The sequence below is a fragment of the Dermochelys coriacea genome, chromosome 2 (assembly GCF_009764565.3).
Source record: "Dermochelys coriacea isolate rDerCor1 chromosome 2, rDerCor1.pri.v4, whole genome shotgun sequence".
NCBI classification, from domain to species: Eukaryota; Metazoa; Chordata; order Testudines; family Dermochelyidae; genus Dermochelys; species Dermochelys coriacea.
The window spans coordinates 38,600,528-38,744,706 of NC_050069.1; the positions used below are offsets into that span (position 1 = coordinate 38,600,528).

The following is a 144,179-nucleotide window of genomic DNA, read 5'->3' on the forward strand; positions in this document are numbered from 1 at the left end:
TCGCTGCTGCACGGTCTGAAGGGCATGAAGGGGGAAGATTTAGTTTCCTCTGATGATAGTTTTAGCGCCCCTGTGGCCCAGTGCATACCAGTGTGAAAGGTGACTCAGGGCTGCTGTATTTGGTGGGGAGGGAAGGGCAGGGGGGGCGGATGCCATTAGGACACAGTCAACAGCTTGTCTTAGCCTTATTGTAGCCACAAGCTGGACTGGGCCTAGTGTGAAAGCTGCTAAGCAGCTTATACATAGACAACATGCAGCTGATTTACAGGGCAGTACGTTCACTGCAGTAACCCTCAAGGCAGTCTAAGGCTCTAGGTAATGTTTACGTGCCAGTGTTGCTGCATTTACGCACATAATTCTAGTCGTAGCTAGCACTATCTTAGGTACTGACAGGCCTGCCCCCCACTCCCATTACCCTAGTAGCTGAGCACCTCACAGGCTTTAATGTATTTACCCGCACAACGCCGCCATGAGGCCGGGCAGTGCTGTTATCCCCATTTTACAAATGTGGCACTGAGCCACAGCAGAACTAAGGGCTAGCATCACAAAGGGCCTTAGGCACCCACCTGCCATGTTAGGCACCTAGGTCCCTGAGTTAGGCATTCACTGGCATCCCTGCCCAGCTGCCACCCAACCTGGCCAGCGGCTATGTTTTTCTGTAAAAGTTTCCTGTCTACCTATGGTTCTGCCTCTAGGCTTGTGCTCTGCAGCGCCCCGGCAGGTGGCCAGAGGCCTGAGCCTCAGAGCAAGTCACAAAGATGTGCCTCCACCTGACTTGCCTGCAGGGCCTGATGAGGGGGGTATGCTCAGAGACCCCCTAATGCCACACAGACCTGCCCCAGGGGGGCGCCCGCATAACCTTTAGCCCGGGGGGGGGGTTAGACCACTCACCTGACGTGGGAGACCTCCCCCATCAGGTCTCCCCCCACCTAATAAAGAGAAGGGATTTAAGCAGGGCTCTGCCATCTGTCAGATGAGTGTTCTGGCCACTGAGCTATGGGATAATCTGATGTGGAGCAACCTCAGTCTCACCTTGCACTTTGGCTAATTAATTAGTGTCATTGGAGCAGGGGCACTGGATCGTGGGTCTTCCACCTGCTAGATATGCCCCCCCTGGAGGCAGTCTCGCTTGCAAGCCCAGCGACGCTTTAATTAGTTAGATGCAATGGCGTGGCTTCAGCAGGAGAGCTTGAGGGAGCCTCCACATCAGAATAGCCCCAAGTTCAGTGGTTGGTGCACTCTCCTGAGAGGCGGGAGACCATGGGCAGTGGGTGAAGCGTCCCCTTGGGGAGGTTAGCCCCTGTCCTGCCTCTTCTGGCTGAGGCCATGCTCCTGCTCGCTGCTCTCATTCCCTTGCTGCTCTTCTCCCCCTCCCCCCTGGGGCTGAAAGCTGGACCCCTGCCCATGGCCCCAGTCTGTGGGGGCGGGGGGGGGGGGGAAACTGGGTTGAGATCTCAGTCGGGGGCCATGGGGGTGGGAGGGGAGGAGCTGAGCAGTCAGCCCTGACTGGGCCTGCGGCAGAACTCTCAGGCCTGGCAGGAGCCCAGACCCCCCACCCTATTCCATCCCTTCTCCCACAACCCTGCTCCTGTTGCACCCCACTCCACTTCTCCCGAGCCCCTCCCCCTGCTCTCTCCTTTTGGACACCCCCACCCCCCGCTGTGGCCCCAAGACCGGAAAAGCTCAGGGCCACAGCATGAAACGAGCGCGCCTCCAGTCCCAGGGCGGTGGGGGGCGGAATTTTTCCAGGGCCCCAAATTGGCCATGGCCCCTGGGCACAGATCCCAGGGCCCATGCATTCATCTGCCACTGCCTCCCTCCCCACCCCCACAATGGCACAAGGTTTGGGGAGGCTTAGTCTCCCCCAGCCACCCTTATGCACCGGTTATGTGGGAGATGACCCCCCCCCACCGTTCAGCTCCCTTCTTGTCAGGTAGAAAAAGACTGGAAGGACGGGGGGGGGGGGTCTCCTACATCCCAAGTAAGTACCTAACCCCTGGGTTGAAAGTTGTTGGGGGTGGTCCTCCTCTTTGTCACAAGCTCAACTGCAGGAGCAGGTTCATGGCTGAGACTCACTAGCAGAGACAGGCACCTCCCTGCAGCCCAACTTAGGTGCCTAATTCTCTGAGAGTGAGGCAGGGCTTAGGACACATCCAGCTTTTTCGGCATCGCCCATTGGCTAACTTAGGTTTCTCCCAACTCAGAGTGCTGGCTTTCATGAATCCCAGGTGTAGCCCCCTCCACCCCCACCTCACTGTATTAGGTGTCTTGGTGCCTAATTCAGGGTCGTGACTGCCAGTGATTTGCTAAGTATCAGAGGGGTAGCCGTGTTAGTCTGGATCTGTGAAAGCAGCAAAGAGTCCTGTGGCACCTTATAGACTAACAGACGTATTGGAGCATAAACTTTCATGGGTGAATACCCACTTCGTCGGATGCAAGTGATTTGCTTGGCACCTAAAAGTTATTGCAATGCCTGCCTATGGCCCTTGGTGGCACTTGCCCAAGGTCAGGCAGGCCATGGATGCGCAAGGATATGAACTGAGCTTTCCTGGCTACTGCCCTAAGCAATGGACCCGTCTTCCGCTCCATTCAGCAGATGGAGGTGCTCATGTACACACCCTTGCTGTGGTTTTTTGGGGGAGTGAGTGAAAAACCTGGCTAAGCAGAGGGAGCAGAAAAGCAGTTTAAAAACTGCACACACGGGAAGAGGGACTTTTACCGACAGTAATTATTATAGTGGCTCAATACTGGTGAACACCAAGCCCCAGGGGTGCTAGTTGCATGTGAGATGTACTGCAGCTCAGAAGCAAGTACTGTAGGTGCTTCAGCTGCTAGGCCTTATAGATCCTAGCCATGGTGGGTCCCATTCAGATGTGTGGCTAATGGAAAAGGTATTTTACTAGGCTTGGCAGGAAAGGTTGCAAATACTCCAGGTACAGAGCCTGGAATGGTCATGTGAGCACTAGCAGTAAAAGTTAAGATTGCTGGGGTGGTCCAACTGAGCATAAGGGATCTTTGGGCCCAGTGCCTGGGGGAGGACCCTTTCCAGTCCAGTCAGGACCTTGCTGGGTTCCAGGCCAGACTCAGTCTCTCTCACTGAGGCGCCGCTGCACTGACTTCTTGCCCAGCTGCTCTGACTCCCCCTAAGTCCCACAGAGACTTGCATCCAGCTGTAACATCAGGCAGGCACAGGCTCTGCATACAGTTTCTGGGGGGTCCTCTCAGTATCCCGCTTCGCTACAGCTCCTGGCTCCCAGGCTTGCCCAGTTCCTTCCTAGTCAGAATCCTTCTTCCCACCTGGCCAGGAGGAAGGATAAGTGCAAGGGGAAGAGGGTTAATGGGCGTTGGAATCGCCTCTTAGCAGATCCAGCATGACAATTAGCTTTGAAAATGTTTGCTATGGAGCTTGGGGCAGTGCCCCATGCAATTAGCCCACATTTGCTGCCTTTGTTTTATGAAACTCATGGGGCCTCAGTGCATGAATCAAACACTACATTACATTACCAGTGTAATACTATGCTTTATTGCCCATGGATTAAGGCTGATATTGTGACTTCCAGTCCCTACTTATAAATACATGCGTATTGACTCCAGAGCTTGAGTAATATGTATTTTCACCAGCCCCTCTTGATTCCTTCATAATAATTGCTACTTCTACTTTTTTGGAAAGTTTCTTAGAGACAGAAAGAGGAAAATGGAAAAACAGTACCTAATAATGCACTATATACCAATGAACCTATTGGACACTAGTCTCTCTTACATATGAATATTTATTATTTTCCTTCTGAAAAATGTACAAAAAAATAAAATACCTGTATTTATAGTTTATCAATCCCCTCTCCCATTTACAACACTATTAAGTTACATGAGCTATATTACCTTAATATAAATGCACACAGTTTATACATAAAGCTTCCTTGCTTGCCAGAGAGAGGGGCTGTCACAAAATTTGGCACAAACACACTTGTTTGCATCTTATCACAATTTAAAGGAAGTGGGGAAGGGAATAAACATTTGACATACTTTACACTTTAAAAGTCTCGGGAAGAGCATTCGTTTCCAGTTCCACATCACACTACACGCCGCATTCAGAACAGTGGTGCAGCTTCGTTTTTATTGATAGCACTGAAGCCATCAGTTGCACTCAATCTGCAACTTTTAAACAATCCATAGTTTTAAATACAGGAAAATAAACAGGAACAGTGTCTGAAACAATATAATCTGTAGTTGCTTGATCAACACATTGTGCAAGAGAAGAGAGAGCAGGAGATATACCCAAGGAAGAAAAGTCAATTTTTTTCTGAGTGTGTACCCTTCAGTGGCAAAAATTCTCCAAACCCCACCAAACTGTAGTTATCGCTAATCTTGGGGAGGGGGGTGCCCTTTCCCCACCACCCACCAACAAAAAAATTTAGCCTTCAAAACAGGGGTTACGATTCTATGCATTTACTTTGGGCTATAAGCAACTGAACTATGTTGGAGCAGCATCAGACTTTAGATTTGTATTGCATAGTTTGGCTTTCATAATAAGGCATTCAATGGATGGCTATACAAAGAAATGTATGGAACGATCCACTGACAGCTCAGGAATTACTACTTGTTGCATTATAGCTTTGGTCTTTTGTCGGACAGCTTCTACGTACAGTCCTGTTGTAATGTTAAAAAACTAGTGGAACATCTGTAAACACTTAGCTTCCCTTAGTGTAAAGAGCTCCATGAACCAGCTGCCTTTCAGACTCCACTAGTTCATAGTCAGGACTCCTCGCTTGCAGGAGGAGATTTTTGTTCTTTTAAACCAATAACCACAAAGTGCCCCCCCAAAAAAACAAAAACAACCAAACAAACAAAAGACCAGCAAGCTAACACAGGCATTTTTGTCCTCTGGTGCACCATTGCCAAATCTCACTCGCATTTAAATTAGGAGCACATTTTAAATGTAAGCTACATTATTCATCATAAGATTTGATGAAGGATAAGTGACATACATGTTTTAACCAGTATGAATGTAAATAAATGCATGGTATTTGAACCAATGTATAATGGATATTTAGACTGGGCAGAGGAGCTCTCCCATTGTTCTAGCAGTGTAAGTTACTGGCATTGGGCCTTTCTGTGACTTGAACTCCTCCTTTTGACCAACAACCCTTAAAGGTGAACCAGCACGCTTTTAACCTGTCAAGACCAGAGTTCAGGGTCCTGTGTTTCTCCTTCCACAGCTCATGCTGTCACTAAAACCTAAAGAAGGGCAATGAGCTGTGTTCTCTGTAAGGCTTTAGGTGCTTGTGATGCCATCCACTGGAGCCCCCTAAACTTCAGATCAATAACTCTAAAGAAGAAATGTCTAGCAGATTTGCTTAATATAGCTATATTAGTCATTGTTAAACCCATCTCTATATCGGGCCAAATCCTGCTTGCCAAAGAGGCTTTTAGCTTCAGTAAGACCACCTGTGTGAGTAAAGCCAGAAGGATTTGGATGTTCTGTCACTGTTATGGGATCTTAAACACTTTATTTGAAAGTGTATTTTACAAAATCTTTTCAATTAATCTTGGACACACCTTCCCTTTTGCAGATTGTGTACAAGCTGCAGCTCCTGAGCCTGAGATCAGAAAGATGTTTTGTCTCATCCCTGTTCACATTTCCTAAAACCCTGCAGTTCTCACCCATCCTCAGCTAGCAAGCAGCAGTGCTCCAGGACAGTGGGACACACTGCAACCCAAAGGACATTCACATCGTATCAGTTATGCAGGCGAGAAGAAATAAACACATTCCTGGGGGAGGGAATGCTAAATCCTCTATTAACCCAAGTGCTGCTGCTACATGTGCAGGCTTTGCTGAGCCTTTCTTTATCTATGTCAACTATGTGATGAATCCAAAATCCCCATCGACATCTACCAACGATGTGTATTGCTAAACAGTCTAGTATCGAAAGCCACAGATGGTTAAAATAGATAAAAGAGCTTGCCTGATATTAAAGGGCTCATATGTTTGTTTACATTTACCCACAGGCTTCACTTTAAGCACGAGTAACCCCACTGGACCCTTGTGACTGACTGAAAGACCCTGTTGAGATGTCTTAGAATTCCAAACATTTCTTCCATTGAAAGAAGAAAAATACAAGAACAAATCCCATAACTCAGTCGGATTGTGCATCGTACCCAGGCCTGAATCTAACATGCCAGAATTCACTTCTTTTTATGAAGAGTCAGAAACAAAGATCTGGCCCAAGTCAGGATAGATCTTTGCTCCAAAAAAAGCCAAATTCAAATACCACAAGATTCCTATTCCTCAGAGTGTCCACTTTTATACCTCATCACAGGTGGGTTAGAAAAGCAGCCATGTGGGCCTGTGTGTGGTATGAAAAGGCCATGACACATCATTCAGCACTACTTAATGGAGAGAGAGCTGCAGATGGGGAGGGGAAATAGAAAAAATAGAAGATCTAGGTGCAGACAGAAATACAGCAAAAAGCAGATTCTGGATACGTTGGGTTTGATTCTCCCCTGAACCTTGCCTGGGTTCCAGTCCCGCAAATGATTATGTACATGCTGAACTACTATTGCAAAGTATTGATTTCAACAGGACTACACACATGAGTACAGTTACGCATGTGTAAAGGGTTGGGAGCTTACATCTGTACAAAGCAAGTGTTAAAACAATACCACCAAATCAGACTGCTGGCATTTTACACCCATCTTTGCACAGATGGAAATGACAATATGAGGTGCAAAGCAATAGAGAATCAGGCCTATTAACCTGGGCAAACATTTCTGTAGGTGGCCATTGCAATAACATGACTGAAATGGACCAGCATTGAGACAGAAAGGAAAGGATTTTGGAGAAAAAAAATAGAGACACACCAATAGAACTACCAAACAATTGCAGTGCATTCAATTTTTAGAGGCAATGGACCAAATTCATCCCCAAAATTAGCCCTTTGAAGTTAATGGAGTTACACCAGGGAGGAATTTGGCCTGATACTTGTAAATATTCCAGTATAAATACTGAACCAAACCCATGAATCAGATGTGAATATTAGCTTCCCAGCACAGCCTCACCCCTCAGCAGTTTGCAGAAATCTAAACCTCACAGAGAGGAGAGAGACAGTTCACCCTTAATCCAAACACAAAAAAACATAGTGGCAGTAAACACTCCCATGTACAGTAGGTTAAAATATATTATTGCATATTATAAACATTATATACAAGGTTAACATGGTATTTTTTCCAGCTTACTTACAAATTACAATATAGATGAATGCCTTACTTACACGTCCTCATTGCTACATGCGGAGAACTACCAGAGGTATTTGGCAAGTCTATGCGCTACAGAGCAATAGGCATCATTTTGAGTAGGTGAATTCAGTTGGCCACTTTCCCTATCTTTAGCACTGCACAAATTAGTAGCATCAGATTTTCTGGCAATTGATTGTGGAAGGGGCTATTGTTAAAGCAATTTCAACCAGATTTCCCAAGTTGGACCAATACAATTCCTTTCCCTAATTTAGGAGGCACTTGTGCTGTTTTAACATCTGGGTTCAAAAGGTGCTATTTCACATGAGCTGGGGGTGACTGCTCTGGTAATCGCTTGTACATTGAAGACGGGGGAGCAATAAATAAGGGGTCAAGTGAACATGCGTGGCCTCATGCTTGACAGACTCAAGTCACTGTTTGTTGGGTTTGTTTTTAGTGTTGAATAACAGAGTGGGTGATATTTTCAATGCATTTTTGTAACAGCTTCTCTGATCAGCGTTGACAAGTCTGCAAGGTTCCTGGGGAATGTTCTTCTTCACAACAAGGATGAAATGCTGTGGTTCCTCGGGAAAGGGCCCTGAGTTGGGCTAGATCTCAGTCAGCGTGATCTTGAAGCCTTCCACTGTGCTCTCCATGTTCAGGATGAAAGTGTCCTCATTGGAGTAGTGCTCAATGATGTTATCATCCATGTTTACCAAGATACTGGTGAAAATGAAGAAATCAGTATTCTTACATACATGGCTAATCAAAGGGAAGATTATGCACTCTTGCCCAAAGCAAAGCTGCCTGGATAGGTGTACTCACTTCCTAATCCTGATTGACCCCCAAACGGGGGCAGGCGGCTATAAGGGACATACAGAGATCTCTTTCAGAGACCCACTGGTGAAATCTCTTCCACTTCCTGAAGAGAACAGAATATCCCCCTCCCTCTCTCTCTGCCCGGCCATGCACTGTGAAATCTCAATGGGGGTGGGAGAATGTTTGTTTGCTTTATTTTCTTTACTTATAGCCTCTGGACTAGGGGAAGCTGCCAGAGCTGGGACTCTTGTGGTGCTTATAATCTCTTCAGGACAAAAGAGAGCTGCCAGGGGCAGGACATCTGTGGAGTTTATAAACTGCCTAGAAGAAGAGCTAAAGGCAAAGCTTCTGCATCATGCAACTCTAACGAAGCTTCCCCACTCTCCCTGCCCCGGTAGCTCATATTTGCCTGCAGAGGTGTTGGGCTGCCCAGATGCATCTTGCTACTCCCAGCCTGCTGTATATACACACGGAGGGTTACTTCTGTGTGAGTCAATGATCTTTTGGAAATGATTTGTAGCTGGGTGTGAAGCCTGAGCTACACCATATGTGGTGGGCTGGAATAAAGGTCAGCTTGCATGTGAGAATAAAACATGTTTCCTCATTTTTTTCAACAAAAATAGCTTCTTCTAAGAAATGTAACAGCTGAATATGGTGTTAGAAAGAAGCTGACTTAAAAAGAAAACTGGAATTTCTTTAGAAGCCATGGAAATTCCCCCACAAAACACTTTGTTCAGGTAGAATTAAGGCTGTAAATAGATGCCAATTAATTTAAAATGACATTACTAGAATATTGTCGTTATTTCAAAGTAAACATTGGAAGTCAGGACATTAAGGTTTGTGGGGTTGGAGATTGGTTGTTTTTAAATTATTGGCACATTTGAGTCATTGTAAAAGGTCTACATTTACTCAGCTAACGTTCTAATATTAAACATAGCTCTGCCCTTCCCTAAACTACCAGCTCCCTGTCAAACTTTCAGCTCTGGGGCCATAGACTATTCCAGAAAACTCTACATCCTGCCAAGTCAATTCTGAATGCACCCACTATTTAAAGGCTGGAGAACCAATAGGCCAGTAAATCATAAAGATTACATATGTGGTCTGCACAGGACTCTGCTCTCACCCCACTATGGGCTTGATACCCAGCTGTACCCCATTCAGTCCATAAATACTGAAACTATGAGCTCCAGACACAGACTAGAGATCAACTTTTTCCATATCTTTCACTCTTTGTTGTCTATTTGGGTTAGGGACTTGCTTCCTATTAGGCATTTGTACAGCACAGAGCACAATAGGGCCATGATCTTAGCTGGAGTCTCTGGGCACTACTGTACCAAAAAATCATCATGATTAGTTAAGGTTTTACTTTCTCTTACCCCTTTTTGCTTTTCTTGTAAAGTTTTGCAATCTTTTCTACTGGAAGCCCATATTTCTCAGATATCTGAAATCATTAAACAACAACAACAAGACAAGAATTACAGACAGATGAGGAATAGGAAAAACATTCTGTACCTTTAGGATAAGATATTGAAGCACCAACTCATGGAGACTCTTTTAGTATATATATATATATTTCCCATGTTAAAAGGGTCACCATCAGCCTACTTTCATGGACAATGTGGCCTAATTGAAGACTGTTGTGCTCTGGAGAGGGATAATCCTAAATAACTAGATTTTTATAAAAACACTCATCAGCCCAGTACCAAGAAACATGGTAAGTATAACCACCTTTGAGTGCAGTTTGAGAGCTCCTCCTAGTACTCTGCTCCAGCAGTTAACATTTCTTGTCCCTGGTCACATCTGTGCATTTAGCAAGGCCATTAATATACCTTCCATATAATCAAATGCAGTTTCTCATTCTGCTGACAGTGCTGGTTTTCTGTGCAGGGGGCTCATGTTTCTGGCATCCATTCCTGGAGCACAAGTCTACAGGGACACCCTAACCACGGAATGAAAGATGGACTGTCACTGGATCATCCCCAACCTGGGTTAGAACTGAATGAAAAAATGAAATGCGTATTTTCATTTTTCATCAACATTTCATTTTTGGTTGGAATTTTCCAGCCAGCTGTAGTCTGATTCCCTGAGGCACATAAGAAAATATCATTAAACTAGAGGGCTTTCAAAAACATCTCTTGAGATGTGTCCATGGGTGAACCAGAACGTACAAGAGAACTTTTGAAGGATGGCATTTTAGCTAACTGAAATTACCCAGGACAAATCCACTCTATTGTAATGCTTTAGGCAGCCCTTTGCAGTATGTGGCAGTTCACTGGTAATTCCTTTGATGCTCATTATAACAGCATAACCCATGCCACGATAAACCCATTTAATGTTTACAGAGATAGTAATTCCAGTATTCCTCAATCTCATACCAATTTCATTTCAGAATTATTACTTTGTTCTTTGGGGAGGAGCTCTGTGTCTCTTTTTTCCTTTAAAGGAAAGGCAAAAGCAGATTGTTCCAAAAAGGGAAAACAATTATGTCAAAGGGAGTGTCTCTGTCACAGACTGTTCCAGGCAAGAGGACGCTGCAAGCATCCAAGCAAACTATTTGCCCTCTCCCAGGTGAAATTAAATTATGTTGCTACTAAACAGTTCATTGTCTGCTGCATTAGAGAAGTGAAATGCACAATTGGCTGTATTTCAAGGAATCCCTGTTGAGGTTACAGGGACAAACCATCCCGATGAGTCGAAAGAATAGTAAATATGGCAGGCGACCAGCTTGGCTTAATGGTGAAATCCTAGCGGATCTTAAACATAAAAAAGAAGCTTACAAGAAGTGGAAGCTTGGACATATGACCAGGGAAGAGTATAAAAATATTGCTCAGGCATGTAGGAAAGATATCAGGAGGGCCAAATCGCACCTGGAGCTGCAGCTAGCAAGAGATGTCAAGAGTAACAAGAAGGGTTTCTTCAGGTATGTTGGCAACAAGAAGAAAGCCAAGGAAAGTGTGGGCCCCTTACTGAATGAGGGAGGCAAGCTAGTGACAGAGGATGTGGAAAAAGCTAATGTACTCAATGCTTTTTTTGCCTCTGTTTTCACTAACAAGGTCAGCTCCCAGACTGCTGTGCTGGGCAACACAAAATGGGGAAGAGATGGCCAGCCCTCTGTAGAGATAGAGGTGGTTAGGGACTATTTAGAAAAGCTGGACGTGCACAAGTCCATGGGGCCGGACGAATTGCATCCGAGAGTGCTGAAGGAATTGGCGGCTGTGATTGCAGAGCCCTTGGCCATTATCTTTGAAAACTCGTGGCGAACGGGGGAAGTCCCGGATGACTGGAAAAAGGCTAATGTAGTGCCCATCTTTAAAAAAGGGAAGAAGGAGGATCCTGGGAACTACAGGCCGGTCAGCCTCACCTCAGTCCCTGGAAAAATCATGGAGCAGGTCCTCAAAGAATCAATCCTGAAGCACTTAGAGGAGAGGAAAGTGATCAGGAACAGTCAGCATGGATTCACCAAGGGAAGGTCATGCCTGACTAATCTAATCGCCTTTTATGATGAGATTACTGGTTCTGTGGATGAAGGGAAAGCAGTGGATGTATTGTTTCTTGACTTTAGCAAAGCTTTTGACACGGTCTCCCACAGCATTCTTGTCAGCAAGTTAAGGAAGTATGGGCTGGATGAATGCACTATAAGGTGGGTAGAAAGCTGGCTAGATTGTCGGGCTCAACGGGTAGTGATCAATGGCTCCATGTCTAGTTGGCAGCCGGTGTCAAGTGGAGTGCCCCAGGGGTCGGTCCTGGGGCCCGTTTTGTTCAATATCTTCATAAATGATCTGGAGGCTGGTGTGGATTGCACTCTCAGCAAATTTGCGGATGATACTAAACTGGGAGGAGTGGTAGATACGCTGGAGGGGAGGGATAGGATACAGAAGGACCTAGACAAATTGGAGGATTGGGCCAAAAGAAATCTAATGAGGTTCAATAAGGATAAGTGCAGGGTCCTGCACTTAGGATGGAAGAATCCAATGCACCGCTACAGACTAGGGACCGAATGGCTCGGCAGCAGTTCTGCGGAAAAGGACCTAGGGGTGACAGTGGACGAGAAGCTGGATATGAGTCAGCAGTGTGCCCTTGTTGCCAAGAAGGCCAATGGCATTTTGGGATGTATAAGTAGGGGCATAGCGAGCAGATCGAGGGACGTGATCGTTCCCCTCTATTCGACACTGGTGAGGCCTCATCTGGAGTACTGTGTCCAGTTTTGGGCCCCACACTACAGGAAGGATGTGGATAAATTGGAAAGAGTACAACGAAGGGCAACGAAAATGATTAGGGGTCTAGAGCACATGACTTATGAGGAGAGGCTGAGGGAGCTGGGATTGTTTAGTCTGCAGAAGAGAAGAATGAGGGGGGATTTGATAGCTGCTTTCAACTACCTGAAAGGGGGTTTCAAAGAGGATGGCTCTAGACTGTTCTCAATGGTAGCAGATGACAGAATGAGGAGTAATGGTCTCAAGTTGCAATGGGGGAGGTTTAGATTGGATATTAGGAAAAACTTTTTCACTAAGAGGGTGGTGAAACACTGGAATGCGTTACCTAGGGAGGTGGTAGAATCTCCTTCCTTAGAGGTTTTTAAGGTCAGGCTTGACAAAGCCCTGGCTGGGATGATTTAACTGGGACTTGGTCCTGCTTTCAGCAGGGGGTTGGACTAGATGACCTTCTGGGGTCCCTTCCAACCCTGATATTCTATGATTCTATGATTCTATGAATTAAAAATTCTTTTTGAGTAAAGTCTGTCAGACGTCAGCCACCAGCCCTAGGTAGAGGGGTGTGTGTGTGTGTATGTGTTCAGCATGACTTTGAGAAAATGGAATGTTTTCTAAAGGTAAATGAGAATAATTGCTGTGAAATGGAGAATGAAGAGCAACAAATACCCAGTACTCCAGCACCACGGGCAGTCTCAGAAGTAAGGGAAAATGCTACTACAAAAGTCAAAACATGGCTTCCTAACATCAAGAAGTGGTCATGACCAGAGCCTCGAGGAAGTCTTTAGGGACATTGAAAGACTGATCTAATTTATCTGAGAAGTTCTGTATTTATCTGTAATTTATCTGGACATGATGGGTGTTGTATAGAAGCTAATAGATAAGGCACTAACAGATGGCTCTCAAGAATATATAGTATAATTCCTAGATTTTGCAGGACCAATACAACGTGTTGGGCACTGCAAATGGCTGTGTCTGTTCGCTCTGACAATAGGCCTAGTAGGAACCGCAAGACTAGATCAGGGAGATTTGATAAGAGATTCAGGTGCCATCCACACTTCTGGTTTAACACCCCATAAGGAATGTGAGGCAGTTTACATTTTGGCAGTGTGGTTTCCATGTGAAATTTGTAAACTGTCAATTTTTTTAGGGTTGTGCTTTGTCAGGCTGGTGCTCTCAGTCATGGCTCCAGCAATGCCCCGTTGCCATGTACATTGGTCAAACTGGACAGTCTCTACGTAAAAGAATAAATGGACACAAATCAGATGTCAAGAATTATAACATTCAAAAACCAGTCGGAGAACATGTCAATCTCTCTGGTCACTCGATTACAGACCTGAGAGTGGCTATTCTTCAACAAAAAAACTTCAAAACCAGACTCCAATGAGAGACTGCTGAATTGGAATTAATTTGCAAACTGGATACAATTAACTTAGGCTTGAATAGAGACTGGGAGTAGATGGGTCATTACACAAAGTAAAACTATTTCCCCATGTTTATCCCCCCCCTCCACCCCCCACTGTTCCTCAGACGTTCTTGTCAACTGCTGGAAACGGCCCACCTTGATTATCACCACAAAAGGTTTTCTTCTCCCCCCGCCTTCCTGCTGGTAATAGCTCATCTTAAGTGATCACTCTCATTACAGTGTGTATGGTAACACCCATTGTTTCATGTTCTCTGTGTATATAAATCATCTCCCCACTGTATTTTCCACTGAATGCATCCGATGAAGTGAGCTGTAGCTCACGAAAGCGTATGCTCAAATAAATTTGTTAGTCTCTAAGGTGCCACAAGTCCTCCTTTTCTTTTTGGCTCTGACATGGGTCCAAATGCCTCTGGAAATGGCTGGATGTGCTAATGCTAGGCCTGGTCCCATATTATCATTTGTATTAAAGTAACACCAAGGCCTCCATGAGGATCAAGGACCCATTGTCTTAGGCACTTTACAGCCATGTAGTAAAGCACAGTCCCTGTCCCAAAGAGCTCACAATCTAATATAAACAAAACATAACAGGTGGGTTTATCAAACATGAGGAGGGATGGAAGAGAGAAAGGACATGGGTAACGCTGATAAGATCATGCAAGATTCTGAGCACTCTCAATTCTCACTGGTTTCCATGGGAGTGGGGGTTCTTAGTATCTCCCAGGGCCATGCAGCAACTTGCAGGGTCAGGCCCATTGTTCACAGAAGGATGGTGAAGATGTTCTAAACTGATTTGCATTAAAAACCAGTTAACACTCTGCTAACATGAAGAAGGCTTGACAGATGAGGTTTGTGCCTAAACAAAATTCATAGTTAATAGCATGTAACTGCTTGCAAAGTTAGACTCCAATCCTGCACTGTGATCTAAGCAGGTGGGCTGCTGCAGGCACGTAGCTCACGTTGCAGTATTGGAGTCTTAGACAGTATCCTTATCAAACTAATCTCAGTCAGTATTGCTACTCAGGAAAGCTCTTTAACTGCTTTTTATTCTCATCCAAAGAGGCAGGGGGTTACATGTGTCAAGAGGGGAACATACCTACATGTGTGCATACTGTCTGAGAGAGGAGGGAAGAAAGAGAGACAGCAGATTATGACTAAAAGGTGACGCTGTAAAAGTAATTTAGCTGAAATGAAAAACAGAAGTGATAGAAAGTGTCTAAATCTGATTGCTAAAAGGGGGGAAGGTTTAAAAGTACACTCAAGGCAAATTGCCCTATCACTGTAACTCAAGAAGAGACAAGAACATCAGTAAGAGTAGCTGCCATTTCCAGGCATTAAATTCTCAGAGATATTCCCATTTCCTCCTTTTACTTCTCCCTTATTATTAATTATCTGTATTACCGTTGCGCCTAGGAGCTCGAGTCATGGACCCATTTTGCTAGGCACTGTACAAACACAGAATCCCACAATCCTTGTTAAGTAGTGACCAAGGGTCAGATAATATCAGGTAAGTGAACCGGTGATTGCAGCTCTCATGTGTTCCCAAGTCTATACTTTCATTTGAAAAAAAGAATTAAGGCTCTATCCCTGTTGTTGTGAAGAAATCCTTGAATATGTTACTCAAACATAAAGTGGTGCAGCAGTGTCTGCAGACAGGCTCAAACAATAGCTTTGTGATAGATACGGACTGCCCCTTTTACCTCACTGGGGAGCTGACTCTGAAGCCTAATGAAGACTTATTCGTCAATATTGTAACAGGCTATTAACACAGCTACATGAATTTGTATTTCTGTCCCATGGCAATGTTTATCAAAAATGTCAAGCAAACATATAAAAGAAAATCTCCCTGTCCCAAGGCCATTTGACAGCAGCTAATGCATAGCATACTGCACATACCAAGGCAAAGCTTTCCTGGGAAGCCTCAGTGGACCTAAGACACACATACCGCATGTTTTTAGAAGTGGTTTGGGATGTCCCATTCTAAGTATATTATTAGGAGATAATTTGGGGAATGCCTTGTTTGCCAAACCCTAGGGCAGGTGCAGGATTTATATAACATGTCCGGATTACTGGGCTTTGGGAAATACCTGAAGTTGATTGAGTTAAGCACATTTCTCAGGAACCACTAAAGATTCTGCCAACTACTTAGAATAGTAAACTATGGAGGCAGGGATCAGAGTGGTGTTATGGGAAATCCTCTGATTCAGAAGATTCTGAAAATGAGCAGCCACAGCAAACGTGCTAGAATCCTATAGTCCTGTTATAGAATCAGAGAATTTAGAGATGTACTGTCAGGGCAACTCATTTAACACCCTCTTCCAAAGCAGGATAGTTGGGAGTGGGGATCCTTCCAAAGCAGGCTGGTATACAGAGTATTCTCTGGAGCTATCACCAGTCTCATTATAAATAACCCAAATAATTGGACTTCTGCCCTTTCCACAGGGAGATTATAATACATTAGAATAGACCTCTCTGTTAGGAACAAAAAGAAAAGGAGTACTTGTGGCACCTTAGAGACTAACAAATTTATTAGAGCATAAGCTTTCGTGAGCTACAGCTCACTTCATCGGATGCTCTAATAAATTTGTTAGTCTCTAAGGTGCCACAAGTACTCCTTTTCTTTTTGCGAATACAGACTAACACGGCTGCTACTCTGAAATCTGTTAGGAACATTTTCTTAACATTCAGCTTTCATATTCCCTTCCTGAATTTCATCTCATTGCTCCTAGATCAAGTAGTCACCCTTAAAATATTTGCCAATTGCCACAGATAACTGAGGGCTTGTCCATGTAGCATGTTAGTCCGCACGAGAGGTGTGTAAATTCTCGTGTGCACTAGCATGTTGTGCACTAACTGGCTCACATGGACCCTGCTGACGCACACTAAAAGTTTCTTAATGCCAGCTAATGTAGTTCAGTTTGAAATGGGACTAGGTTAATGTGCACTTGGAAACTTTTAGCGTGCACTAGCAGGGTCCACTTTGCCAGCTGGTGTACAACATGCTCGTGTGCACTAGAATTTACACCCTCTAGTGTGGACTAACACACCATGTGGACAAGCCCTGAGTGAAGTAACTTCAGTATTTGAAATTTAACAGCAAATGCTAACTTTTGAACCATCCTTAACAGTGAGAGCTATCCTTTCTTTACTATAACAATGAACGAGACTCCCAAATAGCTAAAAATATCCCTATCATGTGACCAGTAGGGATGGTTTTATGTTGAGATGAACACAGGAAAAACAGCTATAATAGAAAAAGAGACTAAAGACCAAATCCTTGACTAACTGCTCCAGCCCTTTGTGTCATGCCTGGCAAAATGTGACCCATGCCTGTCCCACCCCATGTTAGAGGTCATGTTGGAGGGCCATGTGCTGCCTGGTGTGGAATGGCACAGAGCTGAAGCACATTGTGTAAGGCAGTCAAAAATTTTCCATCAAACCCATTTTTTCATAGAAAATTGGATTTTTGATTAAACAAAATTTTCTGCAATTTCTGAATTCTTTCCATGGAAAATTTCAACTTTTGTCAAAAAAATCCAAAGACCCAAAACATAAAAAGTTTTCATTGTTTGACTGAAAACAGAAAACATTCAGCCAAATGATTTTCACTGAAAACTGAAACTTTCCTTTTGGTAATGCTGAAACATTTTTGTTTTGAGATTTTTAACCTAAACAAAATGTTTCAGCTTTCTCAAATAAAACTGTTTTGTTTGGACTCTGACATTAAACCACATCTTCCTGAGTGACCACATTGCCTCATGGGAGTTATAGTTTGGATACCTCATGCTCCCATTCGCTTCTACAGGCTGGGCTCCCTGGACAGACTACATCTCCCCTGATGCACCACACACATGGGATTGCCATGATTCACTGTAATGGCTTTAAGCCATCTTTGGAGAAGATCAATGGATATGGTGGAATCCAAAGTGGAAGCTGGCTAGACTCCAAGATCTTATTTTGAGAGGTACTGTAAGTGGTATGTCTGGATAGTTCACAGGCAGCAATGGAGCGTGTGGATGTGGTACTTTGATGGCACTGGCACTTTATAGTCTTTTGAATAAGTGACTATATTATTCTTTAAACATCTTTTAACATCTTTCTTTCTATTACTAATTTGTTAAGCATGAATATCGTGTGTTTACATAAAGAAAGATAGGGTCCCTGTTTGGAGGAGTTTGCTGTCTGAATATAAATTGAAATAAGACATGGGACAAAGGGAGAAGCCCTGAGGATGATGTTAGTTTAGAGGTTTTGGTTTTGTTTAATCAAAAATCCAATTTTCTATGAAAAAATGGGTTTGATGGAAAATTTTTGACTGCCTTACACAACGTGCTTCAGCTCTGTGCCATTGGGAACCACGGAGCTGTTGGGAGCTGCAGGGGCGGCGCCTGCAGATGGGGCAGCATGCAGAACTGCCTGGCCGGCGCTGCGCCTCCACGTAGGAGCTGAAGGGGGAAAATCCTGCTGTTTCTGGGAGCTGCATGAGGTAAGCACCTCCTGGAGCCTGCATCCTGACCACTTCCCACGTCTCAACCCCCTGCCTCAGCCCTGATCCCCCTCCTGCACCCCAAGTCCCTCTTCCCCAGCCCCAGCCTAGAGCCTGCACCCCCATACACCCCAACCCCCTGCCCCAGCCCCAGGCAGAGCCCCCTCCCACACCATGTACTCCTCATTCTTGGCCCCACCCCAGAGCCCGCACCCCCAGCTGAAGCCCTCACCCCCTCCTGCACCCCAACCCCCAATTTTGTGAGCATTCATGGCCCGCCACAAAATTTCCATACTCATTCTTTTGGGTCTTGGGCCAAAAAGTTTGCCCTCCCCTGTCCTGTTTGGTTTCCTGCAAAACACTTCTTTGGTCTGGAGTTCACAGGGAGGGGAGAATTTCACTAAAACTAACTGGACTCTGTTGACTCCCTGGGCTGCAGGTAGACAGCAGGGGAAAGCCAGCCTGTAGCAGCAGGTATCAGGGATACAGTGGCATAAGCAACCTGCAATTCCTGCTCGACTTGTAGATTACCAGCACAGCCCACAAAGCATGCAGGCCAGTTCAGGAGGGCCGGCTGGCTGGGAGGTGTACTGATTCCTCTCTGGCTGGGAGTTAAAATTACTGCCCTCTCTCTGCAGCGGAACTGATTCCATGGGGAATTTGCACTCAGACGGTACATCTGACCCATTATATTCCAATTTTTGTCTAAACGGACGCCACAGGATTTATTTGTCACTTTTTAGTAACCATGAGATATTCACTGCTTGGGAGATGCCTGATTTTTTCCCTCTGCAGCTAGAATAAAGCAAATGGCCCCTTCTGGTCCTACATAGTGTAATTCTGGAAGTACTCTATTGAAATCAACAGAATTACATTGATTTAAAATCAACCCAAGCAAAAGCAGAATTAGATCCCTGACAGTCAGCAATCAGCAGGAATGCAGTGTTTTGTGATTGCTGATCTTTTTTTCTAGACACTACGGATACATGTAACTGTTTTCTGCTGACCACGAGTGCCTCGAGTAAAAGGCAAGCAGAGACGGGACGAATATTTGCATCATGTCTTTGAGTCTGCCTAACTCTGAAACCTGAGACCAGTAGCTATTCCCCAGAAAAGAGTAATCTGAGTAGGAAACTGACTGTTCTTTTGGAAAGTGATAGGAAGGAGAAAAATAAAACAAACCCTAAGTCTGAGAAAATACTGTCAAGTGTCATGGAAAATGTGGAGAACGCCAAAGACCAGGAAGTGTGATAAACAAGAAAAATGTATATCTTGTAAACACAAAAGCAGAGTTTGAATTAGGATCACTCAGGGAGCCCTTCATTATTCATGGGTTTGAGCCTTATTCTTTCAAACCTTATTACTGAGTTTAGATTGTGTAAAAATTCAAATGACCTTCTCATAAAAGGAACTGCTGGAAAGACTGTGGGAGGAATACACAGTGCATGCAAATAAACAGCGTTTGGTATGGATTTCCCCATCATACCACCATTCTACCTACCAACGAGAATGTCTGTTTTCCGAATGTGTTCAAGATCACTAAAATGAACATTTCACTCCCAGACTAGATTCCATCAGTGCTAAAAATGTATTACTAACCCACAGCCATGCCCATGGACAGGAAACAGGGACTTTTTCTGCCTTTTAGCTACTTCTGCTATCTTTTCTAATGCATATTGCCGAGTGAATAGGCAGAGATGAAGAGGACGTTTAGGTCTAAATTTACTGTCAGAATGAAGGGCTGTAGCATGATTATAATACACCTGGAGCCCAGCTACAACAAGATCAAATCCTGTTATAACATTATTAATTAGACAGCAAACTCTTCAGGTCCCTTAGAACTATTTCATTAGCCAGCCATCTGTTCTCCCCTGTTACTGGCATGCTACAGGGGACTGTCACCCAGCACATTTTGTTCTAGGCCTCTGCTCTTGGGTCGTAGACAAGAACAAACCCAACTTTAACCCTGACAGTCCCAGTGTACTTTTTTTAGTGCTCATAGTTGAGGACCTGGAAACAAGCTCTAAGTTGGTGCTCCTCTCCCCTTCCTATTTCTCTTCTTAACTAAATTCTAACCTCCCAAATTCTAACCTCCCTGCCTCACCCAGCCACCCCATGCACAGCTCACTGGTAATCTGACATTTCCCAACCCCCTCTCCACTCTGGGGTCTTCCCTGCACCTCACCAGACCTCACAACATGACCCTGACTGGTGCCAGGTCATCAAACTAGGATTAAATTTGGAGGTGTCCACTGCTGATTAGGGATCACTGGATTGCAAGTAGCAGCAAAGCCAAATCAGAGAAGAAACAGAGCGGGCACAGGCAGTTCATAAAGAGAAGGCAGGTCACTTTGGAAGGCTGGAAAAGATAGGGAGTTACTGGCAGAAGGTATCGAGGAGAGGAAAGGACTGGCTCTTGCCAAGTAACCATTACCAATCCTTTCACCCCTAGCAGAGTAATCCCACAAAAGGCCTAGGAAAAGGCATATTCACAGTCAGTATCCTAAGGTTAAAAAGTGTTAGCAGTGGACACACACGCAGTTGCTACAGGCAAAGGTTTAAAAAGCTCTTGTATAGGGAGGCATGTCGGAACACATAGTCTGACCCTATTTTCTTCTTCAGGCATTTGTTAATTACCTCAGTTTCTCAAGACTCAAGACCCATAAATCAGCTGTACGAATTAGTCTTATCTCATTGACCTGCTGACAGTACTGAATTTCAGATAAGGAGACATGCTCCAGAAAGCTTTTATGGAGCAGTTAAATATGTATGAGGATGGCTTTGTGTGTGCACTATGTATTCTGTCTAAATAATACTTTGAGAATCTCAAGATTTTCTTTCAGTGGAAGATTAATGAGGTAGGAATGTGAAATACTTACCGCTTCCATTAGCCCCTTTACCGTGGGTGACTTTAGCATCAAAGCATCATACACTTCATCCGCCTCTTTCCTCACATACAGAAGCACTGAAAGAACAAGAATCAAATTTGGAGCAGGCAAAGACAACTGAACAGATGAAATATGTCTTATTAAATAGGAAGCCAAATATTAATCCTGAATCAATGACAAATCAACACAAATAATGAAAGCCAGATGTTGTTAAAAAGTAATACCATCTGTAAACACTGATGTAAACTTCCAGGAGGCATATTGGCACACAAAGAAAATTAAACCAATTACATTAAATTTTTGAGGAATCCATGTTTTTGTGAATTTACTAATTTAAGATTAGTTAATAGTTGTATTGATTTATGGGAAGTCCCAGCTGAAGAGCATTTGAGCTATTGCTTTGTAGATTTTCAGTCCCTGGGCTGAATCGTGGGATCAAACAACTGAAATTATAACCAGTTCTCTCTGCAACCTATTTATAAGATTTGCACCTCTCTAACCTTTAGCCAAAAGGCTAAGGAAAGGAATTCAGAAAAGGCAAGTGTACTTCGTAAATTAACTTTCCCTTAAGCCAATACCCTGAGAAAAAAGTAAGTTAAAAAAAAGTAACATTCTTTGATGTTACCATTTTGGCAGTCTTAAATGTGCACCCTCAAAATGAAATCTAGTCAGTTTCACAGAACGAGTTAAAAGTCATTTCAGGCACTACAGGGGAGTTATTCAAAGGCACAAATAGCAGTTAGGCACTTACTTCCCATTGATTTTCACCTGCCCTTTGTGCCTTTGAAAATCTCCTCAGAACCCCGCCAATTTTTGCTGGTTTTCAATCATAATTTCCTGTCTGATCTAGATGTTTTTTCTTTCCCCTCTTGCTGTGCTAAACACCCACACAGATAAAAGGGAAACCGATTGGCTGGATATTCAAGGGAAACAGTGAAACAGACTCTACACAAAGTGCTGACACAGGTACAAAGTAAACAAACTGAAAATTAGAAAAACGCATTTATTAGTCTAATCTCTTTTACTTATCTGAATCTTAGGTGATACTTGCAATTGCAGTAGGTTAAACTTTTTTAGACAGAAGTGTAAGATATTGATAATTTTTTTTCTAACGGGACAGTTTATTTCAAACAACCAGATAATTCAATATCAATTAATGTATATTACATGCACATATACATATTCTATCAGATATTTACAGGTCCATGTAACAAACTGCACCAGCCATTATTTGTACATACAAATTGGAAATGCAAAAAAGGGAGACTAGTTTTTAACCCTTAGAGTCTGGAAGGTATTTTCCACCAGATTATATTAATTTTACAATAGAATTACCTCCACTCTAAGACAGAGGCAGAAGGGTATTTGCCATAGTAAGCCAGTGCCAGTAGCTTTAATTCCCACTGGAAATATGTTTAAGTGTGAACACAGACACATTAGAAAGAATTGCAACTTCTTTGCCCAGGCTTTCAGGTGACTGAAATGAGCTCATACTTAGCTGTCAAGATCACTGTCCATTCTCTGCCTTAAAACTGTGGGCTTCAGGGGATCATGATGTTTTTGCTCCTCATATTTAGCAATGTTAAGGACCCTACTATAGAACCACATAGAGTGCACCCAGGGATGGGTACAAGCCTTAAAAATCCATGTAATAGTGAAATGTAGGGAGTCTAATCTATCTGATGGTATGTAGTAACACTGTTTGCTTATTCAAGAATGGCCTTTTGGTGACTCAAAACAGTTCCCATGTAACCTTCAGCTTACATCTGAAAGGGGGGAAATCACTCAATCAAATATTAACGTTAAGGTAGTTAAAGTTAAAAATCTTTGCTGTACTGAGAATATCAGAGAACGTTATGTTGAACGAAAGATCCATTACAGGGATAATGGGGATCCTAAATCATTGCTATGCGTACACAGAACATGGAGTTGTAAATATATGGTGTTTTAGTGGCGTGAATGGAATTCTGTCATTGATTCACTCGGTATGTGATTCAAACATCTCTTATCCCATCTGATTAAGTGTCCATCATACTTTCACTATTTCCATGTCATCTAGCCATTCTCTCTTACAAAGGATAAATCACAGTGTTAGAGACAGGCTACATATAGTACTAGACAGTGAGCTGTGTGTAGGGGCAAATCAGAAAAACTGTAATCTCTAAAGCTATCTGTCCCCGGCTCTAAATATTCAGTACCTACTGTCTTCCCAGCTCTGGACTGCACTGTGTTACTTAATGCTCTAAGACCAAGAGTTTCAAATATGGTCCCTAAGGGCAGACTCCTAAATTTATACTTAGGTGCCTAAATAAATGCTGAGCACCCAGCAGCTCCCCTGAACTCAAGCAAAGCTGCTTGGATGTTCAGCACTTTTGAAAAATCAGGCCACTAATTTAGGTGTCTGCATATGAATTTGAATTATGATGTTATAGAAGAATTCTGAAAATATAATGGATAAGTTGCATAATCAATGAAAAACTACTGGAGATGACTGGAACTCAGCAAATACTGGGACCTTATGAAAAGAAAGATTCAATTTGCAGGACGCATTTTAAAGGGTTCAGCAGGTGATGCATATTTGTGGGAGCAGGAAGGGAAAGTATATGACAGGCGAACATGAGGCAGGCAAAGAAGATCTTGGATGGATGATGTGGTACCCTGTGTAGATCAAAAGGATTGATCATCCACAAAGAGATTAGCAGAGGGCTGTAGAGAATGGGCTAACATGGTGGCAAACCTCCAGTAATGGAGATCCCACATAAGAAGAAAAAAAGGAATTTGGGAGCCTAACTTTGGGCACACACTTTGAAAATTTTAGCCTCATGCCTCTCACCAAAGTATGATACAAGTAACCAAGGTGTGACAAATAAGTGCAATGTATTGTGTTGTGGGTTATGGATAATCAACAATGGAGAGAGATGTGATTTATGTAACAAAAAAGAGAGAGAAGTGGTTTACACAGTAAAGACGTGCTTTGCGCTGGTGGATCTGACCCCAGCTTCAAGTAGGGGATGAATTCCACTGGTACGTATTATCATGAATTTCCACGTCTACACTTGGGGTTTGTACCAGTGCAGCTACATCAGTGCAAATTCTCAGTGTAGACAATACTTTAGGGTGGGTTTTGTGTTCCATGTAAACAGCTCACATGACCCTACAAATCCAAACTATTTTCTAGTAATTTATAGTGATTTTGTTGAGACACATAAGCTAGAAAGACAAGGCACTTTTCCGGGTGGAAAATCTGAGACAGGTTGCAGAAAGTCTGCCAGGACAGGAAGGCAAGCTGAAAGAGGCCTGGCTTGGGACCAGCAAAGTAAAACTGGGTAGCACTGCATGAAAGGGGGTGTGAATGGGCAGCTGGAGGCTGCTGGCTTTTATTTGTTCAAATTTTGTCACTACTAAAATGTTTTATGTTTTGAATTCTTCACCCTGACATAGCTGTGAATCCTGAATAATGTTAAAACAACAAATCACAGAACAAGAACTGAATTACACAGGTATCTTTGATATTTACAACAATGGCTCCTATGTGCATGCCTGTGTGATCTTCCTGAACCATATTATAAATTAATCACTTGACTGAAGGAAACAGAGCAAGTATCTCTCTCATGTCAGCTCAGCATGCTGTTAGATGGGAATTCTTTGTTGGGCCCAGTGGATAGGAAGAAAAGTGTTTCACACCCAGCCCTGACAGATAGCCCCTCTGCTTTCAATGGGTGGTGCCAACACCCTCAAATCTGAACTGACTAAGGCTTTAGTTTGGTCAGATCTGGGTCTTTGCCTGGGGCTTATCTCACATTTTCATTTTGATTTTTAAAAATCTTTCTTCTCATTAATTCTAAGCAGACAACAGTATCCACCTGGTACATATGGTACCCTTCACAGATTCATGTACATCACCACCACGGCCAACAAAGAAAAATCACAGATCTAAGCACATGGAGAGACATTCCTGAAAAGGTGAAAGGACACCGATGTGTAGCACAACTCTGTGTTTTGTTGTCTTAATATTGTCAAGGATAGACACACACACACTCACAATCTCAACACATTGGCAGGTTTGACTGATCTGAACTATTCAAATCTCTAGAGTCTTCAGCAATATTTGACAGAAAGTCTCGTGAAAGCAGCTCTCTCATTGGGCTAAATCCTTAATCCTTACAAAGTTTTTACTCAGGCTAATCTCCAAATAAAGTTAGCAGGAGCTTTGATCTCTGTATCTGACCAGTGTATTGTGTCCTTTGTATCGTAGTCCTAGCCAGAACAAGAAAGTGCCATGATGAATACAAATGAAAAATAAATAGTGAGGAATTTGTCAGAGGAACTTTTTTGAAACTCAAAGTCTGATTCAAGGGTTGGGAAACGTTCTGGACAGTTTATATATTATACAATCATATTTGTCTGTCCCTTCTTAAGATAGCATGCAAACTAGTACCTATTAATTACACTTAGCATGTTCTAGGATGTCTCCTGATATAATAGTTGGTGTGGTGACAGTGGGCCTGATTCTCCTGTCCCTTACTCTATTTTTATACTATTGTAACTCCACTGATTTTCATTTGAGTAATTTCTGGTTCACCCTAGACTGCATGAGTGAAGAATGTAACCCAGTGAATTTATTTTCCTGATAATTAATTATTACCTCTTTTCAGTCCTTCTTCTTTCATTTGTTTCAAAGGCAATGGGCCAAACTCCTCCTCCACAGGCCGGAACATCCTTTTAACCAGGATGCTGCTACTAGAAAATAAGAACACAGCTTTTTTGTCATAATACTATCCTCCCAACAAGAGAGGAGACAACAGTGACAGTTTACATCTCACTCCATAATCAAGCAGAACTCCCACTAGCTTCTCAAGGAATGTTAGAGCAAGAATTGCAAGGATTTAGATCCTGATCCTTCTCTGAACTATCCAAGCCTCTTGAATTGCCCAGAATGACTATGCTAGGTAAATGTTTCCCAATATTAAATACAAATTACAAAGGCCAATATCTGTTTAAACATATGAGGAAGGAGCATGCAAAAAGAAAGACCTAGCTGCTGATGTCATTATACAGTCACTCTCCCTCCTTCCTCTATTTCAAGGACACACTGAATCACCCCTTCCCCTCCACCATGCCAGGGTATGTCCCCCACTATCCTCTCATTTCCCTCTCCAGGGATTCTATGCACCACATCCCCCCTTAGTCCTATGTCAGGTCTCTGTGTTCTCCCTCATTCCCCCCTTCCCCATACCAGCTTCTCCGTTCTCCGCAGCTGGGATTCTGTATGACCCCCATCTCCCCTCCCTCACCCCACATTTTATTCCTTTTCTTGTGTTTGGGAGATAAATCATCAACATGTGAAACTCTGTTGGAAGATAGGCAGAGATGAGACTGGGGTATTGTTATGCTGGAAGCTATTAATGGCTGCTATCACCCAATTTTTTGATCTGTTGAATGTGTTATTGGAAGCATTATATCCAAACAGACAGACAGAAGAAAGAGAAATGCCATCAATTTGAATGTAGGATTTTGCTTCTCTTGGCCAATAATACCCTGTAATGTTTATGGCTGAACCTTGCTCAATAGTATTCCAAATTCCAATAGTATTCCTGTTCTTTACACTTGTTTAAAAGGCAACACCAGGCTCATTTGTAAAGAAAACAGAAAAGAAGGAGGAACATGAAGTTAATGCAGCAAATTCATAACTTGTAAATGGAAAGGGGTTGTGATTGCAATCTGTAACCTTTAAACTTCTGACTGTGATCTCCCCATATTTAAACAGGCTCAAACAGTCAGTACCTGGTTGGTAGATTACCAGAGAAACCAAAGGTGCTGCAGGAAATGATTGTGGTGGTTACGTAGGGGGCATGCTTCTTCTACGTTCATAATGACAGGTTTCAGAGTAGCAGCCGTGTTAGTCTGTATTCGCAAAAAGAAAAGGAGTACTTGTGGCACCTTAGAGATTAACAATGAACTGAGCTGTAGCTCACGAAAGCTTATGCTCAAATAAATTTGTTAGTCTCTAAGGTGCCACAAGTACTCCTTTTCTTTCTACGTTCATAGTGAGCTAATGCCTCTGCATGCTGCTAGGGGGCACTATGATAGAGGAGCTACAATCTTCAGGATAAGTCAAAACTGAGACTGGGCCACTTGATACCATTAAAAATTCCATTTTGTTTGCAAGAGTAGGGGAGTCGGCCCCAACATGCTGACCTAACTATATTCAGCCGACTTAAAATCCTTCTGCATTTGTATTGGACATGGATCCACTTCTTCTCCTACACAGTTGTGTCACTGTTGCTCTGCACTGTTAAACAGCTTCTATGTTCCACCCAAGAGCTTCCTGCTTTTCAATGGTGCTATAAGCAATTCCGACATAGAAAAATTTTAAAGTGGTTTGGGGTTGCTTAAGGTGTAAGGTATTAATATAAATGTAAAATTATCATTTTATGTTATGATCCAATACATTGTATTGACCCTGTGTTGACCCTTCCTGCTTAATGCACTATTTTATAATGGACTGTAAAAATAAACAGATATAAAAAGAAGCCAGCCCATGTGGAGGAAAACAGTAGTCAAAATAAAAAAAACTTTGCCTTCTCAACTCCACAAGTTATGAACACAGAACAGGAAGGAAAAAAAGGTTCACATTTATTTGACTCTGTGGTTGTGTGCCTGATTTTCAAGGGTTTGAACTACTGGCTGCAAAACTTTATTGCAAAGCAATAAATGTCTTACCCTTCTCTCTCATCATCTATGTTATAGCAAACCTGTAGGGGTGGAAAAGGAACAAGTTTATTGCTACAGCATGGATACCCACTGTATGGAAGAGCTCAGAAAAGGAGAGGAGACACAGTATGAATTTTGCATCTGTTAATTTTTCCCCCCCTTGTATAAAACAATTGTCTACGGTTTTAATTGTGACCTGAAGAAAATGTGGATTAGAACAACTACTATTGTGTATGCCACAATGGAGGTACCTCAATGCATTTTGACAAGAATCTTCTCCAGTCTGGTTTACTTTATTCTTTCAATTGTTAGAAAAGTATAACAATCCTGAAAATCAGATTACTACTTGCCTAAATAACCCCAATGTGATTTACAACACAGCAATCACAAGCTTTATATATAAAATAGATGTCAAAGAAGCTAATTAAAATATAAAAACTGATAAAAAAATCAAAGGCACTAATGGATATGCAAATAGTATTAGTATATATAGTACACATCTGTTTCTAGCATGATGCACCTATATACAGGGCCAGATATTCAGCTCCTGTAAATTAGCATAGCTTGAATTCAGTGGCACCAATTTAAACCAGCCAGGGTCCTGGACAGTCTGTAGCAGAGATACAAATAATGCTCAGTATTTTCATAGCATTCTCCATGTTTCAGGTGCTGTATAAAACACTAGATCAATCATAGTCCTCACAACCCCCCTGCAAGGCGGATAAGTAAATAGATAGGTAAGAATGTTTACTGGTAGGTAAGAATGCTTGCTTGTTCTACTAACATTGAAAACTAGGAACTAAAGCACAGAACTAAAAACTTATGTTCTAGTCTCAGTTCTGCCACAGACTTCCTGATTGAGCTTGGACACGTCTCCTGTGGTCTGAATGTGCCAGGTGCTGATTGCACTCAACTCTGACTGAAACTTTCAGTGGGAGATGAGGGCACTTGCCATCCTGCAGGAGTGGATTTTTAATGCCCTGTGGCTGTACCATAGGGCGGATTATACTGACCCTACCTCAGAGAAGTGTGGTGAGGCTAAATCCATTAATATCTTTAAAGTAGTATAAGATCATCAGATGAAAGGTGCTATATAAACTCCAAAATATTGTTCTAATAAAACATTTTGGAACCTAGAAATAGGAGGTTTTGTAAAATACAAAACAAAAAAAATAGCTAAGGATAAAAACATTAGGATACCCAGAAAACCCTAGTATATAGCAGTATCAAATAGGGATAAATATTATCTATGAGCATGCAGTCAGAAAGAATATGATATATTCCATTTTAATTTGGAAAATTATTTACATTCCATGTAGTAAGGAATAATTCTATTTACATTTTGATGCAAATACACTTTCACATTTGAAAGTCACAAGAATAAAAGGTACCCAGTGCTGACATATAAGTGGGAGTCTTTCCATTCCTTGTGAATAATTTTAGTGGCAGCTGTGATCATGATGCCTAAGGTCTATGTGCTTTTCATAATCTCTTCTGCAATGCTGGCTGCTTTAAAAATTAATGATAAACTCATACTCAATGTCACTTTAGTCTTTGTTTCTTTTACATTTCTAGTGAGATGTGCATATACCTAGACACAGATTTGGCAGTCCCTATTACTAAGCTTTCACTCCATCCACTAAGCAGTACACAGTTAATATATTCATGTTTAGGAAAAAGCCACTGATGGGCTAGAATTCAGGTTTGCAGCTTTCCCAAGGAGCTAAAGGAGTGGCTCTAACATCTCAATCCAGCAAAGACTCTGTTGTATTTAATTCACAGGTCTTTAAAAAAGGTAAATCATGCTTGTGAACAATAGAAGTAATGATTGTGAGCATTACCCTTGATCTCCAGAGTTTCATTATCTCTACCTATATGTGTGCAAGACTCTTCTAAGTAAATACAGATATGAAGGTGATAGGCATCATATGTAATGACATTAGGGGAGCTTGTTCCTTGTGACTACTTTTAAAGAAAGCAAAAACCTGACAGACTGACATGGAGTTAACGTTTGATCATATTGGTCATTGTTTTAAATCATCCTGGGAGTGGTTGTCTTTTCTACCACAAGGGGGCACATTATCTCTTAGGTTTCAGAGTAGCAGCCGTGTTAGTCTGTATTCACAAAAAGAAAAGGAGTACTTGTGGCACCTTAGAGACTAACAAATTTATTAGAGCATAAGCTTTCGTGAGCTACAGCTCACTTCATTAAAGTCTCTCACAATATGCCTTAACTACTTATGCTGAACAATCTGTTTCACCTTGGATTTAGCTGGGACACTTGAGTACCTTTCCTAGACCTGAAGAAGAGCTCTGTGTAAGCTCAAAAGCTTGTCTCTTTCACCAGAAGAAGTTGGTCCAATAAAAGATATTACCTTACCCACCTAGTCTCGCTAAAGTCAATCAGCACAGACAAGAAACAATTGTTTCTCTCAGTCCTATACCAACTTCCTATTCTGAAGTTCCTATTTGCTCCCTTCAAAAAATCTAGAAATATTAAATTAACTCCTTCCTTCCCCTGTAGAACTATGAACAATGTTTCCCCTCTCTTCTGAGGTCTCCTTGGTGTACGTGTACCACAGGGCTACTCAAGAGCAACATTAAATTAAAATAAAAACAAAACCAAAAAACCCTGTCACCAAACCCCTGCTTTGAGTCTATGAAGTATGTCTTACAGCATATGTAGCTGGATAACTATCAGACACCTGTGCTTCTCATTGCTATTTCTTACCTGTCCAGTCCTTTGTAGGTTTCCAAAGTGAATATCTGGTATGAAGAGAACTGGTTGGGAATCCAGGTCAGTCATTGTTTTGAAGTAGGTGATGTCACTCTTTTTTTGCAGAGGGAGAGCAGACAATTTCCCTTCAGCTGCTAATAAGGATCACAAAGCAGTGTTATTATGATAAAAGGCATAATGAGCATGACTTAGAGCTATCTGGACTGGCCTTTCCTTACTCACAGTTATTGCATGAGGCTTGTGATGGTTGGCCTTTCCCTTTCTTTCTGTTCTGCTTCCTCTCTTCATCTCGGATTTTCCTTTCTGCTCCCTGAGACCAAAAATACAGATATTACCCTACAGGGATCACCTAATAAAACTACTACATGTGATGCCTAGACACAATGGTCATGGGTGCATTAGAAATGCTTAAACAGAAAGAGAGAGAATCAAGTTAATGTGAAATAAACCCAGGCAAGTGAAAACTCAATACAATGGCCAACTCTGTATCATTTCACAGTGCCTAGACACTTCATTCCATTATGCACTAACTGAGAACCCTGCAGGACTGGCATTCCTTTAAACCTTGTCTACAGTGACCTTTCCCTTAAGATCTCCTAGATTTGCATTAGTACAACAGCTCTACTGGTGCTAGCTTTGTAAAGCGCTTTGAGAAGTACTGATGAAAAGTGCTATATAAGAGTTAGGTTTATTATTATTAGCATGATGGGGAAAGCTAATCTAGTCCCTATAAGAGTGTAAAGGACACAGCCTTCAAGCATGTAAACAGATATGATTAGACTTTTAAAGACATGGAGAGGTACACACAGACTTTGAAGATGCATAGTGTTGACCTAATAGGTCCTAACAGCTCCTTTGCAGTCAATGGGCTGTTATGTAAACACATTCCTAAGGAGTTTATAAAATAAGCCTTGTTATTGACATAACAAGCAGCAAAACCTCCTCTGAAGCTATTCAAATTTATTGTATAAATAGAAGTACAGACACATTGTTAAGCAAAATAAAAATCCATATGCTCCAAGACAGTTGTCATTCAATATTAAATACCCCAGTTTTTTCACCGTAAAAATAGAAGTTTCTCTTTTTTATTTTAATCAAAGTAGGAGATGTTCACTTGGAGCCAGTAAAATTCACATGTACTTATTCAGAATTAAATGAATCAACCTACAAAAGAAAGTAAGAGAGAATGAAATGATTCTGGAGGCTGAGAATCATAAAATCATAGAAGATTAGGGTTGGAAGAGACCTCTGGAGGTCATCTAGTCCAACCTCCTGCTCAAAGCAGGACCAAAGCCAACTAAATCAACCCAGCCGGGGCTTTGTCAAGCCAGGCCTTAAAAATTTCTAAGAATGGAGATTCCACCACCTCCCTAGGTAACCCATTCCAGTGCGTCACCACCCTCCTAATGAAATATTTTTTCCTAATATCCAACCTAGACCTTTCCCACTGCAATTTGAGACCATTGCATCTTGTTCTGTCATCTGCCACCACTGAGAACAGCCAAGCTCCATCCTCTTTGGAACCCACTTCAGGTAGTTGAAGGCTGCTATCAAATTCCGCCCTCCCCCCCCCCCCCACTCTTCTCTTCTGCAGACTAAATAGGCCCAGTTTTCTCAGCCTCTCCTCATAAATCATGTGCCCCAGCCCCCTAATCATTTTTGTTGGCCTCCGCTGGACTCTCTCCAATTTGTCCACATCTTTTCTGTAGTGTGGGCCTCAAAACTGGATGCAATACTTCAGATGTGGCCTCACCAGTGCACAATAGAGAGGAATGATCACTTCCCTTCATCTGATGAAGTGAGCTGTAGCTCACAAAAGCTTATGCTCAAATAAATTTGTTAGTCTCTAAGGTGCCACAAGTACTCCTTTTCTTTTCCCTCAGTCTGCTGGCAATGCTTCTACTAATGCAGCCCAATATGCCATTAACCTTCTTAGAACCCTGAACATGATCCATGAATGGCACTTCTGATTACTGCAATGGGACCAAGAGCCAACCCAGAGAGTGAAAATGGAAAATGTTCATTTTGAGAAGAAAAAAATTAAGTTATTTATCCCTGAAAATTAACATTTATCATGGAACCTCTGACCCAGATTTAAGTCCTGATCCAGCTCCAATTGACATCAACAACAAAGCTCTCCTTGACTTGGACGGAGCTACCCATTATCTTTACAAACATGCCAATAGGTGATATTGTATTAAAAAGACTTTTGTCTCTTTAATGAGAAAGGGGTGTGTACTTTGTGCATCAAAGCAATTTTTCTCATTAAAGGAGAAAAAGATATTTTCCTTTGAGTGTCATCTCTGCTACTGCTATCAAGTGCCATACATAACCTCCATGCTCTGAGCTAGTTCAAAGCAATTCCAATGGATTCAATAAGAGTTACTCTGTGTTTACAGTTATAACTAAGAGCAGAGGAGAATTTGGCATTTAGCATAATTGCTCTGGAAGGAATTGATTCAATATTGCAACCTCTTTTTATGCTGTCATTAACAGCACAAAGTTCCACAAGTACAACTGGTGCATTAATGAACTGAAATACAGTCTCCATATTGCTCTGAAAAGCTTCATAGCTCTTACCATGTCTGTCTGTTGACCCGCTTTCTTTAACAGCAGCACTTTCCTTTAAAAATTGGTCATATAAGCACACTGAAAATGAGTGGTAGCAGAGAGCACAGCAATTCGCCTATAAGACCCAAAATGGCCCCTATGTTTTCCACTCAGTTGACTATTAAAATAGATTTTTCCACACTCACTACAAGTAGAAGACCTATGGAGGAGCCATAGAGTGCTCACTGGCACTCAAATGGCTCCTTCCTCACAGTTCCACTAGTACTATTAGTGAATGGACAAATGGTTAAACAAAGATGGGAAAATGTTCAAAATATAAAGTAGGGGGCTAAAACAGCTGTATAGCTCAGTTCCACCATAACATTACAATCCGACTGAAAATGGCACAGCAGATTCTGATCTCAGATATAACAGGTATAAATCCAGAGTAATCACTGATTTAATTGGAATCTAGCTGTGCACCTTCAAATTCTGTCCCTACAACATCAGCAGGCTAAAACTCAACACTGGCTCCTTTAATTCAGCATGTAAACATTTTCTCAATATATTTTGTCCACTTGCCAAATTTGAACCAATTATTTGTAAAAGTTAGAGGTGGTTTTCCCCCCATTATCCTGATTGATATTTCTCACACTACAAGCAACATACATTGTAGTGCTTTCCTTTAATATTTTCTGAAAGATCTGAGCCTGGGAAGGCTTTGCCTTTTAAGCCAAATGTTACTGGTGTCAAGATAAGACACCCAAACTTTCAAGGATGGAGACAGTTTCAGAAAAGGCCTCTCTTCTATATAAAGCTTGCATTGATTTGGTGCCATTCATCTAGATGGCGCCAAATGTGCTTTACAAATACATAGACTTCATTAGAAGTTCAGGGCACTCAACGCTTCACAGTAAGGTTTGAGCCATCATTCACAAAAAAGAAATTGAAAGATTCCCATTGACTTCAGTGAGCATTGGATAGGGCCTAGGAACTTAGCACCTTGCAGGATTGAGCCAACAAGAGTAACTTTGCCTACCACTGAAATGAACCAGCTATTTAACAGCACATCATTGGGTACAATTCTCCATTGCTTTGCACCTTGCATTGTCACTTACATGAATGCAAAATGAATGTAAAAACTAACTACTATTCTGATTTGTTAGCATTCTGCACTCACTTAGCAGAAGTGGCATTGATGAGACAAAGTGCAAAGCAGTGGTGAATCAGACCTATTCTGCTTGTCTTTGCTTTAGATGCTGAGACAATGAGCTAGGCTGGAGTTTTAGCAGAGCATACGGTTCCTAATGGTGGATTTCTGTGGCTGAATCTTCTAATATTGATATGTGATAAACCAGAGCTTTAATATTAACTGAATGCTTCCCTGTAGTGGAAACAGTCCTCAGCACAGAAATGTTGGGCTAAAAACCAGGCTACAGCCAGACAAATCATATAAATGAATGTGCATCCCTTACTAGATTTACTTTCTCCCTCTACTGCTAGCAGGATGAACAGTCATAATTCCAAAAAGCAACAACATAGGCTGGATTATTTCCACCATGGCTCCCTCCCTTCTTTGGAGACATGGTCCTGAAGCATAACATCTGTTCTAAAATTCCTCCATTTGAAGGAAGTTTGGATCCATATGTGATTTTGGCCCATAGACCTTTATTTCTTAGTAACATTAATGCTGTTTTTTAGTAACCTTTATTTACTAAATAAATACCTTTATTTCTTAGTAACATTAATGCTGGCCTTTTTCTCTGAATGGATTCACCCAGACAAGCATAGTAACATAGTTTTGTATGGCAGCAACATGCTCATTACTTCTTCTGTTATTTGTTGATAGGGCTCTACCAAATTTGCAGCTTGAAAAATGTGTCATGGATCATGAAATCTGGTCTCCTGCCATGAAATCTGGTCTTTTGTGTGCTTTTACCCTATATTATACAGATTTCATGCGGGAGACCAGCGTTTCTCAAATTGGGGGCCCTGACCCGAAGGGGAATGGTTGGTTATTTTAGGGGGTTGCAGTATTGCCACCCTTACTTCTGCGCTGCCTTCAGAGCTGGGCGTCCAGAGAGTGGTGGCTGTTTGCCAAGCGCCCAGCTCTGAAGGAAGCACCCCACCAGCAGCAGCGCAGAAGTAAGGGTGGCAATACCGTACCATGTCACCCTTACTTCTGTGCTGCTGCTGGCAGCAGCTCTGCCTTCAGAGCTGGGCTCCTGGCCAGCAGCCACTGCTCTCCAGCTGCCCAGCTCTGGAGGCAGCACCACCGCAAGCAGCAGGGCAGATGTAAGGGTCGCAGGACCGAAATACCCCCTACAATAACCTTGCAAACCTCCTCTCCCTCCCCCCCGCCCACACACAAAACACCTTTTTGGGTCAGGACCCCTACAAATACAGGACCCCAACACTGTGAAATTTCTGAATTAAATAGCTGAAATCATGAAATTTATTATTTTAAAAATCCTCTGACCGAAAAATTGAACAAAATGGACAGTGAATTTGGTAGGCCCCTAGTTATTAATAATACAGGCAAATCCCCGTATGTGAATTTCAGATTATCTGAAATGTAACCTGAAAGACATACATTTCAGTGCCATACAAAACATTTTCTGCCCCCCAAAATCTGAAATTCATAAAAGGTTCTATTCTGCAAGGTGCTGAGCACTCTGGCCCCAATCCAGCAAAGTAATTAAAATTGTAACCTACTGGGCAATACTCCCATGTTCAAAGTTAAGCATGTGGCTAAGTGCTTTGCTGGACCAGGGCCAGAATGTTCAGTGCCTGGCAGGATCAAGCCCACAGAAACCACATTTCCTCTACTTAGCATTGAAGGTTGATGTACTGTAATAATGTACAAAGGGAAATCCATTTCCACCCATAGTGCTGGTGTCAAAGTAGAGAGCGGGGGAAGAATAGGAACAGCAATCAGTGTAAGGAATATAGAGTTAGGCCTCTTGACTTTGGAAGAAAACATCACAGACATGGACTTTCAGCTTTCCCCGGGGGTACTCCATCCCCACTCCACCCAGAGTCCTTGCCCCCACTCCACCCCTTCCCCCACGGCCCCACCCTCCTCTGCCTCTTCCTGCCCCTGCTCCCGAGCCTCCCCCAAGTGCACCCTGCTCTTGCTCCGCCTCTTCCTGTCCCCACTGAACAGCTTATCAGTGGTGGGTGGGAGGTGCTGGGGGGAGGAGGAGGAGGAACTGATCGGAAGGACCCACCTAACAGCTGATCAGCGGGTAGCTGGTGGGTTCTGAGCACCCACTATTTTTTCCTATGGCTGCTCCAGCCCCAGAGCACCCACGGAGTTGACGCCTATGGAAAACATAGTATTGTACTGTGAACAAAGTGCCCTGAGTTAAATGCTTCTTCAACTATTTTAACAGAACTGTAACATAAAGAATCAAACCTTTCTAGAGCCCTAATTCTATCATTCTATGTGGTAAAAGCACATTGCTATTCATGAATATAAATAGACTTGGTGGCAAGTTTCCCTGACAACCTATGTAATTTTATTAAGGCCTAAAAATTACATCATTTATGATAAGAAGGCATGAATGTTCTGCATACGGTAAAGGAGCATTAAGGGTAGCAGGATTAACATGTAGGAAAATGAAACTCCATACAGGTTGTTTGAAGAGTACTTGGTGGACAATACCAGGGACAAAGCACTGGAGAATATGTAGGGATCACCAGTTATGCCTTTGCCATGTTTACCATTTTACTATTATGCTTCAAGTAAAGCACAAGCTAGATCAGATCCTACATAACTGATACGCAAAAGAAATGCAATACTTGGTAAATAATATTGCTGTACATAAAATGTACTCTTGGATATAATTTTATTTCTTTGAGGATTCTTCTTATAGTACTTTGATACTGAGTTTCAGTTATAGTGTATTCATTCAATTAGAAGTTTGCCTTCAAAATTAGCCACATTTATCTGTGATTTGACTAAGGCCTGGTCTACACCTAAAAACTTAGGTCAGCCTAGTTAGCTACATCACTCAGGGCTGTGAAAAAATTCACACGCTACGGCCATTATTTGGTCAACCTAATCCTTGGTGTAGATGTGGCTAGGTTGACAGAAGACTCCTTCTGTTGATCTAGCTATGGCCTCTTGGAGAGATTAATTACCTACATCGATGGAAAAAACCCTGCTGTCAACGTAGGAAGTGTCCACACTACAGTGGCAAAACTGCAGTGCCACAGCTGTGCTGTTATAGTGGCTGTAGTGTAGACATATGCTTAGTTAATATGTTAGACTTCCACGGGCTCTGAAGAGGCATGGTAACCACAGACAGCTATTTAAAACAACACTGGCAGGTAAAAAACAAAGCATTTAAAATGTTTTCTTCCCTATTTTACAAACACCGTAGATCAGTGGTGGACAACCTGCAGGCCGCACACAGCCTGTCAGGGTAATTGGCTGGCGGGCTGCGAGACAGTGTTTACATTGACCAACCACAGGCATGGCTGCCCGCAGCTCCCAGTGGCCGCGGTTTGTCATTTCTGGCCAATGGGAGCTGCAGGAAGCAGCGGCCAGCACGTCCCTATGGTCCGCCGTTTCCCGCAGCTCCCATTGGCCAGGAACAGTGAACCGCGGCCACTGAGAGCTGCGGGCGGCCAAGCCTGCAGATGGTCAATGTAAACACTGTCATGCGGCCCGCCAGTGGATTACCCTGACGGGCTGCGTGCAGCCTGTGGGCCACAGGTTGTCCACCACTGCCATAAATGATTAAAGTGTATTCGCGTCTCACTGTTTATGCTGGAAGGAGAATTTCACTTCTCAATTCCCCCTTTTAGGACAATGAAAATAACCCAATCACTTTCTAGTCACTTTCATTTTCTGGCTATGTGCTCCCCAGCATGATGCTGCAATGCTTGTTTTGCAAATACGTCAGGGGTTGTGTATTTATCTTTTTAAAAACTGTTTTTTAAAAAGGTAATGGTAAAAAATGCGTGGTAATTTTTTTGTTAATCCTGGAAAGGAGCAACAAAAGGCACAAAGAAATTTCCTTTTCTTCCTTTCCTTTCTGTGTCATTAGGTGGTGCATAACTGAATTGTAAGAGAAACCCAGCCAGAGAAGCTCTAGTTAGACTGTTGATAGTAAAAATACAGTATCTCTGTCTATTTTGCTGTTCTGATCAGCTCATATCCAGCTCTTCTTCTTTCTTTGTGCTGCCTGAATTTCTCTGATTGCCTCAGCAGGATGCAAAGGGCATCGGCTGCTGCTGCATTCCCCACTGAGTACTTTGGTCTGCCGTCACTCTGAAACAGTCAGCTTAAATCCTCAGGAAGGTCTGGCTGCCCGGTTGCAAGAAGCACAGAATGACCATCTGTAACCCCCAAGGAGCTTACTTGGTTCCTGGGTCTGTGTGCTTGTCACTCACGGGGAGGAGCTATCCCTGCTTGGAAGGGGAGCCAAGGGCAGACTCAGAGTCTGCTGAGCAACCAAGAGGGAAAGAGACTATTTTGAGCAATAGGGGCCCCTGTTGGCTCAGGCAGGTGGGAGTGGTAGAAGGATGCCTGGATGGCCACCTGTGTGCCTGTTCAAAGAGACTACACATGTATGTATAGGAGACAGCACAGAGGGTAGTTGAATCTCCTTGCCCAACCAGTACTTGGGACCTGATTCTCCTTTCACTTACAAGCATTTTACATCAGTGTAACTCAAACTGACCATAGTGGAGTTAATCTTGATTTATACCTGCGTAACAGAGTGGAGAATCAGGACCCAATCTCTACACAAAGTGCCAGTGAGCACCAATGGTGATGTTGAGTTTAGTGAAGTGAACTCTTTCACATGAAGTGAGCTGTAGCTCACGAAAGCTTATGCTCAAATAAATTTGTTAGTCTCTAAGGTGCCACAAGTGCTCCTTTTCTTCTTGCACATTAAGAACTGGACTGAGACCCCATCAAATCATTTCACATAGGCCACTAAACATCCTTCAGAGAGGGATGAATCTCAGTCATTATCAGGCTTTAGGACAATCTACAGTTAAAAGGTTTTATATCCTGTTCCCAATCCCACTGAGCTCTCCAGCCCACACCTTTAACATAGTTTTGATGTGTGTAACATTTTAACTACCCTCGTGATGTTTTCTCCTACTTTAAGATGGTTTTGATTAAATGTCTCAGCATTCATTTCCTGCTTCCTAGCCTGGAAATGTGAAGTATCAATTAGGTGGATAGATAGTCAAAGTAATGAACATTTATAATTCAAATCTGCAGGTCACCCTTGCTGAAGTTGTGCTCTAGATGTCTTTCTTCCTTTTTAAACTTTTTTAATAGTTCAGATTTTTCTAATTGCTTTTTAAAAATAGGTAGATGAAAAACACTCATTCCTTTGATATTTACTGAGCTTTTAACAGCCAGCTGTAGCTTCAAATCTCTGTAAATATTTGACATTCAAAGTTACAATTAAAAATATAGCACTTAGGCCTTAAGATGACTTCAGCGCATACATTTACATTCATTACTTTCAACATTTTTTCTCCGCTCATAAAACTGCCTGATTAGCCTTCAAAGATTTTGTTGCCAAGAGGGTGCTAGAAGGAGGGGGGAATTTGAGAGGGAGATAGTGGAAAAAAGGAGAGGGAGTGGTATAGTGATCTGAGGAAAGGCCTAAAAGCCTGGAGCACTTGAGATCTTACACTTACGTTAAACACTGACTCCCTGTGGCTTGGCATGCCTCTAACTTTCTGCCCTGTCTGTAAAATGGGAATCAGAATTCTGAATAACATTTTCAAAAGCACATAAATGATTTAGTTGCCTGAGACCCATTGACTTTCAATGGTATTTAGGTGCCTAAGTCACTTAGAGCAGGATCCACAAAGGTACTTAGGCACTCAACTGCCAGTCTTAGGTGCCCACATCTCAGATTTGTTCAGGTGCCTAAATTCCAGTTTGAGGCTCCACCATAATCCACAAAACTCCAGCTGAACCCTGTAAGCACCTAAACTCACTTGGCACCTAAGTTTTCAAGGTAAAAGTTCCCTCGGAACCTAAGTTTCTGCCTCTTTGCACGTGCACTTCTGCCTCCCTCTAAGTGTCCAGATGCCAGTCTCCTGCCTCAGCCCCAGAGCAATTCATGAACGAGGGGAAGATAGGTGTTCACCAGCCTAAGTCGCATGCAGAGCCTGATCCAGTAGGCAGCCTCTGAGTAGGGGCGTGCACTAGTGGGGGCAAGCAGGTAATTGTCAGGGACACAGAACTCCTCCAGCCCCAGGGCCACAGTGTGGGGAAGGAGCAAGCTCCTCCCAGCCCTGGGGTTGCAGTGGAGGGAGGAGAGCGAGCTCCTTCTGGCCCAAGCAGGGGCTGGGGAGAGTGAGCTCCTCCAGCCCCAGGGGCCAAGGGGAGAGCTGACAGCTCCTCTAACCCTGGGCCTTGGTGGGGGCACAGAAAGTGCCCCTCCTAAAGGGGTAAAATTTAAATTCCTGCGCACACCCCTCCCTCTGAGCACACCCACCAGATCAGGGCCCATTCAAAATCTGGCTTGAGAAGCTTCCCATCTGATAACTTTTAGCTCAGTGGTTAGAGCACTCACCTGGGATGTGAAAGATCAGGTTTAATTCCCCCGCTCTGCCAGAGGTGGAGAAAGGATTTGAATAAGGGTCTCCCACCGCTCAGGAGAGTGCACTAACTACTGAGTTATAGGAAATTCTGATATGGGTCTCCCGTGGTCTCTCCTGTTGAAGCTGATCCACTGTGGATAGACTCATAGACATTAAGGCCAGAAGGGCCCAGTGTGATCATCCAGTTTGAGCTCCTGCACGTCCCAGGCCACAAAACTTCACCTACCCAGTCCTGTGATAGACCCAAAACCACTGGTTGAGTTACTGAAATCCTCAAATCATGATTTAAAGACTTAAAGTTACAGAGAATCCATCATTTACTCTAGTTTATACCAGCAAGTGACTCATGCTGCAGGGCTTGATTTTAGGATTGCCAACTTTCTAATTGCACAAAACCGAACACCCTTGCCCTGCCCCCCACCCCTTCCCCTTCTCTGAGGCCCTGCCCCCTACTCACTCCAGCCCCCACCCCCCCATCGCTCACTCTTCCCCACCCTCACTCACTTTCACTGGGCTGGGACGGGGCTTGGGGTGCGGAAGGGGGTGAGGGCTCCAGCTGGGGGTGCAGGCTCTGGGGTGGGGCCTGAAATGAGGGGTTCAAGCTACGGGAGGGGGCTCCGGGCTGGGGCAGGGATTTGGGGTGTGGGAGGGGGTGAGGGCTCCATCTGGGAGTGTGGGCTCTGGGGTGGGGCCAGAAATGAGGGGTTTGAAGTGCAGGGGGGGGCTCCGGGCTGGGGCCAAGGGGTTTGGAGTACAGGAGGGGATGCAGGGTGAAGGCTCCGGGAGGGAGTTTGGGTGCAGGAGGGGGTTCTAACCTGGGGCAACGGTTTCAAGGTGCAGGCTCCGGCCGGCTAGTGCTTACCTCAGGTGGCTCCCGTTCGGGGCCGCAGCGGGGCTAAGACAGGCTCCTTGCCTGTCCTGGCTCCATGCTGCTCCCCAAAGCAGCTGGCATGTCCAACCCCTAGTTAGAGGTGTGGCCAGGCAGCTCTGCACAGTGTGCACTGCCCGTACCTGCAGACATTGCCCGCGCAACTCCTATTGGCCGTGGTTCCCAGCCAATGGGAGCTGTGAAGCCGGCGCTGGAGGCAGCACGCGGAGCTTCCCTGATCGCCCCTGTGCCTAGGGGACACAGGGATATGCAGGCCTCTTCTGGGGAGCTGCGTAGAGCCAGTGCAGGCTGCCTTAGCCCTGCTGCACCACCAACCGGACTTCTACCGGCCCGGTCAGCAGTGCTGACCGGAGCTGCAAGGGTCCCTTTTTGACCAGGTGTTCTGGGAGAAAACCGGATGCCTGACAACCCTACACGGGCTGCGGGAATGTTTAATTGTGGTGTAGACATTTGGGCTCGGGCTGAAGCCTGAACTCTGGGACCCTCCCACCTCACAGGACTCCAGCCCAAGTCCGAATGTCTACAACCCCTTAGCCAAGTCCTGCAAGCCCAAGTCAGCTCACAGGCAGCTGTGGGTTTTTAATTGTCATGTAGACATATCCTAAGGGCACTACCAATAGAACTACAACAAAGACGGCTACCAGAATCCTCTGATCTTATTCCCAGCATGCCTGGAATTAGGGGTGGAGGCAAAAGAAGCTAAAAATACCTGCTGGGGCCAGTTAGGGAAGCTTCTTCATGAGGTAATCTGTACCAGTGACAAGCCAGAGTTGAACAGCTTCCAGCCAGTGAACTGGGTAAGGGACAGACTGACAAAGAAAGGTGGTTTTGGGGTTTCTGTTGAGTTTTGGAGCTGGGAGAGAGAAAGTGCAGCTCAGGGAGTTCCTGCTGAATTCTCCCTTCCCTGGAAGGGCATTTGCATGCTCTGAGACTTTAGCTGCCTGGATCAAGCAGCAGCAGCATTATTGTGAAAAACGTCCAGACAGAGTGACAGCTACCGACAGCCAGCCAAGACCCTAGGAGAATTTCAGAGCAGGAAACCAGCAAGCCTGGATGGAATCAGGAGAGGACCCTGCCCAACAAGGGGTAAAGTAAAAGTAAGGTGACTTCTGGTTAAGCTGGTTAATGCCACTATGCTGCAGCTCTCCATCTCGGCACATGCAGACTAGGCTAACCTTGCTAAGGTGTCAGGAGATGAGGTGCGGTTGGAGGAGTTTGTGAGTATAAGGAGGCAGAAAATGGTTTATTTATAAATGTTTATCAGTTAACCTTAATCCCTTCCTTCCCCAGATCCTATGTTCCTGTTCCCAGTAAAGTTCCCCTTCCCTTTGTTACACTGTTATTTTTGAAGGCGTGTTTCTGCGCTGCTATTATTTACCTTATTGTCCCCTGTATCCTGGGATTTACACTCCTTTCCAGCTTGTAGGGTTATAATTGATTTTTCAAGGGACTGCACCCTTGTGTATAGGGCACAGTGAGGAGTCACTTTGTGTGGAGGCTCCATGCACCAAGAAAAAATAAAAGAACCCAGGCCCCAACCCATACGAGGAGAGGGGAGAAGCCACTCCAAATAGGGGTGATAGCAAGCACCTAAAAGAGAAAAAGGAGACCTTGGATATGGGCTCCCTCCATCTTTCACAATGTCATCTTCACTCACTTTGTCACAGAAGACCTTGATCTGGCAGTAGGCCCGGTGGATGGGTTTATTGCTGCGATTATTGTAGCTGTATGTGTCTATCTGAATCATCAAAGGAAGCCCTTTCACTCCTTTTTGTGAGGAGAAATCCGTGCTCAGGCAATTCACCGTGATGAAAATCTGAAGCAGAGAGATGGAGATCAGAAGTTACATTAAAATGCTGTGCAAACTGTTACTCTGAAATTGCTACTAAACATAGGACATTTGGGACCTATGGAGATGTCTGGCAAAGATTAAAGCAAAGGTCATCTCATTTAAAAACCAAACCAACACAAACCATATATCCAAAAAAGATATTGTTATTAAAGTTAACTACTATCTCAGTGCTGCCAATCTACCTCTCTACTCTGCATCTGTCTCTTTCAGTCTGAACTAAAATCTTGGCCCATCTCTCTGACATCTCCTTGTGGATGTCCAGCCATCAATTCATTTTCAACATGGCCAAAAGAGAGCCCCCACTGTTTTCCCCAAGCCCTCTCCATCGTGTGGACACGACCAACGTGCTGCCTGTCACTCAGGCCCATAACCTGGGTGTCATCTTCGACTCAGACCTCTCACACCCAGGCTGCGTCGAAATCTTGCTGATCAAACACATGCTACTTGTCTTTACTTTCATGGCCTATCCCCACATATTGTTAATTTAAAAAAAAATAAATCTTGCTGCCCCAAACACTTGGGACAAACTCCTCATAAATATCTGTGAAGCTGCCTCATTCTCCTTCTTCAGATCCTTTCTTAGCACTCTTCTTTGCCATGAAGTTTACATAAAACTTGAGAACAGTTAGGCAACTGGAGCGCTGATGAATATTGTCTTGTGTCCTTGTATTCCCCTGGTCTGTCTGCCTGTATCCACCTGCTATCTCTTGCCTTATACTTAAGATTGTAAAATCTTTGGTGAGGAACCATTTTTTTGTTCCATGTTTGGACAGCAACTAGAAGAGTGTGGTCCTGGTACATGACTGGCATTCCTAAGTGCTATCACAATACAAATTATAAATTATTAGTTTTGCTCTGAAATACTGATTTCTCCCAATCCAGAATACCCCACATGGGATTTTAAAGATGAAAAATGTGATACTAAAAATCCAGTTGCTTTTAGTTATTTCCCATTGAAGTACCTGTGCATCATTTATTCGTTTGTGCTGATTATGTTTTAACTTGATTAGATTTATCTCTTTCCCATAGACGAAAACTAAGCACTTTATAATAAGAGGATACAAAGGAAAACTGCCAAAACAAATTACCTAAGTTATGGCAATGAAACCTTCTGGAGTAAAATTTACTGACTCCTAAAGGAAGAACTTTGATGGTCTCCATAGAGAGCCCTAAGTCCTGCTCATCTGCAGGGACACAAGCTGTTGCCATGGGACTTTGAAGGTACAGAGGAGAGACTTGTAGGTGGTGGGAATCCACAGGACAGTATAAAAATTAGAGACATCACGGAATTGCAGAGGCCTCTCCCCACCCACAAAAGGAAAGAATTTTGTTTAATAGGGAACATTTTCATAAAGTCCAGCCCCTCATATCTCTGTGCTAGCTTGCATCCAGAGAAAAGAGCAGTGCTTTTGGGGGAGGGGCACTTTAACTGCAGGAGTTAATATTACCGCAAGGTAGTTTATGATGGAGTTGGCAAAGCTTGTTTGCCTGACTGAGCTAATGGCACAGCAGCATTTCTGTACTTGATTGTATCACACTGCTGCATTTACAAATCAAGTAGTTGAACTTTAACTGAAATGAGGGGAAGGTATCAGGGAAGGGCCCTAGCTGAAACTGATTTTGAAACAGATAGTGCTATTCTGCTTTAGTTTATTTTGCTTCAGCCTATCCAGTTCCCTAGGTTAGGGGTGAACATGGGTGCAAATTTCTTGGAAACACAGGGGGCCTTACGCTCATTTACCTTAAGTCTCTGTTACACTGTTCTGACAGTGCCTTATAGAGAACGTAAACATTGCTTTACATTGCTAGAGCATGGTGAAAGGCCTTAAGAGGTGAGAATCTGGTCCTGCTATATTTTAGTCTATATTTTCACATTGGAAGGAACCGAACACAACATTAAAAATGTGAGGGGAAACCCATGCCACATTTGCACTTCATGTTTGCTCACTGAGGCACTCTGAAGCACACAGTGTGCTCACATGAGCCATAAAGCACTGCCCCCCATCTTATCCAATTCCTTCACTGTGTATTCTCTCTGGCCTACATTTCTGGAGGTAGGAGAAATAGTAAGAGATATCAGAGAAGATAGGCTAGCAGTTGCAACGGTCTTTCATTTTTCTGTAACATTACAAATATCCCTGTTATAGAGACAGATATCATTTAATGAAAATAATAGATGGACACAATAAAATTCAATATCTTAATCTTGCATAGTGATATTTCATCACTCCAGTGGTCAATAGTTGTACATTCATGGCACACATATGAAGGTGAGAACTGGCATACTGTATTTAATGTTGTCTCATTTGAACCATGAGGATAGATAGGTTGATTAGAATTAACACAGATCATTGATTTTCAGAAGAGTTTTGTGTCTCAGAACACTTTTCTATTAGCTTCCCTTTAAAGCAGGCTTTTGATCTGGAAAAACAATTTACAACATGGTAGGGTGGGAAGACTATACAGCTTCTTGGAATTTATTTTATTTTTTTATTTTACATCACTGAAGATGACAAGGTGCTCCCTTGGGGTTTGCCTCTGGAAAACTTGTCTGACCAGTCATTAATTATTTGAATGCTCAGGGGGGGTCCTTAAATTATTTATCAGCACATTTTCAATTTTCACAGAGTTTTTGACTGCACTGTTTGGCCCTAGACAGGATGGCACTTAGATACCATGGTGACTGATGCTTTAGAAATAGATTGGTAGGTAGGCAGGCAACAGAGAGCACAACAAAAAATCAAACTACCACATGCAGCAGGACTAGAATTTGAAACATGGACTATTTTGCTCCAGACAGTAGAATTGCTCTTGGCAAACAAATTATTCTATAGCAGATGCCTTTTCTGGTATATATGTTCTATGAAATCATAAAAGCTGAACTATACTCCAGTCTTTACACTTGTCCTATTGATAACTATGAATTCAGCTTCCAGCTTTGATTTCCCTTCTTAAAGTGCATTACACACCATCCCATATATGCTCTTCCTCAGAACAGAGGAAGACAAGTTTGGAATTTGGCATGAGGTGAAAAGCAACAACATGGAATAAGAACATGCTGAACCTCTTCTGTTGGATCACCCAGTCTGTAATCCTCTATAGCACCATCCTTCTCCCTTATAGCTTCCTCTGACATCCTACATTGTTACTCTCCTTTCCCCTCTAGAAGAATTTAGCACGGCCATAATAGTTATTGTAGCATATCTCTGCAGTGAAAGGAACCCAACTAACCTATTGAAGATTCTCCTTCCCCTTCCTAATATTGACCCAATGTTCATCTCCCCACTCCCTGAGGCAATGACTAAGGAATGTGAGCTGTTCTGACCAACATTGATTTCAGTTGCCCCTTCAAGGGGTCCACATTTCCCTGTATAACACCCATGTAAATCTTACTCTTGTCTGAGGCTGAGAGTGCAAAGAGTCTCTCCTGAGGTAGCAGAACACAGCTAGCCATGAAAAGGTGCAAAATAAGTCATACCAGGCTCTCAGGTCCATTCTTCCTAACACACTGACAGTCGGGAGTCAGGAAAAACAAGGGTGTCAAATTCAAAGATACTCTTTGGTCCCAGAACCTTCTTGCCCTGGCCTCCTCCATGGTGGAGTCATATGGCCGGACAACATAGACTTGGAAAAAGCTATAATAGCAGTACTGCTGTTTTTCCTAAGGTCCTGTCTAATATTCCATATAAAACTGTATTTGGGATTCTGACTACAGGCACTTGTCCCCCAATTCATTTACAAATACGACTCCAATATGTAGTGTAGACAGGACCTTAACTTTGTTCTGCAACCAGGAAAGAGCCTTGGTTGTATCTTTGGTGCAGAGAGAACTTTAGCTGGGGTTCCGCTGGATGTGAGGAATGCATTTGAGCAATAAGACAATCATGGTATTTCATTCATTTGCTCACCTGAGCTACTGCACTTTGACAATGAAAAATTAAACTGGAGAAATGTTTGATGCATGAGAAGCTGACAGAACTGGCCTAAACAAATAAGAAACTGAGACCAGCCTATATTGTTTCATATGGGGAACCTATAGCCAAAATCTCTACCTCTTTTCAGGGAGGAGTTCCTTTCTTGTGCAGCAATTATGAGGATTACTTATCGTTTGATAACAAAGGCAGGGTAATTAGTGCTGTACAAGACAAAAAAACACAGCTACCTGCCAGGAGAGAATGGAAGGTTCAGGGATTAATTTCCCCTTTATCATTTAATCCAGCCAACATGACTCCTACCTCAATCTCCTGTTTTATACACTGTAAAGGTCTTTAGCCATTAAATCTGTAACATATAAACCTTTATTATTGTTTGCATTTCTTGTTTTCATCATTTTAAAAAGAACTGATAGCAGTTTTTCACAGCAAAAAATTAAAACCTGTGCAACCATTTCCCTATATATTGCTGCCAATATATGTAGTCTATCCCCAGAGCTCCGTTCTTTAGAGGACTGATCGGTCTTCAGCTTCTGCAATACCACATTCCATACTGTGACACCAAAGAGTTAAACTACATGTCTGTTCACTGGAAAAAGAAAAATCAATCCCTTCATCCATTTTATATACCTTAAATGCGGCTTTATAGTTTCTCTTGCCATGCATTACCTTATAAATCCTATACAAAGGTAAGGCCTTTGATTTAGTTCAATACCAATGTCTCCAGAGAATGTTTACATTTCTCTTTTGAAGCTTCCTTAACCCACACCACACCCCAGCAACTACATAAAAAGCCATTTACCCTTAATCCCAGCTGCATATTTACTGAACCATTTGTATACAAAGAAATTTCAACCTTGCTTGCTACCACAAGCTGTTTTATTATCCTCTTTATGCATATACAGAGGGATGATTTATTAAACCTGGCTCCAAGCCTAATATTACAGAAGTTCTGGTACCAGTCCTCAAATACAAAATGTCTATTCCTTCCAACTTTAAATTAAAAAAAAAAGTTTGAAAAAGACTAATCTTTGGGGAAGGGACTTCTTTTTGTTCTGTGTTTGTGCAGCCCCTAGCACAATCGGGGCCTGGTCCAGGTCTGGGGCTCCTAGGTGCTACAGTAATACAAAAAATAATAACAATAATTAATCATTAATAATTAATATCTTCCTTCCCCAGTGAAATGGAATTTGATGTAACTTTAGCAAGGCTATGAATAGGTAAGGCCATCATAAATCCTACACTGCTCACAAGATAAACAAAACACATTACCTATATTGAGTATACAGAAATGCATAGGTCACCACAATGCAACCACCTCAACCCAATCTACACGCTGCTTTGCATCTGCATTAAAGTGATATTTTTCTTCATGAACTGTGCACTGAATTGGTGCCTCGATCTTCATATAAAATAATCACGGGAAGTATATTGCCTGTATGCATGTTTTTTTCATCATGGAGAAAGCCCAGATGTAGCTCAGTCCTAACTGTTTAAATTTGTTTTCTATTAATCATACTCAAGGCACCAATTTATTTTCAGATACATCTTAAGAGTTTGTGCAGCTTAGGAAAAAATGTTTCCATGAAGCTAGTGTGGTCTCTGGTCTGGTTTTTAATTACTTTCTCTGAAAGTTCAAATTTTATCATGAGTCAAACTGAAAATGTAACTGTTAACAAGAAAAAAAAGAGTTATGTTGTCACCAAAGTTCCACTAGATCTTTGTTATCCAACCAGCAATGACTTCAGCACATCTATAATACAGCAGGACAGACACTGCAGAAATATTAGCTTTTTATAGTCACACAGCCATTCCACGCTTAGTTATTTGTTTTTCATCTTCCTTTACCAACATTAAAGGCTACCTTCATGTTACACTAGGTGAGAAACCAGCTCATCACCTTGCTCTTAAATATGGATATTTTGTGCATAAAGACCAAGTGGGGAATGAAAGTGAGATGGGTTACTTGCTAGATAAAGTCTTTTTTTCCCATTCTGGAGACACTCCCTTAATACCTACAGTGTCTTTCTTTTGAGGAAGCTGGAGATGAGGCTTAACATAACTGGAAATCTCTTCTTCTGACTCCCCTGGGCCCCAGATCTAGCCAATAAATCCCATGGAGTTAGCCTAAATTGGTAAGAAAAGTCAGCATTGAGAAGGAGGAGGAAGTGTGTACTGACTGAGGGCCTACTCCTGCTCTCACTCAACCGAGTAAGACTGTTGCTGTTGACTTCAGTGGCAGTAGGATCGAGTCCTGAAGGATCTTAATTGGCAAAAGAAAATGATCCTTTTGCCTTGGAGCTGGATCCAACGCCCACTAAAGTGGGTGGACAGATGCACATTGAATTCAGTGTGCTATGTATCGGGTTCATGGAGAATGATTCCTTTTCCTATTTCGACCTACACTAAGGAACAGTGGGAAAATCAAGGATTACAGCAAGATGTGCTGGCTTTATTGAAGCTGTAATTCTCTTATAACTGAGGAGATAAAAGAGGTCTCTGCTTAAATTCTTTGTGTGTGTTTGTTCCTTTTACATAAGACCAAACTGATATTCTGTGTGAAAGTTCTGGACCGCCTTCCCTTGCTGATGGCCAGATCTTGACTCCCTTACTCAGGCTGAGTAGTATCTTTCTCCTCAAATTGTTCCACTCAGCTGGAATATGGGAGGGAGGATCTGGCCCTAAATCAGCTGCCCACCAGATGGAGCAGGCAATGATGGAGAAAGGAAAAATCTAACTCTGGAAATAGGGCATGTCTGTGCCTGGCTGAGTACATATCCACTGGTTTCAGGCCGGTTTGTACTAGGCACAGCTCAGCTGTGTCTGCCCTTCTGCTACCAGCGGTACCACAGCTGCACTGCTGTTATACTCACACTAGCTCACTGAGAGCTAGAGCAAGCATGTGTACTCAAGCAAGGGAATCACATCCCGAGCTCATTGTGCGTGTGTGCTGGCCAATATGTTTTAGTGTATGGTGGTAACTCGCAGCAAGTTGTACCTATCATGTTATCATATAACCCGCTAACTGCATCCCCCACATTTATCACTAACTATCTCATTCTTGTCAATACACATAGATTTCAAGTCCACTTTGAGTCAAATATTTGATGATCATGTCAATGAATAAGCACAGGCTGCCATGCATTTCAATGAGCAACTCCTGCAGGAAACAGGTTTCCTAGACATCATGCATAGCAGCATGGCAGCACTATTTTGTCCTAAAAAGACTCATTAGCTCCTATTATTTTAAATTCCCAGTGATTTAAGTGAGAGTTGCCTTCTTAAGATTATGGAGAGGGAGTGACTGGAGTGGCAGAGTGGGAGAAAGCTCCCTTGGTCATTCTGCTCCTATCTCACATGGAATGCAGATCCCTTACCTCTCTAAAACCCTTGGTGTGCTGGCCGGGTACAGTTTGACAGTATCAGTTGTGGCTGGTTACAGAATTGCCAATGCCAAGTAGCTAAAATTCAGGAGCCAGGCACCCAGAAATCATGAGATTGGATTTCAAATAATGAGTTTTAATAAAATAATAAATTTCATAGATTCCAAAGGCAGAGAGCACCATTAAGATCATCTTATCTAACCTCCTGTTTAATACAGGCCAAAATAATTCCTAGGGCATACCTTGACTGAAAAGTTGTCAGTGATGGAGAATCTGCCACAACTCTTGGTAAGTTGTTCCAATTTTAATTACTCTTACTATTAAAAATGTATGTTTTATTTCCAGTCTGAATTTGTCTAGCTTCAACTTCAAGCCATTGGCTCATGTTATACCTGTTTGTTCCCTGTGTAGATACTCACACACAGTAATCAAGTCACCTCTCAACCTCTTTGTTAACCAAGCAGATGGAGTTTCTTGAGTCTATCACTTCAAGGCATCTTTTCCATCCTTTAATCATTCTTGTAGCTCTTCTCTGAACCCTCTCCAATTTATCAACATCCTTCTTGAACCCAATCTGGATACAGTTTTCTTGCAGCAGTCACACCACTGCCAAATACAGAGGTAAAACAACCTCTCTACTCCTTAAGTCCCCCATTTATGCACCAAAGGATCATGTTAGTCCTTTTGGCCACATCATACTGGGAGATCATTCAGCTGATTATTCACCATGACCCCTAAATCTTTTTCAGAACCACTGCTTCCCAGTATAGAGTCCCCCATCCTGTAAGTATGGCCTATGACACCCAGGTTTTTAATCCCCTCTCCTTCATTAAACAAAGAGTCCTTGTGGCAGCTGCTTTTCTTTTTTTCCCTTCTCTCCATGATGGAGGGAGCAGGAGGGGAAGGAGGCAGATTCTAGCCTTCATTGTAGGAAGAGCCCCAAGTTGATTAGTTGATCTTTATTTGCAAGGGGGGCGGGGCAGAAATGATTTTGGAAGGGTGTGTGATGGGGTGTCAAATATTTTTGCTGGGCAGGGGGTATCTAATTGCCAGCCCCACCACTTACTTTGGACACTAACTTCCCCATGCCAGAGTTCTTACCATTATCATGCTCCTACCATATACACAAGGGTGCTAACAAGAGAGAGTCCCTCTATGCGGGGTTCATGCAGCTCTGGCTCTCCCTTCCCACCTTGGATTTTCTTGGATATCCTGCTGGAGTCACCTACTTTTCCTGGGCAGGCTGGGTTGGAAGTCCTAGAGGAATTTTTCATGGCAACTAGGCCAAGTAAAATCATACCATTTAACAAGGCCCAGGGTCTGAAGGAACTCAGGAGCTTTTCAGCACCTTTGTTTTAAAGATGCGTTGACTGTATTTTTTCTTCTACAATGGATTAAATATAAAAATCTCTTTTAAAATAATCTCAGTGTTCCCAGTTAAATCCACAGACAGCTGGGGGAACGGAGGCTGAGGCTGGTGCTCAATTCTGAGTGCAGTCTGCTACGGGTAGAACGCTGCTGTGATAGGATGGAGTGGTGACCTAAGCTGGGAGTGTATCTGTCCTTCTGGGTTTGTCAGCCCCTTTGTGCTACATTAGTACAGTGTGGTTTGTATTTAAAATGAAGTTGGGCCCATAATCTCTTGAGCATTGACAGTGTTCAATATTTATTATCATTTCTAGATCTCTAAAAAGCTTTTTTACACTGCACATTTTGCTTGCTGATAAAAGCTTAGAGAATACAAGCTTGTTTTTAGCATTACCTACAGCTTTTCATTTCTCACACATATTATTGCATCTGTCCAGCTTAATGTAATGACCTGCATGCCAATACAAAATTGGAAAAGCCCAGAAATTGCTAGTTGAAATCCAGTTAAGCATTAATAGGTGAAAGTTTAGATAAATTTATACTGATTTAGGTAGCCATATAATCTCAACATGAATACGCACTCAGTTCAATCTCTGATTAACTGTATCTCCATGAATAAATTATGTTAGTCAGAATTTACATCTATTCCTGCAGGCAGGAATGCTCCCATCTAAGAGAGCTGTGCAGGAACCAGATTTTTCATTTTGCACAAAAATCCACAATTTTGAATGTTTTTCGGTTTTGAAACAGAATGAAAACAAAAAGAATTAGAATATTCCTACACAACAACATTTAAGAAAAATTCATTTCTGATCAGTTGAAGAAAAAAGCCCATTTTTTGTTTCCCTTCCCTCCTCCCCCACCACAGAAAAGTTGTAAATGAAAAATGTTCACCAGCTGTAGCAGTAGCTTTTGTTCTCAATAGCAAAATCCACCTTCTTTGAAACAGGAAACTCAGGAAAAAAATATCACTTGCCCTTCTCACATTCATTCATAGTCACTCCTGATGGCTGGTCAGATTCCTGCACTCATGCTGGATCACCGTCACTGGTTCTAGAGCAATTTTCCTCAGTTTTACGTGGCCATATGATTGCATGTTGTATCAGTATATGACAGGGTAGTCGGCTCAGAGGTCCAGACCCTCCCATCACATGGCAAGACCCTTTAAGATTTTGGGAGGTTTTGATGTATGCAAAGGCAGGAAATAAGAGGTACTGGTGGAAAAGAAGCAGTCCCAGGAATAAGCAGTGTTTGGGAGAAAAATTCGTTACTGTTTCTGTAAGGGCCCAGGAACCTTGTAGACTGGGCTGGGCAAAGCTCCCCCCTCACCCAACCCAATTGGGGATGAGCTGGGAGAAGGGAACTCATAATGCTGCCTGCCTCCTCCCTCATAGCAGAGCAGACATCAGCAGGAGAAGGCTGCCTGCTGAACCCTCTGAGCTTGAGGATTAATTAAGGAAGAGGAGCCAGCTGAGGGAGAAGCTGGCTAAGGCCCTAGAGCCAGCCTAAGGTACAACCCAGCTCCAGGGAAGAGAGCTGGGGACTCCTGGCCTAAGAAACAGTGACCATTTGAAGTACAGTCCAAGCATCAGGAAGGGGACTAGGGAGGCCTCCTGATCAGGACTCTTATATAGATCCAAAGTGGGGCATGAACTGGGGCACCTAATGAACTGAATTACACTTTGGAGAAAGACTTAACCAATCAGACCCCACTAAGGGGGTACATGTTTTGAACCATAGTCTTGGTAATTGATTGAAAAACCCAAGTGAGGTTTGAATGCAATGCACCTGCAGAGCCATGAGAGACCACAAGGGGCATACTACAGGGAATTGCCCCTGTGAAACGCATTCATCCTTTCCCTTAAATTGTAGTACTGTACCAAGTTCCTAAATGTGTCTGAATTATAACAATAAATATTTTGACAGTCTTGGATGATGGATGCCACAGAAATGTAAAGAGCTTAACAAAGATTAATTAAGCCTTATGATGACACCACTTACGAGGCAGAAGAGGTATACTATACTCATGTTCATCTACAACCCCATTTAAAACTATGGCTCGCAGATCATGGAGGGCATAATTTGGCTTGCAGAATTTTTCTTGCTGGTGATGATGCACGAGAAGGGAAGACCCCAGCTTAAGTCTCAGATCTCAGATTGGGTTGGCAGATCTGGCAGTTAGAAAAAATCACCCTCTTATTATGTGTAAAACTGAGCATATTTTATATGGAAATTATTGAAAGTCAATAAATATGGACCCACTATGCCATTTTTACAGTCACTTTTCTGCACTGCACTTCACTTTAGTAGACAGGGACCTGGCTATGTTTGAAACATTCCTCCAGGAGTCTCCTCTTGATGGGCTCCTACTCTCACACATCACCTGGCCTTGTAGAGATTCCACCATCACACCATAAGTCAGTGAGTGACCAAGCTTTTACTGTGCTGGCTTTGAAGATGTGGAACTTGCTCACTTCTGTCTTTCATATGCTTGCTAATGGTGAAAGGGGTGGAAAGTGATATTTATAAATAGCATAATAACAATACATTCACTCTGTGCTGCAACTCACCTTGGCTTCATCATTGACATCCCAAGTAAAGGACACAGCATTGTATGCAATTTCTTCAATATTCCCAATGGTGTTAAAGCTCTCCTTGTAATCAGCTGTAAAATACAACCAATAAAAATGACTTTAAGAACAGGGTTCTATCATTTATCTTCATAGTTTACAGATTCTTCTGCAAGGTTGTCCTTTGCCTTTTCATGCAGCTATGCCTAGGGGGTCAGGAAAAGCTATGGTACTGCTCATGTTTCATTATTAAAAATGTGATTTACAAAGATGTAAGCTTTCAGCTGTTCAGAGTCATAAATCTTCCTGGAGCCGTATTCTTTATTACACTGTGCTAGCTGTATTTTTACTGGAGGTTTTACTACTAACACGGAACCTGTGTTTCTGTATTGGGAATGAGTGTGTGTGTTGTTAACTTGGTAGTAGGAAGGAAAGGCTGAAACTGGGAAGTTAAACAAGTTAATGGGAACATTAAAAGGAACATTTAATCCTTTATGTAAATGCATGGAGCCCAGGAGACCATTGAGCCTTGCAACGAAGTTTGAGGAAGGCTTGCAACATGCGATGCAAGTATTATTCTGGTATCGATCTGCCAGCATTGGGGGGAGGGAGGAAGAAGGGGGCAGGAAGTAGTGTTCTCTCCTTTCACCACTCTCCTGCACTGCAGACTTTGCAAAGGAACTTTTCTTTCAAAGTGCAAGAAAAGTCATGTGTCCAGAGAACTCACATCTCAACTCCAGTGGTATAGAATACTCTGGCTATCTAGAAAGAAAGAGCTCAATGGGGAAGTAAGATACAAAGCAGAATGCCTTTATTGGGGGGGGGGGCAGTGTGACTCTTCTCATTTATAGTTCGCAATGCAGCCTTCTCTGTGGTTTCTCTTCCTCCAAACCCTTCTTCCTATACCATGGGGAAGTTTAGCAGCGATTGTTTGGAATAAGTAACAATGCACTATTTAAGCTATAATGACGAAGCTTATTTCTTAAACAAACACACGCTCTTTCATTATCAAACTATTTTGGAATATATGCTTTAGATAAACACAAGTTCACTTTAGTCAAACACAAGTGGTTGGGCTCAATTCAGGGATAACTGGGTGAAACTGAATGGCTTGTGATTTATAGGAGGTCAGATTGGATGATCTAATGTTCCATCTGGGCTTAAACTCTCTAAAGCTATAATTTATCTAGATAAGAAATCCTCAGAGGAAGAAAGTAAAATGGTTTTAAATTGTTGGTTAAAAAGACAATTACATTTTAAATATACAAACAAACAAAAAATTTCTATTGGTTTTTGTAACTAGGAACACTGGCCTGCCCAAGTTTATAGCGGAGATGTGAGAAAAATTAGGACCTGATCTTCCACTCCTCTATGGAAAAGGGAGTGGAGTCAGGGACTTCAGTGTAAGCAGAATCAAGCCACTACTGTAGTTTAGATACCACAAGACTTCAATAAATCAGTTGTTGTGTAGCATGCAGGTAACGGCTGTACTTGCATGGAGCCCTGCTGAAGTCAGCTTGAGCATTTGCAGGTTACCCAGCCAAGATGATATGCCAATTCCAAGGGCCCCAGTTCTGCAAATGGTCCCCTCCCATTCCCTTTGAGTCAATGGGATTAAGGATGCTCAGCACCTCTTGGGACCACTCAGATTCTCTCCAGATAAGGCCTTGAGCAGGAAAGAATCTCTGAAGTAGTAACTGGGATTTAGGGAGGAATTTGAAGATGGAGAAAGATTTTTGTCTATTTCTAGTCATTGATGGCCTGATCCAAAGCCCACTGAAGTCAGGGGCAGTCTTTCTGCTGGCTTCAGTGGGCTTTGGATTAAGCCCTTGGGGTCCACTTTTGCTTCCAATGAAATCAACAAGAGTTTGCCACTGGTCTTCTTGAGCCCTTAATGCCAGATGCTACTTTATGTGATTTTTTTTTAAAAAAAAGCTCTGATAGATTCATTGAAAGCAGAAGCAACGCCTGCTCTACAGCAGATCCAGCTTTTACTTTTCTGTAGAATAAAAAGGATGAACTCATTTCTAAATGCAGGCCTACAGCACGAATGTATGTTTTATTGGGATCCAACTATTAGAACACCACAGGCTGCAGAATTTCATTTTTACTATTCATTGGCCAACGGATGATAATTCCTCTTAACAAACAAGGTTTCCTGGCACCACGTTTCTCACGGTGTCTGAATACATTTAAAGACATGATCACTTTAACAAACAAGCAAACTCAGATGATCATCAAAGAAAAGGAAGATAGATATTATAAATAGCTTCTTTCCAATTTGACCAGAAAGTTTTGTTTCTTTTGCAATTTAAAGAAATAAACAAATCATTCACCACCAACTGCCAAACAAAAAATCCTGCTTGTTTTTATGTTAGATATACCAGGAATGTGTCCAGGGGTGTCCCCAGTGCAGTGGTTACAAACTCTCTCTGCTTTCTGATAACTGAAGGTGCAGGGCATTGGATTTTTAACAAATTTTCTTCCAAAAATTTAATTGGCATTAACAAAAACAAACAAACAAACAAAACCCATGTGTGTTTCAGAACAAACAAAAACAAAAGTAACCAAACATATCCCCTCTCAATTAATTGGTTTTTGCTTCCTTGGGACCTATGATGTCATAACCCTATCAATACTCCAGTCATCCAAACAGTATTGAAAGGGAAAAACCCAATGTAAGTGAGACCTGAATTTCTAATGTAAAAAACAGCAGGAAAAAAATTGTGGGAGAAGGAAGCAGGCATATGGGAGGTTTCAGCTTTTCTTTATACATCACAGAGAAGCAAAAATGGACAATAGCCCATTTTTCTCCTTTGCCAGTCTCCTTTAATATTTCTGCTCCATATCTAATCACATATTAAAAGCTTTCATAGTCTTCAAAGAGAAAATGTGTGTCGATCCTCCATGGGGTATATGCTGCCTGAGAATCCCTTGAGAGCTATAATTGGACTCAGTACCAGACGGCTGAGATTACTCAATGTAATAACTTTTATCTTAACTTTTACCTGCATCTGCACTTCAGAAATATGTTGATTCATAGCTTTGTACTCAGTTGCATAAAGAGAATGTTTTACATTCTGTAAGTGATGGTCCTATCTGAATTTGATGTTCTTTTCCTCAACCTTGTTATTCCTTTAAGAAAAATTAACATTATCTAGGTTTTCAAAAAAAATAATTAAGAAGCAACAATAATTTCAAATATGCTTGCATGGCAAAAGTGCCAGTGTTGTGGGTGTGATGAGGGAGAGAAGTGTAATTCATATAAAATTCTCTGCTTTGAAGAACAGGGATGCTGTCTGGACTAGTGAAACAACATGCCTGAAATGCTTGAAACAGTTTGGATCAAACAATCCAGAACGTTCAGACCACATGAACCATGGCATGAAACTTTCAATAAAGTCAAGCAACTGGACACAGCGAATGTGTACAGAGATGGTCTCTGGGCTTTTTTATCCCCACTGTGAACACAGGTCATCTTTCTAAATGAACACATTGGCTTTCCTGTTTATAAGGAGAGTGTAAGCAAGAAGAATTAGGAGATATACATATGTAGTTTAATATGCACATGCACCCACCTTTCCACCAACCCCTTCGATTTATGATTCACCCAAAAATGCCTTGTGCAAATGATTGCTGCACATGAACATGCTGTGTAGGTGTATCTTGGAAAAGGGTGAACAAGATGTCTTGTAAAGACATATGTTTTCTTCATGTAAAAGACAATAAGTACCCACCATCCCACCAGTATCTCTCTTCCCCCAAAACACTCCCCCATTTCCTTAACTGCCATACACAAATCTCAGGAAATGTGTTAGAAGCAGAGCTGCACATCATTCCCTCCAGCTCAAAGCTAACTAAAGAAGCCAGAGCAGAAAAATCAGCATTCCTGCTTTTGAAATAGACTTACTGTAGCTGTTTTAAGCATCAATCTGGTTGAGGCCTCTAGGTGCTACCTTAGTATAAATGTTAACTAACGATAAACCGTCATTTAGAAATCATTTCCCTGGATATTGGAAAGTTGCCATCATTATACTTTCTCCTCTCAAGCTGCTACTGCTTTAACAGAAATAGAAAATTGGGGTTCTTTGATATGCAAGAAAATGGCTCTGCAAGAATTATTTTCGTTTTGTTTGGGAAATTCTATACAAAACCAATATTGAAATTTGCCGTCTATTAAAACACTATAAATTCATTACTTAGGTACAAGCTTGCATGGATTATAGGCTATGGGTAACTGTTTTTGTTTTAAGCATCCAAATGATACCAATATTAGGTAAAATATAGGTAAAACTGTACCACTGTTGGTCATATTATGGTATCAATACTGACCAAATGATGTTGTAATGTAATCCACTTCTATGCTCCATTGTTTCTGAAGAGAAAGTCAGTGCACTGTGGGATGTCTGAGCATGTAAGTGTTAAAAGGTCAGAAATATTTCCCAGTCCTCCTTTGGAAGGAAAGAGGTGAGGTGGAAGTGCCTACCTCCTTTTCCGCAAAAATTCATACCTACATTTAGCCTTGATTTTGCAAAGCTCCTTTGCTCCCTGCTAATTAAGGGCTTAAGCCCTTAAATCCTTTCTTATTTAGAACAGTACTTAAGCAACTGCTTAAGTTTAAGCATGTGCTTGTCCCATTAAAGTAATTGGGACTTAAGCTTATACTTAGAGTTAAGTATATGCTTAGGGACTTTGGATAGGGAGATAGAACTCTAAGGTATTTATACTGGGCTCCCATTGCTGAAGAATCTAAATATCTCACAATCTTTAGCATACTTATCCTCCCAACACCCTGTGTAGTAGGGAAGTGCTCTTAGCCCCATTTTACAGATGAGGCACAGAGAGTTAAGTGATTTGGCCAACGTCACAAGTCTGCGGTGGAACAGAATTGAACAAAGGTCTCAAAAGCCCCCACCTAGCACCTTAACCACCTCTTCCACCCTAGCTGGAGCACTAAATCAAAGTGTACCAAGTTAGCTACCCCTATGTATCTGGAGTGAGCTGGAGCAGGCTACCCAGCTTCCCCCTTGCCCCAAGAAGACAACCTTATATCAGAGAGAGAAGTGTTCTTCAGGGACAGCCCTATATCATAGGGGAAGGCAGAGAAAGGGTACTGAGGCTATCAGAGGCCATTTGTATTTGGGGGCTGGTTATGTGTCTGAATGTCATCTAAATATTTGGATTCCTGAATATAGACATCATCCAAATATCAACTGATTCTTCCTCCCACAGCTAGTCCCAATATCAGCTAAGGCTCCCTCCCACTGCTAGCTGCTCAACAGGTAGACCCACAGATAATCAGCAAGTATGACACACTGCACTGCTGACGATGAGGCAGTGCTTACAGTTATCCTTCAGAAGGCTCATCTTTTCAGCAGCGAGGGGGAAAAGGAGTCTTCAGTTCTGCAAAGTGTCCGGAGTGTTTTCCTCAGACTCCCTCTGTCTCTGTTTGGTCTCTCCAGCCTTGAGGTGCATAATTGAGGAGTGGGAAAACTGACTTCTTGCAAGTTCCAGGGGTTGTCAATGCAAATTTGCATCATTTCAGCATTTGATTTACTGCTAACACACATATCTTCTTTTAATGGAAGACAAAAAGGGAGTCACAAGTTGTTCACCTGTGAACAGCTGTGCTCTGGCTTCACTCCATGCTCTCAGTACTGAAGCAAACCTGAACACTGAGACTGAGACATCAACCCACCATGGAACCGTAGTTCATTCACATGATCAGTAGATGATGTTTTTCTGCAAACTTCACAATAGAGACGAGCCCAAGCCAAACCCCCGGATTTGGACTCTCCTGAATTTGGGTAAAAGTTGGCTCCACATCTGCAGTTTGCAGCTCAAGCCCATCTCTAATTCAAAGAAGCAGAACAATGCACAGAAGCTGATGACAGGAGCATCTAAAAAGAAGTAACCTGATGGAATATTGGCACAGACACATGGACACCACTGCGCTTAGCAGGTATCACAGCTGGAACCTTCAGCGCCAGCCCCTATTACAGGGGTCAGCAACCTTTCAGACGTGATGTGCCGAGTCTTCATTTATTCACTTTAATTTAAGGTTTCGCGTGCCAGTAATGCATTTTAATATTTTTTAGAAGGTCTCTCTCTATAAGTCTCTATATTATATAACTAAACTTCACATGTAAAGTAAACAAGGTTTTCAAAATGTTTAAGAAGCTTCATTTAAAATTAAATTAAAATGCTGATCTTACGCCGCCAGCCAGCTCAGCCTGCTGCCAGCCTGAGGTTTTGTTCACCCAGGCCAGCAGCAGGCTGAGCAGGGCCTGCGGCTGGGACCCCAGACCAGCAGTGGGCTGAGCGGCTCAGCCGCTGCTGGTCTGGGATCCCAGCCCTGCCCACATAGAGTGGGTACCTACCTTCCCCTGGTTCTAGCCCATTCTCTTCCTCTCTCTCTGCACTGAGCTGAAGGTGGGAGTGCACTGAGCACAGGGCTGGGGGTGAAGGAGTAGGCTGGGGGTTGGGGTGTAGGGCCTGGCAAAGAGCTAGAGTGAGGGAGGGGGCTCAGGGTTGGGGCAGGAGGTTTGGGTGTGGAGTGCTTACCTGGGCAGCTGCCATTTGGTGCAAGGGGTGCAGGTGGGAATGTGGGGGTGTGTGTGCAGCAGCCCCCATTTGGTGCTCAGGGTGGGGGTGGGAATGTGGGGAGTGCAAGAGTCAGGGCAGAGGTCTGGGGGCATGTGAGGGGGTGCAGGAGTCAGGGCATGGGGTGGGGGGGCTGGGTATGTGGGGGGGCTGGAGTCAGGGCTGGGGTCATGGGGGGTGCAGGGGTCAGGACAGAGGGTTGGGAGTGTGTGAGGGTGGTGCAGGGGTCAGGACAGAGGGCTGGAGGTGTGGGCTAGGATCGTGGGGGTGCTCCCAGCCCCCTGCCCACAGCAGCTCACAGCAGGGGGCTGAAGGGGATATGCTCTGATTCAACCCCCCCTTCCCGACCTCTTCTCCGCCTCCTCCCCTGAGCAGCGAGCACGCTGCAGCTCAGCTTCTCCCCCTCCCTCGCAAGGGCCATCAGCTGATGGGTGGTAGGGAAGGAGAGGAGGAGGGGCAAGAACCCAGCATGGCCGCAGAAGAGGCCGGGGAGGGGGGAACTTGCCTGCCCTGCAGCATCAGCCGGCAGGACCAAGCTTCTTCACCCTGCTCCCACGGGGGGGCAGAGAAGAGTGGGCCGGGGCGGGCAGGATTTTTAACGGCTTGCTGCTGCCTGCCGGGGTCCCGGCCTGGGTTCGGCAATGGGCTGAGTGGGGCCGGCGGCTGGGACCTGGCGGGCAGCAGCATGCCATTAAAAATTGGCTCGCGTGCTGTCTTTGGCACGCGTGCCATAGGTTGCCAACCCCTGCCCTATTATCTGAGCTAAAGGAATTACTCCTTTACCTCTGAGCACCATTGTTGTTCTGTAGGCCATGCTTTATATTAAGGATATATTAATGAATAGTTTATAAAGGATTAGTGAATGATTAATAGAGGTTATAAGCATGTAACAGGCATGAATAATATGTGACATAGAGAGTTATAAGTAAGGCTGTGATTTAGTCACGGAGATCACCGGGACTTCCAAAGACCTCTTGACTTCAGCCAGTGCTGGCTGGGAGCTGCAGGCTCCCCTCTCCCCTGCCCCTGGAGCTCTCAGCCACCACGGGTAGCGGGGGGGGGGAGGGAGACCTATGCCACTCCCTGCCACTGTGGGCAGCAGGGACCACCCAGCGGAAAGGAATCCCAGCTGCTCATGGCCACCCCTGGAGGCAGGGGGGACCCAGCGGTAGGGGGGGATCCCCACTGCTCCCATGCACCGGGACCAACAAGAGGGACTCCGGGAGCTCCCGGCTGCGGCAAGGGGACCCTGGAGTTCCCAACCATCTCCTCCTACAGCTGCCCAGGCTCCCCATTTTGTCATGGATATGTTTAGTAAAAGTCAGGGACAGGTCATGGGCTTCCCTGAATTTTTCATTATTGCCCGTGACCTGTAGGTGACTTTTACTAAAAATATTCGTGACAAAAACTTAGCCTTAGCTATAAGCACATCAGTACAAGGTGCTATAGATGGTTATACCGATCTATGGCACTTTACTACAACATAAATTAATCATTTCTTAATCCTTCATAAACTATACTATATTTTTAATATGAAGTATGTGCAATATGCATTACTTGTGCCATGCCTAAAGGTGTTGTAGGTGCCTCAGGAAAGATAGCTAGACAATACCCTGCCTCAAAGTGCTTACAAGTTGGAATATAGAAATGACCCAGCCAGTTAGTATGAGAACAGACCAGAAAGGAGTGTCTTGGACCAGTCACGAGCAGGAGACATGATCACAAACACTAAGCTAGTTTATTGTTATGTTAGCGCTCTTAAGAACAAGAATTCTTCCACTCCAAGAGGAAGCTGGTAACTATTGAATTATCTTTAAGAAGGCCCTGATATTGTACTCTAGATGCAACAGAAACAGAAGCATGAGGAATAATAAACTGACTATAAATAATAAGCACTACAAAGATCAAAGTGTGTTCATTAGTTAACATCTAGATCTGCATGCAAATACAATTTCATGAAAATTAGACACAGTGTTGCATAATGTTTTCTGTCTCTGTCACAACTTGCCCTGTGTGTGGAATAGATGTAGCATACACTAAGCACCGAGTTATTATTGTTGCATGAAAAAGAAAAGTGCAACAGTTTTGAGGAGCACAGTGTTTGAAAGCTCATGTATGAATTATACTGGACTATCATTTTGTTCCAAAGTGGCAGCATCATTTGTGACACTAGCAGTTTGGAAGCCCAATGTCCAACATCTTAATTCTTGATTAAAGGAAATTCTGTTTTGTAAACATTTTATTTGGCAATGGTAACCACCAAAGAGCTTATTTCAATTGCACTTAACTGAAATATCATACAGGAGTGCCTAGAGTGCAAGAGCTTACTCCTGAGAAATGTTTTGGCAAAGTTTAGATCCATATTAAATAATTCTCGTGTTTGACACTGAACATTGTATCATTAAACCTAGTTATTCCAGGTTTCATTCAAATTTACTATTACAGTCTAAATAAAAACTACAGATAGGAGTGCCTGGAAGTCAGTGTTGGCCTATTTCTCTTCAAATTAATACAAATATAAAAGACATTAATATTAGCATATATAACACACTGCTTATGCACAACATTCATTTTGCTGTACTCCGGTATACTGAACACACACTTCAGAGTAGCAGCCGTGTTAGTCTGTATTCGCAAAAAGAAAAGGAGTACTTGTGGCATCCGATGAAGTGAGCTGTTTCTCACGAAAGCTTATGCTCAAATAAATTTGTTAGTCTCTAAGGTGCCACAAGTACTCCTTTTCTTTTTGAACACACACTGTAGATTTACTTGTTTGGGCAAGGGGCCTAAAATGTATCAATTAAACCATTGTGAAATCCTGGTCCATTGAAGTCAGTAGGAATTTCACCCCATGTCATCAAAGGTGCAAAGGTATGAACATTGGTACTGCAGCATGTATGTACTAGTGCCAAAATATACAGCTTTAAATAATAGTTGTGACATGATATAACTTCTCTCTACATTTGCTTTATTAGTGTATTTCCTATGACAACTAAACAGACAGATTAATTTGGCCTGGGAGCTGAAAGGGAATTTTTAATGAATCTTCCTCGACGGATGGACAGTTTTCAACTTGAATCACTAGGGCCAGGTTGGTAGGAAGGAATTCAATAACAGCACCTTAGTAGTTCTCACCAAATAGGTGGGTTACTAAACAATCCTAGTCTGAGACCTTGTCTATGCTACACAATTACACTGCAGTAATTACTCCATTTTTCATGTCCACACTACCCTCCCTCTGCCGGTGGCACACATCCTCACGAGGAGCCCTTCCGCTGATTTATGAAGGGCAGTGTGGGGAGCGGGCGCCCGGCAGTTGGGCTCCCAGCTGGGAGCTCTGTGGGAGCTGAGAGCCAAGGCTCTCAGTGCCGGGCAGGGAGGCTCCAGCTGTGAGCCATGCACAGAGCCCACAGCCCAGGTTCTTAGCACAGGCAGCAAGGCTCCAGCTGTCAGTATTGCAAGGCTCACAGCGGGAACACCTCCCCTGCCCTGGGGGCTCAATTTCAAAACAGGGACCCTACAGCAGTGAAACTGACATTCTCAGCAATGCAAGTAACTACAAACAATGAACTACATCGAATTAAGTCTTACGCCTCTTGCCAAGGTGTATGTGTTAAGTCAGTGTACCGGGCGAGTTACAGCCGCGGGAGGAACACTGTAGTGTGTACGCTTACAGAGTAGGTCAACATAAACTGCTTTACGTTGACCTAATTCTGTGGTGTAGACCTGGCCCCAGTAGAGGCTGGCAGCATCGGAAAGTGGACAGGCAAACCTGATGTTCTCTGTCTGGGCTGAGAGCCTAGGGACTGCTCCCTGTACAGGTGATTATTGATTACTCCTTTGTTTTTACCAGTGCTATTTTCTCTGCCGTCTCCAAATCCTGCTTTTCTCATTCCTCCCCATCCCTTCCTGCACTCAATTATTTGGTTCCCTCAGGCAGTCAAAACAAGGTAAACTCTGCCTGCTTTGGTCTAGCAAACTCTTTAGGCCAGAATCTGCTACAGATTACTGGGTATGTAAACTGCACATGGGGGGTGGACACGAGGAGTAGGGAGAGCTGTTGAAGTCAAGACACTCCCACAGATTTGGATTTTAGGTGGAAGGTGGAAGGCAGCAGGTGGAAGCTCTGCCAGTGATGAGATCTTCCTGAGCACATGGGGAGGGGAGTTGCGGGCTCTCAGAGAATCTCGTAAATGCCTCTGGTGGGATGAGTAATGAACAAGCTTATCAAGATAACTCATCAGGATTCAAACAGCTTTGTCTCACCAAAAACTGGGAGTAAACATTTAAAAGCAGAAAACAAAGGGTGATGGGGAGTGCTGCGAGCTCACTGGCAGTCACTCATGCAGACTCTGAACTCCTGAGCAGACACCAAGAATGGATATTTGCACATGTATATTGTTTTGCAACCCTGCTTTCTAATAGCAGAAAAGTTTTATAATAATGGACATCTTCATAGCAGGAACAATTTAGATTTAGGAATGTAGTTTCTGTTTGTTTCCCTTTTTCACATTTTCTAGGGCATCATATGGGAATGCTGAATGGGCATGATGTTGTAGCATCTTGGGCCCTAATCCTACAATGGACAGAGTGCAAATGGACTACTGTGTCTGCACAGAGACTCATTATTTGATTTTGATGGGGCCCTGTGTGGATGTAGCAGTCCACCAGTTCACTATCTTTAAAGAATCAGGCTTTGGAAAGAGTCTATAACAATGTTGGGTGAAAGATCATGCCTTGGTCAATGAATCTTCTTTTTTTAAAAAAATAAAGAACCTTGCCTTAGACAGTATCAGTGGAGGCTTATTAGAAACATGGAATTTTTTCATATTAGTCATACTATGGTTGCTTGCCTTAACCTGCTGCTAAACGAAAACATCTGAGAAATACAGAGAGGAGGCACAATTTGGGGGTAAGTCCAACCTTGTAAGAATACCACTCAAGAAAACAAGGCCAGCAAATAAACTGGAATATTGATTCATTCCCTTGAAACCAAATAGTGAATTTCTCAGAGACAGCATTCAGCTGTACTATTATTAGAAGCCTTATTTTCCCAGGACCAAACATGATTCCATGAGTTTGGACACTATTAGATGATTACTGACAATTTCTGGAATTTCTTCCAACTAAAACAACACCCCTGCCCACCAATCACTGTTATTTAATACATTGAACATTCAGCTGTTGACTGCAGTATAGACATTATAAAAATAATTGATAAAGCTACTTATTTTCAAAATTAATGTCAAGAAATAAATAGGAGAAAGCTTTTAAGAGCCAATCTTTATAGGCTAATTATGAGTCCTCATTAGTGTTCTAATTAAAGATTAACAAAACAGATGCCCTGATTCAGCAAAGCATCTAAGCATGTGCTCATGTCCCAGTGACTTCAATAGGATTTAAGCACATGCTTAACTTTAAGCATGTGAGTAACCCCATCCTTTTTCAACAAAGCACTTAAGTTTAGGCATTTGTCTATATGGGAAAGTTTCACCAGTGACACCAGTATAATTATACTTGTATAGTTAAACCATTGTAATTATACTGGTAGAACTCCTCCATGGGGCATTCCTATTCCAGAATAAGTGTGGCTTTTTTTTTTTTTGGCTTAGTTTAAACAGTTTACAAGAAACGTAAATTATAAGTTATACCAGTATAACTTTCCCCATAGACAAGCCCTAAAAGAGAGCTATCTAGAGACAGAGGGACAGCTTAGACATTCAAATCAAAAAAGTACTTGGGACATTCCACGAGTTTAGGTTTGAAAAGTTCCCAAAGTATCATCCTTTCTGTTGAGAAGAGTTTTCCCCATGTAGAGGAGTTGGAGTGCATGGGGCATAGGTTTCCCATCAATGGAGGAATTGTGGGCATGATATTCTCTGAGTCCCACATGACAGCACAGCTCTTTCACTGGTTCTTTTGTTGCATCCTCTTCCCCTCAGCCCAATTCTCAATAGGACTCAGCAATTGCTAACAATTGTGTCACAAAGCTTTGACCTGTAATCACTAGGTAGTCCAGCTGTTAAAAAGTTCTACCACCTATAGTAATTTTGTACAGTATTTGCAAGGCTGTTCACATATAAATTGAATTTACCTTTTACAGAGTTGATTTTTCCCTCCTTGAATGTTCTATTCCCTCACATAATAGCAAACTGTGTTTCTCCACATTTCAATATGGAGTATGGAGGAGAATATAAATTCATAGAGCTACTCACTTACCAATGTCAAGGACCCTCTGTTTAGCTGTGTGCTGCCGAGAATGCCAGTATTTCCAATATTTCAGCTGTTCCTCTCGGTTTTTATCTTCACTGAATACAACCATGACCACACTCTACAGAAAAGGAGAGTGGAGACTATATTACTGGCAGTACCTCGTGTTTAATTAATTCTGAGATGCCTAAGTACTAGAAACTTCCACCTGCCTCCATTGCCACCAGAAAATCTGCCGTTGAAGGGAATACCATTCAGTGTTTTGTATTCTCGCCCTACATGTGTGATGCATTTAATATTTGTATGCAATAAAAAGTAATTTAAAAATAAAGCAGGGACAATGACGATGGTTTTTGTGGAGTTTGAATAAAATGTGACTGAATATTTAAATTTAAGAGGGCTGAGTTTCATACCGCTAAAAGTGGTGATCTCAAAACCAAAAGCATCCCAGATTCTAATTCTGACTGAGATACTTGGAATAAGTCATTTGGACTCGTTGAGCCTTTAGAAGATTATATAAAAGTAGAAATGATATACTCTATATGATAGTAGCTCTTCTGGGTAAAAGAAACATACACAAAAAGTTCCTATAATGCTGCAATCAACTAAGTGCATGGGGGGCTGGGGGGAGCAGGATTGGGGACAGCACTGCAGGAAAATCAGAAGTGCAGTGGTTAATATCATTGTGAATATTCTTGTTGTTTGATTTAAAAAAATATATAGCCCCAAATTGATTTAACACAGCTGAAAATACACCCTAACAAAAAAGTAGTATTTTAGTGCCTGCAACAGTCAACAATTCAGACAAATTACAACCTGTAATGTTTAATGTTTGAGCTACTTTCAAACAGGTGTTTTCATATGTGATGAGCAGCAATCATTAAAAAAAAGTGTTCTTTGTCTGCATTTGTGGATATACCACTTTATATATCTCTTAGTCCAGTGGTCCCCAAACTTTTCAGAGTAACACCCGCTCTTACCCCACCCATGCCCCTCCTCAGAAGCTAGGGTTGAGAGCGGAGCCATGGCTCCCGGGGGGGGGGGGGGGTTGGGGAGAGAGATGAAGGCATGGACAGAGGCAAGGGGTCCGAGGCTGGGGTGCAGCTGGGGGTGGGCCTGGGGTCGAGGCAGGAGCTGTGGTCAGGGGACGGGGCTGGGCCGGAGCAGAGTTGGGGGCGCAGTAGGGCTGGGTAGCACTCCCTCTCTGCCCTTGAATGTTCCTCCACACATACCCCAGGGCGGGGCACGTTCCACAGTTTGGGGACCACTGCCTTAGTCCCAAGCACCCATCTATGTCAGAAGTCTTGCATATATTTTTATTTTTACCACAATGCTATATGGGTTTTTTACTGAGCCTCATTTGAGGTTCCATTTCAAGTTCTGGATTCATTTTGCTCTAATTAGGTGATACCAAAAACCAAACCAAACCAAATTGTAAATTCACTCTACATCTTAATTCTGGAGTCATAAAAGCTCAGGAAAAAAATTGCCGATTTAAGCACATTTAATAAAAATTCTGTCTGCAGTCACAAACGCTGCATGCTAAGGTAACCTGAAATTATAGAAAACAAAAAATAGCTCCTGTGTTCTTTTTGTTCTTAGCTGAAGAAGCTTTTCCCAATCTCCACAGAAATTCCCAATAAATAGCCTCCCACCTTGAATCACCAAACTGTTTAAAAAAATGGCTGCCTCTGTATGTAAAGTCTCCCAAAACTATGTGTGAGATAAAGAGCACAATTTATGGTGTTCCCTTGGACCTGATCCAGTGCAATGAATAGCCTCTCGCTAACTGTAATTGACTTTGCATCAGGCATTTGTTCTAGGATTATATTCACATTTTATCCCTTCTAGCAGGGTTTGAGGGTCGTCCCCAAACTGTCTCAGAAGGGGTTATGTCATAAATCTGGTAACCCCTTTAAGAGATCTAATCATCTAAGCGCCTCAATAAACAGATTTATTTCATCTTGCTTTAATCCCACACTGTGTCTCTGACACACAGCAAGAAAACCATGCTGCGAATGAGATTGGACTACAATGGCCACAGCATTCTCAGCCTAGTAACAGGTTTCAGAGTAGCAGCCGTGTTAGTCTGTATTCACAAAAAGAAAAGGAGTACTTGTGGCACCTTAGAGACTAACAAATTTATTTGAGCAGAAGCTTCTGTGAGCTACATCCGATGCATCCGATGAAGTGAGCTGTAGCTCACGAAAGCTTATGCTCAAATAAATTTGTTAGTCTCTAAGGTGCCACAAGTACTCCTTTTCTCTCAGCACAGTAGTATTTCATCTGCTTCCCGTATTCGCTGCACTTTGAGCTTCAGGGGACAGTGCTATTCTCAGAGCAGCAGCTTTGAGGCTCATTTTTCATTTCAAGTCTGATGGGTGATGACCAGTTAATGTGAAAGGTTACTGGATGAGCCCAGTGTGTTCACCACAGTTTGATTGTTACAGCTCTGCTTCAGAAGCTGAGAACTGAGATGAAGCCGTAAATCTGATTTCCAAGGTGGGAATCTCCATAAAGGTTGTGTTCTTCTTGAATATAAAACAGCTCACATGCATAAACCATGCTTGTTTTGATTTTTAAAACAGATCATTAGTAAATTAATGGCCCAATACTGCCAGCTGCTAATGCCCTCAACTTCCCATGACTTGAGTGGGAGCTGAGAGAGCTCACTCAGCACCTCATAGGTTTGGGCCATGAGGACTCAAGCAGGTGCTTAACATTGGATGTCAGTGCAATTTAAGCATGTGCTTAAAGTTAAGCAGAGGAATAAGTGCTTTGCTGAATCAGGCCCATGAATGGTTCCACTGAAGTCAATGGGAGTACTCATGCTTAAAGAGTCTTGCTGAATCATAGCCTTATTCAGATATATATTCAACTGGGCAGCTCATGAGATGGGACTGAAAAAGAACTAAAAAATATACAGCACGTATCCATAGCTGATAACTTTTCCCCATATTTCTGTTGGTGTTGTAGCCAAGTGTTTCTGCTGTTCCCACAAGAAAAATAAAACAAACCAAGAGCAACCCCCTGAACGTATCGGCAGAGTTCTGTTCTGTATAGCAAAGGCTGCCATACCCTGACTTTGCTGATGGGGTGTCGGAAACACTTGTTGTCACCCGTCTCGCTCAGAGTAATGGCATAAAACTGTCCTTTGTTCAAATAGGTCATCGGTCCTTCCCCTTGCTTTTGACGCAGAGATTTGGTAGCTTCTAGAGTATACTGAAAAGTGCTGCTGTGAGAGAGAAAGAGAGAGAGAGAGATCAAACAATCTCCATGACTTTTCCTTTTCTTTTTGTCCTTATTTATTTATACATTTCATATGCGTACAGATGGTATTGGCATAAAACTAATAGGAAACTAAATAGCAATAATGATGGGAAAAGGTCAAAATATGTAAAAACAGAGACAGGTGATTCAACAACTAAAATTCTCTTCCTTTAAATCCAACAAATCTGGAATTCATTAAGAATAGACTAGCTAGATTGTAAGCCTCTTTGGGCAGGGACTGTCTCTTTAGTTTCTCTGTACATAACTACGGTCAACTATGGGCCTCTATATACACCCCAGTGATGAGGGTGCTGACTAATAGGTGGGAATAGAGCTTGGTTCACTGCTAGTAAGGGGAGCTAAGCTGCCTCTATGAACATTTGAACCTGCAGCTGGCACAAGAAGAAGAGCCAAATGAGAGGAACACAGAAGCTGCTGTGATGGTGTGTGGGAGGAACGGGACTCCTGACTACTGTCTGAGGAGATGGGAAAGGGGAACAGCAGAGTTGGGTTAATTTTTTAAAGACAAATTAGAATCTAATTTTTACAGGTATCTTTAGAAATGAACCCAATGGTGCAGAATACCTATATTTCTCTAGAAGTGCAATTGATGAATAATACAATTAGAAAAAATAAAAGACAAGACATTAGTGATGTCATCATATGGGAATTAGGATTTTGGAAGGGAAGATGTTCCATACGAAAAACTGCACTTTTATTTGTGGTGCACACTATGAAAAAGTTTGAGAATCTCTGTCCTATAGACTCCTTCCCTAAACACACTCTTCACAGAACATTGTCTGTTGGCAACCTACCTCGCTGCATTATGACAATTCAGTATATTCACCCCATCACACTATAGTAAAACTTGCTGAATAAACGTTTCCCTTCAAAATATTTTTACAGACACCATGATGGAAAGAGTCACATACAGGATATTGCCATAAGTTGAAGAAAATAATACCTTCTCAAAGGTCTAAATTCAACAAAGCATTTAAGCACTGCTGAATCACGGCCAAAAGCAAGAACATGCTAAACCAAAAGGTTATGGTGTCCTTGAATTTCTAGTCTAAATCAAATGAACTCTGATGTCATATCATTGCCTCTGACAATATGAAAAGGAAATAAGACAAAGACCAAAACACTGTTTTTCTTATTTTTAGCCACCAAATAAAAAAAACAACCAAAATTCAGTAATAACAAGAATTTTTTTTCAAACTCACCCAAAGAGATGGAAAATCCGCCCCCCTCCATTGCATCTTTCCTCCATCTGATGCAAGAACGTTCAGAAACTGTTTAGTTTCAATATAGTTTAGTAGTAATTTTTATAATTTGAAATGAAGGCTAAATTTTAAAGGTGTTCCTAATTATGTTTCTCTACTCTAAAATCTATTCTGTTTTAATGTTTAAAAAACAAAGTTTGTTTGTTTATGCTAAATTTTGCATTGTTTTGAAAAGACTACTGTATGTAGTCATTTTGTTTATGATAAAAGGGTATTTTAAACACAGAAGGCCAGATTCTCATTGACATTAAGGCTCCTTTACATCAGTCAGTGTTTAAAGAAATCTAAAATGGATTTTAGTGTGAATCAAAATCAGACCCAGAAAGTACCACAGTACAACTGACTAATAGTCCATGTGCCTTAGTTTATTCTCCTGTGTTTGACAGTTTCCTACTCTGGATGTTTCAGAAGGTGTTAAAAAAAACCCAAATCCCAGACATACTGCACCTGGCCAATTGTGTAATACCTGTACTATACCATAGTGGAAATTTCTTCCAGATTCCAATTGGCAATCAGTTTATGCCCTAAAGCATGAGCATTGCTACCACTTGTCATTTTTACCGTAGCAAATGTAACTGCAGTTATTATTCAGAAAACTTTCTAAGCCTGTTTTGAATCTCATCAACTGTCTGATCTAAAAGCCCTTTGAAATCAATGTGAATCTTTCAATCTACTTCAGTGGGTCTTGGACCAGGCCCTAAATGATGTTCATGTTATTCATCTGAAGCATTCATTTCTGTACATACAGGGTACGGAACACTGAGTAGAATGCTATATAATTCACAGAGGGGAGGCATTTCCTTTCTAATGGTAAATTATCACCTGAAGTTGCCCTTGGCTCTTATGCTAAAGTTTTTCACCTTAGCAGAAATGCTGACAATACAAACACTCCCGGATTATGTTTCAAAAATACCCAACACGGAAAATGGAAACTCTGCTGCATTGATGCTGCAGATATACTCCTATCTAAAGACTCAGTCCTGATCCATTGAGGATAATGCGGGTTTTGCCATTGATTTCATCAGAAAGGGACTGGGCCTTAAGAAAGCTACACCATAAAAAAAAAAAAGCCCCAGGCATGAGGGCCCCAATCCAGGAAAAATCTTAAGCATGAATAGTCTGACTGATATAAATTGAACTATTCATGTGCTTAAAGTTACGTACATGCTTAAGTGTTTTCCTGGATCAGAGCTAATATGAGTCAATGACTAATCTAGCTCTTGTCCATTTATATGCATGCATTTTGCTGCATTTTGTAGCTAACAGCAATGACTGGTTATTTCTCCAAAACTTTAGTTTTATTGTGCAGTACTTAGCTGGGTGGTGACAGACACCACCAGATAAAAATATTACAAAATACACAGAAATGTACCACAATATATAGTGACAAAGATCTCCACCACAACCAATTGTTACAAAACAAAACAAAATGGGAATTTCATAAAATTGAGGGAACTGATTTAACAACCTCAGACGTGTTCTCTGCATCCTCTCATCCTGGAAGGCAGTGAAGATTTTACAGGAGCAGGTTGGCAATCTGTGCTCTGTACTTGGGGTACCAAGAGCCTGGTTCTCCTCTCACACCAGTTTTACATTTGTACAGTGCCATTGACTTAAGCAAAATTATTTTTGACTTAAGCTTGTGCAAGTAGGAAGAGAATCAGGCCCTGACACTCAGGGCAGGTCTACACTACGGGGTTATGTCGACCTAAGTTATGCAACTCCAACTACGTGAATAACATAGCTGGAATTGACATAGCTTAGGTCAATTTATTGCAGTGTCTACACTGTGCACTGTCTAAACTCTCCAGTCAACTTATCTTACGCTTCTTGTTCTGATGGAGTACCACCGTCAACGGAAGAGCGATTGGCGGAAGATTTAGCAGGTCTTCATTAGACCTGCTAAATCGACCCCTGGTGGATTGATCGCCACAGCGTTGATCCACGGTAAGTGTAGATCTGCCCTCAGTGAAGACACATACAGTAGTCAGATTTTAAAGCCAATGTGCAGAGCAATGGAGGGGACCGGCAGTAGCTGTGCTCCCGTGCTGGGGGAGCACAGTACATCCCTAGTGGTGGCAAAGTGGGGTTCTCCATACTATATTTTAATATGAGGCCAATCCAGCTCCATCTATTCCCATTTGTCTTTGAGTAACCTACCTTGCTGTTTGCTCGTAAATGTATTCCTCAGCCCCTACTGATGCACTGCGGTACTTCTGAAAGTTATACAAATAAAAAACAAACAAAAAATAGATGAGGAATTATTGAATACAAAGAAAATTAAAATTACTGACAAGATCATGTTAAAACTATCAGGTAGTTAAGACTCAAAATACCTATTAGCCTGAGTAGTCCCTATATGGTTTCACTTCTAGAGTTGACACAGAGAAATTATTTGCACCAAATGTTTGGATTTTGTCAGTATAGCTGGCTCATTATAACCATAAAGTGGCAGGTATTTCTGTGCTCTGCTTCTACATTATCAGATATTTAGAAGAAACCTGTAATAACATGCATGACTCACAATTGCAAGCATGTCCTAAACTGAAAATTAAATGAAAGCTTTTACAGTGGCTATATTTTTAAAGAGGGTCGATGTGAATCTATTTCTAATTGTCCTCCACAACCCACACACTGAGGCTCATAAAAATTCGTATTATTGTATCATCTCATTTAGATGGGAGTGGGGACACAAGCTAAGGAAGTATTCTGCATGTAACACAGGATCATGTTAGAGTTATAGATTCATTTGACAAAATGAAAACAGATCTATAAAAAGGTATAGATGAAAAATGTGAAATATATTGCATCAAGAAGCTGAATTATGAAAACGATGTCCACTGCATAGATTGAATAAAGAACCATACACTACATTATAGAGCAGAGGAAAATGATATTCTATGAGATCCTTGCTTTTTCAGTTTACCTTTGTAGCCATAATACACTGTTTCTAAAGCCTCTCTGATGGATCATTAGGTATAATCTCATGGATTATTAATTATTACTATACTGTTTTGTCACCACTCAAGGTTACATGATGTGCCATGATAAAAATGCTCTGCAATAAAAAGACTTGAAACCTGTTTAAGAGATGTCAGTTTATTACAGAGTGTTTTTACCATAGTACAGCAGTGGTTGTAGCTTTGCAGTTGACTGGTCTGATTTTTAAATCATTTTATGTGATTATTTTCAGTATGGCTTGGTGTAGTGATGCCAAGAATGTCTACGGAGAATAAGCAACTTTAAAAGATTAATCCTTGTTTTTGTGAGATAAATACAACTAGTTTACATTAATTAGTATGTAACTAAGCTATTTTATTTAATCCATCTGAGACACAATTTAAAATCTGATCCGTTATTTAAATCCATATTAAAATCAGGCAACAATCAGATAGAAGAAATTCCCACTTTTATAATATTATGAAAAATCATGATCATAGTACTGTAATTTATATGGAATGTTATACATAATTCTCTTGCATTCTGCCTTGGCTGATAAAAAGAATATACATCAAGATGACTTTTCTTAAAGGTATCTGCACTTGCACTTTTATAACAAATGTATGAGCATAGGGCAATGAAATGCAGGGAGGCAATCTTGTTGGTGGAAAAATGACTTTTTACAAACTTATACTTCACACTTGAGACAATTGGTCCAAGGTCCTCAAACTCATTCATTCACACACATAGCTCTTACTCACATGAATATTCACATTGATTTAAAAGAGATTGTCCACATTAATAAGAGAGCTGGACTGGGCCCCTCCTGCACACATTTTCAAAAACAAGGCTCGTAACTCATATGAGTAATTTTATTGAATGCACCAAGAATATTTACATGTGTGAAGTTTCTTATGTGCTGGAATGTTGGTAGGCTTGAGCCATGTTTGTAAGTTATAGAGACAGTGCATAATGCCTAATTTTAAATTGGCAATATAAATGACAGAGTATATTTTAAAAAAAAATGTGACAAAATATTACTGAAGTCACTGAGGTATTAGCAAATATATGTTTTCGCTCTTGTTTTCCAGTTTGTTAATTTTGTCCATTTGACAGAATTTCATAGGATGGATTCACTGTTCTGTGAAAGTTCAGTTGCATCTCCAACAGCATGTACTGGCATGATGGGATCGCTGCCATGAACTACCCTGGGGAAAGCCTATGTGCACACTGCTCCTCAGCTCCTACAAGAGGGTATTTACCAGTGTTCTAGCATAAGGGTTGAAGCCATATAATTATAATGAATTCATAATAGTGCCTGTGCTCCCAGTTTAGTTTAAACTGATTTTTAAAAGCACAATAGATTTCCTCATTATGTCACCACAGAGAGAATTCAGGTTGTATAGGTATCCTAAATATGCATTTCCATACCTTAACATATTTGTATTTCTTTTAAGTTTAATTCTGCATTTCCTGGGTTTGAATACTTGTTTTGGAGATAATTACATCCCTAAATGATTATTACATTTTCCTAAATGAGTCATACATACTCTCAACCTAAACTCCATCTTAATGTAGTTTTTGTCTGGGAGTTTCCTTAGGTTTTTTAATTATTAATAATTTCATTCATTAACAGGAATCAGGAAACCAAAGGCAAATATTACTATGTGATTTGAAGATATGTAGTATCAACCTTAAATTATTTTTAAAATTTTAACCTCTAGGATCAGGTACTCTAGAGCAGTACAAAGCAACCAGAGCATACTGGCCAGTTAAACTGAATTTACAGCTGCTTTGCATTGCCAGAGCAGTGCATAGCAGCCAGAGCACACATCAGTTCTTCCCTCCCTCCTGTCCTCAACATTCCTCTGTACAAACACCCACCTACATACCCCATCTTCCCCCTATCTTTTGACCTCTACATTTCCTTGCACCCTCCTAATGCCACCCGTTTCACCTTCTTGCCCTTCTTGATGAGCAGATCTGGTGCAATAGATAGCTTTTGAAATGAACTGTTTAGGATTAATTGTAATTTTTTGCCATTACTTTTCACAACTAAAAAATGTATTCATCAACAGAGGTTGGTGCATAAACTCTTCCCCTTAAGAGATGCTCATGAACAATTATCCACTTTCAAAATGGCTACCATCTCCTATTGTTGCGAATAGGACTGAAGCTACAGCTTGCTAATAGATAACTTGCCCTCTTTCAAAATAAGCCACCCTTATCCGCTTTATTCTCAATGGGACTGAGGCCACAAGATGCCCTCTATAAAAATACCCATCACCTCTCATTGTTTCCAATAGGTAAAAAGCCAAACTACCATCTAGGAAGATGGTGTTCCCCTATGCTGTCAGAAGGCAGAGAAGAGCACTGTGAGGAGCAGCTGAGTTCACTAAAGATGGTCACGGTCATTCACCTGCTCCTCTGTTGTGCAGAGAGCTTAAATATGCTGCTTGTGTTATTTATTAATTATTATTATTATTATTAATACTATTGGAGTAGTAACTACGGACACCAGTCAAGGACAAGCCCCAACTGTGCTCAGTGCTGTCCAACACAGAGTCACACTGTATGATTATTTTTAATGAGTTCCAAGATACTAGTTCATAAATGAAAAACTTACTTCTGTCCCCCCATCTTTGAAAGTGTCGCTGTAAGTACTATCGGGAGTACTACGCTGGTCATCTTTGAGATAGTTTGTATGGGGGGCAATGTTGGGCACTTCATACTGAGTCTGTTCGAAGATAACCCCCCTGTGCTCCTCGTTTTCGCCCCTAACATAATGCACTTGCGGGGCCATAAAAACTGGTGTGAACTCTTCTGCCTTTACCACGGTAACTCCAGTCACCGAGATTGGCGTTGGGCTCCCAGATACATTTGTGCTGTACTCCCTTTTGGAAGACTCCAGATGTTCTTGGTTTAAGGAGAGATTAACTGGCACTGTCTTCAAGACTTGAACTCTGTTCTCTCCTCCACTCAAATTACTCTGAGCTTCATTAGTACCAAGACAATTTCTGTGAAACAAACAAAAACCTGTGAATTGTCCTAATAGAAACTGGCATCAAATTTCCTCATTTAGGGAGTGGGCTGATTGCTACAGAAGTCAGGAAGAAAATACACCCACAATGCAAAACTTTCTTCATATATTGAAGACCAGGAAAGGTTATCTTCTTCTGAAACATCAGTGAATGAATGGTCTCATCTAGTATGACAAATCCTGTGTGACCTAGTTTTCATTCTCCTTAGACTACTATTTGGATATATAGTTACTAGATCAATACAAAAGCCTATTGGCCCAAAATAAACATCAAGGGTTTTACATGAAATAATATATATTATTGACAGTAGGAAAATTTTCATGTGGAATAGAGAGAGTGAATTGTCAATAATGAGATTAATATTTTGCTACCTACCCTTTCAGACAGCCACGGGATGTGACCATGTTTACTGATGTAATTCCTGAAGAAGTACTTCCAGGAATCCCATCGTAACAGAGCAGGACAATAATTGTTGCGGGTGCACTGTAGCTTTCAGCAGCACCACCCTATCTCTAACGAAGGTGCCCTTAAAAATCCATATAATGTGCAGTTGTCACACACATGAAATGGTTAATTCATAAAGCTTTCAGCTTCCAACAGCTGCTATGTGTTTTGTTCTCATTTTCAATAACTAATGAGAGTTGCTCTGATGAGAAGATGACTGCCATCTTGGCTTTCTGTTGGATGGATGTTTTGCCAATCCTGCTGTGGAATTTCTCTAGAGCCAAATGGAAGTGGAATTCTCTCTCTAGATGCAGACTGAAGAAGTTTCAGGTTATGTCTTCACTGTCAAAAATGAGCTTTTTGTGCATCAAGATACCTAGTTTTATGTAAATCATAGTGTAGACAAGGCACTGTTAGTTTTTATCTCTATGTAGGTAGAATGTAAAGAAATAAGAAGCGATGCAATGGATAAGACAGAGTCCGTGTGGGCAAAAATTACATTGGGGAAGAAAACTAGTAAAGCCTCTCCTACGATAGTGCTTGGGGTGTGCTATAGACCTCTGGGATCTAATCGGGATATGGATAGAGCCCTTTTTAATGTTTTTAATAAAGTAAATACTAATGGAAACTGCGTGATCATGGGAGACTTTAACTTCCCAGATATAGACTGGAGGACCAGTGCTAGTAATAATAATAGGGCTCAGATTTTCCTAGATGCAATAGCTGATGGATTCCTTCATCAAGTAGTTGCTGAACCTACTAGAGGGGATGCCATTTTAGATTTAATTTTGGTGAGTAGCGAGGACCTCATAGAAGAAATGGTTGTAGGGGACAATCTTGGCTCAAGTGATCATGAGCTAATTCAGTTCAAACTAAATGGAAGGATTAACAAAAATAAATCTGCAACTAAGGTTTTTGATTTCAAAAGGGCTGACTTTCAAAAATTAAGGAAATTAGTTAGGGAAGTGGATTGGACTGAAGAATTTATGGATCTAAAGGTAGAGGAGGCCTGGGATTACTTTAAATCAAAGCTGCAGAAGCTATCGGAAGCCTGTATCCCAAGAAAGGGGAAAAAATTCATAGGAAGGAGTTGTAGACCAAGCTGGATGAGCAAGCATCTTAGAGAGGTGATTAAGAAGAAGCAGAAAGCATACAGGGAGTGGAAGATGGGAGGGATCAGCAAGGAAAGCTACCTAATTGAGGTCAGAACATGTAGGGATAAAGTGAGACGGGCTAAAAGTTGAGTAGAGTTGGACCTTGCAAAGGGAATTAAAACCAATAGTAAAAGGTTCTATAGCCATATAAATAAGAAGAAAACTAAGAAAGAAGAAGTGGGGCCGCTTAACACTGAGGATGGAGTGGAGGTTAAAGATAATCTAGGCATGGCCCAATATCTAAACAAATACTTTGCCTCAGTCTTTAATAAGGCTAAAGAGGATCTTAGGGATAATGGTAGCATGACAAATGGGAATGAGGATATAGAGGTAGATATTACCATATCTGAGGTAGAAGCGAAACTGAAACAGCTTAATGGGACTAAATCGGGGGGCCCAGATAATCTTCATCCAAGAATATTAAAGGAATTGGCACCTGAAATTGCAAGCCCATTAGCAAGAATTTTTAATGAATCTGTAAACTCAGGAGTAGTACCGAATGATTGGAGAATTGCTAATATAGTTCCTATTTTTAAGAAAGGAAAAAAAAGTGATCCGGGTAACTACAGGCCAGTTAGTTTGACATCTGTAGTATGCAAGGTCTTGGAAAAAATTTTGAAGGAGAAATTAGTTAAGGACATTGAAGTCAATGGTAAATGGGACAAAATACAACATGGTTTTACAAAAGGTAGATCGTGCCAAACCAACCTAATCTCCTTTTTTGAAAAGGTAACAGATTTTTTAGATAAAGGAAATGCAGTGGATCTAATTTACCTAGATTTCAGTAAGGCATTTGATACTGTGCCACATGGGGAATTATTAGTTAAATTGGAGAAGATGGGGATCAATATGAACATCAAAAGGTGGATAAGGAATTGGTTAAAGGGGAGACTGCAACGGGTCCTACTGAAAGGCGAACTGTCAGGTTGGAGGGAGGTTACCAGTGGAGTTCCTCAGGGATCGATTTTGGGACCAATCTTATTTAATCTTTTTATTACTGACCTTGGCACAAAAAGTGGGAGTGTGCTAATAAAGTTTGCAGATGATACAAAGCTGGGAGGTCTTGCCAATTCGGAGAAGGATCAGAATATTATACAGGAGGATCTGGATGACCTTGTAAACTGGAGTAATAGTAATAGGATGAAATTTAATAGTGAGAAGTGTAAGGTTATGCATTTAAGGATTAATAACAAGAATTTTAGTTATAAATTGAGGACGCACCAATTAGAAGTAACGGAAGAGGAGAAGGACCTTGGAGTATTGGTTGATCATAGGATGACTATGAGCTGCCAATGTGATATGGCTGTGAAAAAAGCTAATACGGTTTTGGGATAAATCAGGAGAGGCATTTCCAGTAGGGATAAGGAGGTTTTAGTACTGTTATACGAGGCACTGGTGAGACCTCACCTAGAATACTGTGTGCAGTTCTGGTCTCCCATGTTTAAAAAGGATGAATTCAAGCTGGAGCAGGTACAGAGAAGGACTACTAGGATGATCCGAGGAATGGAAAACTTGTCTTATGAAAGGAGACTTAAGGAGCTTGGCTTGTTTAGCCTAACTAAAAGAAGGTTGAGGGGAGATATGATTGCTCTCTATAAATATATCAGAGGGATAAATATAGGAGAGGGAGAGGAATTATTTCAGCTCAGCACCAATGTGGACACAAGAACAAATGGGTATAAACTGGCCACCAGGAAGTTTAGACTTGAAATCAGATGAAGGTTTTTAACCATCAGAGGAGTGAAGTTTTGGAATAGCCTTCCAAGGGAAGCAGTGGGGGCAAAAGATCTATCTGGTTTTAAGATTCTACTTGATAAGTTTATGGAGGAGATGGTATGATGGGATAATGGGATTTTGGTAAGTAATTGATCTTTAAATATTCAGGGTAAATAGGCCAAATCCCCTGAGATGGGATATTAGATGGATGGGATCTGAGTTACTATAGAAAATTCTTTCCTGGGTATCTGGCTGGTGAATCTTGCCCATATGCTCAGGGTTTAGCTGATTGCCATATTTGGGGTCGGGAAGGAATTTTCCTCCAGGGCAGATTGGAGAGGTCCTGGAGGTTTTTCGCCTTCCTCTGTAGCATGGGGCATGGTTGACTTGAGGGAGGCTTCTCTGCTCCTTGAAGTCTTTAAACCATGATTTAAGGACTTCAATAGCTCAGACATGGGTGAGGTTTTTCATAGGAGTGGGTGGGTGAGATTCTGTGGCCTGCGCTGTGCAGGAGGTCAGACTAGATGATCAGAATGGTCCCTTCTGACCTTAGTATCTATGAATCTATGAATCTGTGAAACTCCACTTTGGGGCATAGCTATGATCTTGACTAACTAAGGTAAAAGTTACCTGTGCCTTCTCTCCACTAGGATTTTACATTGAGGTAGCTAACTTGATGTACAAACATACCTATTTTTTGCAGGGAAGACATAGCCTCACTCTCTCCTGCTCATGAGTCTCAAAAAGTTAGTTGTTTTCTTCTTAACCTGACACACAGGACCCTTTAGCAACTTTGACTCCAGACACAGAAAAGCTGTAATCTGACAGGTGTGGGGGGAAGAAAACGTTTGACAGAAGGTAGTTTTAATGAAGAAGGTGTTATGTAAAGTTATTTGCTCCCTGACACAGATGAGATTAGGCTAAGTATAACTACTTAAACCAGTTTACTGAAGCCAAACTACATAGCTTTTGTTACCCAAAAAAAGCAGTATTTCTAATGTCAATATTTTTTTCTGGTTTACTTTTTCAAATAACATGACAACTTCCCTGGGATTCTTTATTACTTTGCAAATCACATTTTTTTTAAATCCCATTTAATTTTTTTAATACGTACAGCTGTGTAATGGTGACTTCCCACACTAGACTTTGTTTTTTTATCTTGTAGAAGGAAGTCAGAGGCCATAACAATTCTTTTGATTCACATCTGATCAAAGTTTCTTTTACTTGCAGTGTATTAATATATTATTTTAAATGATACTATACCTTTTATCTTGGTCTTCTTGATTGTCATTCACTTTGTTAACAGACAACAGCCTTTTATCTCTGGGAACCTGAGAAAAGCATCAGGCATTGGTCAGGCAAGTGTAACAGTTTGTATTTGCAACTTCAGATTAATATAGTCTAAGCAGAGGTAAGGTTTATTTAGACCAAGGATGTCAAACTCATGGATGTCAGGACTTACTTTTTTCTATTATATTGACAGTAACCTTAAAGATGACTTCCCTCCCCTACCCTCCCCCAGGTGGGAAAAAATATAGGAATTGTTCTCTCCTGTGGTTCTTGGATGTGTAAAGAAGGCCTGGAAAGGTTTTCAGTTTTCTTTCCCCAAAATAAGGTTTTATTCTGCTTGCTTTTTACCTTTGAAATACACCGGACCCTCGCTAGAACGCAGGATTTGGGATCCATGCCTAGTACCATGTTATAGCGGGGACCGTGTTAAAATGAAATTACTGTATACAGTAAATGTCACATCCATAAAGTATAGAAAACCTTAGAAAATAAACTCCTACTTGAAGGAAACAATAAACGAGAAAAAAAGTGTTGATTTATTAGAAATTTAAAGTAGACATGACAATAAACTAATCTAGTTTTTCTTTAAAAAGTCAGTGAGTTGCTTTTGCTTCTTGCTATTGTTCCGCTTCCGCTTAGCAAATTGCAAAAGGCTACGTTGCTGCATAATTTTTATAGGCTCAACGTCTTGCATCTCAAACCCTCTCAAAGCAGTCTCTAAGCTGGCTACGGTCGCAGTGAACGTTGGAACGATGTCCACTTCATCTTCCTCTTCTTTTTCGACCGTGAAGGCCAATTCTTCAACTTCTGGAATGTTGTTTGGTTGTACTGCCTGAAGAATTTGGTCATCCATTAGACTTTCAGCAATGGGACAAAATTCTTCTGCTTCATCGTTGCCTCTTATCCAGGACTCGATATTTTGTGGCAGAACATTTACCCCGAGCCTGGACAGTTGCTGGCATAGCTCCTGCATCCACTCCATGTCTGTTCTTCCAACTTCCTCCTCTGTAAATCCCTCTAAGTCGAATTCCTCATCACACTGTGATCTGCTTTCTTCACTTTCTTCCAGGAGGGGGTGGCCAAACGACTCTCGCATCCCATCATCCACTAGCGGTTTATCGTTTCAGCGCATAATAAATTCCAGGAATCGCTGCCAATGTAAAAGAAGTCTTTTATAGTCAACTTCTTCAGAAAATCGGTGACAGACAACTCGCTTTCTATCATTTGTCGTACCAAGTTCCGTCGATAGTGCTGCTAAAAAATGGCGATAAAACCTTGATCAAGCAGCTGGATTTTGGAAATCGTGTTTTTAGGTAAGTATTCAACCCGTATTTTACCGTCACGGATTCTGAGTCTTTTGGCTGGAAGATGCGCTGGACAGTTGTGTAGCAAAAGAACGGCCTTTTCTACACTACCACATAGGGTCAATCTAAGATACGCAACTTCAGCTACGTGAATAGTTGATGCTCTCTCGTTGACTGCGCTTGTGCTTCTTGTTTTGGTGGAGTACTAGAGTCGACAGGAGAGCGTTCAGCAGTCGATTTATCGCATCTATACTCAAAAAAATTGTACTGTACAGTACTTAAATTTGGGATCCATTGCCACGACCGCATTATATCCCTATTTGCATTATATCGACACATGTTCTAGCGATAGGTCTGGTATACCAGGAGTATCAAGTTCCAGGTTGGTATAAATACAATTTGCACAAAAATAATAAAAGGAGTGAATTAAAACCAATTTAGCTATTTTGGCACACATTGGTGTGTAGATAGTTTTAGTTAAGAATAAAATGATTGAAGTCAATTTAGCTCAGATGAGTAAAAGACTAGCTTTAGCCAAATCAAACTGAGGGCTTGTCTACATGGTGTAGCAATGCGCACTACAGAGGTGTAATTTCTGAAGCACACTAACATGCTATGCATTAATTGCACACTAGGGAACCTTTAGCACACCAGCAGGGTCTATATGTGCAACATGTTAGTTCGCTTTAGAAGTCACATCCCTGTAGTATGCATTGCCCCACCATGTAGTCAAGCCCATAATTACTTTTATTCCAAACTAAAAGTCTTCACACATTAACTTGATCTACACTTAAAAGTTAGGCTGACATAGCTATATCAGTCAAGGGTGTGAAAAAAACACACATCTAATTAATGTAGCTATGGCCTGGACTACACCTAAAACTTAGGCTGACCTAGCTACAGCATGCAGGGGTATGAAGAATTCATACCCCTGTAAGACACAGGTAAGCCAACCTAAGCCTCAGTGTCATCACCACTGGTCAACAGAAGAATTCTTCCATTGACCTAGCTACCACCCTTCAAGGGGATGGATTTATTACACTGACGGAAAAAACCCTTCCATCACCGTAGCAAGTGTCTATGCTATAGCAGTGTAGCTATAGCACTATAGTTGTGCCACTGTAGCGCTTGTAATGTAGTCGACTTACCCTATGTCAACTTACCCTGCAGTGTAGTTGCAGCTATGTTGATGGAAGAATGCTTCCTTCGACATAGCTAACTTTGTCTAGGGAGATGGTGTTCCTGTGCTCACAGAAAAACCCTTAGATTGGTGTAGGTTGTGACTGCACTATTGGGCTATGCTAGCACAGCTACACCAACATAGTTATGACGGTATAGTCTCTGTAATATAGACACAGCCATTGACTTGCACCATAGTAAATTGGTTTCTGAAAACCAATTTGATTCAATCCGGGCAAATTTGTGTTTAGACCAGCACTTCAGTTCTGTTTTTACAGAACTCCTTGAATTACTGAGAGGTGTGGATCAGGAACTATCTCACTTACCTTAACTAGAGTGCATGGAGGTGCTGAATCTTTAACTAAAAGGCATTCTCCTCACCCTTTTGAATTAAATGATGTTAAAAAATACAAAGGGCCTAATTCTCAGTTGTCCCAAGGCCCTTTTACACTAGGCTGGCAGCATAAAGGGGCCTTAATGTGGGAGAAAACAATCTCCTGAGAATATCCTCTGCTCAAAGAGCATCCCTGGCTGGTCTAGTGATGGTGCCACGGCTGTGCACTAGCCCTGTTTTCACATCTAGGGTAACGGTGGCGACATGTTGGGGCATCACCAGAGAACACTGAACTACAGCTATTCTCTGCTTCCCTGGGTCTATAGAGCACCATGAGAAGCAGAATGAAAGTCAAAGCAGGCCCCGATATGGATCCAGATTATGTGAAACTCAAGGTAATTTAAAGCCACCTTGGCCCCACCCCAGCCTTCCCTGAATCAAGCAGAGGAATGAGACCAAAGAGTTTTAAACTGTCTAAATAAAAAACCTTTCCTATTTCACTTAATAAAGTTTCACTTGCATGATTTCTATGAATCAAGTAGGTTTCCATAGAGTCTTCCAGGAAAAACAAGGTAGACAATATCTGAATTTCTAATGTAGAAACAATGAGAACAAAAGGCTTTCTTAACACATCCCAAAAAATGTGAAAAAGAACATAAACCCATTTTTACTTTACAGTTAGACTTTCTTGGCTTTGCTCTTTGAACACTGAGAGTGTGTGGGCCTTCCTACCTTCCTCAGACAGTCCTCATGTTTTCATTAGCCCAAATAGCTCTTCAGGCTTTTAATAAAATGTCAAGGCCCCAAGTTCTTGCAAGGCCTCTTTTTTCCGGCTTAATTAGCAGTTTTTGGAACCAGCACTTCTGAGCTATTGCTTACAGCAGAAGGAAGCTATTTCCAGTTCATCATGGCATTGGACCACCATGACAACAGAGCAAGGACAGGCTTGAAACCAAATCAAAATTGTGTTTACTGCCTTTAAAGCACCAAAGAAAAATCAGAAGAAATTCAGGCTTAGAGAAAAACCAATAAGCACCTGTCCTCCAGTAGTCAAAATTAACATAAAGTATCTTTCTAAGACAACAACAGAGACACAGAGGACTGGCGTCTGATCTTCACTTATAGATTCATAGATTCATAGATACTAAGGTCAGAAGGGACCATTATGATCATCTAGTCCGACCTCCTGCACAATGCAGGCCACAGAATCTCACCCACCCACTCCTGCAAAATACCTCTTACCTATGTAGTTGGTGGTGTCATATTTGTACTAAAGTGCTCTGTTGGTTGACAAGCCTGTTTGATGTATCTCAGAGGATGGCTCAAGTCCACTGCCTACACGTTGTGACACCTTCAATTTAGATAAAAACAATGAGGAGTCTGGTGGCACCTTAAAGACTAACAGATTTATTTGGGCATAGGCTTTCGTGCGTAAAAAACCCCTTCTTCAGATGCATGGAGTGAAAATTACAGATACAGGCATATATATAATGGCACATGAAGAGAAGGGTGTTACCTTACAAGTGGAGAACTAGTGATGACATGACCAATTCAGTCAGGGTGGATGTGGTCCACTCCCAATAACTGATAAGGCGGTGTCAATGCCAAGAGAGGGAAAATTGCTTTTGTAATGAGCCAGCCACGCCCAGTCCCTGTTCAAGCCCAAATTAATGGTGTTAAGTTTGCAAATGAATTGTAGCTCTGCAGTTTCTCTTTGAAGTCTGTTTTTGAAGTTTTTTTGTTGTAGTATGGCTACTTTTAAGTCTATTATTGAATGTCCAGGGAGATTGAAGTGTTCTCCTACTGGCTTCTGTATGTTACCATTCCTGATGCCTGATTTGGGTCCACTTGTTCTTTTACGTAGAGACTGCCCAGTTTGGCCAATGTATATGGCAGAGGGGCATTGCTGGCACATAATGGCATATATCACATTAGTAGACGTGCAGGTGAATGAGCCCCTGATGGTGTGGCTGATGTGGTTGGGTCCTATGATAGTATTGCTAGAGTAGATATGGGGACAGAGTAGGCAATGGGGCTTGTTACAGGGATTGGTTCGTGGGTTAGTGTTTTTGTGGTGTGGTGTGTAGTTGCTGGTGACTATTTGCTTCAGGTTCAGGGGCTGTCTGTAAGAGAGGACTGGCCTCCCTCCCAAGGTCTGTGAGAGTGAGGGATTGTATTCCAGGATAGGTTGTAGATCACTGATGATGTGCTGGAGAGGTTTTAGCTGGGGGCTGAACATGATGACCAGTGGTGTTCTGTTATTTTCCTTGTTGGGCCTGTCCTGCAGCAGGTGACTTCTGGGCACCCATCTCACTTGGTCAATCTGTTTCCTCACTTCCCCAGGTGGGTATTGTAGTTTTAAGAATGCTTGATAAAGATCTTGTGGGTGTTTGTCTCTGTCTGAGGGATTGGAACAAATGTGGTTGTATCTTAGGCCTTGGTTGTAGACAATGGATTGTGTGATGTGTCCTGGAGGCATGTAGGTAAGAATAGTGGTAGGTTTCTGGTAGAGGGTGGTGTTTATGTGACCATGGCTTATTTGCACTGTACTGTCAAGCAAGTGGATCTCTTGTGTGGATGATCCAGGCTGAGGTTGATGATGGTGTGGAAATTGTTAAAATCCAGGTAGAATTCTTCAAGGGCCTCTTTCCCATGCGTCATATGATGAAGATGTCATCAATGTAGCACAAATAGAGGAGGGACGCTAGGCTATGGGACAAGAGCTGAGGAAGCATTGTTCTAAGTCAGCCATAAAAATGTTGGCAAACTGTGGGGCCATGCAAGTACCCATAGCAGTGTTTCTGACTTGAAGGTATAAGTTGTCCACAAATCTGAAATGGTTGTGGGTGAGGACAAAGTTACAAAGCTCAGCCTGGACAAAGCATGGCCCCTTGTGGGTGTACCAAGGCCTCATCAGGGATATTGTTCTTGACAGCTTGTAGTCCATCCTTGTGTGGAATATTGGTGTAAAGAGCTTCTACATCCATGGTGGCCAGGATGGTGTTTTCAGGAAGATCACCAATGCATTGTAGTTTCCTCAGGAAGTCGGCAGTGTCTCGAAGGTAGCTAGGAATTCTGGTAGCGTAAGGTCTGAGGAGAGAGTCCAAATAGCCAGATAATCCTGCTGTAAGAGTGCCAATGCCTGAGATGATGGGGCATCCAGGATTTCCAGATTTACGGATCTTGGCTAGCAGATCGAATACCCCTGGTCGGGGCTCTAGGGGTGTGTCTGTGTAGATTTGTTCCCATGTTGTAGCAGGGAGTTTCTTGAGCAGCTTGTGTAGTTTCTTTTGGTACTCTTCAGTGGGACTGGAGGATAGTGGCCTGTAGAATGTGGTGTTGGAGAGTTGCCTGGCAGCCTCCTGTTCATAATCCGACCTGTTCATTATGACTCCTTTGCCATAGTACCTCCTTTGTCAGCACCTTTGATTATAATGTCAGAGTTGTTTCTGAGGCTGTGGATGGCATTGCATTCTGTACAGCTGAGGTTATGGGGCAAGTGATGCTGTTTGTTCACAATTTCAGCCTGTATATGTCTGCGGAAGTACTCTATGTAGAAGTCCAGTCTGTCATTTCGACCGTCAGGAGGAGTCCACGTGGAATTCTTCTTCTTGTAGTGATGGTAGGAGGATTCCTGTGGATCAGTGCACTGTTCAGTGGTCTGTTGGAAATATTCCTTGAGTCGGAGATGGCAAAAGTAGGCTTCCAGATCACCGCAGAACTCTATCATGTTCAGGTGGGGGGGGAGGGGGGGAACAGAAGGAGAGTCCCCGAGATAGGACAAACTCTTCTGCTGGGCTAAATGTGTGGTTGGATAGATTAACAATATTTTTGGGTTAGTTAAGGGTATCATTGTTGTAGCCCCTTGTGGCATGTAGGAGTTTAGATAGTTTACTGTCCTTTTTCCTCTGAAGAGAAGTAAAGTGTGCGTTGTAAATGGCAACAAACTCCATTGCCTACTCTGTCCCCATATCTACTTTAGCGACACCATCATAGGACCCAACCACATCCTCCACTCCATCAGCGGCTCATTCACCTGCACATCTACTAATGTGATATATGCCATCATGTGCCAGCAATGTCCCTCTGCCATGTACATTGGCCAAACCGAAGAATCTCTATGTAAAAGAATAAATGGACCCAAATCAGACATCAGGAATGGTAACATACAAAAGCCAGTAGGAGAACACTTCAATCTCCCTGGACATTCAATAACAGACTTAAAAGTAGCCATACTACAACAAAACTTCAGAAACAGACTTCCAAGAGAAACTGCAGAGCTACAATTCATTTGCAAACTTAACACCATTAATTTGGGCTTGAACAGGGACTGAGAGTGGCTGGCTCACTACAAAAGCAATTTTCATCTCTTGGCACTGACACTTCCTCATCAATTATTGGAAGTGGACCACATCCACCCTGACTGAATTGGTCTTGTCATCACTGGTTCTCCACTTGTAAAGTAACTCCCTTCTCTTTATGTGCCATTATATATATGCCTGCAATTTCACTTTATGCATCTGAAGAAGGGGGTTTTTACGCACGAAAGCTTATGCCCAAATAAATCTGTTAGTCTTTAAGGTGCCACCAGACTCCTCATTGTTTTTGTGGATACAGACTAACACGGCTACCCCTCTGATCAATTTAGATTTTTTTTTTTATACTTGCAAGAGATTTTAAATTATTGAGGTGAATATTATTTGGTTAGTTAAAAACCAAACATGAAAAAGAAACCTCAATGAAACATGGCTTGATTGTGAAAATGAACATTCATTGTAAAAGTAATGTAAAAAAAATGTCATCCAAGACATCAGAGACATTGGGACCAAGACAATTTAAGTGAAACAACAAGAACTTCAGATTACACAAATGGGAATCAGCATTGAGTCTCATGCTTTAGAGCAGGGGACGATCGCTGCAGGGATTAAAATGGTATTTCTCACACAGGTACTGCATGGCAAAGTTGGTAAGAAGCATTCTGTGGTTTTGCTTTGACTTCAGTCGGAGCCAGTAATCAGGGCCAGAGTCTTAGCAGGAGCCATACTTAGACATTATCAGAGATATGAGAACAAAGATGGTTTCATGGTTAAGCTACTGGGCTGGGACTCAATTTTCAAATCATGACTTTGTCACAGGCTTCCTATGTGAGTTTGATTAAATCCCTTAATCTTTCTGAGCCTCAGTTCCCTATCTGTAAACAGCATAATACTACTTCCTTTCTTCTACCCTTTGTCTCTCCCATTGTCTATGTAGACTGTAAGCTCCTTGGGGCAGGGACTGACTCTTATTCTGTGTCTGTACAGTGCCTAGCATAATGGGGTCTGAGCCCAGTGGGGCCTCTGGGCACTACTTTAATACAAATCAATAACAACAACAATAACAAATGGAACTGCCATTAAGAGAGAAAAGCCAGTTAAAGAGTGGGCAAAAATAAAAAGTTTCAATTTACTCAAAATGAGTCATGATATCATAGAAAAAGCTCCAGATGAGCAAGGTCTCTGCTTTTTAAAGAATACTTCAGGTTTATAAACCAAAAGAAAACTTAATTATATTCATCAGAGGCTTTTAAAAATGAAGAAAAGCAAGAATGCTATGCTGAACAAAATAGTGGGTGCTGGGTTCTTTTAAGGTTTGTAATTTTATCTTTAATCCCCAGTCATAGCTAAATCAAAAGGCCTTTAAGTTGTCTTATTGAAATGGAGAGGGAGTTTAATGCTAGTGTCCAGTGGGAAGAAATTTATTTGGAAATTGTTCTGCAGCATAATTCTCTCTCTTGGTATGTCTTAAAAACAGACCCCTGCTAATTAGCAGGGTTGGAAGATATAACAATCAAGTTACCTACTTTATAATAATCATACAATAGGCCAAGAGCAGCAGCACTGTCCTCATCTCCATTTATGCTCATCATAGCCTTGGTAGCTGCTGTTAGGGGATTTTCCAGGTATGACTTCCAGGCTTCATCTTCACTTGTGTAGGCTCGTCTGGTATTGAATGGTGTCTCATTTGGTACTAAGGCCACAAGCCGTTTGTTACTGTAAAAACACAAGGCACACAATGGTAATTCACCAGAGATTTTTTCCTTTCAGATCCACAAACCACCTTACAATTTTCTATTGCATAATCTTTTCAAGAGAGGATGAGCAAAAAATAAGACAAAATGGAGTAAAATTGATCTAACAGTGTCAAGCAAAGACTGGGGTACCAAACTTGCTGTTAAAACATGCATCAAAACTAGGTAGATATCCTCAGACCTTAATGATATGTATCTATGCATCCAGAAGACTAAACTGGTGTGCATCTGCAGCCCAATGATTTGTGTGCATTGTTTTCCTCACTCTGTACAATGTATATTGGAGTATCTGTTAAAATAATTTTCAAATTGTTGTAAAACAATAGGCAATATTGTTCCATTTAAGAAATATGCCTGTTTTACAGCAGAACTATTTTTCTCCCTTCTTGCTTATTTGGAAGGTAATTTGACAGTGATTTCAGATTGCCTTTCAATAATTGGGGCATCTGTGGTCCAATGAGGTGGAAGTTAGGAGACCTGGATTCTATTCCCACATCTGCCACTGACCTACTGTGGGCAAATCGTTTAACCTCTATGAGCCTCAGGCATTGTATATGCAGGAGACTTCAGCCTCCAGTATAGCTGTAAACCCTTGCCATAGACAGGCGAAACTACTATAAGCTATGATTTGCACAAGTGTAGTTTGCCCTTTCTTGAAACTGGGATACACTGAACCTGTGTGAATCATGGCTTTATAGTGGGTTTGCCCACAGACATCACGGGTTTGCATTGATGCAACTACACTGATGGCTGACTACCAATAGCTGAAATCTCATTGAAGACAAAGCCTCAGTTACGGGAAATGAAAATAACAATGACCACCTTTATAATGTGCTTTGTGATCCAACAAATAAACAGCTATATAAATGCAAAGTATTATAACTACACAAAAATCAGAAGTAACCCAGGAGGGAAGTGTTTTATCTGGATTGAAAGGCGGATAATCCCATTGTTCATTGGAAGCACTGAGTCAGTTTGATTGTTCAAACTATGCACCGAATTAAATCTTTTTTAAACATTTCCTCTTAAAAAAATGTATCAGCTCTCTGAGGAAGAATCAAATTCGATAAAAATGACTTAGAATTGAATGTTCTAATTCAATTGAATGTTCATTTGCCAGCCTATTTACTTGACTAGCCTTCCTTGCGAAGTTTTTAAAAAAATTCCTTACAATCTTTTACATTTATGTAAAACTGCTCATTTTAGATGTGTTGGTTCTCCTCTAATTACCATTGGCCTAATCCTACAGTTCTTAAGCAGGAAAAACTTTAATTTAAGTTAGGGTGTGTCTACACTGTGACGTTGTCAACAAAACGTTTGTGGTGGTGTGAATGCAGCTTTGTCAGTGCTCTCCTGCTGACAAAGCTACTGCTGCTCGCGGGGCTGGAAGTATTTTGTCTGCAAAAGTGCCAATAAAATACCGATAGAGAACGTTCACACATGCTGACTTTTAGCGACAAGGCTATCGCTAAAAGCTGCGTAGTGTAGACAAGCCCTTAGTGGGACTTCTGTTAACACAAATACTGTGCAATCTAGTCCTATATTTGAATTGAGAAATAGGAGACAATAAAGGTCAAACTGAATTCACAATCTAAATAAGTGCTTCCCTTCCCTTTACTCCCCTGGGATATGCCCTGAACCACAATTTTCCAGTTACAGTGAATCCTACTGTGAATTTACTGATAAGCACAAACTTCACACTGAACGCTACTGATAGTTGAATGGGCTTTGTAAAGTGCATTTTCTCTTTGAATAATGAAGGGATTTTGGGGAGTAGAGATTATCGTCACTCCAGAACACAGCACTGTTTGCATGTTACTTTGTTTAATGAAAAACAAAATAATCAGCCAGTACATGGATCAAAATTTTATGAGCTGCAGGAGAGAGCATTTCATAACTTCATTACACAAATAACCAGAATAATGATTTCCGATTATTTTTTCCTTCTGGTTAAAAAATCTTGACTTTAAGATACTCCTTTCCTTTTTGCACTGCCTTTCCACCATTATCTGGTCTTTTGCACTATTTTAGGGCTTCCCCCTCTCATTTCCATATATATAATTGGGTACCTACAGCTACAGTGAGGGAAACTAAAGCATTTATTTATAATACAAGAGATAGATGTAAGGAACTGCAAGGTCTGCTTTCCTTTTCAGCTTTGTATTGTTAGTGACCCGCAACTCAGGTTTGCAATAACCTCCTTCTTTGTGCTTAAGAGGTGATTGAAACCTTGTTCCAGCCCTGGAAGAGCCACTTCTCTCCAGCTAAGAGGTAATTATTCCCTTCAGATTCTTCTTTCCTGAACAAAGCTCTCTTTTAACTAAACACATGATGGTTTTATGACATGGGCAACTGCCCATTGTGAGCAGCACCAATACCACATACATTCTCCTCTGTAGTAATCTTAGCTCATAATCAAAAACTACAAACATTTACTCTTCTGTCCCTTGGAGCGCTTGCATTTCACAATCATAACTGACTTCATAGTGTGAGTGCTACAGGCTTATCGCAAGAATCACCTGTTTAAAATTGTAACACGCTTGTCTGGAGAAATGTTAAGACACCCAAACCAGAAGGAATCAGCCTCTAAGCACTCAGTCTAGAGAGGACCCATCTTAAAGAGGTAAAAAAGGAGAGTTCTATAAGTGATATCATTCTGGAGGGCACTCAGACACTCAGGTGACAAGTGTAATTGAATTGCCTGTCAATAATTAAATAGCCTGGGGAGGTAAAAATTCACGGCAGTGGAGATCAGAAGACTAGGATTTACAGTCTTCCTTCAGATGGAATTGAACACATTTTCTCTAGATTCTATGCTTTCATATTTAAAAATAAAATGCCCGTCTCCTCTGGTTATAGAGATGGCCTGCAGCATGTAAATAAAAGCACTATCATCTTATGGAGCTTGAAAACAAACTGAAATAATAACACTAACAGAAATAAAAACTTCTTCTCTACTCAGAGCCCTGCAGTCAGCTCACAGGGGGGTTAATGCTGAGACTTAATAATCACCAGTTAAGCACTGTGAAATCATTTCAACCAATTGATTGTTGTCAGAGGAGGTAGTCATGGGCAGAATGAGGTTTTAGCCCTAGTCTACACTGTAGAGTTAGGTCGACATAAGGTTACATCGACCTAACTCTGTAAGTGTCTAGACTACAGGGTTGCTGCTGCCGATGTAAGTCCCCCCTACACCGACCTAATAACTCCACCTCCATAATAGGCATAGCACTTAGGTCAATGTAGTTAGGGCAACACAGTGTCTGTGTAGACACTGCATTGCTTACATCGCCTGTCAGCACTGCACAGAACTCACCAATTTTTTGATGCGGAGGAAGGATGGGAGTGAGGTGGAAGGAAGGGATACAAGCTTGTGAAGAACACCAAAACTATCACATTACTCATTGGCCAGGTTTACGACAACAAAATGTTTACACACTGTAGCAAATTGGTCTCCATGATAGTATAAGCCTAGTCTGAGGCCTTGTGTACACAGGAAAGTTGCACAACTACAACCAAAGGTATGAATTTGAACCAAAATACTTACACTGCTGCAAACCCCTATGTGAAAACTCTTATTGTAAAGGTCAACGGTGGGTTTTGCCAGTTTAGCTTAAGTAAACTTGGAATAGGTTTAAATTAAACTGAACTAGCACCTCCCCCTAAATAACTCATTTTGAGATAGTAAGTATGATTGCCACGCCTCCAGGATTGTCCTGGAGTCTCCATGAATAAAAGATTAATATTTAATTAAAGATTATGTCATGTGATGAAACCTCCAGGGAGACATCCAACCAAAATTGGCAATCCTAGTACTAGGCATCTGGAGTGGCACAAGGCATTATTAATAGCAATAGCATCCCCTTTCCATCTATGTGTCTGTCTCTCTCCCGCTCCCATATTTGATTTCCTGTAAGCTACACCCCAGAGCATGGCCACCCGCATTGGGCCCACATAGAGTTCACAAATACCATGAGATTCAGAATGTCCATAGAAACTTCATGTCACAATAACATAATTCCCCTGTTAAGCACCAAAAGCTAGGCACAGGTTGAAGAAATTGGGGCAAATGTGGAGGGTTCACTCTAGTCTGTCCCATCATTGGGTTGTCCAGGCCATACTTTGCCCTCTGACTGTCCAAGAAATGCACACATCCAACATGCTTCAGATAAAGTTCCCTCATTCCTAGGAGATGGTTTCTGAAACATTAGAAGAACTAAACAGTTCATCTGGCCCTCCCAGGTACAAACCATTCCTTCCCTAATAGACAGGATTTCACAATCTCCTCTATCCCTCTAGGCTAAATTCTTTCTGCACGTGGGTCACACTAGGCACTTTTGCAGGCTTCTTCCCCAATTCCTGGCATGCCTCTCCTCAAGCCCATTTGACATGATGTTGTTTATGACTCGTCTCTAGTACATTTTCCTTCCAGTTGGCAGAGCTGTGAATATGCTCTTCTGGTCTTCTTTGAGCGGGAGCAGAACACTGGTCTGAGGTGGTTGGGTATGTTGGTAAAGAAGAAAAGGTTGCTAATAGGTGTTCTCCGGCCACTGGTTGCACTGGCAGAGCAGAAAAGACTATAATCGGGGGGGTTAAATAACTGATTGAAATGACCAGGAAGAAAGTGTTGTGATGCACACTCTCTATGTGCACAGTCTATGTACAGTTCCTTTGTTTTCACTTTTGCCTGTACACCTGGACAGAGTTAAGTTCCTTTTTTTTTTTTCTTGTTTTTGCCACTGGTACAGCTACATCAGTACATGGTGCACTGCTACCTACTCCTATTAACTTAGGCCAAGTGAATAGGTGTAAATCAGGACTGATGCATCTTGGTGCATCTTGCTCCAGGGCCCTGCAGTCTGCTCCATGTCAGCTGTACTGGAGAAGGCCCAGTTTTGGGCCCCACACTACAAGAAGGATGTGGAAAAATTGGAAAATGTCCAGTGGAGGGCAACAAAAATGATTAGGGGACTGGAACACATGACTTATAAGGAGAGGCTGAGGGAACTGGGATTGTTTAGTCTGCGGAAGAGAAGAATGAGGGGGGATTTGATAGCTGCTTTCGGCTACCTGAAAGGGGGTTCCAAAGAGGATGGATCTAGACTGTTCTCAGTGGTAGCAGATGACAGAATGAGGAGTAATGGTCTCAAGTTGCAGTGGGGGAGGTTTAGGTTAGATATTAGGAAAAACTTTTACACTAGGAGGGTGATAAAACACTGGAATGCATTACCTAGGGAGGTGGTGGAATCTCCTTCCTTAGAAGTTTTTAAGGTCAGGCTTGACAAAGCCCTGGCTGGGATGATTTAGTTGGGGATTGGTCCTGCTTTGAGCAGGGAGTTGGACTAGATGACCTCCTGAGATCCCTTCCAACCCTGATATTTTATGATTCTATGATTCTAAGTTACCGTTTTCATTAATGTGTTTCCTCTACACCAAGAAGCTACACCAAGTGGCTAACCACCAGGCCTTTGAGTGGGACTGGCTCAAGGGTTTCTACTGCTCTAGGCAAACAGCCAATGTCCAACTCCTCCAGATTGGAGACACACGCCGACGCAAATAGTTAGTGGACATTTTGTTGCCAGGCAACCACCTATTCTGTCTCTACCAGAGAGAGAGAGGCACAACTTCATGTGATTCTCCATCATTGTATGTCTTCTTGAACTTTCTTACCCCTTGGAGCTATTGTGTGGTCTGAGTGGGATTTGACTTATTCAGTGGGGTTTTGGTTGGCAAGTGGTTGGGCCTCTTAAAATTTCTTATGTTTCCTGGCTATGAGTTTTGGCAGCCTCATGCTTGATTTTTATGACTAATGAAGATAATGCCCTTTGCTTAGGGCTTGTCTACATCTGAAATGTATAACAGATTAGTTGGAGTTATGTTGCATTAAAGTGCCTTGCATCCAAAAACAAGATTATTTTGTTCTTGCAAATCATCTGTTGTTTTAATGTGTGCTATTAAGCCTGCTTTGGAAGCAGATTTACTGAGATGTGGGATGAATTTACCCACAACAAAGTAGGTGTGACTGAATCCTCATCCCTAAGCAACTGTTGCTCATCTACCAAGTCCTCCTACTGGTATCCCACATTGCTTCGCTGGGCACCCTGGGTTAGCCCATCTGTCTACCTGTGTGTCCTTCACTGCTCCATGATCATCCTGACCAGATGTCACCTCCTTGTTTAAATGCTAGCACACAGCCAAGTTCTGTCCTTTGTGAATCCAGCTTGCGGGGCGTTCACATACCTGTGTCATACTCCTGATTGTTAAAGAGTCATGCCTTTTGCTTCAGTGTGGCCTCATGCTGAGGGCCTGGACTTCATTGCCTTCTGAAATCTAGCCACCACAATGCACATATGGCTGTCCAAACAAATGAAGGAAAAGGGTACAATCGGGACCTAAGCAGTGCCACAACAAGGAACTCTGGCTAGGTTAAGAGCATGCAGGACAATAATAGGACCTCTGGGAGAGCTTACAGAGTCTGCAGTTTCTCTGATGAGTTGGACTGTATATTTATGAGAGTTCCCACAACTCAACCACTGCATTTTGTGGACACCACCAATGACATCCCTGCAACCGTCAACCATGATGAAGACCAGGAGGAGAATGACAATGACATCCCTGATCTCATTGGGCCAGTGAACTAAGAAGCAGATTCAGTCCTGGAGACCCAGGAACTGCCTGAATCACATCTGGAGAAACCATGTGAATCATGGACAGCGTCCCAATCTGCAGAGAGGACCATTTCCAGTTATTATTCTATGATATATCAAACAGCTTAGTTCCACGGACCATCCAAGTGTCACTCAGTTGGTCTATCCTAGCCCCATGCATCTGTTGCTCAAAATGGCGGCCACACGAGAGAGAGTGTACAAACTGGTGTGTCCTTTGCATCAATTAAAAAATAAAAACAAAACAAAAAACATAACAAGCCTTAAGCTTGCTGTGTCCTGTCCACCTGTCCCTCAACCTCCACACTGCAGTGTCTATTGCTTCTCTCCTGCCTGATCTTTCTTCTTCCCCCGCCCCTAGCCAAGATGGCGGCACAACATGGGTTAAAAAGACGATGGTGTAAAGTAAAGGCATTTTTATTGTAGTGGCAGACACAGAAAAGAAAAAACACTGGAATCATGTATCTTGCTCAAAGTTTCGTTAATGCCCTCAGCTTTTAGCCAATGCGCAGTATTCTGGGGTAAATCAGAAAAGTAATGGGACATAAATATTTCCAAAAATAACATTATTGTAAGCCACTGTAAGGATTTCAGCTCCCTTTGGGCTACTGCAGCATTCTATTTATTTCATAGGGCACTTTGTGCTGATTCATGGTTATTTTACAAACAGAACCTAAATCAAAGAGAGTGTTCCGCTTTGGCAAGAAGATTGCACAGCAATGCAGCTCTTCTCTCACTGCCCACAGTTTGTGGCTCCTTATTAGTAGTACCCCAGTTCTGTGGGCACCACCCTGATAAACAGCAGCACAGCATATTGTTTCTGCTTTGCCCATGGCCTTTTTCAACAGAATCCTTCTCTGCCTTTTGGTGACATGCCTCAAAGTAACATCCCCCAGAGTAAGGACAGCCTGCAGAGGTGCTTGTGTAATTACTCCCCTGCCTCTTCTGCACCATCTTTAGATGGCCCCTACCCCAACACCCACAGCCCACCATGTATTTATTACCCTTTCCCCAAGTTGGCTAAACAAACTACCCCCCCTCATATCACAGACGAAGGTGTCCTATAAAAACAGAGAAGATTGTGAAGACATCCTACCATCTCCAAGCTCACCCAAGACTGGGAAGAGATTCAGCAATAGAATTCCAAAATCAAGGAAAAAGCAACATTTGGTTACTGCTGGCATGAAGACTTCAATTTGAACAGTAACTAGTTGTCCTTTTTTTCTTTTTCTTTTTTTTTTTTTTGCCATAGCTGCAGACACCTTATAATGAGCAGGGATAGGGTGCTAACACTGAGTGAACATCTGTACAACCTGCATAGGAGAAGAGGAGCTCAAGAGATGACATAGCATGACATGTTCAAAGAACATCCCAAGAGAGGGATACATGACAGAGGAGTGGAGGGAAGGGTTCCTGCAGCACGACAGAAAAGGAGAAAGAAAAGGACAGGGACATGGCTAGGTCCATATATCCACAGCTGCTGCAGATGATGGAAAGGCAAACAACTGTCCTGTAGAGCATAGTGGCTCTCTGGTCAAGGCCTAAGCCCAGAGGTGAAAGTAAGCCGGTACACCCTGGTATGGCGTACTGGCAAGAGCCGGTGCGCGTACTGGGGTGTATCGGCTTCCCCGGCGCAATTTAAAGGGCCTGCGGCTCCCAACAGCGGTTGGAGCCCCCGGCCCTTTAAACTGCTGCCAGAGCCCCGCTGCTGGAGCCCTGGGGTAGCGGTGGCGGGGCTGGGCGGAGATTTAAAGGAAGCGGAGTGGTAGCGGCAGCCGAGCCCTGGGCCCTTTAAATCGTCCCCGGAGCCCTGCCACCACTTCCCCAGGGCTATGACGGGCTCCAGGGACGATTTAAAGGGCCCGGGGCTCCGGCTGTCGCTACCGCCCAGGACCCTTTAAACTGCTGCCAGAGCCCCTGGCTGCCACTGTTATCCTGGGGAGGGGGAAGGAGGCACTTGCCAGTACAGGGTGGGCCGGGACTGGCTCTGACCCCCCCCAGCCCAGCCCCCTTTCGCCCAAGGCCCCGCTCCTTTCAGGGGCCAGAGTCGGCCCCAGCCCCGTACCAGTAAGTCCCTAGACTTACTTTCACCCCTGCCTAAGCAATAGCCTATGCACCTATGCAGCCTTCTACCTCTGAAACCTCCACATTTTGGGAGACACCATTCACTGCAACAATGCCAGGAAAGAGATCTTTTTCTAGGCAGTCTGCGGCACAAGATAAAAAAAATCATGGTCCGTGAGCCACAGGGAGATTTCCTTCTACCGTCATCCCATATTCCAAGATGCAGAGAGGAGTATTGAGTGCCCTACAGATATACATTTATGACTTTGAAAGCACAAAATTATTTGCACACTATACTTTATAACTTAAAGGTTTTTAAAGTGTTTTTCAATTTACACAATCTTATGAAGCATGAATACTTTTTTACTGATCACAACTTTCAAATTGGTGTATTTGTTATTTATTATAAAAATTATTGAAAATGTCTTTGTATGGTTTTGCATCTAGAACAATTCATGAAAATGCATATGTCCACTGACTTAATTCATAAGAATGCCCACTTTCACATGCACTATAATAAAATCCATCCATACTCTATGTTAAAAATTCCCACATACAGTATACTAGAATCCCTCTATGCAGAATGTCAAAAGCTAGCGGCACTGAACATACACATTAATATCACAGAATATCAGGGTTGGAAGGGACCTCAAGAGGTCATCTAGTCCAACCCCCTGCTCAAAGCAGGACCAATCCCCAATTTTTGGCCCCCTCAAGGATTGAACTTGCAACCCTGGGTTTAGCAGACCCATGCAGGCCAATGCTCAAACCACTGAGCTGATCACAGTGATCCTGATTTAAGCTGTATACATAAGAACGGCCATATTGGGTCAGACCAAAGATCAATCTAGCCCGGTATCCTGTCTTCCAACAGTGGCCAATGTTAGGTGCTTCAGAGGGAATGAACAGAACAGGCAATCATCAAGTGATCCATCCCATCACCCATTCCCAGCTTCTGGCAAACAAAGGATAGGGACACCATCTCTGCCCATCCTGGCTAATAGCCACTCATGGACCTATCCTCCAGGAACTTACCTAGTTCTTTTTGAACCATGTTATAGACTTGGCTTTCACAACATCTTCTGGCAGAGTTCCATACATTGACATATGTTGTGTGAAGAAATACTTCCTTTTGTTTGTTTTAAACCTATTGCCTATTAATTTCATTTGGTGACCCCTAGTTCTTGTGTTATGAGGAGTAAACAACACTTCCTTATTTACTTTCTCCACACCAGTCATGGTTTTATAGCTCTCTATCATACCCCCCTTAGTTGTCTCTTTTCCAAGCTGAAAAGTCCCAGTTATATTAATCTCTCCTCATATGGAAGCTGTTCCATACCCCTAATCATTTTTGTTGCCCTTTTCTGAACCTTTTCCAATTCCAGTATATTCTTTTTGATATGGGGCAACCAGATCTGCACACAGTACTCTAGATGTGGGTGTACCATGGATTTATATAGAGGCAATGTGATATACAAAAGCATACGCATTGTTCACAAGTGACCCCTAGCTTCATAGTAGGAACATAATGCATCTTGGATTGTGCCCCTCAGTAGCTGCAGCATTTCACAGAGGCATCTTCTCTGGCTGTTGAAAATGTTCACCAAGTGTGCCAACCTCCTCCTCCCAGCCATCTGCAAAGCTCTCTCCCTTGCTCTCACAAAGGCTGCGCAAAAACACAGCAAGCAGGTGTCATAAGTAGCAGCTATTTCTCATCAGCCTCTAGCCTAGACATCAAACCCTTCTATCTATCTATCAATCTCCAAAATGCACACTCCATTGTCATTTTGCAACACTCAAGATATAGGTGATGGAGTGTCCACCCCACACAAGGCCTGATGGGGTAAATTAGGCCAATTATTGTATAGGCCACACCTGGAGGAGAGCCAGGGAGTGCTAAGGCCTAATTTGCTGATGAAGTCCAGCTGGAGGAGGAGCTGTCCTGGCTTTATGAAGCACGGAAGCTAGCAATAGACGAGGGTTAATGGGAAAGGTTGCAGTCACTCCCTGGAAGGAGGGAGGAGCGTTTGGAGGCTGCAGAGACATGTAGCCTGCACTTGCTTCTTGGGAGGAGGAAGTGGTGAAGCTGACAGATCCAGAGAAGGAGGGGAGAACGAGAAGGTTAGGAAAGGGCTCAGGGAAATGCAGCAAGGTATGGGGTGGAACAGGCCTTGACTGCTGAATAGAGGGTCCCTGAGCCGGAATCCGAAGTAGAGGGTGGGCCTGGGTTCTCCAACCAGCCATTAGAGAAGTGGCACTGGCAGGGCAGTGAACAGAAAAACTGCCTGAGCCTGTTGTGAGAAGAGACTTTCCTACCACGGGAAAGAGAAACCACCTAGTGACCTCATTGGAGGGCCGAATCACAAAGGGGAGGCTGTAGTTTCTGGAGCAAGAGGGGCTGCAGGATGGGTGAAGACACCACTGGAAGGGGGGCACAGCACCTGGCAGAGCTAATCCCCAGGATGGCCAGTAAGAGGCGTCACCAGCAGTGAGTGCACCCTCTCACAGTATAGTTAAACAGTTTCTTTCTCCTATCCAAGTATAGAGTAAAAGGCTTCAAAAGCCAGGGGAGCATATGGTAAAGCTGAGTCTCTAGAATGACTGGTGGAATCTTGTCCCTTGCACCAACAGAAGTTGGTCCAATAAAAGATATTACCTCGTCGCTCTCATATCCCAGGACCAACATGGCTACAATGACACTGTAAACAGCATCAATGTCCATTGAGACCATGGGAGCAAAAACTCCGTTTCTCATTGCAGGAAAAAACTCCAGAGATTCTAAAGATCCCGGCACCATGGACCTTTCCAGATCACCCAATGTCAATATTAGTGAATTGTTGACAGTGATCAACTAGGCTTTGCAGAACCATCAAGAAATATCCCTTCCTGTTGTTTAACTCCAAGGCTGGAGGGTGAGGAGGCAAAGAATAAACACAGAGGTCGTATCAATGTGCGCAGCACAATTTGGGAACCCCAAACCATGCAAACCCATCAATAACCTCCCAGACTGATGCCCAGGACCGTACACATCTCCATGACAATAGCCCAGACAGTTGATTTAACAACACCAAACTGCTTAGCTACTGACCAGTAGCAATCAATGGTTGTGAGCTTCCAGACAGCAGTGGCCAAGCGCATCTCCACACTGACAAAAGCTCTCATGTAGGTGTTCTGCCACTGCAGCTCCAGCTCTATACAAATTTCTAGGAAAGTGAATTTTAATATCTCGAAGATCTGCCACTGCTGTTAGTCATCCCAGGTCTGCATCATTATCCTGTCTCACCAGTAAGTGCTATCTGTCTGTTCCCAAAAGCAGCTCTACATCAAGCGAAGCCACCCCAGGAAGACATCTAGGAGAAATGTCTGTTCAATGTCGTCCTCCTCAACATGGCCTCTGTTGCCCTGGTTCTAAAGAATACTAGATGAATTTAGACGGTGATGAATATAGTGCTCTCAAACATATCCTCTATGATGCCTGACAGTGCTTTGAAAATGGTGCTGGCTAGCTCGCAAAAGCCGGGTGGCTGATGAGATGAAATATGAGGAATCATGGTAATTATTTAGTTTGTCCCTCAGCCCCACAATTCCATTGCCTGCCAATAGATACCCCACAATGCACAGTGCAAAAAATCCCAGAATACATACAGCATAGCTACAGAGCAATGCACCATGGGATGGCTGACCAGAATGCTGAGCATTTATTTAGAAACAAAACAGTGCTGTGTGACCGCAAGGACACAAGGTGAAAGTACATTAACTGCAGAATAACAGCGTGGTGTATATAAACCGCTTGCACTACAGTTATTGCGAATCACTTAATGAAGATCACTTAATGCGGATACACAGAATCTGCAACAAGTTTCAAGTACAGACGTGCCCTTCTTGAGAGTTTCTCTGATATGCTGATTCTTGTTATATGCTGTTGTGTAGTTGCTTTCTAGATGGATATGAGTAAATGTGTAGATCAACAAACCTGTCACATTTACAACTGCATTTCAAATAAATATTTGATTCAAATGATACAAGATGATACAAGTAGGCTGAGACACAAACTCAGAACTGGATATGATCTATGCGACAGCTTGTAGCAGCTGTTAAATAAGTCACCAAACTTCTAGGCTACAGGCAAGATGCCACTATAAAGAAGTGTGAAAAGATACAAAATGAGGGCTTGTCTCAACACAGACATTCTGCCAGTTTAATTTAATTTGGTTTAGTTAAGCCAGTGCAATTTTTGTGTGTCGATTCTCTTACATCACTTTAAAACTGATTAGATCAGTTTAGCTTGTGCTTGTAAATTTTACAGATATGTGAAGCTGATATAAACTAGATTTAAACCAAGGGTACACACACAAGTTGCATGGGTTTAATTAAATCGGTATAAAAATCATATATTTAGTTAAAACTGGTACAACTTTGTCTGTGGCTGGGGCCTTAGTTAAGGTACAAGGAAAGCCCTGCTTGAGTGACATGTAGTTAAAGGGAGGACACATCCTGAACAAATTTGAGAGTGTGGGTAAATGGCAACAAAAATTCTCTTTTGTGATAGGCCTAGTTCACAACTTTAAGATCCAGATCTAAATTTTCTCCCAATTTGAGAGTGTTTGAAACTGGAGTTCTAGTTTGTGCCCATCACAGAAATAAGCATAAGCCACAAAGTTCTGATCCTGACTTTCCTAGAACTTAAATAGATTTGAATTGAGAATTCTAGCTCAGCCCAAACTCGACTCACACTATATTTTTGTGAAGAATAAAATGTACCACCATCTCATCGTGACTTTTTAATTTATTGAATAGATGATATGTTAGAATCCAGAGAACTTGTCCCAGAAATTACAGTTTAATAGCCAGTAAAATCAGGGCCTCAATTAGATGGCAGAGTCCAAAGTTATAAAGAAACATAAGAATTTCCATACTCAAATAAGAAAAAGGTCTATCTAGTCAGATGGATGTATCTCTAGTAATGGACAATACTAAAGCTTCAGAGGACGACAAAGTCCTTGTAATACACTTCACCCCAACCCTGCAAACATGTATGCACACAAATAACTTCGAAGTAGAGTAAAATACAAGTGTTTAGACTACTTGGAAATTACAGGTAAGAAGATACCAGACTTCTGGCCCAATCGGCAGTTCTTCCTCAATCAAACAACACTCCCATTGAACGTAATGGGAGTTTGCCTACTAAGGAGTGCTAGTTTGGGACTCTTTTGTAATTCTAGGTAATTTTTTCTTTTTCGGTATAATGACAAATCTCAACAAGATCAAACATGCTGAATGACTAAAAGCAATTATATTGCCTACTCTAATCTCTGAGGAAAAGTAAAGTATATTGCAAACATGGATATGTTATTAAATGTGTCAACGTCAGCTATAGAAAAGTATTTGACACAGAAAGGAAGGATAAAAAATATTTAGTAAAATCTGAACTAAGGTCCACCTCTAATAATCAGTTTCCTGTCTTAAGCAAAGACGTTAAAGTATCTCTGTGGTTTCAAATACAGTTTTGTTTGACTTAGTTAAAAACAATTTCTATTACACAACCAATTTTTGTTGACCTTTGGGTAGTTGCAGAAGGAAGGTTTCACTGTATTATAATACAATATTATAATTGGGACAATATTATGTGGCATATCTTCAAAGAACTGGAGGACTTTCTGGATTTGCACTGTGGTCTTGATTCAAGGCCTAATTAAATGAACAGGAATATTTCCCTTTATATAAATAAGCTTTGTATCAGGACCTGTATTCGGGTCTGTCTCTGTATTTTGATTCTTTTGAGAGGAAATATCATATGAGATTGTTTAACAGACCTCTCTGTGCAGGTCTCCCCAGCACTTCTTTAATTTCCAAGTAGCAATGACTAAGCTTCTTGGACTTGCTGCATTTTAAGGCTTGTTCCTGCAGCCCTGGTTCACTCAACACTCTCACTGAAGTTAATAGGAATGCAATAATTATAGAATCAGCAATACAGATCACTAAAGAGACTTTCTATTCTGAAGATGAAACAATCATATGGAAAGCACAAATGCAATAGTCCTAACCTCTTTTGAGCCACGACTTCTCACAATGGAAAAAGGGCATATCATAAAATCTTAGTTTATTTCAAACATAAAATAGATACATTCTTCTACTAGGGACAGAATTGCATTCTACTACTACTAGGGAAAATAGCTAGTCTGTAAGTGAGTCTCTCATTTGAGGCAATAGTTATTAGGAATATATTCACAAATTACAGGGATGTTGCAATATTTGATTTCTCCACAGTTCAAACACTCTTAATATGGTTTAATTAGTCACTCTTTCAGAAGGAAGATTTATCTCCCTCTTTACATATTTGATATTGTTAAAGAAAAGAAGGATTGTGTACCGAATCTGTTGGGAGATCAGAGCTAGTTAGTTATTGCTGTTAGTTGATTAGCTGTTACTCTTCCAGTCATTGATTAGAAGCCTATCATATAGATTCCAAAGCCAGCAGGGACCACTGTGATTATCGAATCCGACCTCCTTTGTAGCACAGACCATAGCATGTCCCCACAATAATTCCTATGGAGTATCTTTTAGAAAAACATCTAATGTTTATTTTAAAATTGCCAATGATGGAGATTCCAGCATAACCCTTGGTAAATGTTCCAATGCTTAATTACCCTCACTGTTAAAAATGTATACCTTATTTCCAATCTAAATTTGTCTCACTTCCATTTCCAGCCATTGGATTGTTATACCTTTCTCTGTTATACTGAAGAGCCCATTATCAAAGAGTTGTTTCCTATGTAGGTACTTATAAACTGTAATCAAGTCACAGCTTAACCTTCTCTGTGTTAAACTAAAGAGATTGAGCTCTTTGAGTCTATCACTTTTAAGGCGTGTTTTCTATTCCTTTAGAGAGACAAGGTGGATGAGGTAATATCTTTTATTGAACCAACTTCTGTTGGTGAGAGACAAGCTTTCGAGCTTACACAGAGCTCTGTGTCTCTCTCACCAACAGAAGTTGGTCCAATAAGAAATATGACCTCGCCTACCTTGTCTTGCTAATATCCTGGGACCAACACAACTACAACAATACTTCTAATCCTTTATCATTGTTATGGCTCTTCTCTGAACCCCCTCCATTTATAACATCCTTCTTGAATTGTGGACACCAGAACTGGACAGTGTTCCAGCAGTGGTCATACCAGTACCAAATACAGAGATAAAATAATGTCTTTATTTCTATTCAAGATTCGCTTATTTATGCATCCAAGGATTGCATTAGCCCTTTTGGGGTGTCACTCTGGGAGCTCATGTTCAGCTGATTATCTACCATTACCCTCAAATCATATTTAGCCAGTGCTTTTTCAGAGGGACATTAGTAAGCTAACGGATTCATACAATGGTGAATCCCAGAATCTTGGTGAATTGCAAGTTTTATTTTGAGCAATATAAGACAGCCCAGACCATCTTCTCCATGACTACTGGAGAACATGATACAAGCAAAGGACTCTCCAATAGTGCACTGAATTGATATTTTCAAAAGACATCTAGTGTCAACTGGTTTCAGGTGATTTCACATTCAGATGTTCCATCCATAGCAATGGTGATGAGCTTTTTAATGTGTCCAGGGTAAGAGCACATCCCCACCGGCCTGCCTCCACAATCCTTCCCCAGTGCAGAGAGGGCAGGTGACCATTCCAATCAAGGTTTCTTCTTTCTTCGGCAGTAACAACTGGCTTTCAGAAGTATTCCCTCCATATTTGAGCTTTCGTTTTAGGTGGGGGCCTCAGTCTCCAGTCCTATGAAGGGGCACAGGTGTAACAATAAAATATACCTTAGATTATAATTAAGGCTACGTTTTAGTCACGGGTATTTTTAGTAAAAGTGATGGACATGTCACAGGCAGTAAACACAGGTTTCAGAGTAGCAGCTGTGTTAGTCTATATTCGCAAAAATAGAAAAGGAGTATTTAGCCGTATAGAGTGAAAATCTATCAACTTCATGGGCTGCTTCTCTAAGGCAGTAAACAAAAATTCACGGCCTGTGACCAGTCCATGACTTTTATTATATACCCCAAACTAAAACTTGGGCCAAGGCCGCGGGTGCTTGGGGGGCAGGGAAGGGGAGGCAGTCCGGGGGAGCCGCAGGTGATGTGGAGTGGCCTAGAACCCCCACTAGTGCTGGGGAAGAGGTGGGTGATGGCGTGCAGCCCAGCACCCCCCCCCTCGTGCTGGGAAGGGGGACAGGTGGTGGGCATCCCGGGCCCCTGCTGGTGCTGGGAGGGAGGGTCTGGTGGTAGGGCACAGCCCAGGACCCGCACTGATGCTGGGGGGGGAGGAGACAACAGGACCCCTGCTGGGAGGGAGGGAATGGTCGGTGGAGCTGGCAGGCTCCCTACCTGGCCCCTCTGCCTGGAAGCTGTAGGGACATGCCAGTGGGAGCTGGGGAGCCCTCCCCCTCCCCCAGGTAAGCACCTCCATGCACCCCAACCCCCTGCCCTAGCCCTGAGCCCCCTCCCACAAACCCAAACTGCTGCTGCTGGCCCAGAGGCTGCCTGAGCCAGCACCAACTGCTGCAGAAGTCACGGCGATCACGGAACGTCACGGAATCCGTGACTTCCATGACCTCCATGACAGACAAGCAACCTTAATCATAATGTGTCTGTGTTAGCTAACTTTATTCTTAGCAAGCAAATCTATGTTTGAAAATTCTGTACATTCCTCAGAATAGCAACCACTCATCTGCTTGCTTCTGTGACACAAAGTCAGACACTTTTCAAGGGACACTGAAATAGATAAGAGAAACATTTTGAAAAATGCAGGTACTGAACACCTGCACCTATCATTGGCTTCTCTTGGAATTGCTGGATGCTCACCACTTGAAAATCAGGCCCAACAATGTCTTACGCAGGGGCATTTGAGGCATTCAAAATTAGTGGATACCTTTGAAAATATAGCCTAAATAAATATTTAATAGATGAGTAACAGGTAATCTTATATAGTAGAACCTCAGAGTTACAAACACCAGAGTTACAAGCTGACTGATCAACCACACACCTCATTTGGAACCAGAACTACGCAATCAGGCAGCAGCAGAGACTAAAACAAAAGCAAATACAGTACAGCACTGTGTTAAAAGTAAACTACTAAAAAAATAAAGAGAAAGTTAAAAAAAAAAAAGATTTGACAAGGTAAGGGAACTAACTGTTTCTGCACCCGTTTCATTTAAATTCATATGGTTAAAAGCAGTATTTTTCTTCTGCATAGTAAAGTTTCAAAGGAGTATTAAGCCAATGTTTAGTAGTAAACTTCTGAAAGAACAACCATAATGTTTTGTTCAGAGTTACGAATATTTCAGAGTTATGAACAAAACCTCCATTCCTGAGGTGTACATAATTCTGAGGTTCTACTGTAACAGCTCGAGACCAATTTAAGACTTGGGCCTTATATGGAAAGGATTACAACTTGCCAGGAGAAAGATTCAGCAGATCAGAAATAAAGGCTGAGATAATCATACTGTTAAACTTCCTAACTTAACTATGACAAAGGGAACAAATAAAACAAAATACCCTTAGATACAGTCACTCAGGAAGGAACATGAGAAGGTCTTTCTGCTAAGCTGTAAAGAGTGCAAGGAAAGCTTCAGACATCCAAACCATGAAATACTAATACTATAAAATACTATATACCATCAGTATGCTATACTAAACTATACACCATCAGTTGTGCGCTAGGGCTGGCACAAAGACAGAAGGGAGGCAGCTTGTCTCCCCAGTTCAAGGGCTGCTGGGGCTGTATCAGACCCCAGTCTAGTGCCACAGTCCTTATGGGCTTTGGGGCAGAAGGCAATAACTAGGGCACTAGGAGGACCCAGCTCTGCCTCCACCTGCCCCAGGCCCTATCTAGCAGGGGCTGTGTGCCTGGCCAGAGGGGACACTGCACGAATGATATTCATCAGGCCTGCCTTATATTTGGCCTACAGCCCTCCTGCACTGGCTATGGAGTAATAGGGCAACAATTAAATCTGCCCCTATGAACCAGTTAAATCCCATGAAAACTGAGGCCATCATTATTCAGTATCACTAGTGCACTTAATATCACTGGTCTGAAGATCTAGGAATTATATATTAAATTATATATTCTGCAGCAAGAAAATATCAATACTAAAAGGTTTTAATTTATTAATGTAGAGGAAAATCCTGGAATCTGTGCACAGTGCAAATAAAGACACTGTGCAAAGGGATGCTCCATGGCAGCTGAAGGAACAGAAATCCCCCCCAGGCCACACAGCAACCACTGCTGTTGGCCCTTCTGGCTGGTACAAGTATGTGTACTGTTTCTTTAAATCTCCAGAAGGAAGCCCAGTAGGACAGGATCTAGACAGAAGGGTACAATGAAGCAGAGAGAGAGAGAAAATATTTTCAGGAATATAACTGGGTTTTTTTTCTTCTTGTAAAAATGTTTCTTGTTCAGTGTTAGAATCAAATGACTGATTATTTACTGTTGTCACATGACTGCTGATATACACCTTCCCTTAAGAGAGAATAGCTACTGGAGCCACATAGAATAGTTGTGAATCCACTGGATCCGCTTCTCCCACTAAACTCAATTGAACACTGAGGTGCCTGATGTGCCCATGGAGCTGTGCTGCAGAGATTCTGTAGACCCTCTGCATGGGCCATGCAAATCCTACACATAAGAACGGCCATACTGGGTCAGACCAAAGGTCCATCTAGCCCAGTATCCTGTCTTCTGACAGTGGCCAGTGCCAGGTACCCAAGAGGGAATAAACAGAACAGGTAATCATCAAGTGATCCGTCCCCTGTCGCCCATTCCCAGCTTCTGGCAAACAGAGGATAGGGACACCATCCCTGCTCATCCTGGCTAATAGCCATTCATGGACCTATCCTCCATGAACTTATCTAGTTCTTTTTTGAACCCTGTTATAGTCTTGGCCATCACAACATCCTCTGGCAAGGAGTTCCACAGGTTGATTGCATTGTGTGAAAAAATATTTCCTTTTGTTTGTTTTAAACCTGCTGCCTATTAATTTCATTTGGTGACCCCTAGTTCTTGTGTTAAGAGAAGGAGTAAATAACACTTCCTTATTTACTTTCTCCATCCCCGTCATGATTTTATAGATCTCTATCAGATCCCCCCTTAGTCGTCTTTTTTCCAAGATGAAAAGTTCCAGTCTTATTAATCTCTCCTCATATGGCAGACACGCCATACCCCTATTCATTTTTATTGCCCTTTTCTAAACCTTTTCCAATTCCAGTACATCTTTTTTGAGAAGGGGCAACCACATCTGCACACAGTATTCAAGATGTGGGAATACCATGGATTTATATAGAGGCAATGTGATATTTTCTATCTTATTATTGATCCCTTTCTTAATAATTCCCAACATTCTGTTCACTTTTTTGACTGCCGCTGCACATTGAGTGGATGTTTTCAGAGAACTATTCACAGTGACTCCAAGATCTCTTTCTTGAATGGTAACAGCTAATTTAGACCCCATCATTTTATACATATAGTTGGACTTATGTTTTCCGATGTGCATTACTTTGCATTTATCAACATTGAATTTCATCTGCCATTTTGTTGCCCAGTCACCCAGTTTGGAGAGATAGATCCTTTTGTAGCTCTTTGCAGTCTGCCTGGGACTTAACTATCTTGAGTAGTTTTGTATCATCTGCAAATTTTGCCACCTCACTTTTTTCCCCTTTTTCCAGATCATTTATGAATGTTGAATAGGACTGGGCCCAGTATAGACATCTGTTGGACACCACTATTTACCTCTCTCCATTCTGAAAACTAACCATTTATTCCTATCCTTTTTTTCCTATCTTTTAACCAGAGAGAACCTTTCCTCTTATCCCATGACTGCTTACTTTTCTTAATAGCTTTTGGTGAGGGACCTTGTCAAAGGCTTTCTGAAAATCTAAATACACTATATCCACTGGATCCCTCTTGTCCACGTGCTTGCTGACCCCCTCAATGAATTCTAGTAGATAGGTGAGGTATGATTTCTCTTTACAAAAACCATGTTAACTATTCCCCAACAAATTATGTTCATTTATGTGTCAGACAATTTTGTTCTTGACTATAGTTTCAACCAGTTTGTCCGGTACTGAAGTCAGCCTTACCGGACTGTAATTGCTGGGGTCACCTCTGGAGCCCTTTTTAAAAATTGGCATCACATTAGCTATCCTCCAGTCATTTGGTACAGAAGCTGATTTAAATGATAGGTTACAGACTACAGTTAGTAGTCCTGCAATTTTACATTTGAGTTCCTTCAGAACTCTTGGGTGAATACCACCTGGTCCTGGTGACTTATTACTGTTTAGTTTATCAATTTGTTCCAAAACCTCCTCTAATGATACCTCAATCTGGGACAGTTCCTCAGATTTGTCATCTAAAAAGAATGGCTCAGGTTTGGAAACCTCCCTTACATCCTCAACCGTGAAGACCAATGCAAAGAATTCATTTAGTTTATCCGCAATGGCCTTATCGTCCTTGAGTGCTCCTTTAGCATCTTGATCATCCAGGGGCCCCAATGGTTGTTTAGCAGGCTTCCTGCTTCTGATGCACTTACAAAAAAATAAGAGGAGTACTTGTGGCACCTTAGCGACTAACAAATTTATTTGAGCATAAGCTTTCATGAGCTACAGCTCACTTCACTGATGAAGTGAGCTGTAGCTCACGAATGCTTATGCTCAAATAAATTTGTTAGTCTCTAAGGTGCCACAAGTCCTCCTTTTCTTTTTGCGAATAAAGACTAACACGACTGCTACTCTGAAACCTTACCAAAAAATGTTACTATTACTTTTTGAATCTTGGGTTAGCTGTTCTTAAAATTCTTTTTTGGCCTTCCTAATTATATTTTTACACTTCATTTGCCAGAGTTTATACTCCTTTCTATTTTCCTCACTAGGGATTTAACTTCCACCAACCCTCCTCACTCCTGCTACACAGAAGAAGAAATAGTGCATTTTTTTCGTAGGTATTTTATCCCAAAATATTAATATTACATAACCAATTAAATGTTCATTTAAACTGACAGGAATTAATTGACATCATAATAATGAACAGCTCTATCTTGTTTTGCCCCTGGGAGATATAGAGAGAGATATAGATATAAGATATAGATGTATAAAGTAAAGGGTAATGCCACATGGAGATAACACTGCAGGTTAGGTTTTAATTAGATACAATTATATACTGACTATATTAAAACAAAATAAACAGACTTCCTTCGCAAAAAAAATTCTTTATTCAGCCGTGTCATAGAATCATAGAATATCAGGGTTGGAAGGGAACCTCAGGAGGGCATCTAGTTCAACCCCCTGCTCAAAGCCAATTAAATCCCCAACTAAAACATCCCAGCCAGGGCTTAAAAACCTCTAAGGAAGGAGATTCCACACCTCCCTAGGTAACCCATTCCAGTGCTTCACCACCCTCCTAGTGAAAAAGTTTTTCCTAATATCCAACCTAAACCTCCCCCACTGCAACTTGAGACCATTCCTCCTTGTTCTGTCATCTGCTACCACTGAGAACAGCCTAGATCCATCCTCTTTGGAACCCCCTTTCAGGTAGTTGAAAGCAGCTACCAAATCCCCCCTCATTCTTCTCTTCCGCAGGCTAAACAATCCCAGTTCCCTCAACCTCTCCTCATAAATCATCCTTGATAAACAACTTTACTTTTCCTTCTTGATTCACACCTATGTCTACAAAGACTAGTGACGTTTTTCCACCTTTTATTTCCTCTTCAAACCCTCTTTTCCCTTCACCCAGGATCTTTCACAGGCACACTTGCAGAGGGCAGATGTTAATGTCTGAGAGGTACATGGCCCCTGCAACTTCTCTATCCCTCTGGTGTTCCCCACCATGTGGTTAGCAGGCAACAGTAATGACAAGTGCATACTTCTGCACCTACTCTCCTCGATCCTTTGAAACCTGGCTCTGCCCCTCTACTCCAATGAAATCACTAACACTAAGATCATTCTCTTTGTCAAGCATAACAGCCTCTTCTCATCTTCCTTAACATACCCATTGTTTTTAACAGAGTCATTCGCTCCCTCTTGTTCCTGACCTTTCGGAACACTACAGTCATCTGGTTCCCCCCCTCCCCCAACTCGATCGTTTCTCTTTCAGCTGCTCCTCCCTCAACACCAGCGTCGCCCAGGGCTCTGTCCTTGTCCCTCTCTCTGTACCTTATCCCTGCTGACCTCATCTGCTCCTTTGGCTTCAGTTCCCACCTGTGCTCTGGTGACTCCCAAATCTCCACTACAATCCCTCCCCTTCTCTAATGGCTCCTCAGCATCTACCGTTCCAGGATCCTCCTGCCAGGGGATGATCGAAGCGGCCAAAACTGAAGTTGCCACCTCTGCTCTCTAAACCGTCCCTTCTTCTCCCGCTCTGTCTAAGCCACCAGCCCAGCTAGTCTCCTCATCAGCTCCTCTTCCACCCCACGCAGCCAGGCAGCCTGTCGCCGCCGAGTCCTGTGGGTTTCCCCCAGTTCAACGTCTCTCAGATCGGTCCCTCCCTCTGTCCACACGGACAAGCCTTGCCCGTGGTGTCCTCACATTGTAAGTTCCACCCTTGCCCCCCAGGGGCCCGATACCTGACACCCCCCCCACACCCCTCCCATTGGCATGGCATCGCTCCAGCCACACACCCTCCTCCTGGCTCATTCCCTCCCTTCGTCCGCGCAACTTGGGTGCCCCCCGCGCACTTATCACTAGTCCCACCCCAGCCTTCCCTGGCCACCCACCCTTCCCCTCCTGCCCCTTTCCAGCTGCTCCTCGCCTCATGCCCTAGGTTCCTCCATTCCTGCGCCCTCCCCGGACCCCGGCTCTGGTGTCCCTCCCCACCCGCAAACGTCTCTCCTCCAGGTTGCTCCGTTCAGATCCAAACCCGCCCCCAATCCTGACCCAGCCGCGCCGGCTGGGCCGGGGAAGGGCCCCGCCACTTCAGCGAGCCGCGACTTTCCCAGCGCGACGCACATTGCGCCGGCACACGGCCGGACGGAGAGGGCACGTCCTGGCCAGAGCAGAAACGGCTCCCACTCCGGGCTCCCCAGCCCCAGCCGCCTGCAGTCACCCGGCCCCTTTCCCCTGCGTCGGCGGGCGGCGCAGCGCCGCCGGCTGCTGCCTGATCTGAAGTCACCAGACAAAGCTACAAAGAGCCAGCGGGCTTTCACGCCGCTGAAAGGAGTAATCTAATCCCGGGGGGGGGGGACCAACTCCGCCAGAGATCCACCCCCTGCCCCGCACACCGGGGGGGGGGGGAGAGGCAGGGCTCGGGCGAGCGGAGGCTGCTGCCCAGACGGCTACTCCACGCCCGTGCACACCCCAGTCCCCCAGCACACAAGCAGCTTCGCCGTCTCGTGGCCCTTCGAAACTCACGCGTAAAAAGTTCGATGAAACTTTTTCGAAGTTCGTCCTTGGGGATTTGTTTGCACGTTTAACGAGAACCAGGGCGTGCTAAAGTGCCTGTCCCCGGGAAGGGGGGGGGAGGGGGTCCTCGCGTTACATGCCTGCGGACCGCTTTGTTTTAACTCCGCACTGTTTCAAAATAATAATAATTGTGGCGCTTCTTGGGGCAATTGGCTGTACCAGTTATTTCGTAACCCCTGGGATCGCACGCAGGCTGGTGCGAGAGGCCTAGGCGCTGCAGAGACGTCCTGGTTAAAAACAATGTCAGGTTCTAGAGGCTGAAAAATAGATCTATGCAGGTAGTAATTAAACGTGACAAGCAGCCCAGAGAACAACGGTCAGACAAGACTGTGCCGACAAGACTGTGCCTGGATTCCCTGACTCCCGTTGGGAGGAAACAAAATCCCACAAACGCCACTTTTCAAGCACCCCCTCCCCCTTCCTCACAACGTCCCCAGCCAGGAGCTGGAGTGGGGTCTCTCCCTAGACACTCTCCAGGAGAGATTTCAGAGCGCCCCGCTCCTGCTCTCGGCCACACGCCCCAGTGCAAGGCGAAGGGGGAAGAAGATGGCCGTTTGTGATCCAATATAAAAGCTCTTTGTTGCATTCACACAAAAGCCAACAGCCACTTTTCGGCCCGGGCCTGAGGCCAGTGGAAGGAGCTTCTCTGCTCCAGGGCGAAAAGAAAGAGTCCCCCACACGGAAGAAAGCTCAGCGAAAAGGGAGCACCCATAAAAAAGAGCGAGAAGGAGAAACGGTAAGCTGCAGCTTTGTGCTCAGCAGCCCTGGGATTTATTCAGCCTCCTCAGTCTAGTGCCTTTCATCGAGGCAGAATCGTAATCCCAGCAGGTCCAGAGCCACCACCAACAAAACACAACAAACCAGTTGGTCTGATCAGCCCAAAGCGGCAGGAGCAGCAGGATGTCTGTGATCACTTACTTGTCCGTCTCTTGTGACATGTTTGATCCAATGAACTCTCTCCCCTTTTCCTGCTGCCTCAGTCTCTCTGGTGAAACTGGACTTTCAAGTCTGTGCAGGTGAAGGTGTGTGTGAGCGCCCGGGACGGGAGAACCAGAGCTACTGGTAATTCTGCTTTCCTCCCTCCCCCCCCCCTCCGCCAGCCCCAGAGGTAGGCCAGGTAGAGCCCCCTCCCCCCTCACATGTGGGCAGAGGCTGGGTGCTGGGCTCTCTCCCGTGGTGCTGGGGCAGTGGGAGGCACAGAGCGGAAAGCAGCAGCCCTGGGCGCCCGCAGGTAACTTTCTCGAGAGGAGCTGGATTCTTTCACTCAAGGATACAAGGCAGAGGGACGAGCTGCGAGCTGATTGGATGGAGGTGGCTCTCAGGTGATCTGCCATTGGAAGAGGCGCGCTCAGGTAAGGCCCCTGCTTAACTCCAGGCAGCTCGCTGCGGAGCAGGGCAGCCTGGGGCTGGCTGGGGAGAGCTGAGAAAAGAGCTGCCCGGGGCTGGCTGCAGGCAGCTGAGCTGAGCGGCGCGGAGACCTGATGGTCCAAGAGCCCGCAGGCCCGAGCGAGGCCCCATCAGAGCTCTCTGCCCTCCAAGCAACTGTTTCCTTAGGGCTGTTTAACAATCGGCCCCACCCCAACCCGCAGACAGCTGAAATGCCAGCCGAGTAGGGGGAAAGGCCAACGCTGTTGAATTCAGGGATATAAAGAGTCCTGGATGGCCAATGGGGTATGGCTGAGAACAACAAACAAGAACCTTTATTGTCTCATAAAGAGGGATGGTTGGCAGAAATATGTAACTAGTCTACAGCTACCTTAGAGACAAGTGTATCTATTACATAATTGCATTGTACCAGTTTTACCCATACAAGATTTACAGTCCTGATCAGGACTATAAAAGGGCACTTGTGAGGTTTCTGCTCAAACAGCATTGTCCAGCTTTGGTTTTGGCATTAAGTACATGGTAGGGAAAATTAATGTCTGTGCCTTAGGATTTTTCTCACCAAAACCTGTCAACTAGTAACCTGCACCCCCTACCCACCCATTCTTGCAATTCCTGACCCCTGTCAGTATCACACCAGCATCTGTTGGCTGTTTCTGTGTTTCATTTTGTTGCTGTCATTTGAAGTTCTCCAGAGAAGCGTCAACATTTGCCCTGTAACTTCACAGAAACAGGAATTAGACAGACACTCAATTTGTCAAGCTTAAAATAAATATTCATGAGGCTAGAATGAACTGAATTTTAAATTGGTGGATTTGTCAGTGTAGAAAACATTTCATAGTGAAGACAGATACATGATGCCAGAAGATGACACCCACCACCAAAATTTAAGAGCTAGTGGTAGCAAATGGTGTGGCACATCTATAGTCTGCAAGCACAGAAGTCCTAGGAAAAGTAAGAGCTAGAAAAGTTTAGAGACAAAAGCTTGCTGTGCTTTATAAATAATAATCTTTTATATCCTAAATAGTGTATAAAGCTAGACCATTATATGATATACTTTTTCACATGGGATAATATTTACTTAGTTGTCCTATTTCACAGCAGGATTAATTAATTAATCAAGTAAAAGATAGTTCACTAGATGAACAGCTATTCATAAGGCGCCTAAGAGCTTGGTATTTCATTTTCAGCTTGCTTACATGTCTTTTTAGTTCATAAAGGCATTCACTGGTAGGAACATTCACTGAAACAGTAAATTTTTTTGTAAATATTATGTTCAAATATAGAAAATTTTGAACTTGTGAGGCCCGATTCTCCTCTCACCCCAGTTTAAATAAGGCTCAGTTCTCTTTAATTAAATGGCATTTCAGTCATGTAAAAATCAGCATATCAGAATCAAGCACATAAATATTTGCACAAACCTGAGTCTATAGTCAAAGTTACTAGCCAATTAAGCTCAAATCAATATAAGCTAAATTTAAATTGTTTTAAGAGTGTCCACTAAAAATTTGCATTGGTTTAACTAAATTGATTTTAAAATTATTTTAGCTACACCAGTAGAGCTTTGAATATAGACAGGGCCTAATTATTAGGGGACAAAAACAATACCTTGCAACTTACACGTCCAGTCAAAACAAAGTAACAGCTTGAATTTTGAATAACAAATGCTGGCAATAAACGGCTCAAACAATCTATAGACCAAGAATTATTCATAAAAATGATTCTACGAGTAGTTGTGTGCAACAAATCTGCAAAAATCAAAATTTGAACAGAAAAAAGCCAATTCATTCAATAAATTATGCATTATAAATTATTTGCTCATTTCTAATAAGGAATTATGGTACCACCTTAAAACAACTTGAGGGCCGAAGGGTACAATTCTTCAGTAGCTTTTTTTTTGAAAAATAAATGGTGAAATGCTGGCTCTACTGTCAGCGTGAACACTGCTATTAAGTTCAATAGGGTAAGGATTTCATCCCAAATCCTATGTTTTAGTTCTCCTGAAAGAAACTATTGGGCCAAAAAGGATTATTTGTACGAGTAAGGCAAATAGATGGTTCCCATATCGGGGCTAATCCTTTCTTTCCCTTTATTTTTAACAGTACAATAACATTTAGGATGTGATTTTTCATTTTCCTAATGAAGTCTATAAAAGCAGAGTAAGACCATTGATGAGTACTTTTGAAAATCCCACCTGTAATGAGGTAGGAGTGTTGACATGGAAGGTTGGGTAACTTTATAAGAAAAACTTTTTCATCACATCCGCAATTCTGGGTCAAACCCAATTCATAATCTGAACTGAAGTTTGTTGTCCTAACACAGATCACAACACAAAACTATTTTTGGCAGTCTGATTTTAGGAGATTCCCTTGGAATGAGCTAACCTGGAGACTGAATAAGCTTTCAATCTCAAAGAAAGTGGTCCAAGGTCAAAACTAGGGACAAGAATAGAACATTATAGGGTAGTGTCCCTTTTTGTTTTGTGGATAATGGAGATGTCTAGTGATATTCTTATTCCCCAGCCTGGAGGTGTGGGAGAAGGAAAATAGATTCTGGAAATCATCCGACTATATTTGGTGGGGATTTCTTTGTTTGGATGGAGTTTTTCTGCTACATCTAGCAGACTGAAATAAATCTTAAAGTGTTGGAGTCAAGCTCTAGTTGAGCAAGTCAAACAAGTCCTGTCTGGTCCAACCTGCTGCTCATTCTCCGTGATCTACAAAATCTCCGTAACCTGTATTTGTTTATGTGTCATTGAGTCAGTTGCAAAATCAGCTAACAGTATCTTCTGACCAGAGCAATCTTCCTCTCTTGTGGTATGAACAGTGAGTGAGCTAAAATGCAATGGCCATGTGGCATACATTTTAAAATCTATGGCTTGTCTTTGGAGCTTACAAGAACAATTAAAACGACAGTTTTATTTACTGTTCCAGTCAACCACTGTTTTTCATACTTTGCTTTGGCTTGCTTGTTTGCACAGCAGCCACTAGTTTTACTACTGCATTATCCGATAAAGAACCAGCATAGAATTCAACTAAGAACTTACCTCATGTTTGCATTATTTTCTCCGTTACAGCTAATATTAGCATTGTTTAGACTTGCCAGTACTGGGCAGAGAATATAGGAAATGAAAATAAGGTTTAACTAGGGTTACTAATTGGGGTAAGTACCTAAAATGGTTTTTTGAAAACTAGTAAAAGAAGTTTGTGAGATAAAGGGTGTAAAAGGTTTATATTTATATCAAAACAATGGTATAAAGAGGTTCAGTGAGACAGCAAATGATTGACAACCCCTTCTCTTTGGCCTTGGCTACACTTGTGAGTTGGAGCGCATTAAATCAGCGCCGAGCGCCCTAACTCCTGAGGTGTCCACACTGGCAAGGCACATAGAGCGCCCGGACTCCGCGGCTGGAGCGCCCCTGGTAATCCACCTCCACGAGAAGCACAGAGCGTGCTGCGCCCCGGCTGGAGCGCTGCGGTGCCAGTGTGGATGCCCTGGTCTGTTAATGTGTTCTGATCGGCCTCCATGAAGTGTCCCTCAATGCCTGTTCTAGCCACTCTGGTCATCACTTTGAACTCTACTGCCCTGTCCTCAGGTGACCAACCATCAGACCCGCCCTTAAAATTCTCTGGGAATTTTGAAATTCCCCTTCCTGTTTGCTCAACAAGGTGTGTAGTGCTCTTAGTGCATCTTTCCAGGTGACCATGCCTCCACACGCCAGGCGATCCCCAGTATGGAGCAATGGCGAGGTGCTGGACCTCATCAATGTTTGGGGGAAGGAAGCTGTCCAGTCCGAGCTTCATTCCAGCTGTAGGAATTACAATACCTACAGGCAGATATCAGGCCATGATGGAAAGGGGCTATGACCAGGACGCAGTGCAGTGCAGGGTTAAAGTGAAGGAGCTATGGAACGCTTACCACAAAGCACGGGAGGCAAACCGCTGCTCCAGTGCTGCACCCACGACCTGCTGTTTCTATGAAGAGCTGGACGAGATACTTGGTGTGACCCCACCTCCACACCAAAGACCACTGTGGACACTTCAGAGGCCATGGCAGCCCAGAGTGCAACAAGGCAGGAGGAAAAAAGCAGGAGCGAGGATGCTGAGGAGGAGGGGCGCCCAGAGCCAGAAGATGGCCCAGCATCCATAGATGCATGCAGCCAGGAGCTGTTTTCAAGCCAGGAGGAAGGTAGCCAGTCACAGCAGATGGTGCTTGTGGAAGAACAAACAGCAGAGGAGGGCCCGGTATGAGATTTTTATTTTGGGAAGGGAGATGTTCGGTGCGGGCTGTTGGGGCGAGGAGGGTTGCAGAAAGAAGGGTCAGGGCTGCATGCATGCCTAGATGTGGAATAGGCGTTTATGTGCTCTCTCACATCACGGTAATTGGCCTCAGGGATCTCATCAAGGTCTCATGCAGAAACTGGGCAATCCGCTTGCACAGGTTCCTTGGCAGAGCTACTGTGCTCCTTGGACCAGTAAGGCTAACATGTCTGCACCACTGTGCCGTGAGGGGTGGGGGGACTATTGCTGCATATGGGCACTGTAGTAGAAAACCCTCCCTTGTTTCTCATGTCACCCTCAGCAGCGAGATATCTTCCAGGATGAACTCATCCTGTGGAAAATGTGGGGACAGTGTTCAGTATAGGGACCCCCTGCAGCTGTTGGCTCTCCCCAAAGCACAGAACCAGAGGACAGTACGGCCCTGCAACAATCAGTCCCCCTTGCCCCTGTGGTTACTCACCATTTCGGTGCTCTTGTGGCTTATGTGCGCTTGCTTTGGGACAGGCACTTTCTGCTATCATTTCCACTGTGCTTGTCTTTAAGTTCGGCCGAATCATTGCTCTGTCTAGTGTTAACAATGCTGCCTCTGTTAAATGTTGCATTTTGGCTTTACAGATGCAACCTTGAGAGCCCAGCTGTCCTTGTTATCAACGGCCGAAAGGCTGCAAAAATCAGGAAGCGGCTGCGAAGAAGCAAGGAGGACCTTCTGCATGAAGTCATGCAGCAGTCCCTTATTGAAAATCAAAAGGACAGGAGTGGCGGGAGAGTGAAAGGAGGCTCCGCCAGGAGAATGTGGATCGCCAGCAACAAACCGCGGAGCGGCTCCTAAGCATTATGGAGCGCCAAGCGGACTTGATGCAGGCGCTCATAGCACTGCATACGGAGCAGATCCGGGCCTGCCCACCCACCCCTGCAGCCCTTGTCCCAAAACTCTTTCCCTTGTGCTCCCATGTCACTGCCAACCCACTTTCCCCAACATCCGGTTTCTTTTCACCACTAGCTGCCTCCAACACCTGTAGCTTCACCACCCAGCCCCGCAAACTACAACCCTTACACACAGTACTCAACCCCCATCACCCATGCACTTTAGCTAGCCTTAAGTGCAGCACTTATTGCACGGCACTCCAAACAGGAAGGACAGGACATATGCAAATCTGTGATTGTCCCGTTCCCCACCCCGCCCCCTTCCCTCCTCCCACACAGCACAGATGTGTCACACCCTTTCTGTTTCCCCAGCAGTTGTGTTTCTTTTCAAGAAATGAATTTTTTGGCTTTGCAAACATTTTTTATTGCATTAAGTAAAAGATAGCATAGCCCAGAAAAGCAACAGGCACTACAAGTCAGTGCATCATACATAGCAAACACAGATGCCGTCTAACATTGGAACCACTGCACTTCACTCCTGTGCAAGGAACCAAACATTACTTGTGGCTTTCAGCATCGAATTGCTCCCTCAAGGCATCCCTAATCCTTACAGCCCCACGCTGGGCCCCTCTAATAGCCTTGGTCTCTGGCTGTTCAAATTCAGCCTCCAGGTGGTCCATGCCTGAGTGAAGTTTTCACCCTTCCCTTCACAAATGTTATGAAGGGTACAGCAGCGGCTGTAACCGTAAGGACATTATCTTGGCCAGGTCCAGCTTCCCATACAGATAGCACCAGCGGCCTTTTAAACAGCCAGAAGCATACTCAACAATCATTCTGCACTGACTCAGCCTGTTTTGAACCACTCCTTAACTACTGTCCAGGCTCCCTGTGTATGGCTTCATGAGCCATGGCATTAAAGGATAGGTGGGGTCTCCAAGGATCACAATGGGGATTTTGACTTCCCGTCCAGTGATCTTCTGGTCTGGGAAGAAAGTCCCAGCTTGCAGCTTCTTGAATGGGCCTGTGTTCCAAAAGATGCGTGCGTCATGCACCTTTCCAGACCAGCCTGCGTTAATGTCCATTAAATGCCCATGGTGATCCACAAGCACCTGGAGAACCATAGAGAAATACTCCTTCCGATTTATGTACTCGGAGGCTAGGTGGGCTGGTGCCAGAATTGGAATATGCGTCCCATCTATTGCCCCTCCGCAATTAGGGAAACGCATTTGTGCAAAGCCAGCCACAATGTCATGCATGTTACCCAGAGTTACAGTTCTTCTGAGCAGGATGCGATTAATGGCCCTGCAAACTTGCATCAACACGATTCCAACGGTCGACTTTCCCACTCCAAACTGGTTAGCGACCGATTGGTAACTGTCTGGAGTTGCCAGCTTCCAGATTGCAATAGCCACCCACTTCTCCACCGGCAGGGCAGCTCTCAATCTCATGTCCTTGCGCCACAAGGTGGGGGTGAGTTCATCACACAGTCCCATAAAAGTGGCTTTCCTCGTCCAAAAGTTCTGCAGCCACTGCACGTCATTCCAGACTTGCATGACGATGTGATCCCACCACTCAGTGCTTGTTTCCCGAGCCCAAAAGCGGTGTTCCACTGTAGTGAGCATGATCGTGAATGCCACAAGCAATCTCATGTCCTATGCATTATGTGAGTCGACATCATCGTCGGACTCCTCACTGTCACTTTGTAGCTTAAGGAGGAACTCAACTGCAATTTGTGACGTGCTGGCGAGACCCATCAGCATATTCCTCACAAGTTCAGGATCCATTCCCGCAGACAGAAAGGGACGACAGAGCATGCAGTAAAAAAAACGCTGAAAGATGGCGCCAAATGTGGACAGAAGCATAGGGATTGCGGGGATGTGAAGCGATGCATCACAGGGCATTGGGACAGGACCCAGGATGCCCCACGCCCCCAGTCCCACTTCCCACAAGCCCCAGCACCAGAATGGGATGAGGTGCTCTGTGGGATAGCTGCCCATAATGCACAGCTCCCAGTTCTGCTGCAAGTGCCACAAATGTGGCCACATCACTGTGCTTGCAGCTGACAGTGTGCTTTCAGTGTGCTTTTCAGTGGCAGTGCTTTCCCTGCTGCGGTCTTCAAGGGTTGGTTTAACTCCCGGTGCTCTACATCTGCAAGTGTAGCCATGCCCTTAGTTTGAAATCATTACCCTCTATTTTCACTTGTGTACTGCTATATCATTGTCAGTTGTTGATCCAGACTGCGTGCACTCACAAGAAGTTGCTTACCTACTAATTTTGTGACATGTAGCACTTAATGTTAAGCCCTTCTATAGGCTCTCCTTTCTAGTCATCTTATGTATCATCTCCCTGCTGAAACGTTATTTGATTGTTTCGCTCAATTTCTTTATATTATTCTAAATATATGTAGGACCTGATCCCCAGCTGACTTCAGTGGAGCTCTGCCAGTTTATACTAGCTGAAGATCTGGCCCACAGTTTGCCCCCTGAGAGTTCCAGCAAGCTCAGGTGATTTTCTTTTAACAAGACACATGGCACTTTCTTTTCCCCCTTTCCTCCCCAACACCTCATTTACTTCTTGGGTTTTTTGGGGTGTTTTTTTTTGGGGGGGGAGGAAATTTTGGAATTGACGTCCAACAATTTAGTCTCTAGTTTCCAGGAATTTATAGTAAATATAGCAGTTGGGAGTGCAATCTGAAGAATAAATGAGCAAGAATGGGAGGTGAATGAGAAAATGCTATCAAGGCATCAGTTTTAGGATCCAGCTCCTATATAAATCCATGGGAATCTTTCTAAATCATCATGGGGAGAATCTTCAAGTTAATGGAGTAACTTCATCTGAGATCTTAGTTTTTGCTGTCTTGGGGAGACACATAAAATGCTATTATTTGATCTAGTGTGTGACAAGTCTTTGTCAAACCTTAGAAGGAGGCAACACTAAAATTTGGACCTCAGTTTTTTGTTAATGGCAGAAAAAATTCTTAGTTTTTTTTTTATTTGCCATTATTAGTTTAACCTCAGTCTCCTTTTCCAAAATTTCCAAATTAAAATTATTGTTTTATGCCAAAGAATTCCTTCAGTTGTACAAATGAAAGCAGTGTTTTTTCCTGGCTCTATACTCAACATAATCCACATCACTGTGCACTCTAATGCCCAGTCCTGCAGTGAGCTCTGTGTAGGTGGCCCCCTAGACTTTCACAGAACTTGCACACCACTCAGTGCAGGATTGGGCCTCTGACTGAATTTCCAGCCAGTTTATAAAAATTGTAAAGCTGCAGTGAGTTTTAGAAAATACAGATATAAAATATCCATTAGAAATGATAAATGACTCAAAAATTGTTCAGTGTGTTTTCTCAGGATCTCTTTTTGCTCTACTATATTGTCCTAAAAGTAATAGATATATCTGTTCAAGGTGTTTTATTCAGAATACTTCCCAGCACTCTGCAATCTTTCATTCAGTAGATTAACAGGAAGGATGGATTCTAAACAAACCTCGTTTCCCTTCTCCACAATTCAGGAACCATAGTTCACTCAGTCCAAAGACAGGTTTCAGAGTAGCAGCTGTGTTAGTCTGTATTCGCAAAAAGAAAAGGAGTACTTGTGGCACCTTAGAGACTAACAAATTTATTATAACATAAGCTTTCGTGAGCTACAGCTCACTTCATCGGATGCATTTGGTGGAAAAAAAACCATCCAATGAAGTGAGCTGTAGCTCACGAAAGCTTATGCTCTAATAAATTTGTTAGTCTCTAAGGTGCCACAAATACTCCTTTTCTTTCAGTCCAAAGAGTCTCAGGAACAAAAGCTTTTCATTCAGCACAGCTGAAATCAGCAAATAAAGCTTTAATTGCACTGGAATTGGCCCCAACTATCAATGTAAATCAATACTATGAAAATTGTAGAAAATGATGCTTGAAAATTATCAATGATATTTTAATCTAGATGATGGCAGGGACTGTTTCAGTGTTAATACAGAAGAAATATTAGGAAATGGCATTTTTATAAACAGAATAGCAACTTTCAAGGAATGTCAGGATAATACCAACTGTGCATTTATAATCTTCAGAGGACTTTATAATGTTACTCGGTAAATCCTCACAACAGCTGTGTGAAGAAGGTAACTGTTATTTTACTTACAGGGAAACTGAGGCAGGAGAGTTAAGTGACTTGTTGAATGTTAAGGGGAGTTAGAGCCAGAGGAGAACTCTGGAGGCCCTGACTCCTACTCCTATAGCAAGGTCAATAGCCCACATCTGAGTTTCTATGCAAGTTTTGTTTTTATGTCAGTTTGACATGTGCATAATATTATCACTTTCCATTGTCTATTTCTATTCATTCAGACAGGGAGTTTCTAAGAAGAGAGCATATAAACAATTTTTCCTGGGTTAAAAGTGAAATAAATCTACTCAACAAGCCAGACTGAGTACACTGAACCATCAGAGCCTGCTGAGATAACCTTCAGCCTTCCTCAGGGCTGCTTATCGGTTCCAGGTTTGTTTTTTTTTAAGTGTTCATTAGCTTTAAGAGCACTCAGTCCCAGTGATTCAGGAAGACTGCAGCTCAGGATCCCCTGCAGCGACAGACTCAGTTGGCTGTCCTCACAATCTAGGTGATAGTGTGTGTGTATATGATACACACACAGAGCATACCCAAGGAGATTTTATTTCTCATATTTAGACCCCCACTGGAAGTAATTTTAGTTATCCTTTGGCTTGCAGTGAAGAATCTACTAGATTACCAAATGGTTCCCTAACAGCCACTTTGCTGCCTTCCTCCAGCTCCTAGGTCCTGCAATGATCACAGCATGTCCGGATCCAAGAATCAGGCCCGTTGTGTTGAAAGTAGGCTGCTACCGGGACAGGCACATGGAGAAGCTTTGTGCCTTATTTATCCTTTTGTAAGACCAGATGCTTATCTAGCTGAACCCCTGTGTTCCTATAGGTTTCAGAGTAGCAGCCGTGCTAGTCTGTATCTGCAAAAGAAAAGGAGGACTTGTGGCACCTTAGAGACTAACAAATTTATTTGAGCATAAGCTTTCGTGAGCTACAGCTCACTTCATTTGATGAAGCTTGTGCTTTTTATGTTCCTATACTGCATGAACTGGCACAAGTTTATTAACTGTTCTTTAACAAAGTTTGTAAATAGTGGGTACCAGAGCCTTTGTTACCTGCTTCGAAGCTATGGAATACACTGTGTAATGACATTACATCTGTTTCCTTGGTTCCAGTGTTTAAGAGATAGGTGGGGTATCTATGTTTTCTCAAGGCTTTCAGGCAGTTTGAGCTCTGCAAACTCTTCATACTGTGTAATGCCTCGAGACACTTTGTAAACAAATGTGGGTTGTATTGGAGATTTTGCTTCCTTTATTCCAGCGGAAAGCAAATATCGCAGAATAAACAGGTTTATTTACACTGCCTGTATTTTTTTCTTTCTGTTTCATTCTACTTTTTCTTGGTTTGTTTTTTTCTTTTCCACCTACATGGAAGCCTTTTCTTTTCACCAAGTGAGTTGAAAGTACATTTTACTGCAGAAGTTAGTTTCACATGGCTCCAAGATATACAAATATTCTAAGGATTTGCCTGCCTTTGTTCTGCTAGAAAAACAAAGTAGGTGGAGATGGCTGTTTGCTTATCTAATGCATATGATTGTGAGGCATAAAGCAGTAAGATTTACATTTCAATTTCTTTGCCACTTCTTTCTCTTGCTCCCACACATCAGCAATAGCCTTGAAGGTACACGGAATGAGTGTGTTTCTATTTTACCACAAACTAACTTGGCGTACTAGTACTAACACTCCACAGGGGGATGCAGATCCAGCACTGCTGTCATTCTGGGGACAAATCACCGCCCTGTAAACTGAAAACATAGTTAAGTTGTTTTCAGTGTTGCAATGTTGTTGTAGCTGCGTTGATTCCAGTATCTGAGAGAGACAAGATGGATGAGGTAATACATTTTATTGGACCAACTTCTGTAGGTGGAAAGTACAAACTTTCAAGCTACATAGAGCTCTTCTTCAGGTCTGTGGAAGGAAGCAGATCTGAGCTAAAGTCTTTAAAGAGCAGTTTGGGTGGGACAGTGAAAACAAGTGCTTGTCAGTGCCCTTCCCCTGTGAACTAGTGTACATGGATACATAATTTCTTGTAATGAACTCTGCTCATGAAGGATGTTAGATTGACAGACAGGTCTTCTAACCACAACCCAGAAACATTTTGTGTTATCAAGACCCCACAGGTCCTGTACACACTCATAGTAACAGACTGTTGCCGCCATGAAAAGCTTATGGACAAGATCTTCCTCTTATAGTGCCTGATGTTGCAAGGTGCTGAGCACTCTTGCCCTACTTCAGCAGAGTATTGAGGTAGTCCTACTGGAGTAACTGACTCTACCCATGTGCACATTCTTAAACGTTTTGCTGGATATTGCATACAGATGCAGCATGGTCAGCAACAGCCCTCAACCTTGCCCTGGAGAGACCCGCTGTAGGGGTGGAAGAGTAGTTCAGGCACCATTCATAATCAGTGCTTGGCCTTGCTGCTTAGACTAATAGAAAGTATGTTGTCCACGATAGTGGAAGTGGTTGCGGAAGAACAAAGAATTCTTGCAATATGAATGTGGTTCCATTACTTGTGACTACATTTGAAACTCAGCATTTTAAGCTGAAATCAAAATAAGGTCCCTTCAGATATTTGCAGTGCATACTTTAAACCAGTTTTGTTAAGGGTCTGTATAATGCAGATGTGCTGTAACTTTAACATGATGACTTGAACTAGGGCAAACATCAAGCACTAACTAGATATGACAATACAACTAAGATGTCTTTTGTTCAGAAAAAAAGTCTTCTAGGTTGTACAACAAAGCAAATTAATTACAGGATTTATAGGGCCAAATTCTTCACTTGGAGACATGTGGCTCACTTCAAGTCAATCTATTTAAGGGAAATTCGGCATTGCTAGAGCCTTTGGAAGCCCCTGCTTATTGAACATTTCATGTTCCACTCACACAAGTTGTAACAGAGTACAAATGTTGTCAACACTGTTCTAAGTGCACATGCTCAGTGCAATTCTCTCATGCAGATGGACCTGCTAAAGTCAGCAGATCTGTGGATGTATATGCAAGGGCAAGACTTGACTAAAATTCAATATTAATTAAGCAGTATTAATTAAGCAGCACTCTCATTGACCTGTAAGGAACATACATGCAGAAAGCACAATGCCTAGAAGATTATATTCAGTACAATCGAAGAGCATGGCATTTTAGGTCACTGTAGGATTGCATTTTCACTGATGAAGTTAGAAGTTATCCCACAGTTGGTTATTTTTATACGACGGTAGCACCTAAAGGTCTAGCATTGGTGAAAGCATGTCAGGGGGATGCAGGTGTTATTCCACTGTAACATCTAGCCCTGCTGGCTAGGTGACATGATGGTAGAAATACTTATACTTGCTCTATGCTATTTTCTTTAGGTTCTAAAATTTCCCAACCTTAGCAAGCATGGATGCTACACCAAAGGTAGGAGAATTTCTGAAAATTCTCATTGCATACAAGACCAACTGAAGAGGCTGCTCTGCTGGGATGTCACACATTTAGATTACTTAATTGTAAACAAGCAATTAAAGCATGATGGAGATAACTGATCTTTAAGACAATACTTTAAAGTGCTTGAGCAGCCTTTGCTCAAAATTGCAGCAAAGAATCCGTTTAACAGGATGCTACAGAGTTCAGAAGTTAGCAGCTGTTGGCCTCTGTTGACTATAGTTTGCTGGCAACAAAAATGGCAAAGCTGTCTCGGAGTTGTGTAGATTGGAAATGAATTTAAACAGGGATAGATGGTACAGCAGTTAAATGCCATCAATCATGGGTCATTAGCATGGTTTCTGGCCTGGCGGCATTGCTAATGCTGGTAGCAGTGTGGGATGGACAGTGGAAGTTTGTTTTGTGAATCTGGGATTGATAGGTAAAGATCTGGACACCTCTGAAACGTTGGCCTCTACTTCATTGGCTATATCTCATGATGGATCTGCAATCTCCTTTAGCTCAGGGGAGAATGTATGAAATAAGTGACGTCATTGTACCTAGCTATTCATGATTTAGACCACAGTTGGGGCTAGTTCTTGGAATTTCCATGTATGAATATGGTGTAGCCTTCTTTTATTCAATGCATTACTTTGTTCTGCCTCATAACTAAAGACCCCCGGGAATTCTTTGAGGCACTTTCAGGCTACTTCCCTTTGCTCTCTCCTACACATTGCTGAACACATAAGTAAATGCTTTTTACTGTCTAAAGACTGGATACAGTGACATAACCACTACCTGCAGTCTTCCTTGGAATTAGAGACATGAAGACTGAACATTTGTACTGTGGTTGTGCCCCAATCAGGGTCAGCATTCTGTTGTGCCAGGTGCTGTACAAACACAAAGACTATCCCAGCCCTCTGAAGAGCTTGCAATTCTTCTCTTTAAACCACTTGCTCTTAGGGCCTGATCCAAAGCCTGTGGTAGTCAATGAGAATTTTTCCATTTACTTCCGTGGGCTATGGATCAAGACCCATAGAGTCAAACACCTGGCCCTGTGCATAGGTCAGTCTGCAGGTGAGTTCTGGCCTCACTGGAAGGTAACTGAATGTTCAGGGCTGCGGAAGGCTTCCCAGCCACTGTCTCCCTTTTTAGAAGGGTACTTCAGCCCCATAGATTCATATAGGCTCTTATCCAGTGGTCATGTTCTCGCCTCTGCCTCAACCTCCTCTGCCATGTGTTCAGCTCCTATGGAGACTGGGCTCCTCACAGGTTGTCCTTTCCTCCCTTCCTCCTGTGGCACGCTCACCCTCACAGCAGAACTGCACTGACTCCACTGCCCATTAGGTCCTGCGTGCCTAGAGAGGAAGGGCAAAAACTGTCCCTTTTGATGGTAAATTTAATTCCAGTTTTGTAGCAATACCACTAGATTACAAGCAAATTCAAACCAAGAACACAAATGATACCCCTTTAATATAAGTTTGCTTCTAACCATTAGCTGTGGGGGAGGGATAGCTCATTGGCTTGCTAAACCCAGGGTTGTGAGTTCAATCCTTGAGGGGGCCATTTAGGGATTTGGGGCAAAAATTGGGGATTGGTCCTGCTTTGAGCAGGGGGTTGGACTAGATGATCTCCTGAGGTCCCTTCCAACCCTGATATTCTATGATTTAGGCTAACAGCTGCCAGATGATAGGCTTGTGTATAGTATTAAATTGGTTTAATCTATGGCAGCCTATGCAATTTAAAGAGAAAGATAAATATACACAAACTGTTCAAAATCTTGGAGTATTATAATGCTAATTGGGAGAGTCACCAAATGATGCCTTTGCCATGTGTGGGAATTTCACTCTATGGGATTAGTGGCTAATTAGTGACTGACAGTTGAAGTGCACTCCTCTCAATCCCCACCTATGGCAAACTGAAAATAATCAGAGCAGTCCCATGTGATCAACTGTTACCATTGCTTGGAGCAATTAAATAATGACATTTGGCAACAGAAAGCGAGAGTGGGTATGTGACTATTTAAACAGCATTACAGAACCAGACTCCCAGAACAATAAGCAGTATAATTAGACACCACGTTAAAGGCCCTCCAGTATGAACAGCTTGTCGAATCCTAAGTCACATTAGCGAGTGCAAGCTGTCTTTCTGCAAATGCACAAGTCTTGTTATTCCTGTTTCCATTTTTTCCACACCAAGTTCATAGCACAGGAAGAACACATCCAAAATATGGACAGGAAGCACCTCAAAACATATGCTAGATTCAAGAGTGCAGGGCACAGAAAACACTGAGTACTACCTGAGTGACACAAGCATGACAGCCAGTCCTGCAAACATTACTGAACATGGATGGGCATGCTACTGTGAGCAGCCCAAATGTCGCCAGACTCAAATGTTAAATTATGAACAAGTGCTGTGCCTTCCCCCGAAATCATGAGATTTGAAAAAAAATGATTGGAAAGTTATTTGGCTTCAGAGCCTTTAGATGTCATTTTAAAGCTGCCCTAGAAAATCACTTATATATAGAAATTTACTGTGACAGGGTCAGCCTCCATGGTGCTCCCTTGTGGCCCAACAAGACACACAGCCCAGGAAGGCACATGGGGTCTCCAACAGTGGTTGCTCCTTCTCATGGGACCAGTACAGTGGTGCTAGAGCCCTCCAGCTAAGGCATGCTTGAGATCAATCCCTTCCAAGGTATCAAAGTCAGAAGATAAAGGGATGCTGCAAATTCAAAACCAGAATCATCTTTCAGTAGAACCGCACCCTTCTACTCAGGGCTTGCCTTCATGCAGCCTGTTCATTTAGCCAGCCTTCCTGGGTTGAGTCAGTTCATCCACGCAGCCAGTTGTCTTAGACTCTTGGCTGAAGAGCTCTGTTCTTCTTCCTGGTCAGCCCCCAGACTGAGCTTGGTCTCCTCCTTTTAACTCCTCTCTCCACATCTGACATCTACTACAGGTGTAGTGGGGCAGGGCCGATTGGGTGCAATGCACTGGCCCTCATTAACCCCGTCCTTGCCAGTGTGGGGCTTGTATGGCTCATCACACTTCAAAAATGGAAAAAAAAAAAAAAAAAGTGAGATTCTCAAAAGTCACATGAATCCAGTAGCTTGGGCTTTAAGAAAAGCACCAATTATTGTGAAACTTGTGATAACATTGCAGGAGTTGACTATGTCTCCAATGTCACTGCTTGAGGTAGTAAGTGCTTGCATCATTGTGCACTAAGCTATTTTTCTGAAATAGGCTGGATAACATTTGCAAAATCCTTTTGCTTTATTATTTCAGTGCAGGAAGATTGTTCTTTAAATCTGAATAACTGAAAATTTTTCTCCATCCCTTTGCCTTGTTAAGACCAAAAAAATAATAATAAAATAAAAAATGTAAAAACACTACATTAAAATGAAACCATCAAGGATTTTAATCACCTAATTTGACTAATTTTGGAAGTTTTTTGATTCACAGGGAGGAAATCCCCTGCGTTCTAAACATTTGGAAGTGAAACATCAATTTCTCAGTGTTGTCAACACTTGCAAGTTTTTTGTGAATAACACAGTTTTGTCTGGGACTGGAGTCAGTCTGATCACAACCCAAGAAGCTCCAGCCCTCTTGCAAATTTCAACCCTGCCTGGGAGGAATTCACCCTCTGGTTGGCTGCCTTCCTTACTTGCCTGTCTCCTTGGAAAGAACAGCCAATCAGGATTGTTGCAGGAGGCAGACAGAGTTCTCCTTCCCCCACTCAGGAGCTGCCAGGGGCCAGCCTGCAGCACAGCCAGTCTCCTGGAAACCTAATGAGTCCTATTACCAGCTCTCTGATTGACGGTGCCACCTGATTGGTTGAAGGAGTCAGCCAACTGATACTTAAGCTCAGTAGCAGCAGCAGTCCAGTAGCTGTTCAATGGATTCTTAGACCACAATTGCACTTGATCCTGTTCCTGCCTCTGCTATCTCTAGCCTTGCTCCAGCCCCCAGCTTCTTCCTGACTCCCAGCTTCAACCCTCTGCTAGTTACATGGGGAGACGGTAACCCATGCCACAAGAACCTTTTTAGTATTAATCATTGATTGAAAGATAAATACATAAACAAATGGAGAGAGGGAAGATATAGTCTTGCCATAACTCTGCTGAAGTCAATAGTTATGCCTCCTTACAGAGGGGCTGAATTTGGTTCAAAACCTTTCAATGTTGTATTAGAAGTACTGAACTCCCTTTTAAGCCCGTATCTGCCTCTGTGCTCAAGTGATTTCACGATTATTACGACACATAACTATTAAGCAACATCCATCAGATGAATTTTGACTAGGTTTCATTTGTCCAAGTCATCAGTTAGTTGATTTAGGTCATTTTCTGAAGTTCAAGTTAAAACGCATTACTTTCATAAACATGAGTAATGCCCTTCAATGCAGGGATGTGGCCGTACTAGTATATTTATTTTTCTTATCCAGTAGCAATTAAGAACTAAAGGTTTCTTTGGTTTTAAGATTATTTCTCTTTTTTGAGAAATCGCATCAGTAATTTAATTCTCATAGCACCTGTAAATTTTTAAGAAACAGGTTTCAGTTCATTTATGTAATGAAAACATCTACCATTAGCTAGATTTGTTGAGTCAGGATTTTTTGATCATCCTTAGGAACCATTGTGCTGGGAACATAAATTTGGGAAAGCAATGGGTGTGTGCTCCCAACTGCCCACATAAAACTCCTCTTTAATCACTGTGCAAGAAACAGCAACCTGATCCTGTAGAGCTGCTGTCAGAAGCTCTATAAACTGAGGTTGCTCATCACCAGAGAAACTCACATCTTGGTGTCTTGTATGTGTGTGTGTGTGTGTGTGTGTGTATATTTATATACATACATATATATACATTTCAATGCACAGAACCCTGTGTTCTCACATCTTTGCACATCAAGACAGAACACCAAAGTTTACTAGTATGAAAAAATAAACCATACTTAAAGGTCTCTAGCCCTGTGCAAGATTTATGTGACTAAATCTCTGTTGGTAAAAATGTGCTACGTCAGCACAGAAGGACTAAAATGTCAGAGTGCTCATGCTTAAAAAAAACACAATGCAAGGAGCCCTCGGTGTGTGCAACCAAACAAAAAAAACACTGGATAATCTGGCAATAGCCAGGACCCTAAATAAGATGAAAAATAGTGTTACGGAAGAGATATTGTCTCACAATATTTGATTCAACGAGCATCTTTCATTCTCTACCGTTAGATTGCTTTTGTGAAGTCTGATATAGTATAGTCTTTTATTCCTCAGCTTTTCAGTATTAGATTGACCAAAAAAGATGTTTAAAGCTATTGTTAAGAATACTTTAAAAATTACCATTATGCAGTAAATGAGGCATGTACTAATAATGAATGTGTCAATTTTCATAGAATGGTTGTTTGAAATTGGCCTGCATTTCCTTTTGGAAATGTCTTGCATTTTATGCTAAATAGAAATATTGATCTGAAATATTGCTATTGGCCTTAGATACAACAAAGTTGCTCAGACACTATGATATTGGGCATCAGTGAAGAAATCTGGATAAACAGATAATAACTAAATTGACCAAGTCTTGACAACAATGTCTTCCCTGGTGAATTAGGATGAAACACTGCAAACTGTGAGATTAGGAGCCTGACAGAGAACTGGAGGCAGATAATAAGACACCGATTTAATGACCAAGTATGCGGGTTAAGAAGTGGGAAAGGCAAAAAGGAACATTCAGTTGAATGGAGCTTGTTAAGGTATCTCCCTGTGTTTGAATAGCTTTCGTTTGGAATTTTATAAGAGCTATGAAGTTTATGTGCTGAGAAAGGGTTCTGCTGCCCCTTTGCCAAGCAGAGGCAGGATTTGGGGCTCTGCAGGTCAGTTTCCGGTATGGAGCAAAAATCTCCAAAACAGCCACACACTACAAACTACCTCATGCTCTTGGGCAGGAGGGCCTGGCGTCAGAGTGGATGTTATTTGGGTACTTACACACTGTTTCCATACTTTCCTACATTTTAGGAATTCTAACCTTAACTTTGCATCCATTTCCTTGCTGTCCAGTATTTTATTTATTTAAACTACAATGTTCTTTTAGGGTTACCTTTCCTAAGTAACTAGCCAAGGAAAAATGAGGTCTGACACTCAGCTCAATGGCATTTGTCTGTCTGCAATACGATAACTTCTGAACATTTTATCTGATCAATTCCAAGATTTCAGAGAATGTTCTATGTAGGCATGGGTGTCCAGAACTGTATTTCAGAGTAGCAGCCGTGTTAGTCTGTATCCACAAAAAGAACAGGAGTACCTGTGGCACCTTAGAGACTAACAAATTTATTTGAGCATAAGCTTTCATGGGCTACAGCCCACTTCATCGGATGCATAGAGTGGAACATATAGTAAGAAGATATATATATGCATACAGAGAACATGAAAAGGTGGAGTAAGATGCTAATTAATTCCTCCACCTTTTCATGTTCTCTGTATGTATATATACATCTTCTTACTATATGTTCCATTCTATGCATCCGATGAAATGGGCTGTAGCCCACAAAAGCTTATGCTCAAATAAATTTGTTAGTCTCTAAGGTGCCACAAGTACTCATGTTCTTTTTGCAGAACTGTATTGATTATAGGTTTCAGAGTAGCAGCCGTGTTAGTCTGTATTCGCAAAAAGAAAAGGAGTACTTGTGGCACCTTAGAGACTAACAAATTTATTAGAGCATAAGCTTTCGTGAGCTACAGCTCACTTCATCGGATGCATCCGATGAAGTGAGCTGTAGCTCACAAAAGCTTATGCCCTAATAAATTTGTTAGTCTCTAAGGTGCCACGAGTACTCCTTTTCTTTTTGTATTGATTATGGTGACAAGTGGAAAAAAAACACAAGAGGGAAACTGACACAGAGAGCCCCTGGCATCTGCTTAGCACAGCCATCAGCCTCAAGCACCTTGGTAATTGTCTATAGATCAAAGAACTGCTGATGGCAGCAATTAGCACCTTTCAGTATAACAATACCACACCCTCCCTGCCCCCCCCACCCCAAATCATGGCTCTGCTGTGCCTCCAATGTTGTTTAAAAATCCTGACACCCTGAAAATACTTCTCCCTCCAAAACAGAAAAGAAATGAGAATGGTGTGGGGAAGGAGAACCCACAGAGCCCCTGAAATAGAGGGGATAGGAGGGTGGCACTCAGGGAGGGAGCTGGTGGGGGAAAATGCAAGGTGCCCTCAGTGCATTCAATGAGCCCAGCCTATAAATGAAACAAAGTGTGTGACCCCAGCTAGCTGATACATTAACAGCCTTCAATCCATCTTAAAAGATTTTTACCTGCATGTTTCTTTAAAGTTTGTCTACCCTTATAGTGCTGCAGCAGTGCAGCTGTGCCACTGTCATGCTAAGTGAAAACACTCCCTATACCAGGGGTCTCAAACTCAATTTGCATTAGGGCCAGTGCCAGTCCTCAAAACCTCACAGCAGACCAATAATGTCACTGAGATGGTATTCAGAAAGAAAAACATTTATATTGTATTTTTATTTTGAATTTCTTAGAAATAATAAAACTGTCATACAACTTTATACAATTCTTCGCCTGCCAGAGAGTTTGTAGTGTTGGCCAGCCACCTGGCAACGCTTCAGTTCTGTCAGTTTGTTGATGTTTGGCCTCCATGACTGAGCAGTTGAAACCTTCAGGATTGCAGCAAGGTGGGCCTCACATAGTTGTGTTCAGTATTTTGACTTGTTTATATTCATTGTAGAAAAAAGTGATGCTGCCTCTGCCCGGCTACTAATGATGATATCTCTAAAAAAGAACAGGAGGACTTGTGGCACCTTAGAGACTAACAAATTTATTTGAGTATAAGCTTTCGTGAGCTACAGCCCACTTCATCGGATGCAAAGAATAGTACATATAGCAAGAAGATATATATATAGGGAGAAGGTGGAAGTTGCTGATAATAGCTCATCTTAATTAATTAGCCTCTTACAGCTTGTATGGCAACTTCCACCTTCTCTGTATGTATATATATCTTCTTAATATACGTTCCATTCTATGCATCCAATGAAGTGGGCTGTAGCCTACGAAGCTTATGCTCAAATAAATTTGTTAGTCTCTAAGGTGCCACAAGTCCTCTTGTTCTTTTTGCAGATACAGACTAACACGGCTGCTACTCTGAAACCAATGATATCTCTGTCCCTCACCCCTAGCCAATGGGAGCTACAGGCAGCTGCGCCTACAGCGGACATTGCCGCAGCGTGTCTGCCTGCGTCTCTCCTCCCATCTCTCCTCCGCAGGCCTCAGTGGGGAGGTTCTCAGGCCGCAGATGGCCCACAGGCCAGGAGTTTGAAACCCCGCCCTACGCCAACAGAAGAGTTTCTCCTGTTGGTAGTTAATACACCTTCATGAGAAGCGGTAGTTATGTAGATGGGAGAAGCTCTCCCATTGACACACAGCTGTCTATACTGGTGGTTAGGTCAGTATAACGGTGTAGTTGGGCTTTAGCTCACCAAAGCTTATGCTCAAATAAATTTGTTAGTCTCTAAGGTGCCACAAATATTCCTGTTCTTTTTTGCAGATACAGACTAACACGGCTGCTACTCTGAAAGCTGAAATATAAGTTGGTAGTGTAGACCAAGCCTTTGTTTTAAAAGAGGTGTTTTCAAGAATTACTTAGATGATCGTTGTTGGTTTCTAAGGCTAAAACTTAGATTTGTTTGCACATCCGCTGGTGTAGCCAGGACTGGACTGGTCCTGAACTCCCAACAGCCAGCCTAGGCCCGCTAGATTAACAGCTTCCCTTAAGAAGAGGCCACAGTCTCATAAAGTTATTTACTACCATGAGTCTAAATTCTTGCCCTTTGCTGCATCCTACTGAGCCCTTACAACAGCTCCTCTGCCATCAAGGTCCAAGTCGTGAGGAAGATACACCCTTAACAAGGCAAGAGCCTCTCCAAATAGTCACACTCCTCCCTGTTATTTTGCTGGTACTTGTCATTTCTGTTTTGTGTGTTAAATATTTGGTACAATTTATAAAATCTCAATAAAGTAACAGCTGTTTTTTCCCCTTGTGATAGCATCTTTCAATGTGGAAGCCTGTGAGATTTTAAGGATGTTACAGTGGCAGCAGACTTCCTTTGCATGTACATTTACAGAGGAGCCAATGAAAATGGCTTTCTAGTGTAATTACCCAAAAAAACTCAGCCTTGTTTGCTGATGTAATTGGGCCTGAGCCATTTCCCCTAGCCGGCACTTCCTTGCCTTTTTTATAAAATGTAGAGGGGAGCAATGGTGATAATTGATATGGATAAGCTGGACAACAGTGACTGGGTATTGCAGTAGTCTGTTTGGAGACCCTCTCGTTGCAAGCAAGATGATCCTGTTACGCTCTGCAGAGCAAGTCTGAACTGGAACAAATGATCAGGAAGTGCCAGTTCCAGCCCTTCCAAATGGCTCTGGGCTGCTTTGAACACTAACTTGTTCAGGCTCAGGAAACTTATATATTAGCACCACAAAGGTCATCGAGCCAGTTTGGTATCAACATCTTATTGCTGAGATCATTGAAAACCACCACACAGATAAGAGAGGCAGGTGGTTTCAGAGCCATTGGTTATTATTGTGTTTATTGGGCTGATTGTTCCTCTGCCATGTTGTGGTAATCCTGGGCACTAGTGCAGGTATTAACATGTACAGGAAAGCTTTGTCACAGTAAAAATGACTGCAAATGCTACTCTCTTGCTGCCAGCCAAAGATATAATCGTATTTTAAGTCAGTCCTGGTTAAAATCATCTGCGGGACTGTGAAAAGGTCAAAGGTTTGCAGGTTTAGGATTTCGTGGGAATATATGCTTGTTTGGACGTGGCCCAAGAGCTTAGTTTACCTGTTTGACAGGTAACAATTAGAGAGTAATAGCTTGCCTAGCTGGAATGTTGCTGCTGAGGCCCAGCACGGAGGATCTGGTTTACCTGTTAGGCAGGTGTGGGCTGTAGAGCTCAGATAGGTATGTGCACACACAGCATTCCAGAGAATCAGTTTTCTCTTAAAGATACAGCAATGACTGCAGGGCACAAAAGGACTGGGCTTAGCCCTGGCTTGAAGACTTTAGCTATTTGCAAGGTGAAGAAGCAAAATAAGTATCAGAGAAGACAAGCCAAGGAAAAGACTGCAAGGAGCATTTGGCCCTTTTTCTTCCCCTTTCCATTTGAGGTGACAAGAATGTTTGATTATTGATCAGAGAACTTAACAAATGGTAAATTAGATACACATAAAATGTCGAGGTGCTAGAAAAAGATGGCAAAAATGATGGGGAATCTCAGTGTAGAGATTATCTGAGTGGAGTTGTGCCCGTTTCCTTCTTGTGTGTCTAATAGCAGCACTTACTGGCTGTCCGTAGGCTGAGCTGACTGCTCGAAGAATGGAGCTTAAGAATTTTCTTTAGAATTTGCTCACCAGTGGCACACATGGCACCAAACAACATGTTTTGAAAGAGGAACCTGACTTGAAAGGAAAATCACCTTGTCAATGGTAAATAGCACTACTGTCAATGCCTAACGATAGTCTTCTACCAAACAAACCTTCAGAATCCCCAGCTTCAATATACGACACCCTTTTGTTCCAATGAGAGGGTCTGACAAAACTGGTTTCTTATCAACTATGTAGACAATTAATAATTGTACATATGTTTTGAAAACATTTGATATTTCCATACTCTGTACAGCACCATGCTACCATCTGAATGCTACCGCAGTTCCATGACCAGCAAGATCTATGGTTTTCAAAGAAGATTTTACATTTGGGGAAAAGGCACTTGTGTTTGGGTGTTTAGATTTTCCTGTTTCATACTTGACAACTGAACTGTTGTAGAATTACCTTGGGCAGGTCACTTCACCTGTCCAGGTCTCCATTTTCCCATCAGTAAAGCACAGAGAGTGATTTCCATCTTGTAAGCTCTAGGAGACATGGATGAAACATGCTAATTATTCTTGTATTATCAATATGTGATGGGCAAATTAATCCATGATCCAACTCCACAGAGATAAGGCTTATTTCACCCAGTCATTTCATACCAGACTTTCTTATTTTGAATATAAATAATATTTTTATCAACTAACATCATTCTCTACCACAAAGGATCTCTGTAGCATACTAGTTGTCTGTCATTGTTTGAAGAAAAAATCCACATAATCAGGTACAACATGAAGCATTTGCCTTGTCCTTGTAGGAGCCAGCAATGCTCCCAGCCTTTAAAAGTTGATGTACACTGCAGTTTAATATCTTATCAAGGGATAATCTCTATTGCATTTGAAGCAATAATGTCTGTGAGAATGATTAACAGCTGAAGTGAAGAGGAGGTGTTTATCATTCTCAAGAGCTGTTTATTGTAAGTATAGGACAAAGTAAGAGAGAGCATTCTGTTACATCCTGGAACAAACCACAACATAAAATAAATATGTTTGGAAGTGCTGCGCTGCCATCTTTTTCTTGACTATTACACTACAGAGATATTCAGGGCATAGCTAGCTCGTTTGGGGAGGGGCTCTCTCATTCTGTGCTTGTGCAGCCCCTAGCACAATGGACCCCCAGTTCAGACTGGGGCCTCTGAGCACTACCACAATATAAACATTTAATAATAATAATGGTCAGAGAAGGAATGAGTGGTTGGGATAGGTTGGGAAAAGGAATAATTGTTGATGTGCTATTGTTTAAAAGAAATAACAGTTTGTGTTAAGGGCCTGTATGAAAAAATGAATATTGTGATTGGTCCACCTATAGGGCCAAATTGTTCTCTTCATTACATCCAATGCAACCCTTTTCACTTAAAGGGCGGGGGGGGGGGACCAAAACACCCCTCTGACTTATTGAGTAAAGAAATGTCTCCAGAAGCAGAAATGCATAGCACCAAAACCAAGAGCAAAATTATCCTGTCCCCTCTGCTCAGCAGTGCTTAGCTTAGGTGTTTTTCTCTCTTTACATGAGTCTGATCCACCTCCCATTAAAGTTAGTGGAAAGAGACCCACAGACTTCACGGAGAGTTGGATCGGAGACCATGTGATCATCTCCCATTAATGTGGATGGAGATCTGAGTGGAGAATTTGGATCTTGCTTAGCATTGAATAGTATGCTCTTTAAGGGTACATCCACACAGCACTTAAACACCCACAGCAGACCCGGGTCTGCTGACTTGGGCTCGCAGGGCCCAAGATGTAAAATTGTTGCATAGATATTCAGGCTCAGGCTGGAGCCTGAGCTCTGGGACCCCATGAACTGAGCCCAAACATCTACGCCACAGTTTTTAACCCCACATCCTGAGCCCCATGAACCCAAAGTCATCTGAGCCGTGGGTCTTTATTCCAGGTAGATTGTACAATTTTCACACTAGTAGGGAGAGCAGACTCATTACCTTCTGAAGAGAAGTGAAGCTGGTGTTAAAGGTGTTACAGAAAACACCAGCAGTGTCCCTGTGACAGAGCTTTGCATATCCATTAATTTTCTTAAACACTTTTTTGTGAACATGAACATTAAGGAATTTAATCCTTCAATCTGATTTGCTCATCAACACTGATGCTGCTTCACACCTTAACAGCATCTAAGCCGTAACTGTCTAATAGGGTTTCTAACATTTCAAGAGAGGAGTCAAGATGTGCGAATCAAGAGAATTTGAAAGGCTGGAGGGAAAAAGCCAGCAAGTCAAACCTTCAGAATTCAGTGCACAGGGATTAGTTTAACTAGAGAACTTGCTCCTCTTAGAGAGAAGGAGCAGATTACAGGGGAAAGAGATATCCTTAATTTGCTCAACATTTCCCATTATAAGATGTGGATTTCTGTTACTTTTAACTTTGACAATTGTAACTGTTTGGACTGAAATTTCCATGCCAAGTGTCTGCCTAAAAATAATTATTCTGGAATATTTCAGCCTAAATAGTTCAACATTCTGAGAACGAGGCTAGGGGAAAATACGTGTTTCGTTCATGTGAAAAAATTCTGACCTTTTTAGAACAGGACTAGCACTCTTATGCTTTGAGGCAGAGAATTGAAATTTAGCACAGCATGGCGTTGGTGTCAGGGATGTGTTTTTAGCCATCCCTGTGAAAAATCTGCCCAAATTTGACTAAGTTATAAGCCTTTGAAACATCACAGTTTGCACATGCTCAGTAAAGAATTCTTAGATTTTAGCAGCTAAATTCCACAAAGATTTCATTCACACTAAGTGTGCATTAGGCCAGGCCCCAATCAACATTTCACTGGGCCTGGGGCAAACTCATAACATGGGCCCCCATCCCATCACACAGAGACACACTAATTAATCAAAGAAAAATGTATATGTTGTTTCTGAATGGCATAGATAGAAAAATAAATTTGTAAAGTGATAAGGCCTGAGCTTTTTCATTGCAAAATCATGAATGATCTCACTAAAAGTAAATTTTTCTTGTGAGTTCATTTTCAATAGACAAAACAATAGCAAGATGACCTTAGTGTTCCTGCATGATATGAGATCACCTGCAGTTTTGATGAGTGCCAGCTCAATAGAAAATTTTTTGAAATTCTGCCACAGTCACTGGTAATGTGCAAAAAAACAATTTTTTCCCATAGGATTATGCACACTTAACTACAAATTAGCTGTAGTTATTTGTTGTAAATCTCATGAAGTAGGTAAGTGTGGGAGGTTCAAGTTCTTTTCAAAAGTAGACTTGAATTTTTTTCTCAAATGTAAGATTTCGCATGGTAAGCTCTCCAAAAGATCCAAGGATACTTGAGAACTAGACATTTGGATTCCTCTTCCAGTTCCTCAGGCTCCAATGTGACATTTTAGGACTGACTGGAATGTAAAACTAATGTCATTGGGTGTTCTGAATTAGTACTCCAACTCATAGATAACATTGTCCAAAGTTGCATAGAACACATTTCTTCTGAATAAAGAGACTGTTTCATCTTCAGAGTGATAGAACATGATTATTCAGGTGTCTGATGAAATCTTTTCCATTTCCCAACCTCTTTTCTGCATGTAACTGAGAAAATTCCCATAGCTTCTGCCACAAGGCATGTTTCCAATAGAACTTTGGGCCACTGATCTCAAAGTTGCTTTAATTCTTCAATAATAACTGCGACGAAGAGCTGACTGAATCAAGAGAGATTCCTCAGGCTTGTAAAATCTTGTTTATCTCATCAATACTTCAAAGAACTTTATACCAGAGCCAGCCAACAAAGGCATGAAAATGAGCTGAAGTCTGTTTCAGTGCTTCCACTTCTAATCGAGCTTCGTGTGTCAAATTTAATTGAGGAGCACATTCCAGTGACTCCAGAATACCTGGGAGATGCTTTGCCATTGGATGAACAATGTCAGCACATGCACTCCATCATGTGTCTGATTGAGAATGGAGTGACCAGTGTAGCTTAGTTGATACAATCTTCCACCAAACAGGACTGGCCCTGAAAAACATGCAGCCAAAAAATGTTACTGTTTCAGTACATGCAGCAGCAACAACTTCTATGAGATTAAATGAATGGGAAGCGAACAGAGACTACACAGCAAGATGATT

The 144,179-nt window shown here is 42.5% G+C and overlaps 1 protein-coding gene and 1 long non-coding RNA gene across 5 annotated transcripts; one reads left to right on the top strand and one right to left on the bottom strand.

The window, feature by feature from the left end:
* Positions 1-3,750: 3,750 nt before the first annotated feature.
* On the bottom strand, positions 3,751-116,970 carry GRHL2 (grainyhead like transcription factor 2). 4 transcript variants are annotated; one of them, XM_043507500.1, is made up of 16 exons: positions 116,555-116,970; positions 91,247-91,436; positions 82,561-82,628; positions 77,569-77,959; positions 74,163-74,218; positions 70,528-70,681; positions 67,459-67,570; positions 54,637-54,731; positions 43,189-43,347; positions 30,728-30,815; positions 30,500-30,636; positions 27,778-27,809; positions 25,700-25,794; positions 21,046-21,131; positions 9,426-9,490; positions 3,751-7,953 (listed from the first exon to the last, which is right to left on the bottom strand). In XM_043507500.1, the coding sequence occupies exons 1-16, from the start codon at positions 116,968-116,970 to the stop codon at positions 7,839-7,841; spliced, it is 2,259 nt and encodes a 752-aa protein (XP_043363435.1). In that variant the 3' UTR covers positions 3,751-7,838. The 4 variants fall into 4 exon arrangements, with proteins under 4 accessions (XP_043363435.1, XP_038245490.2, XP_038245491.2 ...); XM_038389562.2 differs by having other exon boundaries at positions 30,500-30,639; XM_038389563.2 differs by having other exon boundaries at positions 70,528-70,684.
* An 8,442-nt stretch (positions 116,971-125,412) lies between these two features.
* On the top strand, positions 125,413-127,573 carry LOC122458434. The gene is made up of 2 exons (XR_006278482.1): positions 125,413-125,693; positions 125,941-127,573. It is a non-coding gene; the product is annotated as an uncharacterized LOC122458434 (long non-coding RNA).
* Positions 127,574-144,179: the final 16,606 nt, after the last annotated feature.

Bases quoted from the DNA above. Each gene is read 5' to 3' on its own strand.
- GRHL2 (XM_038389561.2), bottom strand. From the start codon at position 116,970: ATGGCAGATCACCTGAGAGCCACCTCCATCCAATCAGCTCGCAGCTCG. The intron at 91,437-116,554 runs GTAAGTGATCAC...GTGTTTTTACAG, and splicing joins ATGTCACAAGAGACGGACAA to TAACAAACGGCTTGTGGCCT. The intron at 43,348-54,636 runs GTGAGTTGCAGC...TCTCTGCTTCAG, and splicing joins ATGTCAATGATGAAGCCAAG to ATTTTCATCACGGTGAATTG.